This window comes from Cuculus canorus, chromosome 17 (assembly GCF_017976375.1).
Source record: "Cuculus canorus isolate bCucCan1 chromosome 17, bCucCan1.pri, whole genome shotgun sequence".
NCBI lineage: Eukaryota > Metazoa > Chordata > Aves > Cuculiformes > Cuculidae > Cuculus > Cuculus canorus.
In genome coordinates this window covers 11,907,845-12,041,792 of record NC_071417.1, presented here as the reverse complement: position 1 = coordinate 12,041,792, position 133,948 = coordinate 11,907,845, and the positions used below count along the sequence as shown (strand labels likewise).

At 59.3% G+C, this 133,948-nt stretch overlaps 13 protein-coding genes across 22 annotated transcripts; 5 read left to right on the top strand and 8 right to left on the bottom strand.

Annotated features, from left to right (window-relative positions):
* Window positions 1-12,788: 12,788 nt before the first annotated feature.
* On the bottom strand, window positions 12,789-16,180 carry LIF (LIF interleukin 6 family cytokine). 2 transcript variants are annotated; one of them, XM_054082496.1, is made up of 3 exons: window positions 16,067-16,180; window positions 14,224-14,402; window positions 12,789-14,100 (listed from the first exon to the last, which is right to left on the bottom strand). In XM_054082496.1, exons 1-3 carry the CDS (start codon window positions 16,083-16,085, stop codon window positions 13,663-13,665), a joined length of 636 nt encoding a protein of 211 aa, XP_053938471.1. In that variant the 5' UTR covers window positions 16,086-16,180; the 3' UTR covers window positions 12,789-13,662. The 2 variants fall into 2 exon arrangements, with proteins under 2 accessions (XP_053938471.1, XP_053938470.1); XM_054082495.1 differs by lacking the exon at window positions 16,067-16,180 and adding an exon at window positions 14,650-14,764.
* Window positions 16,181-21,529: 5,349 nt separating this feature from the next.
* On the bottom strand, window positions 21,530-26,129 carry LOC104056145 (uncharacterized). The gene is made up of 3 exons (XM_009557365.2): window positions 25,005-26,129; window positions 23,939-24,075; window positions 21,530-23,814 (listed from the first exon to the last, which is right to left on the bottom strand). The coding sequence occupies exons 1-3, from the start codon at window positions 25,039-25,041 to the stop codon at window positions 23,350-23,352; spliced, it is 639 nt and encodes a 212-aa protein (XP_009555660.2). The 5' UTR covers window positions 25,042-26,129; the 3' UTR covers window positions 21,530-23,349.
* Window positions 26,130-28,563: 2,434 nt separating this feature from the next.
* On the bottom strand, window positions 28,564-35,044 carry CASTOR1 (cytosolic arginine sensor for mTORC1 subunit 1). Its single transcript, XM_054082543.1, has 9 exons — window positions 34,824-35,044; window positions 34,661-34,731; window positions 31,330-31,523; window positions 31,070-31,202; window positions 30,744-30,867; window positions 29,838-29,951; window positions 29,659-29,741; window positions 29,433-29,527; window positions 28,564-29,353 (listed from the first exon to the last, which is right to left on the bottom strand). Exons 1-9 carry the CDS (start codon window positions 34,934-34,936, stop codon window positions 29,288-29,290), a joined length of 993 nt encoding a protein of 330 aa, XP_053938518.1. The 5' UTR covers window positions 34,937-35,044; the 3' UTR covers window positions 28,564-29,287.
* Window positions 35,045-35,779: 735 nt separating this feature from the next.
* Window positions 35,780-48,406, bottom strand: TBC1D10A (TBC1 domain family member 10A). The gene is made up of 9 exons (XM_054082544.1): window positions 48,137-48,406; window positions 44,103-44,202; window positions 40,152-40,259; window positions 39,256-39,362; window positions 38,554-38,668; window positions 38,227-38,292; window positions 37,732-37,921; window positions 37,270-37,424; window positions 35,780-37,017 (listed from the first exon to the last, which is right to left on the bottom strand). The coding sequence occupies exons 1-9, from the start codon at window positions 48,325-48,327 to the stop codon at window positions 36,625-36,627; spliced, it is 1,425 nt and encodes a 474-aa protein (XP_053938519.1). The 5' UTR covers window positions 48,328-48,406; the 3' UTR covers window positions 35,780-36,624.
* Window positions 48,407-49,608: 1,202 nt separating this feature from the next.
* On the bottom strand, window positions 49,609-62,598 carry SF3A1 (splicing factor 3a subunit 1). The gene is made up of 16 exons (XM_054082762.1): window positions 62,396-62,598; window positions 60,192-60,304; window positions 58,877-59,081; window positions 58,246-58,503; window positions 57,724-57,798; window positions 56,941-57,091; window positions 56,281-56,474; window positions 55,551-55,668; window positions 55,244-55,429; window positions 54,771-54,892; window positions 54,357-54,599; window positions 53,541-53,751; window positions 52,619-52,773; window positions 51,758-51,859; window positions 51,471-51,542; window positions 49,609-50,531 (listed from the first exon to the last, which is right to left on the bottom strand). Exons 1-16 carry the CDS (start codon window positions 62,459-62,461, stop codon window positions 50,430-50,432), a joined length of 2,373 nt encoding a protein of 790 aa, XP_053938737.1. The 5' UTR covers window positions 62,462-62,598; the 3' UTR covers window positions 49,609-50,429.
* A 246-nt stretch (window positions 62,599-62,844) lies between these two features.
* Window positions 62,845-69,663, top strand: CCDC157 (coiled-coil domain containing 157). Of its 2 annotated transcripts, XM_054082856.1 has the most exons (8): window positions 62,845-62,978; window positions 63,411-63,742; window positions 64,523-64,694; window positions 66,084-66,777; window positions 67,132-67,209; window positions 67,477-67,667; window positions 67,752-67,919; window positions 69,530-69,663. In XM_054082856.1, exons 2-8 carry the CDS (start codon window positions 63,495-63,497, stop codon window positions 69,542-69,544), a joined length of 1,566 nt encoding a protein of 521 aa, XP_053938831.1. In that variant the 5' UTR covers window positions 62,845-62,978; window positions 63,411-63,494; the 3' UTR covers window positions 69,545-69,663. The 2 variants fall into 2 exon arrangements, with proteins under 2 accessions (XP_053938831.1, XP_053938832.1); XM_054082857.1 differs by lacking the exons at window positions 64,523-64,694; window positions 66,084-66,777; window positions 67,132-67,209; ... (1 more) ...; window positions 67,752-67,919; window positions 69,530-69,663 and having other exon boundaries at window positions 63,411-63,746.
* A 2,145-nt stretch (window positions 69,664-71,808) lies between these two features.
* On the bottom strand, window positions 71,809-75,772 carry RNF215 (ring finger protein 215). Its single transcript, XM_054082858.1, has 10 exons — window positions 75,554-75,772; window positions 74,606-74,734; window positions 74,105-74,176; window positions 73,942-74,027; window positions 73,205-73,259; window positions 72,829-72,933; window positions 72,599-72,715; window positions 72,386-72,523; window positions 72,089-72,191; window positions 71,809-71,978 (listed from the first exon to the last, which is right to left on the bottom strand). The coding sequence occupies exons 1-10, from the start codon at window positions 75,770-75,772 to the stop codon at window positions 71,956-71,958; spliced, it is 1,047 nt and encodes a 348-aa protein (XP_053938833.1). The 3' UTR covers window positions 71,809-71,955.
* A 2,920-nt stretch (window positions 75,773-78,692) lies between these two features.
* On the top strand, window positions 78,693-84,843 carry SEC14L2 (SEC14 like lipid binding 2). Its single transcript, XM_054082855.1, has 12 exons — window positions 78,693-78,837; window positions 81,167-81,242; window positions 81,328-81,371; window positions 81,569-81,628; window positions 81,710-81,898; window positions 82,558-82,653; window positions 82,929-82,989; window positions 83,068-83,151; window positions 83,315-83,421; window positions 83,501-83,640; window positions 83,730-83,899; window positions 84,462-84,843. The coding sequence occupies exons 1-12, from the start codon at window positions 78,784-78,786 to the stop codon at window positions 84,611-84,613; spliced, it is 1,233 nt and encodes a 410-aa protein (XP_053938830.1). The 5' UTR covers window positions 78,693-78,783; the 3' UTR covers window positions 84,614-84,843.
* Window positions 84,844-85,249: 406 nt separating this feature from the next.
* On the top strand, window positions 85,250-87,744 carry MTFP1 (mitochondrial fission process 1). The gene is made up of 4 exons (XM_009557358.2): window positions 85,250-85,382; window positions 86,611-86,738; window positions 86,814-87,037; window positions 87,524-87,744. Exons 1-4 carry the CDS (start codon window positions 85,265-85,267, stop codon window positions 87,597-87,599), a joined length of 546 nt encoding a protein of 181 aa, XP_009555653.2. The 5' UTR covers window positions 85,250-85,264; the 3' UTR covers window positions 87,600-87,744.
* Window positions 87,745-94,019: 6,275 nt separating this feature from the next.
* On the bottom strand, window positions 94,020-104,356 carry GAL3ST1 (galactose-3-O-sulfotransferase 1). 8 transcript variants are annotated; one of them, XM_054082844.1, is made up of 4 exons: window positions 104,257-104,356; window positions 101,930-102,127; window positions 97,699-97,832; window positions 94,020-96,385 (listed from the first exon to the last, which is right to left on the bottom strand). In XM_054082844.1, exons 3-4 carry the CDS (start codon window positions 97,821-97,823, stop codon window positions 95,236-95,238), a joined length of 1,275 nt encoding a protein of 424 aa, XP_053938819.1. In that variant the 5' UTR covers window positions 97,824-97,832; window positions 101,930-102,127; window positions 104,257-104,356; the 3' UTR covers window positions 94,020-95,235. The 8 variants fall into 8 exon arrangements, with proteins under 8 accessions (XP_053938819.1, XP_053938822.1, XP_053938820.1 ...); XM_054082847.1 differs by lacking the exon at window positions 104,257-104,356 and adding an exon at window positions 102,610-103,926; XM_054082845.1 differs by lacking the exon at window positions 104,257-104,356 and having other exon boundaries at window positions 101,930-102,581.
* A 2,068-nt stretch (window positions 104,357-106,424) lies between these two features.
* PES1 (pescadillo ribosomal biogenesis factor 1) lies at window positions 106,425-115,632 on the bottom strand. Its single transcript, XM_054082688.1, has 15 exons — window positions 115,609-115,632; window positions 114,458-114,738; window positions 113,335-113,488; window positions 113,149-113,258; window positions 112,067-112,238; window positions 111,787-111,876; window positions 110,352-110,468; window positions 110,119-110,196; window positions 109,647-109,736; window positions 109,331-109,461; window positions 109,085-109,210; window positions 108,284-108,468; window positions 108,039-108,178; window positions 107,550-107,717; window positions 106,425-107,086 (listed from the first exon to the last, which is right to left on the bottom strand). The coding sequence occupies exons 1-15, from the start codon at window positions 115,630-115,632 to the stop codon at window positions 107,000-107,002; spliced, it is 1,953 nt and encodes a 650-aa protein (XP_053938663.1). The 3' UTR covers window positions 106,425-106,999.
* An 870-nt stretch (window positions 115,633-116,502) lies between these two features.
* TCN2 (transcobalamin 2) lies at window positions 116,503-121,353 on the top strand. Its single transcript, XM_054082656.1, has 10 exons — window positions 116,503-116,907; window positions 117,887-118,073; window positions 118,156-118,227; window positions 118,322-118,464; window positions 118,561-118,722; window positions 118,803-118,978; window positions 120,072-120,246; window positions 120,356-120,542; window positions 120,668-120,789; window positions 120,876-121,353. Exons 1-10 carry the CDS (start codon window positions 116,853-116,855, stop codon window positions 120,935-120,937), a joined length of 1,341 nt encoding a protein of 446 aa, XP_053938631.1. The 5' UTR covers window positions 116,503-116,852; the 3' UTR covers window positions 120,938-121,353.
* A 674-nt stretch (window positions 121,354-122,027) lies between these two features.
* SLC35E4 (solute carrier family 35 member E4) lies at window positions 122,028-126,613 on the top strand. Its single transcript, XM_009557354.2, has 2 exons — window positions 122,028-122,904; window positions 124,574-126,613. Exons 1-2 carry the CDS (start codon window positions 122,313-122,315, stop codon window positions 124,999-125,001), a joined length of 1,020 nt encoding a protein of 339 aa, XP_009555649.2. The 5' UTR covers window positions 122,028-122,312; the 3' UTR covers window positions 125,002-126,613.
* Window positions 126,614-133,948: the final 7,335 nt, after the last annotated feature.

Genomic DNA, 133,948 nt, shown 5'->3' with positions numbered 1-133,948 from the left:
AGCCCAGCACATGGCAAAACTCCCCCTTATCGCATGGCAAAGAAGTTCTGAATCAGTGCACACTTCAGACATGTGGAAGATATTGGTAAGCACCACATCTAGACGAAGCGGAGTTGCTTGTGCACAACCAAATATTTCCTCTGGCTTGTGGTTGGTTGGCAGTTACCTGGTTCTGCTGCCGACGCAGTGGGATTACACTGAAGTGAAAACAGGATTGGGCCGGTTGCCTGACAGCATTTGTTTCTATTTTCAAAGTGCTGTGCAGAGACCTAGGGCTTTGGGGCAGGAATATGAAAAAAATATCCCAACACTCGCAGCATCTGCTAAAAGGAGGTTGTGATGAGGTGGCGCTGGTCTCTTCTCACAAGCAAAAAGAGATGGGGTGAGAGGAAATGGCCTCAAGTTGCACTAGAGGAGGTTTAGATTGCATATTGGGTAAAATGTCTTTACTGAGTGAGCGGTGAAGCCCTGGCAGAGGCTGCCCAGGGCAGTGGGGGAGTCTTCATCCCTGGAGGGGTTCAAAAACATGTGGCCGTGGCACTGTGGGACATGGTTTGGCAGGCACGGTGGGGTTGGGCTGACAGTTGGACCGGATGAGCTTGGAAGGCTTTTCCAGCCTTAATGGTTCTATGACCTCTATATGTTTTGAGTAAGGAAGGATGGGATCACACAAAGATGCTGCTTGCATGTAGTTCAGGGAAGATTTGTGTGCTTAAAGGCTTTGGGTGACTTGGAAGCAAGATGCATATTCAAGCCATAATGTTTCTGCGAAGGACGTCCAAGCACGAGCAAGAATTTGACACAGATTTTCTCCTTTAAAAGAGACGTCAGTTCACAAGTGAACTTGCCATGTCAGTGGTGTTTCAGAGGGCCATTACCTCCTTATTTTCAGAAATTATTTAGCCGATTGGCTGGCCAACTTTCCTTTTCCCAGGCTGTTTGAGAGAATGTAAGAGCTGAGCTACTTGGCTACAAGAGATTTTCTTCTCTGAACTTGGCAGCTGCTCATTCCGGAAGAGAATCAGCATATTTGGCCACTGATTGCAAAGGAAAAGGGAAAACCATTCCTTTTTCGTTTCACTTACTTAACTATCCAGTGGGAGACATTGACTGTATTTGGGTGACCCTCATTACTAAGGCATTGCTAAGGTTTCCCTCCTCTGCCCTTCACTTAAAAGTAGCAAATCAAAATATTCAGTGTTCAAAAATGCATATATTCCCCTTGGCTGTATTAGGAGAAGGCTGGTGCCAAGTATCTAATTGTGTCAGGCCTTACACAGCACTATAGTCAACGTCACGGCTTCATGAGTCAGGATTTTCGATCTGAAAAGGATCACGTCAAGAAGCCCAAGACAAAAATTCCCTATAGCCCAGCAACAGAGCTGACTGTGTAAGAAGCTCTGTTAGGAAAGAGAGTTAGATGTGAAAGTCAGATATTTCTGCCTGGGCATCCTTCCACGTTGGACAAAGGAAGTACTCAGTAACGGTCAATGAGGCTTCTCATGACTCAAGTGCTTTGATAATTGCTCCTGGAGCGCAGTGTGTGAAACTCCACCAACCTGCAGCAGTGGAAACACGAAGGGTGGCTTTGCTGATGTCAGGATGCCTTTGAAGTCACTCCATGTGCGCTTCGCCGCTTGTGTTGCTCGAGCTGAGGAAACCATGTTGGACCGAAGTGACGTGGCTGCTGTTCAGACTTGCTGTCATCTCACGGTAGCGTGCCGAGAGCTCCTTGTCCTTACGTCATCTTGTGTCATAGTCAGCCCCACGTACATCACCGTGGCAGGAAATGCTGCTCATGGGCAAGCTTGGATTTTTCAGTGTCTTGCAACTAGTATTTCCTCCCTTTTCCGACATTAATTCCATTAATCCATCAGTACTTATTTCATCCACAGATCACAAGGTTCTTCGCAAAGGAGCTTGAACATCTTTATTCCTGCTATAAAGAGGGAGAAGATTAAATTCAAACTGGAAGTGGCTACGCTGAGGTCACGCAACTCTGCCAGGGGTGATGTGGCAGAGACCTCAGTTCTTGAAGGTGCTGTCACAGGGGCTTATTTGGAGATTCCAGTATTGTATAGACTTCTGTTAAGGATTTCCTTTGCTAATTTGGAATATTTCTAGAGAGCCTCATGGAGCAGGGCTTTGGGAAGCCAAGTTCTTGCTAAATCTGACTCTGCTGGATGTTGTCTCACTTTCACCTCTGGTCTGCACCTCATTGTGCATTCTGGTGACTCTTTATATCTGAGGGAGGTATCTAAGAGAGGTCCCTATAGTGGGTTGTTTCACCAAAGCCTAGGCTGAAGCTGAAACCCTTTCTGATGGTGTCTTGACCCTGATTTGGGGTGCTTGAGGGATCTAGCTGAAGGCCAATAGCCCTGAACTTTGCATTTAGTCAACGAAGAGAGATCAGTCCTTCCCCAGGATGATTCAGAGCAGAGATGGACTCTTGAGCCACTCCAAAGGAAGATTTTCATCTGTCTTTCTCTGTTATCTACAGAGAGACCTTTACCCTTGATGCTGGTCTTTGAATGACCTCTTATGAACACCCATCCACATTGTGCTGGCCTTGACTGGCAAACCCAGTGGAGCTGCTCCTGTGCCCTGGATGGGATAATGGGATGGGCAGATTGCTTTCCATTCGTGCACTGAGGAGGTTTTTCACCTTCTTCTGGAGCATCTGGTGTGAGTTACTACCAGAGGCAGAGACTGGCTGAATGGGCTTTAGGTCTGATCCAGCCATTCCCGTCTTCCTTTGATCTAAAATAAGGTTTAGCCATCACTTACTGGTGCAGCAAGGATGAGAATTGTGCCGACTTCAGTGTTTCTACATCCTTTAGAGAAACAAAGAGTCACTTTCTTCAGGTTTGGTGATCCCGGAGATTAGAGTTGATCCCTATAAATCCTGTGGTGTATTACAGCATTCTCAGGAGGTGTGTGGGGACAACCCGTGCAAGCACAGCAGGCCTTGGGCAGGCTCACTGGACGGCAAGGCTGGGGAGAAGTGGGCAAGAAGGTGGTTTGGTGTATGACAGCAGAGCAAAGATGGAGTGGAAATGTGCTGGGATCATATGGTTGGACTCGATGATCCAGTGGATCCTTTCCAACCTGGTGATTCTATGATTCTATGATTCAGTATCTAAGCTTTGGGTTGTCTTCAGGTAGTTTTGGTGACTCTTTCCCACTCCTCAGAAACTCAATTTTCTGCTGAAAAACCTATCTCATGGAGAATTGGTGGCAGGTCACTCCCATTAGTTTCTCAAGAGCCATCCTGGACTTTTCTGAAGAAGACAGCAGGCAAAGAAGGGTGATTACATTCCCCTGGACCCAACCTTCTGCTTCCAGGACACGGAGAGGACTGCGTTGACCTACTTAAGCCGAGGAAGGAGGGGAAAATGTTCTTCATTCTTGGGGGCCCACCTGCTCTTTGGCTGCTGCTCCTGCAGCCAAGGAACATACCTTTGCTAAGGAAACGCATGAACAGGCAGCTCTTTGCAAGGAAATAAACCCGTTGCGTGGGCCGGGAGGAAGAAGGAGGCCAGCCACAACAGCTGCCCCTCTGGCAGGCAGGAGGTTACAAAGAAGCCTTGATGACTTCTGAGTAAGAGCAAATTCTTAAGGCAAGCAAGGATGCAGATTCCCCTTCGCTGGGAGCAAGGCAAGTCTGTTCTTGGTGGGAAGTTCCTTCTCTGAGACTCACTTGGGGAAGAAGAAGAGGAATATGGAAATCACTGGGATGCGTGGGACCATGGGGCTGCTCCAGTGATGGGACAGAGCCGGTCCAGCCCTGCAGAAGGCAGTGGTGGAGTGGCTTCCCTGGTGTGTTGGGTGCAAGTGGCCTTGGCCTTTCAGGCTGGATATTTTACCCAAGGGCGTAAATACACAAATAGTTCTGCGAAGAGGGAGGAGGACCTCAGATTTCCCCTCACCTAAGTGCCTAAGCTGCTCTGCTCCCATCCAAAGTCAAAGAGGGGGAGCTGCCTTGCTCTTCCCATCCTCCTGGTACAGGAGGGAGCCATCCTCATGGACACAGGCACTTGGCTGTGTCCCTGTGCCGAGGGTGGGAAGCACCAAAGAGCTTCCTATGCTCTTTTGCCCCAAAGCAACCACAGCCCAGGGCCAAGAGAGGTGTTTGAGCTCCAGGGAATGGCAGGGTTTCACACGGTGCCTCTCTCTTGCCCCGCTCCTCAGAGTTGCTGCATGCTCAGCATTGATGTGCTTCATGCTTAGACCAAAATCCTGCGCTCCAGACCAGACGTGGGGTCTGGGATTTGGCGGGGCTGGCTCCTGCTCGTGGGCAGGTCTGGATGCCTCGCAGCACATTGCGGGCTGACCCCGTGGGGTTGTGCTTCCATCTGACACCCACACATCCCGACACGCTCCAGGGCTCTCGTAGGTTGCCACCGACCAGAATTTTGGGCTGGGCTGGGGCATCTGTCACCTGTGGCGACCCATCCCTTCCCACCAGCTGACCCAAGGAAGCTGGTTAGCAATTCAGAGTAGCGGAAGTGGCTGCCGGCACGTCGGACTACTCCTGGCAGTGGCATGGGCCACCGCCAGTCCTGGGCGACCACATTTCCTTCCCCTCTGGCTCCCGCGAAGGGAAGCTGCAGCGCCTTTGCCCTCAGACACTGCCCCAGCAATGTGCCCATCAGCAAAAAGGCTCTGCGTGCTGTGGGAGCCTTTTGGACCAAAGGAACTTGGCAGAATTTGCTCCCAAGAGGGTGAACAGGAGGACTGGGAGAGCGAGGGGACCTTGGAGACAGCGGGATGGATCCAGCAGGTCTGGGAGCTCTGGGTAGGGAGAGTTGTTACTTCAGGTTATTTTTTGGAGGAGTTTGGCTATTTCTAAGGAACTGCCCCGCCTGTGTGTTCTGCCCAGCTGGCTCCCTCCTCCCCTGTGGTTATGAAAAGAGGATTTTCAGCCAGAAATGATTTGGTTTCGCAGCGCCTCTCTGCGAGCTTTGTGACACTGCCTTCAGCGCAGGCAAAGTGGGGATCGGTGCTCGATGCTTTCCCGCAATAGCCTGGACACCACTGTCAGGAAGCCAAAACAACCTTCTGGCTCCAGAAAGGATTTAGAGCAGCGAGCCCATCCTGCTGCCCGAATTCAACTCCTCACTCTGGACATCTCCAAGTGGCTCTTGCCTCCTTCTGCTCTCAACCAAATTGCTTGCACATCCAGCAGGGACCCTGAGGATGGGAGAAAGTCTGTGGTATTGTGGATTGTTGCTCAGTGATGCTGCTGTGAGTGGCTCCTCTGTGGCTCATCCCTGTCCTGCCTCTTCCTGGGGTTCTTCAGCAGGCAGCAAACCCAGCACATCCCTAACAGAGACACAGGAAAGACTCCCCTAAATGTCTCTCACGGAGGTCGAAGCCCAGGGTTTCTTGTCCCACCCTCTGCTGACAGATAACAGATCACTCTGCCCTGCTCTACCCCAGCCCCTGAAACTCCCACACCATCTTTTCCAGGCTAAGCAAGCGCCAGGCTCTTCCATCCTTTCTGCCAGGCTGTTTTTTCCCATGCTGATTACATCAGGTCTTTCTTGAAGTGTCCAAATCATCCCAGGAGCTGGTGGCTGGGGGAAGAGAGGTTCCTGTTCCAGCTGCTGACACGGTTGCTCACAGATCACGCCCATCCCTGCTCCAAAACCTTCCGGCACCGGCCCCACTTCCCACCGCTCTTCCATCCTCCAGCACCTTTGTGGTGGTCCCCATCCAGCTCAGACCCTAAACCTGCTCCAACATTTTCATGGGTAGCTAAACCTGTGCCCAGCGGTTGCCTCCAGCTGGATGTCACTGGCCACATGCCCGCTTGGACAATGGCAGCAGATCTCCTCCCAGCTCGCTCCAGGCATTCACCGCCCAGCACTCGCATGCAGGCAGCTGGAGGGAATCAGAGGAGCTGGTTAGGGAAAATCTGGGCAAACGCAAGGGAAAAAAAATCCTGGGACCTGGCAAGATCCTACAGAAGTTTCCATGAGAAATCCAACGTGGCCATTGCTGGCCTGCATCTGCGCTGGAGCCCTCCCAGCCTCTCCCAGGGTCAGCGGTGCTGCCAATGCCCACCCAACGTTCGGCAGAGTCTTGGCCAAGCCTGGTCCCATGCCCGCAGCTCCGGCAGCTCCACGAGCCCCTTCTCCAACCGCTGCCGGGAGGGGACGGTTCCCAGACTCCTGGGGAGCCGCCTGCCTCTTGTTGCTCCCATGACATATTTATTGCTATCAGTATAGTCTTTAATTTCCTTTGTTTCAGAATATCTGACGGAGCAATTAAGAAGGCCCGAAGGGAAGCGTGTGTGCTCGGTCATCAGCCCTGCGGTTACTGTCTGTCTGGAAGCGGCGCTGGAGTCGGGCTCAGGGAACAGCTGCCAGGCTTCCAGGCTTGTTTTCATTTTCAAAGAGGTTAGCTGAGAGCCCGATGCGAAAAGACGCCCATACACACCCAGAAAGCCTGCCACACACACGGAGCCACACGCACACTCACGGAAACACACACATAAACACAGATGCAAGGCCGATACACGGACATATAAACAGATCCGTGCTCGAAAGCAGCCCCAAGGACACGGGACAAGACCCGCGCTCTCTATTTTAATGTGACGATGCCACTGGCTCAGGGTGGGGAGCGAGGAGCCTGTGGAGCTTTGCACCTCTGAGCCGTGAAGCGCAGTTTGTGCTGCCCCAGCTCCAGGGCAATGGGGCAGGTTCCTCCCGCTGCTCATCCGAGACCTTTTTGGGGGAAGAGTCCGGTCACGGTAGCTGTGAAGAGGCACAGCTGGGGCTTGTTTCCTCCCGGACTTGGCTGCAAGACGAGGATGCGCTCAAGGAGTCTCCTGGAGTTGGGGCTGTGCAGCTCTCCGCACTGATGCCGGGAGCCAGGCTGCTCCCCTCTGCCCAGGCGCGCTGGAAGGGGCGAAGAAAACTTTAACGTGGACTGCACCACAGTTGGAAAATGAGAAAGCCCTTCCCTTTGCCCCCAGGGAGTGGGAAAAAGCATTCCCTAAGGGGCTGCAGCTGTCAGTGGCCTGGGGCTGGTTGTGAGGGGGTGTTGGGGACTGGGGGTGATGCCTTGTTGGGGACCACTGGTGAAAGGGTGGTGGGGACTGCTGGTGATGGGGACGGGAGATGATGGGGTGATGGGGACTGGAGATGATGGAGTGGTGGGAACTTCTGGTGATGGGGACTGGAGATGATGGAGTGGTGGGGACTGCTGGTGATGGGGACTGGAGATGATGGGCTGATGGGGACTGCTGGTGATGGGGACTGGAGATGATGGGCTGATGGGGACTGCTGGTGATGGGGACTGGAGATGATGGGGTGGTGGGGACTGGGGATGACGGATCGATGGAGACTGGTGTTGGTAGGGTTATAGGGACCGGTGGTGCTGAGGGGATGAGCACCAGGAAGAGCCACTGATGTACAGCAGCACCAAGGTGGCGTGTTTGACAGAGGAGTTTGGCAGCATTCAGGTTTTGACCGCAGTTTCCGCACGGAAAGCCCCATCCCAGAGCCCAGGAGGCATCTCGCCATGGATGCCAGGAGGAGACGGACTTCGCCCACCTAGTGTTGCTCTCCCTGCCCCACAGCCATGTGTGAAATGCCAGGCTGGGAAAAAAAAAAGCGAGCAGAAATCTTTCTAGGAGCAGATGAATGAATGAGTCAAGCGTGTTGTTCCCGGCAGGTTTGTGCCTCACAGCACCGTGGCTGCGGAGGAGGAGAGTCTCCAGTGGCTGGTAAAGACTGGGTTCATGCCGCAGCTTTCCCGCTGCCATGAGGGCTCGTCTGGGCCTTGCTCCTCTCCGGTTCCTGTCTTCACAAGACGTGTAAGAACCTCCTATCTCTGGAGCCTCGGGCTCTTAGTCAAATTTGGTTGGCAGCCGCAGGCGCGCACACGCTCGCCCGGCAGGATTGCACGCACACCTTGTTTTCTTAGGAACCGAGACTCAAAGAACCAGTCGCTGGGGAGAAGAGAGCATGACCCGTGCCAGGGAGCATTGTCAATGCACTTCATTTTGTTGCAATAAATAAACATGTCAACATTCTGGCTCTAAAAGTATCCCAGGTGCAGCTAAAGCCAGGGGAGATGCTTGGCATCCTTGCAGCAAGCTCAGAACCAGGGTGAAGGAGGTTCAGCCAAGCTTGGGGGGCGCAAGGTCCTACCAGGCTCCGAGTTCCTGGTCTGCCAGGGGACTCAGTGTCATGTGAGACCCTGAACAGAGCAGAGGTGGAAGAGTTGGGCCACTTGCTCGCTTTCCGTCCCCTATGGCTGGGTGCTTTGTGCACTGTGTGTTATATTAGGGCCTGGTTGGGGTGCCGAGAGATTTATCGAGGCTCCTCCGTCAGGGGCGAGAGCACGCGGGGCTGAGGAAGATCTGTTTGAGAGCGATAGCCATGAAAGATAACCTCACCATCAGATAGCCAGTTCCTGCCCCTGGGCATCGCTCCTGGCAAAAGGCAAAGCAGCTCCGATCCTCAGTGATGAAGAAGGGTCCCTAAGCCCAGGCTCGCCCTGTGCGAGGCATAGAGGGGTTCCCCAGCAAAGAAATTGGGGTGCAGCAAGGAAAGGCCTCTCCAAGAGCTCCGCCGGGGCTGGCTTTGACCCTGCTCACCGCGAGACTAAACACTTGCTTAGCAAAGCTGCCGACAAGGGTCTCAGGGGGCCGCTGCGGATGTGTCATCCAGAGCCAGCCCTGAGCTCCAGCGGTGTCACACAGCGAGTGGCTCCGCCGGGGGGTCCGGATCCGGCCCGCGCCCTCCCCCTGGCTGTGGCCGGCCCGTGCCAAATCCCCCGCCGGGCATGGAGATGATTCTCAGAGCCAGGTCCTGCGACAGAGGTTGCGTTCATCTCGCCTCCAGCCCATTGTCTTGTTTATTTGTTACGGTTAGGCTCCAATTAGGAGTTTGAGCTGTTCGGGGCAAGGACTGTTTCTTCCCATGCGAACGTGCGGTTCCCGCGCTGCCGAGCTGTGATGTGGTTGAGGACTTGCAGGAGCATCTGCAATTGCAGCAACAGTGCCCGGGGACAAATGCGTTTCAGATGGGCTCAGCTTTTCTTTCCGTGCTCAGGCCAGCAGCCAGCCCGGGACTGTGAGGACGAGCCGCTGGCCGGCCCTTTGGACGCGATGTTCCCCTCCTCGGAGACCCGCTGGGACCCAGCTTGGGGTCAAGCCGGGCAGATCGTTACTGGCAAAAAGCAATTCCCAAATACTGAGCCTTGGGGGTTCCTCCTGGATGGGGAAGGGGCTCTGCCGTGCGCACCAGTGGGTCCAACCCCAGCCTGGGTGGACGCAGGGGCAGGCGGGATGCTTCAACCGAGATCTTTCAGGCAACAGCTCCAACCGTTGTCACTGGCCTTGCTGCCCATGGGGTGACCCCGGTTGGGATGCTCGTGCCAGCTCAGCGCCAGGGATGCAGCCTGGGGCACCCATCGTCTGCCCCACGGGGGGTACGGAGCTGCTGGTGCCCCAACCCTGCACCTGCAGCCCATGGTGGACAAGTCCTGTCCGGCCGGTGGCCGCGGGGCAGCGGTGTGGACCCGTCCGGCCGGGTTGTGCGCAGCGTCAGTTAGCACATGATGCACGCCGCGGGGCCAAGGTCTGAGGTCAGTTAGTCACACCCAGGCAGCGGCACTGACTTCACTGCGGGAAGGAGCAGCTCCTCACGTACTGCGCTCCCCGAAGGCATCGCTGACCCTCCGCTCGGGGCCGCGCGCCGATGGTCAGACCGCTCCGTTATCGGGGCGCAGGCATCGCTGCCATCACAACCAACAGCTCCCTGGAGCTCCTCTAGTTCTCGCCCCGGCCAAAATAGTTTCTTCAGTCCTTGGGCCGAAGGAGAACTTCTAACAGGGTGCTGCTGGTCTCACCGGGAAGCTGCAACACTGGTCTTACCTCGGTGCTTGTGGTCCAGCTTGTGGGGCTGGCCCGCTTCCCCGAGCGCCGGCTGGGTGGGATCGGCCGCTGGCTGAGGTCACTGAAAGCCCTTTCCATCTCCCTGGAGCTTGGGACGTCCTCGATCCATCCTGGCTTGCAGGAGCTGGGGCAATGGCACGAGCTGGGGGCCGCCTCCAGCGCCAGGGGAGGGCGAAGGATGGGGGTTTGGGAAGTTTAGGGTCTTGTCCATGCTTCAAACAGAGCCGCCTTTCCAGGGAAGGAAGAGTTAATCCCCCACCCTCTGCTAATGAGCCTTAACTGGGAATGACCCGGGAGAAGTGAACCCATTGTCCTCGCCTGTGTTTGACTGTCTTCCAGGGAGACTCATGAAACAGCAGAGCCCGGGCGTGAGTTCCCAATTTATGTCAGGAGGCTCTGATTTATTCTATTTATTTATTTTTGCCATCTGGTTGAGGAGGGACGTTGATCGCAAGCGTGAGAAATCCAGATGTGCACAGCTCCTCTCCGCTGTGCAGGACCTTGTCCCCAGCGCTGCCCCTCGCCCCACTGAGCTCAGCCTGAGCCCCCGGCCACTGCCACCCCTCATGGGGTGGGTTGGTGGCACCTCCGGGCACCCACGATGTCCCTGGAGGGGATGAGGTGTGGCTATTTGCACACAGGAAATGTCTCAGCCTGGACATCCAGTGTGTAGGAGATATTGGACCAGTAGTGATGGCCATGGGGACACCTGGTGTCCCCATCCGTGGAGATGCAGTGACTCTGGCAGCCAGCGCCGTGCAGCATGCGTTGCAGGATCCGTCCCCGTTGCACGATGCCCGTCCCAATTGGATGGTGCTCCAAGGTTTCCGCTGTGCCCTGCCTCATCCCTATGTTTTTGGGGAGGTTCCGTTGGTTTGAGGACATCTGATCTCGCGGAGTGGGCTGGAAATGGGCCCCACAAATGGGCAGTGAACTCAGGCAGCCGCCAGGGCAGCGGCACAGGGACACGCAGGCTCCTTTCCCTGGCAGCGGGATGGGATGAAGGTTAATCCTGATCCAGTGGGAGGTGTCTCTGCCCATGGCAATGGGGTTGGAACCAGATGGGCTTTAAGGTCCCTTCCAACCCAAACCTTTCTATGATTCTATAAAAGCCACCCTGTGCCCAACGGATCAACTGCAGCATCCAGGGATGCCCTCCGGTGCCTGTTTTGGCTCAGCCAGTGCTATTTTGGACCTCGTTCACCCCCATGAAGGGACAGCGGGTTGGGTTGTGGCTGGGCACCGCTCGCCCTGTCCTCACAGCTGCTGTGGCACGAGACCGCCCGCAGCGATGCCACTTTGGGGGCAAATCGATGCCATGAAACCTCCCACAGGAGCTGAGGGACACAACTGGACAGTATGACCCAGCGGGGCAGAGAAAGAGGGATTTTGGGGGGGACACTTGAATTTTTGTGATGAGTTTTCAGTCGGGGCTCCTCCGAGACACCAGCGATGATCACACAGGATCTTAGCTCATCCGCTTGCTGTCTCATGCCTGGGAGGTTTGGCTGGAGGCCCGAGGGCTCCGGAGGAGGAGGAAAATGTCATCATCCTGCTCCAACGTCTCCTGTATAATCAGGCTCTTGTTAACCGATACAGCCCCATCCGAGATGCTCAGGGAGGACTGGAGCTGGTGGAGCCTTAGGTGGTCTTGGCCCCAGCGAAGCTTTACTCAGCCTCTCCCAGGGCTGCCTGGGAAGCGGCTGTGATTTTATCTGCCCCCCCTCAAAATGCTCGCTTGCTTCCCTCTGCCTCTTTCCAGCCGGATTTGGTGTTTCCCTGCACCCCCAGGCATTGCCAGTTTTACCAGAACGTGGCTACCTGCACCGCGATACTCCCCGTGCCAGGATGAACCTGCACTGGGATGCTCCCCACATCAGGATGGACCCTACACTGGGATGCTCCCTGTGCCAGGACGGACCCTGCACTGGGATGCTCCCCACATCAGGATGCTCCCCACCCCAGGATGCTCCCAACACCAGGCTGTTCCCCACACCAGGATGCTCCCTACACTGGGATGCTCCCTGCACCACGATGCTTCCCATACTGGGATGGTCCCTGCACCACAATGTTCTCCGCACCAGGATGCTCCTTACACTGGGATGCTCCCTGCACCACAATGCTTCCCACACTGGGATGCTCCCCACACCGGGATGCTCCCCACACCAGGTTGTTACCCATACTGGGATGCTGCCTACACCACTTTGCTCCCCACACCAGGCTGCTCCTTACACTGGGATGCTGCCTACACCACTTTGCTCCCCACACCAGGTTGTTATCCACACTGGGATGCTCCCCACACCAGGTTGTTATCCAGACTGGGATGCTCCTTACACTGGGATGCTCTCTGCACCACAATGCTTCCCACACTGGGATGCTCCCCACACTGGGATGCTCCCCACACCACTTTGCTCCCCACACCAGGTGGTTACCCACACTGGGATGCTCCCCACACCACTTTGCTCCCCACACCAGGTTGTCACCCCCACTGGGATGCTCCCCACACCAAGAGATTCCCCACACCAGGATGATCCCTGCACTCTCACAGTGCTGTTGAGCAGCCTGGGAGTGTGATTTAAAATAGCCCCCCCAGGGAAAACCCCTTTGCAATTAGCCTTCCTATGGGAGATGGGAAGGGAAGAAGGAACAAGGAGACAGGGGATGGTGCCCCCCATCCCACAGTGATATCTGGGTGTCTCTGGGGCAGCCCCGAAGGTGTTTAAGACAAACAGGGATGTGCGAAGGGAATCCAGCAAAGAGGAGTCAAACCCAGACTGTTTCTGTTGTTTTATTTAAAAAAAAAAGGGGGGGGGGGGGGAAGAGGTATAAAAAAATAAATATTTAAATAGAATTCTATATATATTACCACAAATCTTATTATTAATTATTATTATTAATTATTATTAATAACATTATTAAAAACCAGGTCAGAGCACTCAGTGCACGCTGGGCTTTCCACTGAGGCAATAAATAACCCTCACCGCCCGCTCCGGTGCCAGGAGCGAGCCAGCGCCTCCTGCCACCGGCCGGGGCCCATCCCCGCATCCCAGCATCCCTGTGTCCCCGCGTCCCGGCGCCGGGGACGCGTTCGGCCATGCGAAGCCCAGCCCTTGGCCAAGCCACTGGTACATTCAGAACCCTTCCGATGGGAAAAGTACTTTTCCAAAGGAGAGGGACGAGCCCTCCGTGCCCCGCTGTGCCCGTGCGGGGCGGGTGATTCTCCCTGCTGGGGCTCTGTCCCCAGACAGTGGCCTCCTCGGAGACGGCGGGACCCAGCCCCGGCCACCACGGCCACCCCAGTACCTCAGTTTGTCTCCTTGCCGGGGAGCCCAGCACCAAAACGTGCACGTCCCCACCAGCCACAGCATCCCCGCATCCTTCATCCCAGTCCTTTTTCCCGGGGAAGTAGAGGCTTTCGGATGATGCTCGAGGATGTCCTTAGGGTTGCTCTCCATCACGGAGGAGTCCAGCCCCACCACCAGCTCCAAGCACCCCGTGGGAGGGTGGGGATGGTCAAGGCGCATCCCGGGACCAGCCCGCGCCCCGGCATCACCTGGGCTGCCGGGACCAGGGATGCGCTGCCGCGTCCTGCCGCATGCCGGCCCCGGCTCTGCTCTGCCCGGGGACACACCAGGCTGTGATGTCCGCCCCACAAAGGGAAAATAAATTAGCAGGTGGTGGGACAGCACGGTTGCCTCGGCCATCCTCACTGGCGGCTGGGCATGGGGCGGAGGAGCCGGGGCGGGTGCTCACGGGGGGCTGAGATGAGGTAGGAGGACGCGGGCAGCCTGGGCGATGACCTGCACGTACTTCCTGAGCACCTGGCAGCCCTGCTGCTTCTTCTTGAAGGAGCTCTTGCCCTTGGAGCTCTCCCCGTAGCTGACGTCCACCTGGAAGATGTTGTAGTTCTTGCAGAGGAGGCAGGTGAGGTTGGAGATGAGGCCCCGGGTGGTCTTGGTGGTGTTGTGGAGCCGGTCGAGGAGCTCCTTGGCCGTTGGGTTGAGCTCCTCCTGATCGCGCGTGATGTTCCCCAGCGAGGCGTTGAGGAAGGCGAAGAGCTTGTACATGGCCACCATGACCTCTTTCCTCTCGCTCGTCCGGTTGACGCGGAAAGCAGGGAAGAAGATGGTATTGGGGTTGCAAAGCTTGTCCGTCTCGCTGCTGAACGGCTCTCCCTGGCACTTCAGCTGTGAGGAGAGGCAAAAGTCACCCCCGTGGCCCCTGTGACCTCCCCCCAGCCACCTTCTGCCACCGTCCCCAGCCCTCCCCCTCCATGCACTCGATGGAGCGAACAGCCCCGTCCCACTTACGTAGAGGCTGAAGAGGTCCTGGGCGGTGGCGTTGAGCAGCGCAACCTGCCTGCGGGTCTGCTCCTGGACGTTGGAGCGGCACAAGCTGTGACCGGGGCAGCCGGCGGCCGTCACCAGCAGCGCCCGCCCGGCCACCGGCCGCCGCTGCAGCAGGAGCAGTGCCACGAAGGGCACGACGCCTGTGTGGGGAGAGAGAGGTGGGCGTCACGGCGCGGTGGTCCATGGGGATGGAGCCGCTGGTGCCTACACGGCACGGAGCATCCCATGAAGATGCCCCCAGCCAAGGGCACCCAAGAGAAGAGCATCCAGCCAAAGCGGGGACCCATCCTGCTCGAGTTGGGGTCCAGCTTGGCCAGCAGCCTCCACACCCTGTCCTCTGTCGTCCCGGCTGTGCCAACGCACCCGTCCTGCCCTCGTCCCCCTCACCTGCCCTCCGGCAGGCGCTCTCCCGCCTCCCTTCCCGGCGGGGTGCCCCGCGGCATTCCCACATTTCGCAACCGTCCGGTGACGACCTGGCAGGTTTAATCAAATATGCAAAGCGCTTTCCCCTCCGTTATCCTCATCCCGGAGCGAGGCCCCACCCCGGCCTCGGCTGACTCAGCGGGGCGCCCGCAAGGAAGCCTTGCCTTCGGCATCCCCTCGCTCCCTCCCGCCGCCGGCCCCATCGCCTGCCTCAGTTTCCCTGTCTGCGAAGTAGGCGCAACGCCGAGGAGCCCTGGGGAGAGACATCGCAGCTGCCGGAGACGCCGGCCAGGAAATCTCTGGATGCGGAACAAGGGGACCCTTGAGCCTCCCGCTGGCAGCTGGGTCGCCCCGGCATCGCCCTCCTGCCAGCAGGGTGAGAGCGGGGTCACCCGACCCCCAATCCTTAGGGATCCCTGCAACAAGCATCCCTGCTCCGCGAGGCCAAACCACCACCGCCACCGCGGCAGGGTACCCGAGGGGATGCTGGGGGACCCCTGTCCTGGCAGCGTGGGGTCAGGGGTGCTCCTGGGCCGTGACGAGCGCCGAAGCTGCCCACACTCATCAACGCCTCCAACGTGCCGGGTAATCCAAGCCTTTGCTTTATTTCCCCTCTCCAGGTGCGCAAGGACTTACCTGGGTGCATTGTGATCTCTGACCCATCACTGCTCCCCTCCTGCCCAGGACTGGGGGGGTGACCCTTCCTCCCCACCTCCCCGGGGCTTTGGGTGCTCCCATGGGATGCAGATACCCTCATCCATCCCAAATAAATCCCTCCCGCTGCATCCCCTCCGCCTGCTGCCCGTTTCCCGGCTGGGCAGAGCGAGGCTCAGCACCCACAGGGGTTGGGGGTCCCAGGTGGGTGCTGCCCCATGGGACCCCCACCCCCCCCAGCACTGGGGTGGCAGCGGCTCCTTCCAACCCCACTCCTGCACTTGGCAGCCTCTCCATCCCTCCAGCGCTCCCGACACGGCATCGAGAGACCCAGAAGGAGGAAAAGCAGGAGGAAAAGGGGGGGGAATATATTAAAGAGCCAAAAAAGCTTTAAAAAAAAATTAATTAAATAAATAAAAATGCCCCCCCCTTCTTTCCTTTCTTTTTTTTTTCCTCATTTGGAAGCGTTTCCAGTTATATAAGTGTCCAGATGTTGGCTGCACCACGCCAGCGCCGCGCTCGCTCCCGCTGCCAATTCCCAGAGATGCTCATCCCAAGGGAACGCAGCTTCGCTCGGGCTCCACCAGCAAACCCAGACCCTTCCTGTGCCCGAGCATCACCGGGAAAAATTGGAGGGGAGGCAAAAAAAAAAAAAAAAAGAAAGGGGAAGGAAAAAAAAAAGGGAAATAATTGCCCCAAAGTTGGTTTGTTGCCTTTTTTTTTTTACCTGCCGGTATGAACTTCATTGTGAGCCGCGTCCCGGGAGCGACTTAATAGGGATTGGTGTTGACAGAGGAGGTTTTCAGAAATTCATGTTCATACTGGGGGACTTCTCGGGGTTTATATACCGGTCCGGCAGCCAGCCTGTGTTGTAAGAAAGGGGAGGAGGGGGGGGGACGTGGGGGGGAGCAGCACCACTATCGTTACTTCTATTGAAACTGGAAATCAGGAAGTTGAGGGCTTTGGAAATCCTGAATGATTCTTAGAAATAAACTTCTGATAAAGTTGATGTCACTGGGATTGTGTGGGTTTTTTTTTTTCTTCTCTTCTCTCCTTCACGCACGGGGTCGGAGAGGTGGGTGGGAAAGGGATGGGGAGGGGGGGGGGATGAATTCCAGGCGTGTTTTTTCCCTGCCCCCCACCCCCACCCCATTTCAAACCCAGAGGGATTGCGAGCGGCCGCACGTGGGGTTCGGGGGCGTCGCGGGGGGCATCGAGGCGCGATGGCGAGAGCGCGATGTGACTCACACAGCCGCAAGAACTTTCTCCCCCCCCCTCTCTCCCTGGGTCCCCACTCCTCCAGCTGGGGCTTCCCCGCTGGAGGCAAGAAAAGAAAAAGGGGGGGGAAAGAAATATGATTTAGGGGTTTGGGGGAAGGTTTAGAAGGTGAAAAGGTGCGGGGAGGCAGCAGAGGGGTGACCCGAGGGGTGCGGGACCCCCATTGGCGGAGGGGTGGATGCGGTGGTATTGGTGTCCCCCCAAACCCCTTCGTCCCTTAGGGTGAAAATATGAAAAGTGAAGGGGTTTTGACTGGGAAGAAGGACAAACCCACCCAGGGGGAGAGGCCAGGACGGCCCCCCAGGGTTAACCCTTCCCCGTCGGGGCTGGGCTGGGGGAGAGGGGTTCCGATCGGCGCCGGGGGCAAACACCCATGTGTAGAGTTCAGCCTCTTGTGGGGATCCCATGGGACCAGGATGCTGCAGAGGGGTTGGAGCCCCGATTTGGATGAAAAACAGGTGAAAGGGTTTATTTCTTCTGTTTGCCTTATATATATATATATATTTTGTTTTTTCTCTCAGCAGGGGCACGGCCCAAGCTGAAACTTTTAATCAGGTTTAGCGAGTTTGTGCCCTGGCAGTGCGAACCCAGTGGGGTGACAGTCGAGGTACGGTGATGCAAGAGCCACCACAACCCCTCCATCCCTTGTGGCAGTGGGGACACCAAGGGGGGGGGACGGACCCCAGGACCCCTCTGTGCTGGGGAGATGGACATGTAGCTGCTGCCTGCCTCAGTTTCCCCATGGGGAACCAGCCTGATGCTTGAGCAGTAAACGCAGCCAAAGCCCATTTCAGCCCAGTCTGGCCTTTACTGGGACACCAGGCAGCAAGTGTAGATGGAACTGGGGAACCCGGGATTCCACCCCAAGTGGAATGGGGTGCAGTGAGCGGTGCATCACGTACCCGTGGGCAGCCATGGCCTGATGGCACTTAATGAGCTGAGGAACTGGTGTTTCTTAATTAACAGCAATAGGAAACATCCTCAGGGCTGTGTGTGTGTAAGGACTGGGGGGGGGGGGGTTCTGCCCCTTCCCTGAATTCCCCGGCACGACTCAGCCCAGGGATGATGTCGCAGAGCAGCGCAGGAGGTTGGGATCCCATTGATGATGGATTCTCTTCGGAGGGAATAGAAAAGGGGGTTCCCCTCTGCTCTAAGCAGGAAAACCTAAATCCCTGCTGCGGGTGGCTGGATGAGGGAGATTTCCCAATGGTGCCCAAGAAAATCCCCGTTCCCACTCGCTCGGGAAGAAAAAACCATTGTGATATGGCTCCTGCATGGGTGCCCCATGGGGAAGGTGGGGTGTGATGGGGTGGTGACACGGGGGACCTCGAGGGGCTGGGGTGGGTGGGGAGCCAGCCCTCCCCATGGCAGGGGGCTCTGGGGTGTCCCTGGGGTGTCCCCAGTTTGGGGACCCGAGGGCAGTGCTGAGGACAGGAGGGAGAAGCGCCACTTGGACAAAGGCTGCTGCCTACTGTCCCCACTGTCCCCATCACTCCCACCACCAGCCTGGCCACATGGGGACAAGCCCAGGGGGTCCCTTGCTGCCACTCTGCTCCCCCCACAGCTGCCTCCTCTGCCCCTTCCCATCCCATCAGTGCCCCCTCTGCCTCTTCCCATCCCGTCCCTGTCCTCCCTGCCCTGTCCCATCCTGTCACTGTCCCCTCTCCAGCCCCTCACTATCCCCTCTGCCCTTTCACTGCCCCTTTCCAGTCCACCCCTGTCCCCACTGTCCCCTCCCCAGCCCAAACCCCCTCCCGCCCCATCCCTGTCCCCATGCTGCCCCCTGCTGCCCCATACCAGAACTAGCCGCTCCCCATCCCATAATTGCTCCCACGCCCCATCTCATAACTGCCCCCATCTCCATCCCAGAACTGCCCCATCCCATAATTGCCCCCATCTCCATCCCAGAACCGCCCCATCCCATAATTGCCCCCATCTCCATCCCAGAACCGCCCCATCCCATAATTGCCCCCATCTCCATCCCAGAACCGCCCCATCCCATAATTGCCCCCATCTCCATCCCAGAACTGCCCCATCCCATAATTGCCCCATCTCCATCCCAGAACTGCCCCATCCCATAATTGCCCCCATCTCCATCCCAGAACTGCCCCATCCCATAATTATCCCATCTCCATCCCAGAACTGCTCCATCCCATAATTGCCTCATCTCCATCCCAGAACTGCCCCATCCCATAATTGCCCCCATCTCCATCCCAGAACTGCCCCATCCCATAATTGCCCCCATCTCCATCCCAGAACTGCTCCATCCCATAATTGCCTCATCTCCATCCCAGAACTGCCCCATCCCATAATTGCCCCATCTCCATCCCAGAACTGCCCCATCCCATAATTATCCCATCTCCATCCCAGAACTGCTCCATCCCATAATTGCCCCATTGCTGTGGAGGGTGAGGCCATTGCCCCCACCTGGGGCAGAACCACAACAGGGACCGAATGCCCCCTCGGACCCACCATGGTTCAATGCCCGGAGCTGCTCCCCACGGCCCCTGCGCCCCACACGTGTCACCCCACGTGTGTCACCCCACTGCCATCACCCCACCACTGTCATCCCATAGATGTCACCCCACTGCCATCTCCCCATCGCCATCACCCCACTGGTGTCACCCCCCACAGCTGCCACCCCATCAGTGTCACTTTACCGGTGTCATCTCAGTGCCACCACCTCACAAGCAGGCACCCCATTGGTGTCACCCCACTGCCATCAGCCCACCACTGTCACCCCATCGATGTCACCCCACTGCCATCACCCCATCGATGTCACCCCACCAGTGTCACCCCATTACCATCACCCCATCACTGTCACCCCATTGATGTCACCCCACTGCCATCACCCCATCGATGTCACTCCATCGATGTCAACCCACCAGTGTCACCCCGTTGCCATCACCCCACCACTGTCACCCCATCGGTGTCACCCCACTGCCATCACTATCACCTCTCTGGTGTCACCCCCACAACTGCCACCCCACCAGTGTCACCTTACTGGTGTCACCTCAGTGCCACCACCCCACTGGTGTCACCCTGTTCCCTGTCCCAGCTCGGGGACCACCTCGTGGTGGTGGCAGGGTGAGCAGAGCCCCTGGGGACCATGGCCAAGGGACATCCCCACCACGCGGTGGCAGTTCCCAGGGTGGCATCTCGGGGTGGAGAGACCCTGGAGGGGACACGGGGACCACCAACACCCCTCCGGTGACGCTCCAACTGGGATGTCCCCCATTTGGTGACATACCTGCGCCCTCCCCTCAGCCCATGCAGGTGTCCTCCTGGCGGTGTCTTGGCGGGGGACAGCAGCTGGCGGGCGGTGGCACGGTCACCCACGGCACCGCAGGCCAGACCGCGCTGCTTCATGGTGACATTGTCCCCACCTCGAGGGTCCCCAAACGGCAGCGGTGGCCGTCCCGGCAGCGATGCTCCCAGCGACTGAGTCAGGCGGCGGTGCCGGGCACACGGCGGGCATCGGCACACGGTGGGGAACGAGTGACTGTGGGGCCACATGACCGGGTCTTAGGATTTTTGACTCAGCGGGAACAGTGGCAGCGGGGTGGCACAGGCTCCGCGGTGACCCTGGATGGGCGGCAGGGACGTGGGGCTCTGGATCAGCTGCGGTGGCGGTTTGGCTGTGCCACACGGCGTGCCAGGCATGGCTGTGTGATGGGTGGCACATGATGCCATGCCAGGCCATGCTATGAGGTGCCTCCCTGTGCCACGTGCTACGCCGTGCTGTGCCGTGTAGCCACTGTCCTGTGCCACATCTTGTGCCACAGGGCACCGTGTGCCGCGTGTCACTGTGCTGTGCAATGTCCTGTGCCACATCCCTCTGTGTGCCATGTGTCACCGCGCTGTGCCATGTCCTGGGTCATGTCCCACCGTGTGGCACTACATCCCCCTGTGTGCCCTGTGCCATATCTCACTGTGTGCCACTGCCCTGTGCCACTGCCCTGTGCCATATCTCACCGTGTGCCACCGTCCTGTGCCATATCCTGTGCCATATCTCACTATGTGGCATTGCCCTGTGCCATGTCTTGTGCCATATCTCAGTGTGTGCCATGTCCTGTGCCATGTCCTGTGCCATATCTCACCGTGTGCCATATCTCAGTGTGTGCCACTGCCCTGTGCCACTGCCCTGTGACATATCTCAGTATGTGCCATATCCTGTGCCATGTCCTGTGACATACCTCACCGTGTGCCATGTCCTTTGCCATGTCCTGTGCCATATCTCACCATGTGCCACTGCCCTGTGCCATGTCCTGTGCCATACCTCAGTGTGTGCCACTGCCCTGTGCCATATCTCACTGTGTGTCATGTCCTGTGCCATATCTCACCGTGTACCACTGCCCTGTGCCATGTCCTGTGCCATATCTCACTGTGTGCCACTGCCCTGTGCCATGTCCTGTGCCATATCTCACTGTGTGCCACTGCCCTGTGCCATGTCCTGTGCCATATCTCACCGTGTGCCACTGCCCTGTGCCATGTCCTGTGCCATATCTCACCGTGTACCACTGCCCTGTGCCATGTCCTGTGCCATATCTCACCGTGTACCACTGCCCTGTGCCATGTCCTGTGCCATATCTCACTGTGTGCCATGTCCTGTGCCACATCCCGCCGTGTGCCGTGTGCCACTGTGCTCTGCCACATCCCGTGCCACCCCATGTGCCACCCCACGTCAGGTCCCATCCCACCACCCCTGCTGCCACCCCATCGTCCCGGCGAGGCCATCGGCACAGCCAGGCCACCGGGACGCAGCCACGTGGGGACACGGACACAACCGCTGAACGACCCGTGGGCCGAGGGCAATGCTTTATTTCCTTCTGCCCTGATATAAAAACACGGGGGTACCCCCTGATCACAGTACCAAAAATATCGATATTCATAAATAAAACCTCACTGCGTCCATAGTTTAAGGTGATACAAAAAGATTATCATAAAAATAGATATTTATATATTAAAAACTTGTCGTTAAATACTTCTTCCCACGGCAGGGACGTCTTAAATTAACCCCGAGAGTCAATAAATACAATAACCACGCAAATATTAATGTATAAATTAGGGGGGAAGAGGGTGGGTGTTACCACCCACTGTCACAGTGCGGCGGCTGGAGCTGAGCCCCTGCCCAGCGGCCGGGGGACACGGGGACACTGAGTGCAGGGGGACAGGAGAGGATCCCTGAGGGGCTGAGAGCATGGGGACACCGAGAGCATGGGGACATTGAGAACATGGGGACACCAAGAGCATGGGGACATTGAGAGCAAGGGGACACCAATAGCATGGAGACACCGAGAGCATGGGGACGTTGAGAGAATGGGGACACCAAGAGCATGGGGACACCATGAACATGGGGACACCACAAACATGGGGACACCAAGAGCATGAGGACACTGAGAGCATGGGGACACCATGAACATGGGGACACCAAGAGCATGAGGACACTGAGAGCATGGGGACACCAATAGCATGGAGACACCAAGGGCATGGGGACATCAAAAGCACAGAGACACTGAGAGCGTGGGGACACCAAGAGCATGGAGACACCGAGAGCATGGGGACATCGAGAGCATGGAGACACCGAGAGCATGGGGACATTGAGAGCATGGGGACACCAAGAGCATGGGGACACTGAGAGCATGGGGACACCAATAACATGGGGACACCAAGAGCATGGGGACACCAATAGCATGAGGTCACCAAGAGCATGAGGTCACCAAGCATGCAAGGGTGAGCACAAGGACATTGCCAGGGACACAAAGCACAGGGGGACACAAGAGCACAGGGATGGAGCGCACAGGCACGCTGAGGGCTTGGGGACACTGAGTGTGCAGGGACAAGGACAGGGTGCACCAGAGCACACGGCTTCTCGTGGCACTGAGGCCACCAGAGCGTGGGGCAGGTTGTGGGGAGTTGTTTGGGGCAGAGCGGGGCTGTCCTGCAGCCAAGAGGGACATTGAACTTGTGGGGACACTAAGCACGTTGGGACATGAAGTTCGCAGGGACACCAAGCTCACGGGGACACTGAGTATGCAGGGACATCGAGGCAGCAGGAATATCAAGCTCATAAAGACACCAAGCTCACAGGGACATCAAGGTTGCAGAGACATCAAGCTCATGAAGACACCAAGATCACAGTGACACCAAGCTCACGGGGACACCAAGCTCATGGAGACACCAAGCTCACGGAGTCCACTCCCAGACACTCCTTGGGGTCAGCAGGGCAGGGGTGACAATGCCGGTGGCACCGGCTGGTGCTGGCAATGCTCTCCGTGGGCCGGGGCCGCACCCTGCCGGCAGCGCAGCGGGTGCTGGGCGAGCGGCTCTTAGTCAGGCTGGGTCACCAGACCCATTGAATCACTGGAAAATCCAGGCTCGGTGACAAGGGACGCTCCATCCCACAGCGCTGGCACCGGGGGACACCCGAGCGCACCAGAGCACACGGCTTCCCATGGCACCGGGGCCACCGAAGTTGTGGGGAGCTGTCAGGGGCGGAGCGGGGCTGTCCTGCAGCCGAGCGGTGGCACGGGGACAGCTTGGTCCCCATGGCAAGCTGAAGGGTTTGGAGATGCTTGGAGCGCGCTTGTGTGCTCACCCGGGCGAGCCCAGAGGGGCTCTGGGGCACATCCCGGCCAGCCGGCATGTCTCCATCCTGGTGACAGATGAAGATGGGGTGGGATGGGATGGAGATGATGGAGAAAGGACAATTCTGGTGACGGCAGGTCTGCCCTAGGAGAGCCTGGACAGCCGTGAGCCCCGGCGCGATCTCCACTTGTCCCGGCGCGCTCTGCGGCTCCTGTTCTCCAGCTGGGCATTGAGCTTGGCCATGAAGCGGGAGTAGCTCCAGAGGATCCGGCATCCCTCCAGCTTCTGCCGGAAGACCTTGGTGGGCGCCGTGGGGCTGGGCAGCGGCCGGTGGCCAGGCTGGGAGCTTGGGCCGGGGAAAAGTCCCTGCAGGTTGCTGAGGAGCCCTCGCACCTTCAGGTGGGTGCTGGCCAAGCGGCGAAGGATTTCAGCTCCGGGGGGGTTGAGGTCCCGCTGGTGCCGGATGATGACCTGCAGCGCCTGAGACATGCGGGCCATGGTCCCCTGCAGCCCCCGCAGCCCCCTGGGTCCCAACACCGGTCCCCGCAGCCACTCGGGTGGGTGGTTGGTTCGGCAGATGTTGTGGATGGCCAAGCGTTGGTTGTCCTCCTGCCAGGGGTGGGGTGGGAAAGGTCAGGGATATGGGATGGGAGCAGCACAAGGACAACCTCGCCGGCCCTATGTCCCCAAAGAGGGGACAGGAGCCACTTGTGGATCAGGGAAGGGAACTCACATAGAAGGTGAAGAGCTCCTGTGCATCCTCCGCCATCTGCCTCACCAACGCCTGGACCTGCTGCAGGGTGGGAGACTGCAGGGGACGCGTCCCCTGGCCCGGCACTGCCCAGAGGATGAAGAGCCCTTTGGTGACAACTGTGGAGGAAGAGGAGGGAGATGAAGGACATTTGGGCATCGCTGGGTGCAGGGAGTCCACCTCCTTTACCCAGCAGAAAGGGCACAAGCTCACCAGCTGCAGGGAGAGCTGCCCAGCCCCGCGCGCCCATCACCCTGGCATCAGGCCTGCAGGCAAGGACAGTGTGTGCCAAGCATGTGCCACCTGTGCCAAAGTCCCCGAGCCACCGACTGTTCCAAAAGGCCACTGGGAACCTGGCAGGGAGGGGGAGGAGGAGGATGAAGATGCCATCACGCAGCCTGGAAGCACAGCCCTGCGCTTGCCCCAGCAGCTCCCCCTGTCAGCCTTGGCCACCGCAGAGGAGGGGACAGCGTGACAGTCCTGGATCCAACCCTCTGGCTGGGCACTGTCACACATAGCCACGTGCCAGTGGAGACTTTGGATGTGGCACTGGATGAGCACGTAGCATCCAAACCTGCTGCAGGGGTTGAAGGCAGGGTGCAGGATTCATGCCGGCAGCTTACTCCTCACCCTTTGCCAGCAGTCCTCAAAGTGTCCCCAAAGCGTGTCCCATCCCTCCTCTCATCTCCCCTGGGGATGAAAGGAGCCCCTGTGGGGTGCCCATCCCTGGTGCTCCACGTGCAGGAGCGTCCCTCTGCCAGCAGTCCCCAAAGCGTGTCCCATCCTACCCATCCTTCCCCTCTCTTCTCCTCCAGGGGCAAAAGGAGCCCCCACGGAGTGCCCATCCCCGCTGCTCCACGTGCAGGAATGTCCCTGTCACCCTTGGGAGGTGACACAGCGTGGCACGATAAGAACAGCCTGGGTGACAACACAACTCAACCCCCACGCGGGCGCTGCCACCGCGCTCGTTCCCGCGGCTCCCAGCTGGCTCTCGGCACAGCGGGCGCGCGAGCGAGAGGGCAGTTGTGGGACACGGGCACACACCTACCTGCCAGCACGCCCAAGGGCCGCCCGTCGCACCGCATGGCCGGGGCAGGGTGTTTCGGCTGCCGGGCGCGCGAGCCACTTCCTTACTGCTCACCCGATGGGGAAGCTCGCCTTTTAAAGTGCACCCATTCGCCCCCACCTCCGAAGGAGGCACCCGAACCCAACGGAAAGGCAGCAAGAAGTGAAGCCGGGCCCCGGGGGCCAATGAGCGGGGTGAGCCGCCCCGACGGGAGGAAATGATGCCGACCAGCCGATGGGGTTGTTCTTCGATTCAGTTCCTCGAGGGAGTCCCGGTGGGTCCAGCCCAAGGAGCCCATGGTCCCACTGGTCATCCCAGATCCAGCCATGCTGGTGCTGCTGGATGTCCACGACCCGGCTTCTTGGGAAAGGGTTGCTTTGAGTCACCCCGGTTTGGCTGCTCAGTGCTGGTTGAACCGAAAACAGCGTTGGCTGCCCTGAAACCTGAATGCAAAAGAGGGGAGGGGAGAGAGTGGGGCTGGCACGCAGGGACAAGGACGTTGGCCATGTGGGGACACCAATCAATGAATCATGGGATGTTTGGGACAGAAGGGACCTTAAGGCTCATCCAGTTCCACCCCACTGCCATGGGCAGGGACACCTCCCACTGGATCAGGGGCTCCAAGCCCCATCCAACCTGGCCTGGAATCCCTCCAGGGATGGAGCAGCCACCACTGCTCTGGGCAACCTGGGCCAGGGCCTCCCCACCCTCATCGTGAAGAATATCTTCCTAATATCTGATCTAAATCTTCCCCCTCCCAATTTAAAGCCATTGCCCCTTGTCCTATCACTCCATCCACTTTCAATGTTCCATCACAGGGCGCTTCACATCTCAAGGCCAACTATGGAAGATGAAAATCTGACCAGGGAAGGAGGGAGGTGGAAACCTGGGAAGTGCGGAGCACCCCAGCACGGCTGGGTTCTGCACCCGGACACAGCGCTCAGCAACGCTCCAGAAGATGCTCTGTCCATCTGCTCACACCCACCGAGCCCACTGGGTGATGAATTTGGACGCTGACCAAGCAAGGGACACTGCCCCATTGCCTGCCAGAACCTAGGGGTGCTTCTCGGGGAAGAAAAGCAACCACCCAGTGCTGAACCCCAATCAGTGCAGGTTCAGATTGGACATCAGGAAAAATTTCTTCATGGAAAGGGAGGTGCTGGAGTCCCCATCCCTGGAGGGGTTTAGAAGATGAGTTGATGAGGTGCTCAGGGATCTGGTTTAGTAGTGGACAGGTAGGGTTGGGACAGGTACTTTGATGATCTCAAAGTTCTTTTCCAACCAAACGATTGTATGAACGACCACAGCAGGACCTAAGTGGGGCGTTGGGTGTTGCCCAAGGGCACGAAGCCGAGGGCAGCGGAAACCCGGAGCAGGCAGCAATGCAAGCGGTGCTGCCCTCACTGCCGTGTCAGGTTATGCAATACCACCGTGGGAGAGCCCGGCTGGCGCGTGGCATCGCCAGGAGCCTGGCACAGCATCGGCACTGCTGGTGGCACCAGGAGCAAAACCCCCCGCCCCGCCTCCAGCTCCCTTTTCCCAGTGGATGGAGCCCAGCAGAAGCTGGGCACCAACAGGAGCTTTTCCCACTCCATAAACACGAACATATTTCATCAGCATTTTGAGACGCGCTGCGATCCGGTTGGGTTTGGTGACCAGCAGCAGCTGCCAGCACGAGCAGAGGGAGCCGCCCCGCGCCAAATCTGCACATTCAGAGCCTTCAGCGACGGCGCAGGGGGACAGCCCAGAAATAACATCTCCGAGGCGGAAGAGCGCGCCCGTGACTCACTTCCAGAAGAAGAAATGTTTTCTTTTTCCCCAAATTTTCCCTCTCCAGCCACTCTGCGACCGCCAGGACTCCCTGCTCTGGGAGCGGGGCCAGCGCTGCTTCCTCCGCGAGCTGCCTCTTCCTCCTCCTCAAGGCATCCCTGGCAGAGGTGGCAGCTGGGCCAGGTTCGGTGGGGCCGGGGCAGGCAGGGCTGTGCCCAGGGCAGCCCTGGAAGCTGAAGGAGCCAGAACATCATCCTCTCTCCGCACCTGCTTGCCTGAAGTAGTTTATCCATCTCCCTAGCCAGACAGGCTGTTAGACAAGCATCCAGCCATCTACCTGTTCATCCATCCATCTATCCATCCATCTGTCCACCTGTCACCTTTCCATCCACCTGTCTGTCCGCTCCATAAAATGACCCAACCATCCGTATATCCATCTACGCATACATCAGTCACCCGTCCATTTATCCATCTGTACATACATACATCCACCCACCCATCCATTCAACCATCCACCCACCTATTCATCTACCTATCCATCCACTTGTCTATCCATCCACTTGTCTATCCATCCAACTGTCCGTCTGTCCATCCATCCATCCATCCATCCATCCATCCATCCATCCACCCATCCATCCACTCATCCCCTCAACCATCCATCTGACCACTTGGACATCCATCTACATAGACATCCCTCCATCCCTCCATGCATCTGTCCGTCCATCCATCCACATGTCCATACCTCCATCCCTCCCTCCCTGACCCCGTGGACCCTCCATGGCAGCACCCCTGGGCACCTTGGCCGGACCAGCAGGACCAACGGACAGAGCGCACCCACCCCCGGATCCCCGATGGCCACAGGTGGCCCTGGCCCCTCCATATGGCACCATCGCCTCCCGGGGCTCCACGTGGGGTCCCCCCCAGGCCAGGCAGGGGTGAGCCCACCACGCTAGAGGAAATCGGGTGGTGGAGGACTATGCAATACCCAACAGGGACAAAAATAGCGCCGGTGACCGCATGGGCCGGCTGCAATTTCTTCATCGCTTGGGCGCACGTCACCAGCGTCTCATGACTCTGGACAAGAGAGCGAGACAGGAAAGAAAGCGCTCGGGGAGGTGGCAGGAACCCGACGGCGTTCGAGCGTGTGGGAGCTGACGCAGGGAGGACTTGTCGGAGACCCGGGCACGCTCCCACTCGGCGCATGGGAGAGCGGGGGCAAGTTTTGGGGGGACAGGATGGGAGCAGAGCTGCGTTCCTCATCGTCCTGAGCCACACCGAGCTGCCCATCGAGGGGGAAAGATCTCAAAGAGGTTTCTGCTGTGGTGGTCTCGCTCCCACCAAGTCTTGCCTATTGACCAGGTGCATCCCCAGGGGCTGCCCCCAGGCACCAAAGGAGGGGACAGCCCCCACTCCCCCCACCCCATTTTGCCAGGGGGAGAGGACATGGGGACATGGGGACAGTCCAGCAGAGACATTCCCTACTCTGAGGTTAAGTTCAACCCCTCACGACTCAGTTTCCCCCCACTGTGGGAGCTGCCCCAGCACGGGACTAGGCAACAATGGGGGAATGGGGCCCGTGCCTCAGTTTCCCCAGGGCTGGTGACTCGCTATACTGCAGGCTTCACCTCTTTTTGTCACCCAAAATAGGTGGCACAGGAGTTGGCCACATCCTGGTCACCTTATGGCAGGGACGTGGGGAACATCGCATCCTTGTGCCACATCCCATGGACCGGCCCTGGGCCACCCTCCTGGGCTACGAGATACGTGGAAATAAAAATAATAGGACTTTTATTGACTTACCAAAAACTATGTGAAAATACAGCTTGGGAAGAGTCCGGGGTCCCCGTTGTCACCCTTCAACACCCCAGGGCACAGGCAGGGGCGTGGGGCCACCCTGGAGGGGACACAGGGCTGGGGATGAACTGCAGCCCCCCCCCCATCTCAGCCTTGGAGACTTTTGGGGTGTCCATGAGGAATCCCAGGTCTGGGGATGCTTCCACTCAGTCCAGGGGTGCCCGAGAACATTACAGTCACCACCACCACCTACAGAGGGCACGGGGACACATCCCACCACCCTCAGGCTGTCACCCCCAGCCCCTGCGGTGCCACATCACCACCGCGTCCTCCCACCAGCAGGTCCCTGGGGTCACGCACTCGGCTCCGGAGGGCAGCGGACGGCACGGTGCTGCCCTTCGGCATCGCTGCTCCCTCCCCCTGCACGACACTGTCCCACTGCCACTGCATCCCCAAAGCCACCACGTCCCCACTGTCCCCAGTGACGCTGCACCCCGGCTCTGTCCCACTCCGGGCTGGAGGATGGGGGGAGCCTTAAAATTAAACAATAAGGAATCTGGGAGTGGGGATGAGGGGGAAACCCCACCGTGCCACCACGCTGGGCCACCAGGTGTGGGGACAGCCAGCTGCTGTCTGCCACTGGGCCACCAGGTGTGGGGACAGCCAGCCACTGGGCTACCAGGCGTGGGGACAGCTGGCCACTATCTGCCACTCTCCTGGCGCTGCTGCAGCAGCTGGATGACCTCGGCGATGCCCTCCTCGGGGACCTGCCAAGGGGGACACAGAGAGGGGGTCAGCCCCAAGGAGGGGACCATGAGGGGACCCCGGGGAGGGGCAGGGGCTCACCAAGGCGTGGTCGAAGTTGAAGGTGCTGATGTAATACGCTGAGATGTCGGCGGCGGCCAGCGGCTCGGCGATCTGCGCCACGATGCCACACTCATCTGTGGAGGCAAAGGGTGAGAGGTGGCACAGGGTGGCACGGCCGTGGGGAGAGCATCACCTTAAAGCAATCCCCTGGGGAGGGGCAGGGTGGTGGCACAGGGTGGGTGACGGCCACCGCGGCTACACTCACCGAAGCCCAAGGGTTGCCCGCCGATCCGCACCATCCGCCACAGCTCTCCCGTGGAGCTGGTGAGCAGTAGGTCGCTGGGGAACCTGAGAGAGGAGGTGTTGTGGGTGTAAAACCCCACCCCAGAGTCTCTAAGCCCAGGGACGGACAGACGGACAGCCAGCCAGACGGACAGCACCTACCGCTTCTGCGTTTCGGCATCCATCACGATGGAGATGTAGCCCTCAATGAGGGAGAAGGCGAAGAAGGTGATGGAGTCGAGGTCCTGGCTGCTGGCACCTGCCTCCCTCGGGGGGCTGCGGAGCAGGGAGAAGGGGAGAAGAGGGGTGCAGGGAGGGCTTGGGACACCCAAACTCGTGAGGAGAAGGGCTTGGTGGTGGCACCCGAGCACTGTGTTGGGATGCTGTGGGGCAGCAACGGGTGGGGAAGAGAGGCATGGACAGGAATGGGTGCTACGTGCAGGGTCTGCAGCTCGTACAGCGCTGGGCTGGGGTCAGGGGGTGCTGGATGGGGGTGACCCCACGTTTTGGGGCATTCCCAAAACACCACGATGCCTCCAGAGATGGAGGGTCCCACCAGAATGGACCTCATCCCAGAGGAGGTCCAAGCCAGAAGCATCCCCTCACTGTTCCCACCAGTCTTTTGCCCCCACCCCTACTCGTATTTTGCGATCCCCCCTCCTCAATGGGGGGTTCATCCCGGGGCTCCTGAGGTGTCACCTTGGGGCTCCCACGGTGGCAACGGGACCTGTGGCACCCACGTGGCTGCAGCCCCACCCCCCAGCACACTCAGGAGGGCAAAACCAGTCTGCAAAAGGCACCCAGAGCCTGAAAAGCCACTGGGAGGAAGGAGAGGACATGTCACTGTGGTTCAGGTGGCACCGGGTGAGGCGCCACCACCGTGTCCTTGTCCCCAGACCCACTGGGAGGAAGGAGAGGACACGTCACTGTGGTTCAAGTGGCATCAGGTGAGGGGCCACCACCGTGTCCTTGTCCCCAGACCCACTGGGAGGAAGGAGGGGATACGTCACTGTGGTTCAGGTGGCACTGGGTGAGGGGCCACCACCATGTCCTTGTCCCCAGACCCACCTGTGGGAGTAGAAGAGGACGTCGATGAGCATGGTGGCGATGGCAGGCAGCGTGTCGGGGGCCACCGTCAGGACGCAGAAGCGGGTCTGGGGGCTCTGCACGGGGTGCAGCGTGGGGCTGGCAGCTGGCAGGGGGACAGCATGCCATCAGCCCTGGGGACAGCCTGAGGACAGGATCGCAGTGCCACCCCGTGGCCACCGCAGCCCTCGGGGTGCAGAGGGGTGGCCCTGGGGGGGTCCCCATGGATTGGGGTAAGAGCAGGAGCACCCCAACAAGGATGGGGTGGCCTTAGGGACCAGGGGGACACGGCACTCTGCGTCACTCACCCGGCTTGGGCTTGAGGAAGCCGTTGCTCACATCATCACAGGTGACAGGGACGCACTCGCCACCCTCCTCCTTGTAGATGTCGAACTCTCCTGCCAGCGTGTGGATCACCACCGGCAGATCCCTCTCCCGCACCTGCCCAAGGGGCACAGGATCAGGGCAGGATCAGTGCATCCTCCCACCCCTCTCCCAGCCGGCTGGGGACAGCGGCGTCCCCATCCCAAACCAACAGCTCGATGGGACCCAGCACCACTGCGCTCACCAGGATGAAGTCGGTCTGGTAGGTGGAGAGCATCAGCACCGAGACGTGGTGCTCCGCCAGCGGCGCAATGACTGACCTGGCGATCTTGGTGACACCGGTGGCTTGGCAGCCAGAGGGTGCCCGGCCATTGGAGACGACGCTGAGCACGAGCCACGTCGAATCCGCCACTTGCATGAACTCGGAGGGTGGCAGCTCTGCAAGGGATAAGGGGAAACTGAGGCACAGGGCTCCCTGCGTCACCTAACAGCATCTGATGCCGCACACAGGGCTTGCACCGGCTCAGGCATGCAGTCCCTCAGGAGATGAGCTGGCGTGGTGGAGCCAGGACAGGATCAGCCCCAAGCATGGGGCTGGAGATGTGGATTTGGGGGCGCAGACCAGCCCCATCCATAAGTGGAACAAGCCAGACAGGGCTCAGCCACTCCGGACGCTGAGACGGCGCCTGAATTCAGCCACAGGGACGAGCGGAGCCAAGGCTACGACCCCCCCCAAACCCAGGACACACATCTCCCCCCTCGCTAGCACCCCAGGCTGGGTGTGAGGGGGTGCCAGGATGCGCTGCACCCCAAAACCAGCCCCACCAGGGCATTGGCTACACTGTGCCCCTTGGGAACCCCAGCTCAGCATCCCAGCAGCAAGGATGCTCGGGTGGGAGGGTGACATTGGGCACTGGAGGGGACAGGGGAAGGGCCACTCGGCTGTCCTGGGGGTGCCAGCGCCCTGTGCCAGCCCAGCGGGGAGCGGCTGAGCCCAGGCTGGCCGAGGTCCAGGGCTGCTGCCCAAAAACGCTGCTGGTGTTGGCAGGGAGGGCGCGCGCTGGCGGGTCCCTTCCTGCTCCGGCACGGGGAGTACGGGGCTGCACTCGCTCGTGCCCCACTGCTTCTCCCACCACCCTGCCCAGCAGAGGGGCTGGCACTGCCGGGGTGCCCAGGACTCACCCTGGCAGCTCCCCAGCACAGGCACCACCTTCCTACACCGCAGGGTCTCCAAACCGCTCCTCACACCCAGCAAAGGGGGAGACAGCACCCATGGGGTCCCCTTCCCACCCCATAGGGCAGGGTGGGCACCCAATGGTGGGAGGCAGCACCCATGGGACCCCCTTCCCAACCCATTGGGCAGGGTGGGCACCCAATGGTGGGAGGCAGCACCCATGGGACCCCCTTCCCATCCCATAGGGCAGGGTGGGCACCCAATGGCGGGAGACAGCACCCATGGGACCCCCTTCCCACCCCATAGGGCAGAGTGGGCACCCAATGGTGGGAGGATGCACACATGGAACCTCTTTCCCACCTTATAGGGCAGGGTGGGCACCTACAGGGTCTTCAAACCGTTCCACCGACCCAGCAAAGGTGGGAGGCAGCACCCATGGGACCCCCTTCCCACCCCATAGGGCAGGGTGGGCACCCAAGGGGTCTCTGGTCTCCCCACACTGGAAAGGTTTAGGTAGCGCCCATGGGATCCTTTTCCCACCCCTCAGGGCAGGGTGGGTGCCCAGTTGTGGGAGGCAGCACCCATGGGAGACAGCCCCACACAAGCACCCAGCATCCCACCCCAGCTGAGAACGGCAAATTCATCACACCAGTGGTGGTGGGGAGGTGGCCCCAAGGAGGGGTCTGGCACCCATGGAGGGGACACCATCGCGGGACAGGCTCTGCACCCCACTCCTGACCCACGGCTTAGGGCAGGGTGGGAGCGGGGTTGGCTCTGGGGGCCTCAGCGGGTGTTCCCACCGCCTGTTCCTGCGCAGGAAGCGCCAGAACAGCCTCAGCTCTGGCCAAGGGCCGAGCTTTGGGGTGGGGTGGGGGGACACATGGGGACATGGTCCCAGCACTCGCCGCTTAATTGCTTTTCAACACCACTCTGAGCGAGGCTGAGTACACAGGGGGGACCCCGCTTTCCCCGTGCCACCCACCCTGAGGATGAATCCTGATCCCCATAGGAAGAGAGGGGGTGCAGCTCATCCCCAGCCCCACAGCGGGGGGGACGCTGGCAGCCCCCCAACCCCAGGGCGGGGGGACATGGCACAGCGGGGCTGCCGGACCATTGTTTGCCGCTTCCCGCCCTCCCCTCGGGATTGAGGAATATTTGTCCACAGGCCCCGAAATAAAACAATACGTGGGGAACAGCTCCGGCTCTGGGGGGGCAGCTCAGCCCCATAGCCCCTGTCCCGAGCAAAGGGAGGTGGGAGCCGGATCCGGGCGCTGACCCTTGCTCCTTGGGGCACGGCCAAGGCGATAAGCGGTGGCCGGCTCCCGCGGCCGCAAGCAGGAAGGTTTGGGTGTGGGAAGCTGGGACAGGATCCGGCCCCTCCGGCACAGCCCGTTGGGCCGGTACCCCCGGCAGGACCAGCGGTGAGGCTGATGCTCAGGCACGCGTTGGGTCACCAACACCGGGGATGTCACCCAATGTCACGTCCCAGGGATGGAGGATGAACTGGAAGGGCTCAACCCCCTCCAGGACACCCCAAAACTGGGTGCCAGGCAGCACCTCAAGCTGGGGTCATCCCTGCCAGCCCGGGCAGGGGTCCTCAGAGTAAGGAGATGGAGTCCAGAGGTCATGGAGATGATCAGAGGAAAGGAGCACCTCCCATACGAGGACAGGGTGAGAGAGTTGAGGTGGTTCAGCCTGGAGAAGAGAAGGCTGTGGGGAGACCTTAGAGCAGCTTCCAGCAGGGAAAGGGGCTCCAGGAAAGCTGGGGAGGGGCTCTGGATCAGGGAGGGCAGGGATGGGATGAGAAGGAATGGTTTTGAGCTGAAAGAGGGGAGATTGAGGTGAGATCTTAGGAAGAAATGTTCTGTTGTGAGGGTGGGGAGGCCCTGGCCCAGGTTGCCCAGAGCAGTGGTGGCTGCCCCATCCCTGGAGGGGTTCCAGGCCAGGTTGGATGGGGCTTGGAGCCCCTGATCCAGTGGGAGGTGTCACTGCCCATGGCAGTGGAGTTGGAACTGGATGGGCTTTGAGATCCCTTCCAACCCAAACCATTCCCCCATTCTATGATTCCGGCTGCCTCCAGCCGACACGGGGCTCCCCGCAGCCTGCTCTCACGACCTGACACAACCACAGCTCTGCCTGGGAGAGGGTTTTTAGGGCAAAGGCAGCCACGTCGGGCAAGCATCTGCTGGGCAAGCCGGTACATCCCCAGCGCAGGCGCTATGGGACTGGGAGCTCCACGGCTGGGCGCCCCGGGGATGGGCACGCAGCGGAGAAGCCTGGCTACAAGCTAGGACTCGCTCCGTGTGGCCCAGGCGCGGGGCATCGGGTGGGCTGAGAACGGGCACAACTCGTGTCTGCAGTGACTGCCGGCCCCGACGTAACCTTTGCAACCCACGGTTACCTTTGAAGCCCTCCTCGTCCAGCATGATGGTGTAGTCCTCGGGGGTCTCCGTCAAGCTGAAGAACTTGCACCTGGAGGAGAAACCGGCGCCGCTAAGCCCAGCCCGGCGCCTCCCGGGGCGGGAGGAGGAGGAGGATGGACGGGGACGGGAGGAAGGCGGTACCTGCAGCGCTGCGGCAGGAAGAGCAGCTTGAGCAGCGGGTGGGTGTAGAGCCAGAGCCCGCGGCGAGCCAGGCTCAGCACCCGCACCCGGTGCTCCAGGATGTGCAGGTCCATGGCCCGGCACCCACCGCCCCCGCCGGCAGCCACCGCGGCTCCGGGACCGCCCGGCACCGCCCCCGAGGAAACGGGGCGGGGAAATACCGCCCCGGGACCGCCCCGCACCGAAGGGTGGGCGAACACCGCCCCGGGACCGCCCGGGAGAACGAGGGGGGGACACCGCCCCGGCACCGCCCCGACAAGGGGAAGGCAACGACCGCACCGCCCTTGGACCGGGACCGGGACCAAACTGCCCCGGGACTGGGATTGGGACCAGAACTGGGATTGGGACCGGAACTGAGACTGGGACCGGGACTGGAACTGGGACGGGAACTGGGACTGCCCCGGTACTGGGAATGGGACTGAAACGGGGACTGGGACTACTCCGGTACTGAGACCGGGACCAGGACCCCCTCTCGGCAAAGGACGGGCAACTCCCGACCCGACCAGGGGAGGGGGATCCACCGCCCCCGGACCGCCCCGCACCAAGCGGGGGGAACCCCTGCCCCCCCCCACCCCGGGCTGCCCGGAGCGGCCCCAGCCCAGAGCAGTGGGGGCTGCCCCATCCCTGGAGGGGTTCCAGGCCAGGTTGGATGGGGCTTGGAGCCCCTGCTCCAGTGGGAGGTGTCCCTGCCCTCGGCAGGGGGTGGAACTGGATGGGCTTTGAAGTCCCTTCCAGCCCAAAATCATTTCACGGTGCTGTGTGGGACAGCACAGCACCCGCTCAGCACCCAGGGGAAACTGAGTCCAGGTCAGGGTGACCCCCAAAACCGGTGTTGATGCATCACTAGGTAGGAGATGCCCCCCCATCCCATGCCACCCTTCACCCCGCAGCACCGGAGGGCAACGGGAACACAACTGGGAGCAAGAGGCGTTGCGCCTTTACACAATCCTGCTTTATTTACCCCTTTGTACAAAACCATTGTCCCCGCTTTATTTTACAAAGCTGCCCCCAACCCTTGGGGAGGGCAGGGAGAGAGGGGGGACCCCACGACCAGGGAGTGCCTGGCCACTCGCCCACCCCGTCTCCCCTCCCCTGGGGCCCCAGGGTGGGCGGCAGCGGTGGGGAAGGGGCGAGGGGAGCCCAGGGATGGGGGGGTTTTAGCCCCACGGTCTGGCATCAAACCCCGGTGCCTCCGGCACGTCCTGTGGGCAGCTCCAACCTCGGTCCCCATCCTGTGCCGCGGAGGAAGAATAAATAGGCTCAGTGAGTAGGTAAATTCGGTACTACAGATAGGGCTACAGCTCGATATATCCTCGCTAGATAAAGAGGAGGGGGGAGAGGGGGCCCCCAGCTCCTCACGTACCCCCAAGTCCCCCTGCGCCGGGCGCGAGGGCTCAGGAACTGGGTCTGGGTCTGCCCGCGGGCTAGGGGGGACTCTGAGGGCTGCGGGATGGGGAGCGGCTGCCTGGGCCCCCCCCCGGCCATGGGGAGGGGGCTCCGGTGGCTCAGCCACCCCCTTGCCAGGGCTCCCCGCTCTGGGTGCCAGCACCCCACCTGGCCGAGCTCCTGCTGTCCCCCAGCTTTCAGCACGCCCCAAGCAGGCAGCCTGGGGCTGCGGTGTCCCCCCAGCCCGTCCCTGTCCCCGCAGCCCCCAGTGCTGAGCACCACGGCTCCCCGCACAGCCCCCAGGAAAGTGCTCGCGCCCGGGTCCATGCACAGCCCAGCTGAGCCCCGGGCTACGGAGCCAGCACCACGCCGGGCTCTACAAGTACGTGTCCTCGCTCTCCCGGGAGCTCAGGCTCTCCTTGGACTGGTGGTGGGGGGAGACCTGGGGGTGCAGCAGCTCCCGGGTCGAGCCGGGCGCCCCATTGCCCTCTGCCGCAGGGCCGTTGGCGGGGGTAGCCAGGCTCTTTTCTCGGCTCTTCTCCTTGCTCTTGCGGGCCTTGGGAATGGGAGCTGGGCCAGGAGGGACGATGATGGAGGGGACGGGCTCCAGCGCCTTGCGGGTGGGGGGCTCAGCCTCGCTGATGGCCTTGGCGCCGTGCAAGCGCGGGGGAGATTTGCACTGCAGCTCCCCGTGCGTCTCCCGCCACTTCTTCAGTTGGATCAGGTGCTCCCGCTCGATCTGACGCTCCGTCACCGGCAGCTCGATGACCTGTGGGGGACAGACTTGTCCCATCAGCATCTTCCCGACCGTGCCAGGGCCACCTGGGGGCGGTTTGTCACCACAGCCTCTGGGTAAGGATGGATCTCCCCCTGGGGCAGAGGGTGCTGGATCCATCCCTGAAGGCAAAGGCAACCCAAAATCCAAGCCTTTTGGGAACTGCCCTCATGTAACACCAGTTCTGCCCACCCAAAAGCCACCCCAGTCCAGCACGTGGTCTTCAGTCTTCCCCCAGCACCTCACCTCCTGCACCAGGAAAGTCTCCTGCATGATCTTGGGGCTGAGGGCCCTCAGCCTCTCCATGGTCTCATACTGGCCCTGGCAGGACTTGAGCTTGTCCGAGGAGCCCAGGGTGTGTTTGAGGAGCACCAGGCCCACACGGAAGATGATCTTCACTCCTGTGAGGGGAGAGGTGAGGCAGTGAGTGCCAGGGTAACGCAGCCACTATGTTCCTCACATGCTGTGGTGCCGGTCCTGCTAGCAGTCAGGACACGCAAGAGGGTGGATTTGGGATGTGTGTGCCCCCTTAAACCCCAGGAAAAGCCCTGTCTCCACCCCAGGCATGTGTCTGCCCCAAACCTGCCCCACAATGGGTCCCATGCACCAGGCAGAGGCGAGCAGCCACAGCAGCACTCCTGCAGTCCCCAGTGCTGTCCGTACGCCACAGGAGCTGCAGCCAAGAGAAGAACGGTGGGGAGCTTCTACCTTCGCAGAAGAACATGTCCCAGACGCGCAGGACAGAGCTCCAGGGCAGCGTGCGGGAGAAGGCGCACATGAACCACTCTGTCATGTAGAGGATGGGGTCGATCTTCTGCTTGCTCAAGTGCTTATAGGCCACGGGCGAGACCTTGTGCAGCAGCGAGAAGAGGATCTGCCCGTCCAGCTGAATGGCCTCCTGCAGGGACAGCACGGAGAGCCCCGTGCAGGACCTTAACCCCAGCCCTGGGATCGGCTCCCCAGCACCCAACCCCAGGGGAGCAGCCACAACCCTCGAGACCTGGCTACGGGAGCAGAGCTGTGCCCCGTGGATGCCGGCAAAGCTACGCTGAGCACTCCATTCCCAACTGCAAGGTGCTCCCGAGAACCACGGCACCCAGCAGCTTCCCAAACTCCTTTCTTTCTCTTGGTTGAGGAGGTGGGGGAGCTTTGAGGCTGGAGACTTGGCAGGTCCCTACCACCACCAAAGGGCCATTCACTCACCAGCTTCTCGCTGTAGTACCCGGGCAGGTACTTCTCGCAGATCTGCACCAGGCACCAGAACGCTTGCTGCAAGCCAAGGGACAGTGCGTGAGCACCCAGGAGACCCCACGACGTCCCTCCATCCACCACCCTGCTCCCAAGGACCACGGGAGGAAGAGGGAATCAACCCTGGGGCAATAGGCACCCACACCAGCTCAGCTCTGGGGTAGACGGGTGCCATGAGCCGAGCATCCTGCCCGCCAGCACCACCCTGAGACACCCACACCCTCCCGCTGGTCCCAGTTCTCTGACCACTGTGTGTCCCGGCCCTCCCCGCCACGCTCCTACCTCGGCTGGCATGTGCATGAGCAGGACGGCGGCGATGGGCGCCTGGGCCTGGCAGTAGCCCTCCTCCGGGCGGTACAGCGTGTAGGCCTTCAGCACGCGGAACAGGTCCTGCTGCCTGTGGAGACACCCCAGGCTGAGGGACTGAGGGCACAGACATGGCCCAGCAGCCTTCCCCATGGAACCCAGCAGGCTAAATCAGCTCTGGGCATCGCAGGCAGCCTCCACAAGCCGGCTGGGATTCTGCTTCCACACAAACCCATGGCCATGGAACACAACAACCTGGAAGCCCTGCCCATGGTGGTCCCATGCCGCCCAGAGGCAGGGAGATGACCATCTCTCAGAGATGCTGGCTCAGGGCGAGCCGTTGCTGGGCAGGGACCCAGCTGCAAGCACGAGGGCGCAGAAACTCCTCAACACGTGGGCAATGGCATTTCCTTGGTGAAACAGAGGCCACAGCCAGGCGCCTCCACCCTCCTGCCGCTGCGATTCCCACCGCGCCAAAGTGTCAGAGCTGGTGCCGAGGGCTGCAACCCACACGCTGAGCTCCTGGGAAGCAACCCTGTTTTCAGCCCATGCCTGGATGCCCGGCGAGCTGGGGGAGAATGAGGACTGTGGGGGACACAAGAGCGGCTCTGTGAGCTGGGATGGAGCTGGTCCAGCCCAAGGGCTGCCAAGGACCGAACAGGCAGCAGCCCCACTTACCCGTGGCCTCCACGGGAGACAAACATCTCATGGAAGGGGAATTGCCGATGGAGATCCCGCTCGATCACATCCAGCCACTTCGGTTCCCCTGGGAGGAGATCCAGCTCCTGGGAAGAAGAGGGTTGAATGAGTGACACCCCGCATCGGCACGGTGCCGGTCCCACCCTGGCATGTGGGGCCGCAGCGAGGCCAGGGGAGCCGTTGGAGCAGCCACAGGGCTTGATGTGGCTCTGCCCCGAACAGGAGCCCCATCAGGCTGTGGGTCAGGCTGTTCTGGCTGGGACACCAGGCTCCTGGACCCACCCACAATAGGAACAAGCAGCGTCTGGGACCCCAAGAGATGCCCCAGCCGTGGAGGGAGAAGGAGCCATCACAGCACTGCCCCGGCCACGAGGCCACCCTCACGGACAGTGCCAGAAGGTTCCCAGCAACACCCATAGAATCATGGGCTGGTTTGGGTTGGAAGGGACCACAAAGCCCATCCAGTTCCACCCCTGCTGTGGGCAGGGACACCTCCCACTACATCAGGTTGCTCAAAGACCCATCCAACCTGGCCTTGAACATCTGCAGAAATGGGGCAGCCACCACTGCTCTGGGCAACCTGGGCCTCATCTCAATCTCCCCTCTTTCAGCTCAAAACTTCACCCTATCCCTGCCCTTCCTGATCCAGAGCCCCTCCCCAGCTCTCCTGGAGTCCCTTCCAGTCCTGGAAGCTGCTCTAAGGTCTCCCCGCAGCCTTCTCTTCTGCAGGCTGAACAACCCCAACTCTCCCAGCCTGTCCTTGTATTAGAGGTGCTCCAGCTCTCAGATCATCTCCGTGGCCTCCTCTGGACTCACTCTATCATATCTATGTCCTTCCTATGCTGAGGACTCCAGTACAGAACGCAGACACTCACGTCAAACTTGCCGATGTTCTGCTCCAACTTGACCTTGCTCCCGGAGAGGTACTGCCAGGCACGGCCCCGCAGCGAGGGCGGGATCCCCTTCTGGCACCGCAGCCGGATCTGTGAGGAGAGACTCAGCCGTCACAGTGAGCCATGGAGCAGTTGGGGAGTAGTGACGGGAGCCAGGCCCAACACCGCAGCCACAGGCTGCTCCCTGTGCCCTCCCTGCACGAGGGGCTGTGTCCCTGCATCCCTAGGGACAGGATGCCACGTGTCCCTGGTGCTGCACAGACCTACAGGGCAGCGCGGGAACCTGCACCCCGAGATCCTGCTCCCCCCCGTCTCCCCAGCATCGCTCCCAACATGTCAGCGTGGACGGCAGCCAGAGCTGCACCAGCACGAGGGAGCTGCGAGGGCTGCAGAAGCTCAGCCAAGGCTTTGTGGCTTGCAAACTGCTCCAAACGAGCCCAGCTCTGCCTCAAAGCAGGATCCTGCTGGAAGCTGGAAAAGCAAACACTGGAGCCAAGGCAGGGAGAGGGTGGCTCGCTCCCCAGCCCATCATGGCCCATGGGAAGCACTGGGGATGCAGGAGAGGGCTCCCAGCCGACGGAGAGCAGCGAGGTGCGCCCTGCCGAGCGGCTCGGCCTTCCTACCCATTTATCCTAGGTGGAAGGGCAGGCCTGGCCTCAGCTCCATGCACGGCCAGCTCCGTGTCCACTGTCGGTCCGCAGTTTCCTTGGCACAGGGTGCCAGCCAGGAGCAAAGTCCAGGTGAGGCAGTGCCCAGCGGCAGGGAGCTGAGCTGGCTTCACACTGCGCTGCCAGCACCCAGAGGGACCGAGACCAGAGATCCCACCCATCCCACTCCAGCCCCTGGAAAGCAGCAGCACGATCTCCTCTCAGCCAGGGCCTGCAGCAAGGTGGGACCCCACAAGACTGGTGCTTTCACACAATCACCTGGTTGGAAAAGACCTTTGAGATCATCAAGCCCAACCGTACCTGTCCACCACTAAACCAGATCCCTGAGCATCTCATCTACCTGTCTTGTAAACACCTGCAGGGATGGAACTCCATCACATCCCTGGGCAGCCTCTGTGAGTGCCTGAGAATCCTTTCTGTGAAGAAATATTTCCTGATGTCAAATCTAAACCTGCCCTGCTTCAACTTCAGGCTATTTCCTCTCATCCTATTGCTTATAACTTGGGAGAAGAGATCAGCACCCCCCTCTCCACAATCTCCTTTCAGGGAGTTGTAGGCAGCAATAAGTTCTCCCCTCAGTCTCCTCCAGGCTAAACAACCCCAGGTCCCTCAGCTGCTCCTCCTAAGACTTGTTCTCCAGCCCCTTCACCAGCTCTGTTCCCTTCTCTGGATGCACTCCAGCCCCTCAACATCTTTCTTGGAATGAGAGGCCCAAAACTAAACAAAAGATTCGAGGTGCAGCCTCAAAATAGCCTTTCGGCACAGTTCCCTCACATAAAACCCTGCAAAACCCCAGCACGAGTTCTGCACCTTATGTCCCCACACCGGTGGCATGTGCCCGGAGATGTGCCAGGGCTCTGTAAGCCATGGCCAACTGCTCCCAAAGCCTCCCCGGGCCTCTCCTGCCTGCCCAAAGCTCCTTTTCCCTGTTTGCCAGTGTAACTTGGGAGCAGGCAGTTGTGTTTCCAAGCAGCCCTGCCCAGCGTGCCGGTAACGCTGCGTCCCGGGAGGCTTTGCTGCTCCCTCATTGCGGCGCTGCTTGTTTATCCGGGCAGGTCCCAATTCCTGCAGGGCTTTTGTGCTCGCAGGAAACACGGCGGGCGATGCCCAGGGCGGCTGCGGGCAGCGCTGCCGCTGCTGACAGCTCCCTTTTGGAGCCGGCTCTCCTTCCTGCTGGCTAAGCTGCCAGGAAGGAAGCTGCCTTGCTGGGTTTCGGTTAGGCAGCCCCTCCAGCTGGCGAGGCTCCGTGCAACCGGAGCCAAACAGCGGAGCTTCTCGTCCCTTTGGCTTCATCCTAGCTCCTGCCATCGCCCCTGTGCTGGGAGCACGTGGCCCCCAGGATCCCAGCAGGGAATCAGGAGCACATCTGGACTGAGGGATGCTGAAAGCAAGGAGCAGCCGGAGCGCTACCCACACCAAGAGGGGTGGGAGCTGCCCATGCCTCTGCTCTCCTTCGGTCTGGCTGGAAAGGGCAAAGATCAGCACACGGCACTGCCACAGCTCAATGCTGTGGCTCTGCTGGGATCTGGGACACCGGAGCTTCTCAGCCACTTGGCTCCACACTGGGTCCTGCCATCACCTCCATGCTGGGAGTACCTGGCCCCCAGGATCCCACCATACACTTCCAGGAGAGCATCCGGGCTGAGGTATAACGGAGCAGGCAGAGCGCTGTCTGCACCCGGAGAGCGACAGGAGCTGCCCACGCGTCTCCTCTCAGTCAGTCTTGCTGGAAAGGGCAAGGATCAGCAAACGGCGCTGGCACGGCTCACTGCCGGGCTCTGCTGGGATCTGGGCCACTGGAGCTTCTCATCCACTTGGCTCCGTACTGGGTCCTGCCGTCACCCCCATACTGGGGTACCTAGACCCCAGGATCCCACTTTGCAGAGAACCAGGAGCATATCCGATGCTGAAAGCAAGGAGGAGGCAGAGCACTGCCTGCACTTGGAGAGCAGCAGGAGCTGCCCACGCATCTGCTCTCCTTCAGTCTGGCTGGAAAGGGCAACGATCGGCACGCGGCACTGGCACAGCTCGGTGCCGCGGCTCTGCTGGGATCTGGGCCAGGCAGGCAGAGGAGGGAACGTTTCAGGATCCCGGAGCGGTGCAGGTGTGAGCAAGCCCAGCAGGAGCTGGCCCAAGAGATCCCTGGGCCGCCAGCCAACCCCAGGCAGCCAGAAAAACACCGGGGTTTTTCAGAAGCCCAGGAAGCTTCTCTGGAGCAGCAGGACCTGAGCTGCACTGCGTGGCCCATCTCAAAGCTGTCAGGCTCCTGCCAGCGCAGGAACAGGTGACAGCACCCAAGGGCAGGCCTGGCACCCTTCCCTGAGCAGCCCCAGGGCTTTGGGCACAGAGCAGCATTCTGGGGCAGCCCCCAGAGGCTCTGGGCAGTTTTGCACTGCAGCACAGACTACACAGTCCATCAGCCCCATGGAGCCCCCCCAGGAGCTCAGCCCAAGCAGGAGGGAGCTCCTTTGCCAGATGTATGGCTGCCAGAACATTCCCCCAAGCCTGGAGGCCATGCTGCAGCACAGCTGGAGAGTGATGGAAACAAAGTGCCCGTCTGCCACGTCCCGAAAAAACTCTCTTGAATCTTTTGCAAGCAGCCAAGAAAGAGCTGAGGGATTCCTGCGTCGTTCACCAGGCGCTGGGCAGGGACGGCACTCTGGGAGCACAGCATACGGAGCAGTGCCAGGAGGCTCTGCCAGCGGGGAGGAGGTGGAGGAGGCCCTTTGGCCACTCACAGGCACTGCTGGCCCATGCCAGCACCCCTCCAGACACAGCACAGCAACCCCAGAGCTGCTGCATCCCTTCTCCGCCTCGTTCACAAGCTCCGGAGCTCAAGAGCACCGAGCCACAGAGCCACCCAGCACACAACCACCATGAGTCTCCTGGGGACCCCAGCTTACAGAGCAGCGTCACGCACATCAGGCTCAAACGTTTCCTACTCGGAGCTTTTTTTGGTCTACAAGATGCTCAAACCAGAAGTTTCCATGACCAAACAATTCCCATAGCTGTCTGCAGGCAGCCAAAGAGCCCAAGGAAGGCTCCAGCCCGGCGGGGAATGGATGGGGGCAGGAAAAGGCTGGCTCGGGGACCACAGGCTCAGCCCCCGCAAGCTCCAGCTTCCCTCCCACCTCACAAGGAGGGAACAGCATCATCAGAAGGCAAGAAGCTGGCTGTGGGGAGCTGGTGATGGGCAAAGCATCCAGGGGACACCGCTGTCCTCCCTGCCACCTCCTCAGCCGCAGAGGACACAGCCACCACTCACCTTCTTGTGTTTCTTGGCCATCCATTTGTCCCAGTTGTTGAGCATATCCAGCCACTTGGACTCCCGCTGCCGCAGCACCTCCAGGGGCACCTCCTCCAGCCTGCAGGAAGGAGACAGTTAGCACGGTGCAAGCCCTCCTTGTGTCGCAGAGCCCCCCCTGTCAACCCCAGGTGCCCCCTTGGCCGGCTGCCTGCCCTCCCCTGGGAGCAGAGTCCCGCCAGAACACGCTCGAGAGCACCGGCGTTTCGGCAGCTGCCGGAAGCGCTCACCGCCCATGAAATCACCAGCGCAGCCCTGGCTCCCCAGCAGCTGAAACCCTCTGGGGAGCAGCCCACGCTGCACCCACCGTCTGCCCCAGCATCCCTGGGGACATGTGCCCGGAGACACAGGCATGCAGGAGAGTGAGGAGCCGGCGAGCATCACCGGAGCCATTCGAGGAGCCAAGCAAGGCCAGATCCCCGGCAGGCGCTGGCTGCAGGCAGAAAGCCGGGGCCGTGAGCACCATGTCAGCCGCACAGCCCCGGACAGGCGTGCGCTCCAAAAGCCTGGCGCTGCTCCAGGCCCGGCACCGAGCCCGGCCCAGGGTCCCCCAGGAGGGAGAGGAGTATTTTCCAGCAATGCTAAGCCTAGCCGGGCAATCCGACTTAACCCTGCCGAGGCAGGCGGTGATGTGGCAGTGACATTGAACTGTCCCTACAGCCGCGAGGCCATCACACCAAAGCTGGCACCGTGGCGATGCTGCCATATGCGACACCAAAGCCGACACCGCAGTGATGCTGCCACACACAACGCCAAAGCCAGCACCATGGCTGTGTATGTGACACCAAAGCCGACGCCGCGGCCGCGCTGCCATAGGCCACACCAAAGCTGTCCCTGTGGAGATGCAACTGCCACACGAAAGGCTGTATACGGCAACGAAGGTGGCACCGTGGCCACGCAGTCTCCACACCGAAGCCGGGACCGTAGCGTCCAGGCCCCCATCACCCTCTGCCTTTTATCAGGGGCGAGCTGGGGCGACAGACAGCTTGACCAGGTGCCGGACATGGATATCCCGGGAGAGCGGGAGCTCCTTCAAGTCATCAGTGCAGAAAGGCAAACTTCAACAGACCCAAAGCCTTGCCAGGCTCGGCTCCGTGCCACCCCATGGCTGTGCCCATCCCGGGAGCAGCCAGAACCTTTCCCAGGACAGCAAACCAGGCACCGAGCATCCCCTGAGGAGGTGCAGAGGACCCAGCTCCACTGCAGGCCACATGGGATCTGCCTCCTCCCAGACTTCTCTGCACGAGGAGCCAAAAAGCAAGCAGCACGGAGAGCCCAGGGCCGCATCCAGCTGAGAATGCTGCCCCAATCCCTGCCCAGCCCTTTCCACCCACCGCAGCGGGTCAGCGGTGCTGAGCATGATTGTTTTGGAGGGTAAACCTTCTGCAACGGTATCCGTTTTGCTTGGTGCGGCCACGCCGTCCTCCCCAGCGCTGGGTGGGCATGGCCAGAGGCACAGCCCGGCACGGGGACCGAGGGAGCGCTGGCCCCGAGCCGGGGCTCTCCGAGGCGTGGGAAGCTCGGGAGCGCTGGCCGCTGGATCCAAGAGCTGGCTATCGGCCCGCTGGAGCCCAGCCAGCCCGGCCTGGAAGCTGTTACAGCTGATGGCTGCTTGGCAGCGGGCACGGAGAGAGGACCAGAGGCTTTTCAGATGGCTGGGACGGGAGGACATGCTGCGGGCACCCCAGGCCAGGAGGTGTCCCATGTGGAGAATTATAGAATAGCTTGGTTGGGAAAGGCCTTTGAGATAGAGTCCAAAAGGAAACGCTCAGATCCACACTGCGGGCACAACCCCAAGCTCGGCCCTTCCCGGTGCCCCCAGTCCTCCACAGACACCGGGACACCTCCCTGCACTTCCCCAAAACCCTTCCAGCCAGAGGCACCCCAGTGCTGTCTGTCACAGAGAGAGGCCATGCGCTCCTGTTCATCCACTCCCGGACAGATGGGAGCAGAGAAACGCCCCGGAGGAGGGCAGGATTGGGCCCCAGCGCATCCAAGGAAGGCTCAGTCCCCAACAACCGCAGCCACTGCGCCATCTGCACCCCCACGGCCACAACCAACCAACGCCAAGAGCTCTGGCCGGGGAAGTCGCTGTCTGCTGAACCCCGGGAACATGGACACGGATCCCAAGTGCCCCAGGGAACAAGGACATGGACCCCAAGCTCCCCAGGAGACAAGGACGCAGACCCCAAGTGCCCCAGGGGAAAAAGACACGGACCCCAAGCTCCCCAGGGACAATACCTGGGACACACAAAGTGTCCCCAAAACACAACGTACAGCTGAGCCGGGCAGGAGGGGCCACTCCGCTCCTTCGGTGCTGAGCCGTGATCCAGGGTCAGGGTTTATCACCCGGAGCGTTGCACCTTGCCCAGCACCAGCAATGCAACCTCCAGCACCTTCGCTCCTCACAAATCGGCAGATAACGCCCTCAGGCTTCCAAAGGGCCAACGCTTTGCTCCTTGGGGACAGGGAAACTGAGGCACTGGGGGCCCCAGGCAGGAAAACTGATACCAACTGGAGAAAAGTAGGATGTCACACGTTGTCCCCGCCGCGATGCTGTGCTGCTCTGGGCGTCACTGTGAAGCCATGGCCAAGAGGGCAAACCCAAAACATGCTGCTGAACCAGCTCCGGCTGCCCGGAGCGCATTCCTGGGAGCCGGCACCGCCCCAGGGGCCCAGTGCCTTGGGCTGGCGTGGCCGATTCTGGCTGTCCCGCTGCCTCCATGGGTTACGTCCAGTGTCTCCTTGCCCTGATTCCTTGCCAGTGGCTACCAACGCCAGTTCATCCAGTGCCTCCTTGCTCTGCCTTCTTGCCAGTGGCTACCGATGCCGATTCCATCCAGTGCCTCCTTGATCTGCCTTCTTGCCAGCGGCTACTGATGCCGATTCCATCCAGCGCCTCCTCGCTGGTGGCTACCAATGCCAGTTCCACCGCCCGGGAGCCGAACCACGGCCTGGCCATCGTCAGCAGTGGCCAAGAGCCGTCTCCAGCTGGGATGCAGCGCTCGGAGCAGGAGAGGCCTGGAGAGAACCGGAGCCAGGCCTCGGCGCTGCCACGGCTCCCAAGGGTGCCAGAGGCGGATGCTGCTCTCCAGCCTCACGGATGCAGGACAGGCAGAGATGCCGCAGCGGCTCTCGGGGCTCTCGGTCACATCCCGGGCGTGCAGGATGGCTCCAGCCCCGAGCTCTGGGGGCTCCCAGCCGGTGGCACCGGGACATGGGAGGATGGGGACCCCCGCCATAGGGCAGCATCGGCCCCTTGGCAGCCAAACCGAGCCCAACCGGCCGCGGACTGGAGCCCCTCCCGCCGTTACCGCTCTCCCTGCTGCCGTCCCGTTACCGGCAGAGCCATCTCCTCCCGTTACAGGCGGCGTTCCCCACTCCCGGTTACCGGAGCTGTGCCCTGTGTCGTTACCGGTGGAGCCAGTCCCCTTCCCTTCTCCCCTCCCGTTACTGGCACAGTCGCTCAACACCCCCCACCGGTACCGAAACCGCTCCACCCTCCCGTTACCGGAGCCGCGCCCCACAGTTACCGGAGGAGCCACTCCCTCCTCTCCCATTACCGTCCAAGTCTCCTCTCCCCGTTACCGGGGTCACCTCCCCCGGTTACCGGAGCCTCACCCTGTTATCGAAGCCCCTGCCGCTACCGGAGCCCCATCTCATTACCGGATAGGCCCCTCCCGTTATCAGAGCCCTTTCGTTACCGCAGCCCCCTCCCCCCGTTTCTGGAGCGTCCCTTCCCACTACCGGAGCCGCCCCCTCCCCGTTACCGGTGCCCTCCAGTTACCGGAGCCGCCCCCATCCCCGTTACCAGATTCCTCATCCCCATTACCGGTCCCTCTCCGTTAGCAAAGGCCCCTTCCCCCGGTTACCGGGCCCGCTCCGCTAATGGATCGCCCTCTCCCCATTACCGGAGCCCCCACGTTCCCGGATCCGCCCCGTCCCCATTACCGGATCCCTCCCCCGCTACCGGAGCCCCCCCGCCCCGCACTCACGGCCCCTCGGCGCTGCGACTGCCCACGATGAACCCGAACTTGTCGACGCGCCGCTCGTCGGTGCCGCCGTTCACCTCGGAGTCGGAGCCCAGCGAGCTGAGCTCATCGGCGGCGCCGCCTGGCTCGGCCAGGCTGTCCCGAGCACCGGGCAGCCCCGCGCCGGGCTCGCCAGGCCCGCGGCTCTTGGCCATGGCGGCGGCTCAGCGCGGCCGCTCCTCCATCGCCGCGGCCACGGCGGCGCCCCCGGACCCGCCCCCGAGCCATTGGCCAATCGCAGCCTGAGGGCGGGGCTTCACCGCTCCATTGACCAATGGCAGCAAGAGGGAGGGGCTTCACTGCGCCATTGACCAAACGCAGCGCGAGGGCGGGGCTTCCCCGTCGCCTTTGACCAATCGCAGCCCGAGGGCAGGGTAGCCTTCGCGCCATTGGCCAATCGCAGCCCGAGGGAGGGGTAGCCCTCGCGCCATTGGCCAATCGCAGCCCTGGGACAGCACTGGGAGTGTAGTGGCACTGTGCTGGGGTGGCACTGGCACTGTACTGGGAGTGGTGCTGGGGTGGCACTAGAATGACACTGGTGTACGGGGAGCGTACAGAATGGCCGCAGAATGGTACTGGGATGGCACCAGGAGTGTGCTGAAAGCTATACTGGGATGGCACTAGAACGGCACTGGGACTGTACTAGAATCACATACTGAGAGTGCACCAGGATAGCTATACTGGGACTGTACTGGGATGCCACTGGGACGTCATGGGGCTGTGCTGGCACTGCACTGGGGCTGCAATGCGAAGCCTCTGCCTCTCCCCAAGGACACGGTGGTGGGGGAGCTGCCACGGGGCTGAAGCAAAACTAAACCCAATCCCAGATTTTTCCAACAGCCTCTGCTTGAGCGCTGGGACAGCTCAGGACCACCACGCTGGGAAGAGGGGCTTGGTTGAAAATGCCACCTCAGCACCGGTGACACCCGGATGGGAGAGCACTGGGCAGCTTCCCTACAGCCACACTCTGAGCAGGATGGAGGTAGGAAAGTGCCGGCGCTTCCCTCCCCTCAGCACAGAATCAGGCAATGGGGATGCTCCGTTAACACCTGGCTAAAAATACTCAGCCCGTGGCTCTGCATTATCCCGACGGCAGAGGAGCAGCTGCCAGGCAGCAGCATCCCATCACCAACTCCTCAGCACCCAGTTACCTCCCTGGAGTTTAACTGCGTCACACCACAGAGTCCTGCCTGGCAGTGCCGGCTTAACCTGTCTTTCCAACTCGGGTGCTCTCCAGAAACAAGAGATTCCAGCTGCAGGATACAAGGTGTAAAATGTGTTCCAAGAAAACTCTAAGTTCAAAGCCTCCTTCCTGCCGCCACACGCTGGCATGTGCTTTACTTCAAGAATAACAAAGCAGCACCAAGGACATTTTCACAACGTTTTCTGCCAGTCTTTCCTAGAAAACAAAAGGATTTCCTGCAGTGAACGGCTCAATTAAAGCCCCCCATGTCTTCTGTAGAATCATTAAGGCTGGAAAAGACCTTTGAGACTGAGTCCAGACATCAGCCCAATTCCGCCATCAGCCCAATTCCACCATCCCTACCAAACCACATCCTGAAGAGCACAGACTCGAACAGAATCACTTTCCCACAGCCCATCTGAGTTTCTCCAAGCCAGTCACGTCTCTCTCTGACACATCTGAACCTCAAGGAATTCCAGAGGCAGAAAGTCACAGCACGCGGTGTGTTTATTACAACAAATCACAGGCTGCACGGGAGCGGCAGACCCGGCTCTCCTCTGCTGCAGGGAGCAGCCGTGTACGCTCATGCTGAAGGAGGATACATTTCCAGATCAGGGTCAGTGCGAGAGTTCGTGCAGAGAGATGGGAGACAGAGGAAGAACAAGGGGTTTAATAAGCAGTTGAGAAGGCAGAGGTTTTCACAGTTAGAACAGGGATAAACAAAGCAGCAAGTGCTGTCGGACAGATGATGTTCTTAGGCAGTGAGTATTGCAAAGAGGGCGCTCGACTGAGCTGGGCAAGACCTCAGCATCCACAAGGGAATTCAAGGGCGAGCTGGCCCTGGAGCAAAGCATCGATCACTAAGACTGCTGCTATTACCTACAGGGTCACTACACTCATACAGCTTCAGGGCTCTGCCAACCTCCCCTCTCTGTCAGCCGCCCAAACAAAAACTCCCTCTCACACCAGAGCTGGTGGGTGGCCGCAGTGGCCCTGGATAGGCTGGAGGACTCAAAAGGTTGGGGTTACACAAGAGGCAACGCAGCTGTGTTATGTCTCGGGGCTCCATGGCTCCTATTTCTTCCTGCCGCCTCTCTCTTTGAGGGCCAGGTGAATCAGCGAGCCACTGGTCATGTTGTAGTAAGCCAGGGAGTTGGAATCCTTGATGAAGATGCCCTGAGGGGAGGAACAGAGACAACAGTCACAGCAGAAACACGAAGGTTCCCTTCCCACCCCTGAGGCAGATGATGCCCTCCTGGCCCCCCTCTCTAAACAGGGCGAGGGCAAAGCGCTGCAGGCTTTGAAAGCCCTGGAGAGATCCCAGTGCCTTACAAGATGGGTAACTGGAGGAGGTGGGTGAACTGGGAATGACACAAAGGTACGAAGAGACAACCTATACCATATACCTCCACAAACAGAGAGACAGAATCATAGAATCATTAAAGCTAGAAAAGACCTCTATGAGACAGGGACCATAAGAAATGATGTTATTTAAGCTCTGCTCCCCTCCAGGGTTTTTCCCACTTAAAGAAAATAATCAGCAAAGCTTTCCTTCTTGCCAAGGGTTAATACAGTATCTGCCCACGGGCAAACCTCCAAGGAGGTACACGCACAAAGTTCACCTCAGGTTGGGAAGCTGTGCACATGCTCAGCTTGAAAGCAGTTGTAAATAAGGAGAAGAGCCTTTCTAACAGTTTCCAGAGGACAAGAAGAGAGCCCTTTTCTCTTCGTGTTTTGGAGAAAGCCTTCTCAAAGCTGCTAGGGCTTCAGGGTGCTTTCACCCACCTTCCAGAGCAGACACAGCAGTGGGAGCAGACTGTTGTGTTTATGTGTCAGAAACAACCCAATAACGTAACGGGCTGATTTCAGAGAAAGCTATCACGCTCTGGGGACACATCTGCTGCAGCGACAACGTGAGGATCAGTGGACACTACCTACGAAAGGCCTGTTTTGCTGTGACAGCGTGCAGTTCTGTAACCAAGCACGCACACGGACAGGAAAACCATTCCCACTGCTCTTCCCCATACCTCAAAAGGCACATGACACCTTCTCGTAAGAGTTCAGTTTGTGTGTGAGAAAGCACTGAAACACAGCGACTGAAGGGCTTGCACCCACCTCGTACTGCAGCTTCTGCTTTCCAGCTGGCATCCCTGTGGCCTCGTGGATCTTAACCTTTATCACGGACACCTAGGAAGCAGCAAAGAGCTGGCTCAGGCTTTTCTCCGCTGGGCAGATGACCAGCACTGCTCCCCAGCCACACACCCCTCTGGGCAAGGGGCCGCAGCGCGAGGAACATCCTGAGTTTTACAGCTCCTGCCATGCAGGTCAACCGCTGTTCTCAAAGCAAAGACACTCCACAACAAACCCAGAAGGGGCAGAGGCCAGGTTAATGAGCTACAAACCTGGTCTGAAAGCGGCAGGGTGAACACCAGCACTTGTCCGTTCAGCTTCCATTCTGTCTTGTCCTGCATGTTGGGAACCTGGACTTTGACCGTGACTGGACCCTGGAGGAAACAAAGATAACGTGTCTTAGGGACAAGAAGGCTCAGAACTACGATAAAAGAGCAGCAAATTATTTATAGACACTCGGCAGCAGACAAGTTATTTATCTCCAACCCTAGCCACATATCTCAGCTTCTCAGTAAACATACGGAAATGTATTTGCCTCCATGCTGAGAAAGCTACTTCCCTACTGCCACAATAACACACTTGGCTGGATCTCTCCCGTGAGTCCCTCCTCCTGCGTGGCTTTCGCCAGGCATCCAGAGCACGGCCAAGCGAGCGTATGAAGTATTAAACAGGAGACAGCTTCTCCATGCAGATGTCCAGGAGAACAGCCCAGTCTACTTAAAGGGCTTAAAACTCACCCCCTGCTGACAGCACTCCTCAGGGAGGAATTCAGTCTAGCAGTGACTTCAGGTTGGTATGGAATGTATCACGTACCATATGATGATGCTGATAGCGTTAAATTAAATCTTCTTGATGCTCCAGCTTAGCAGTCCTCTGCTTAAAAGCTTATTGGCAGCATTAATTCTTCTTTAGGTTACTGTAAACCCATCTCTCCCTGCCTTTAATTAACTAAACTTTCGTGTGCATTGCTCTCCCCAGTAAAAACAAAGGCAGTTTGGTTTGCTCAGGAATGACAGTGGGAAGGAGCAAATTCCACAAGTCACTCCCTTCTGCACACTTGACTCCTCTCTGAGCAGCGAACGGGCTCTACATCCCCCTGGGCAGAGGGGGCCGAGCATCCAACCTACACACACCTTATTCCTGCGCAGGAACTCCTCCTCTGGAATCAGGCTGTCCTCGCTCTTCAGTTTCTTGGAAACTGGTTCATCCTCCATGGGGGGTGGTGGGTGAACGGGAGGCATTGGAGCTGGGGACGGTACTGGAGCCACGGGAGGCGCAGGAACAAAGGCTGGAACAGGATGGGGGGACACAACACAACTTGTGGTCACAACCGGGTACACAACAGACACTCCCTTGCACACTTTTAGCAGGCCAGCAAAGGCTGGAAATAAATGGCACAATACATGAAGGAAGTTAACACAACCAACAGTAATGTGCACACTTCAAACATTAGATCTTTTCTATTGGGAAACAGTCCAAGAAAAGACAAGTGGCAGGCGGCTTCCCGCAGAAAAGAAAACACTCTCAACGTGGCTCTCAGTCTGGCATGCAGCGGTGCCAGCACCTCGATTTAACAACAAAATAAAGAGAAAAAAGAAATAATTGTTTTTTCATATTGTGCTTTTCAACTCAAAAGCACCCAACGCTGCAAAGCTACTGAAGAAAGGGGCAGAAAATAGCTCTTCCTCTTGTAGCAGCAACTTCTGTAACACACCATAACACCCAGGGAGGTGCTGGCAGTTCCTCTTCACTTTGGTTCCTTTTGGGAAGCAGCGCGGATTCTCAGTCTTCTGTGGGCAGGCTTGTGGGGACACAGACACAAAACAGGCAAGAGAGAACTCTCTCTATTTCATACTGCCCCAGGAGCCTGGAGCCTCACAGCAGCACTGCAGGAAAAGTCACATCCAACACTCCCAAATTCTTAACCATAGTACCCATGCATTGGGTCTGCAATCCCAATTATCAGAGACAGAGAAGGAAAAAAGAATGCGAGCTCAAGCCCACATAATGCAGGAATTCGCTGGCAATTAACCAGAAAAAGGGGAAGCCACTGACCTGTGGGTACTATCATGGGCGGCGGGCGGGGGCTCATGATGGGAGGAGCAGAGGGCGGCATGGGGACCACGTTGATGCGAGGGGTGTGGATTATTGGTGGCATAGGGGTTGCTATGACGGATCCTGGAGGCAAACGGACCACTGGAGTCATGGGGGGACGAGGCATGACCGGAACTGCAGAAACCACAGCGGCACGAACGGGAGGGGGCATCTGGAAAGAAAGCGAGGTTTTCCTTAGCATGTACACGCAGCAACGCTCAAGTGCTGCTCACAACCCTGATTAAAACAACCAGGGCAACACACAGATGATTTTGCTGGGCAAAGACTCCCTGGGAGCCTCAGCGAGCCCACTGTACGGCCAGCCCAGGCTGCCTGCGAACTGGCACATACCCTCATTAACAGATGGAAACATTCTTCTTTCCCTCAGCAGCAGAACCCCTGGGGCGGGAACACTGAGCAAATGAGTCACCGGTGACTTTCTCACCTTCAGCTACTGTCGTTCTGCCTCTCCCCTTTTTGCACCTAGTAAATGGCTCACACCCATTCCTCAGTTGTGCTCCTGCCCTCCAAGATCTCATTGCCCAGGATCTCCCTCTGTTCAGCTGATCAAGCCTTTCTGGCACTCAAAGGATGAAAAGCTCTGCCTAAGCTTTGTTTTCTCTTTTTTACAGCAAGTTCAATAGTCCTCTGAGAGTTTAGGAGTCATTTGGAAACATGAACTTCATGCCCTGCTGTTATAACCCTTGACCTTCATCAGGACTCCCTTCTAATTAACTACGGGCACAGCCATTTGCTTTTGGAAGCTCAAATACTCACCGTGGGCGGACGAGGAACGGATGTGATCGGCTGAGCGCTAACTGGGGGGTTTGATGCCGATGAAGGAGGAGGTGGCTGGGGGATTTCATTGGGTTTGCTGGGACCAATCTTCTCCTTGCTGTCATCTTCTGGCACCAGTCCCTTGGCCTTATGGATGGCTTCGATTTGCTCTTGGAGAGTGATATTGGCCTGAGCAGCCTGCTGTGTGCGGGCCATGCTGCCCGAGTGGCCATCCCAGGTCACCTGAGAGGACAAAACGCATCAGAGTAATTCCAGCCTGGTCAGACTGTTCTGGGAGCTGCAAATGAATCAAGTGAGCAGCTCTACAGCCAGAACCAAGTTCAATAGACTCCTGTCTCTCTGAGCATTCATAACACTACAGAAGCTTGCTAAAAAAAAAAGTTTCCACTCTACCTTTTCCTCCGGCTTCTGGATTTCTTCTTCCCCAATTTTTTTACCAATGGCAGTCTCCTCTACACCAAAGATATCAGTACGGCGCTCTGCCAGCTGCTTCAAGCTGCTTTCAATATCCAAACCTGTAGGCAGAAAGAGGAATTCTTACTTCAAGGGATATAATCAACCACGATCAAACCTCTCATAATGATCTTGAAACTGTTTGGTACCCAATGGCCGAGTGCTGCTCTTTTTAGGAGACTGCAGCTGACAGCTGGTCGGCAGCAGCCAATGCTCTTTGCCTTTCAGTTTACAGAAAGGCCTCAATGTGCAAATGACAAATGTATCCATGTAATCAGCAGCCTGAGGATATCAGACAGGAAGCTACATTTAAGTTGGTCCTTATCGGTGGAACCCGGGGGAGCGAGGAGTGTGCTAAGTGCTCACAGAACTATTCTAAAGACAGAGTTTTGCAAGCTGTGCCAGATGCTGACCTGGGGCATAGACTTCATCATCGGTCTGCTTCTCGCGGATGGACCGATCACGCTGCTCCAGCCAGCGAGGATCCAGGAGACCAATGCGCATGTGTTCTTGCATTTTACTGGCAGGAATTTTCTCTCCAGTGATGGGGGAAACGAGATACTCATCTGGCGCTGGGGCAGGTGGTAATGGTTTTGAGGCTAGAAAGACAAAACCACACTGTTAAAAAAAACACCTCAGAGGACGGATGCAGCCTAGAAACAAATGCTTTTGTGATTATTAAGGAAGAAATAAAAGGTTTTCTTCATCATTCTGATTTACCTTTGGGATCATAATCTTTCCGCACAATGACCTGATCTGGTGTGGGAGGAAGAGGTGGTGGCATCGGGGTTTCTGGAGGAGGAGGAACCTTCTGACCTTCATCTTCATCATCTGAGCCCTTAGTTAGTTAAAAACAAACCATAACCAAGTTCCTCTAGTCAAATATCAACAAATACGATTTGAGAAAAGCATAAAAATCCTACACAGCGCTAGAACTGATTTTGCAGCTTCAAAGCAACGGAGCGCATTTTGCCACTGGACACCTATACTGCAGCAGTTCCTCTGGATAATCATGATTCAGAAAATCAGTGGAGTCAGAATAGGAAGCAAGTACTACTTGGCTTCCACATTACCACAGCGCAGCAAGCAGGGGCTTACGGTTAACCTCTCTCCTTTTCCTTGTTACGAGCAAAACCGCTTACGTACAGCGGGGAGAGGAAGAACCTACAATGAGTCATCTTCCAGACTCTGCAGAAGAAAGCCCAAGAGGCCTGATGACAGAAATACAAAACCCACACCACTCGGTGAGAGAACTACTGGATTTCTCTCTTGGAACTTGTTTTGTCATGGCAAACGTTAGAAATACCATATTTCAGCAGAAATAGGTTGTTTTGAAATCCAGTCGGAAGGAAATCTCACTTCCTCAATTTCTTACTGTGAAAATAAAGGGCATCATAACCCACACAAACTTTAGAGGGCAAAAGTGACACCAATTCTATCAGCAAGTTACCTCATCCATGTCCTGCACTTGAGTGTCTTGATCCAGCTGGGCTGGAGGCTCCTCTGTTTTCTCTTGCTTTTCATCTTCCTCGTCTGACTCCACCTCCATCTCAACCTCCTCACTCTCCCCAAACTTCTCATAACGCTCCTGGATCAGGATTCGAGCTCCCAACTCTTCTGGAGTGGTAGGAGGAGGGAAATTCCCTACAGTGCAAAAAACAGAGCTTCTGTGTCTCCATCCCATTTTGTTGCTCAATCCACAGAGAAATATCAGTTCCTTGAGTGAAAAGCAATTTCTTTACAAAGCAGTGGCATCAATGTCTCCTGGGAGCCAAGATAAATAGCTGGGAAAGGGTGGAATCTGTACAGACCAACATCAGCACGGCACCTGAAGATGAAGGCAGTTTTGGGGAAAGCATCGCTAGAAAGCAGGACAAGTTCTATCATCCCAGCAGTAGAAAAGCAGACACTAGTGAAGTCCTGGACTTTGTGCAAGGAGAACACTACTGACTCCAGACAAAATCCAGCCCTGCACACTATCGCTAGGCAGCTTTCCCCTTTAAGAACATGCAGCTGTAATCCCCAAGGGCTGTCTAAAAATGGCATTTCTGGACACAGTCCCTACTGCAAGGGAGCAGAGTTTCACAGAGGTTACAACACACTTCAGTACCTTGCTCGCTGGGCTGAAAGTCAACTGTTTCCACCACCACAAAGTCATGCCAGTCGATCTGGGCATAAGCAACACGTTCCTTCTCCTTCTCCTCCTCTTCCTTTTTCCTCTCTCGCTCCTGGAACTTTGCCCACTCCACTCTGTAATACACCTGCACAAGCAGACGTAAATCAAGCAACAAACGTCAGTCGGAAAACGCACCACAGCCATCTCCACAACATTCAGATGGTTCCACTGCCAACCCCTTCGGGGCAGATACACAAGCACTACTTCCAAGGCCTGGCACAACAAAGAAATACTTGTGTTTCATTCAGAAACTACCAGATTGGCTATTGAGTATCATGCTGCAACATCTTGGGAAAGCAGTTTTCTAAAGCTAGAACTCCAGGCTTCCTGAGCTAAGAGCAAGCGTACGACACAAAGATTCACAGCCAACAAACAGTTTACACTTTATCACACCCCTGTAACATCACCTTTCCAAAGGAAAAGCAGTTTTGTGATGAAGACAGAAGTCAAAGGAAGGACAGTCAGTGACTGAGGTGTCACCGTGAAGTTGTCCAAGAGGGAAACACTCCACTCTAACGCAGTGGAAATGGCACTGTGCACTCTCTATGCTATCACAAGTAAAATCCCACAACATGAGCACCATCAAGCAGTTTAAAGGCAAGGGGAGGCACCCCAGATAATTGTGTTTGCTGCTGGTCAGTCAGAAACATGCAAGGATTTAAAAATCAAAACAGAAGTGAAATGCTTCAATAATTTAACAAAGTTTTTATGTAATACCTGATCCAAGACCTCCTTGGGATTTTCAGCCTCCTTCTTCAGCTTGAGGAGCAAGCCTTTTGGTGGGATCAAGATCTGAAATGTATTTTGCGTGACAGTTAGTGACAATTCTTTTTGCCAAAGCCTCCTCAAAAGCAATGATTCCCTTTCCACACAGACAAAGGTATCAGTAGGCCCCTGGAGCTATGTTCCGTGTATTTTGCTGCAGCCCTCATCACTTATTCCTCATTCTGACACTTAAAAAATATTCACTCCTTCCCTTCCGATTACCCTCTGTATTTAAAACCCCCAACTTTTACTTCTAACAGTGTCTGATACACTTAAGAACAGCCCACTGTGTCCAGCACTGCGCACTGCCAAGAAACACAGAGGATATCGCTCTACTTTAAGAGTGAGATCTGAAGGATGTGCAGGCCTGGGAGGCCAGATTCCCTGTCTGGCTGTTTTGGAAAGCTTGAGGAGGCTTCAAACTCAACACTGCTGCTGAAAGAAGCAACTGCACAGCAATACAGCCAAGAATACCTTTGTGTACTGCTCAACCAGCTTAGTGAAGTAGTTAAAAAGGCTGTGCTGGGGGCGCAGGAAGTCAAACTGATAGTTCCGCTGCTCTTTCTGCATCAGCTGTGTCAGGAACTGCCGCCCATTCCGTGCCACAAATTGTGCCGTGAGCTTCACCACATCCAGGTCAAAGGCAGAGATCGAGGGAGGGTCTGCAATGAACTCAAACTCTGGAGGTGGCTCTTTGGGAACGACTGTCTCCTGGATCACCTGGGCCTGCACCTGCAGAGCAGAATGAAGAGGGCTCAGTGACTGAAGAAAGACATTGTCACCAACACCCAGGAGAGCCTGTTTTTCCTTCAGAAAAACTGTGTGGAAAGTCACATCAGTCAATACACAATAAAATATAACTAAAACAGATCAAGTAGAACAATCTATTGGCTCTTTCACATACAACTGTGAGTTATCAGCAGCTGGGGTTGCATATCTGCATCAAAACAGAGCTCCAGATACTAAACTCCAAGCCTCTCAGAGCAGTCTTTTAGCAAATATACAAATAACTCCTTCATTCGTCTGCTCTTCTTCTGTTCAACACCAGGCTGTGACACAACCAGCTGGAAGCCAAGTTCTTGACCAAAAGGACAGGAACACTCACCTTCTGTGGAAGCTGCTGCTGAGCACTTTGCTGCTGCTGCATGACCTTGGGAATAGCAGCTGAGGGCTCCTGGGCTTTGCCCTCTTTGAACTCGCTGACCTTGTGCCGGTAGTATGCATGGTAAGGATCGTTGGGATTCAAGAAATTGAACTTGGGGTTATTTATTTCGTTCTGACGAATTCGAGCTTCAAATTCTGGACCATTTCTGGGGAAGAAAAAAATGGAATTGTTTAGATGAACAGGCACTGACTCCAGCGTAAACTCCTGTTTCTTTCTTACAAAGACACATTCATGCTACTAGAAGACAATTTTCTCTCCTACACAGAAGTTTACCTCTTAATAATTCACACCCAACACAGCAGCCAGTCACACACACATAAATTAAAGGCATTCATCCTGATTTAGTCTAGAACAGTTCACAGTGAATATCTGAGACAGTCAAAAACTCACAAATGTTTCATAATCCCATCTGGCTACATAGAAATAAAGGATCATTTACTGGACGAGACAATTTCATGGACGACGCTTACAAGCTACTTTCTAGACCTATTTTGTTTGCTGTATTAACAAGCTTTTACGACTAGCTTCATTTCCAGAAGGTTCACTTAAGGAGGAAAGGAGGCATCCCCAGCTACGCACAGACTGACCATGTCAGAGCACCGCCTTAAGCAGAGCCCCGAGTTTTAGCTCAGGTCACCTCCTTTCCTCCCATCCAAAGCGCGAGCCATTTATTTCAGGGGAATTTGAGAAAGCTACGTCTGCTGTGCCACGGTTCTCTTCACCCTCTGGAAACCTCCAGGTCTTGCTTAGATGCTAAGCCTCTTCCAAACAAGCAGGTCTCTACACCACAGGATAAACCTTATCCCCAGAGGAGGCCCATGGTTCACAGCAGCACTTTAGGGATCAGCTACCCAGTAAGAGCCTGACTAGACAGCATCTACCAATTGTCCCCACAGCAACCACTACCCTCCTCAGCGAGGTGACAGCACGCAGCGTTCAGCCTGTCTGGGTGCCACAAAGGTTAAGAACTCGCACAGCCAGCTGAGGTGGCTCTTGGCTCCATCACACAATGGAATGACTGTAACGAGGTCCTCTTTCTACCCAGAATCTTGTTCACCCCTCCAGCGAAGCATGCCGTACACCTCTTTAAGAGAGCACTGTTGTTCTGTGTTAAAAGGACCAAATCCCTAAACCCTTCATATGCAGTCACAGGACTGTCACCTGTCTCAGGTTCTGAAGCTGCGCAGACACTGACACTGGAAGAGGAGAGGCGTGAAAAGCCCCAGAATCACAAGACACCGAAAGTGCCATTTACCTGGCTACAAAGCTGGCAGTCTTGTCGACGATATTCCTGACCTCTGGGGGAGGGTAAATAATTCCCACCACAGGCTTGGCTGGTGCGGCTTCCTCCTTTGGCTCCTCTTCTGGCTGCAATAACAAGGTACAAACACGTGTATTGTATTTTTAATTCCAGCCCTCTGCTGCCTTGCAACTACCGCAGCTATTCATGAGGCAATGAGGTGGGGGGACAGAGGACACCTTCCACTGTCAGACAAGATACTAAACTCAAACAGCCTGAATCAAAGCTAGAGCAACAGAAGGAATTACAAATAATATCGAGCAGCAGCAGGAGATGAAAGCTGTGCCTGGTGGGCTGCAGACCCAGGAGAGGTTTGTTTTAAGTTCGTTCAGTTGGAAAACTCATCTTCCTTCTTTCTCAACATCCTCCCCTACACTGGGAATAACATCACTAACACACCTGAACAGACCGTTTGGCAATCCCACGCCTAACAGCAGCTATGGAAGAGTTCAAACAGCCACAGCGCTGCCTAGCCTCCTCCCCAGCCCCGACTCCATCCACTGTTTCCCAACACAAGGATCTCGAGGTGGGAGATAACATTTGTGTGCTTGTCAAGGGCACCGGCTGCCAGGCAGGGGCACAGAGAGGGAACTGGGAAGGCAAATCCATGGGAACCAAAACAACCCCTCGGGCAGCTCCACTCTCAGCCTTGATCCCAAGCAGGTTTATAAACACAGAGCCAGGAGCAACCAGGAATAACTCAGCGTTGCTAAACAGGTCTGGAAGTTATGAATGCTCCCAGAGGGCTGTGGGACTGCAAGAAACCAGAATCTGAAAGATTAACGCTACTTAAATAAATCATAGCTTTCAATGCCAGTGCGGTTGTATCAAAAGCTGTTCCGCAGAACAAAGCTCTACAGGGCATTCTCACTGATCGGAGGAGGATCAGAGCTGAAATCTCAGAACCTTCCCTGTGGTTTTATCCTTCGGTCAGCCCAGAAGCTGCTCTTTCCAGGATACTAAAGATGTTTCTCCCCTTCCATCACCAAGCAACTTTCATGAGAAAAAACAAGTCTATGGGAAATATTTATAACTTCAACAGCAACAGTCAGGGAATTTTAAAATGCCCATAAAGCTGCTGGCTCCACTAAACCCATGGGGCTCCAGGGCAGAAAACACTCCAGTCACAACCTTAAAGTGCATTAAGAAAAGGAACCACAAACATGTTTAGTTTCCATTCCCACTCCCTCTGGACACCTTGAGGAGCTGAAAGACAAGGCAACACCATGCTTAAGAGACATTTTTATTTAACCTTGCCTTGCAAAAACATGTGCATGAATGTCCCTGGTGTTTGTTGGGAACCATAACTTTCTAATTGAAGACTAACTGCCTTAGCTAATTGTGTTGGCTACACCAAACTACCCAGGACATTCAGTCATCCCTGCTCCCCACTGTGCCAGCGCTGATGCCAACACAAGAATCTGTTGGAATAGTGGGGCAGGAACAGCTCCTTCTCGTTCTGGAAGGCTGAGAAGAGGGTCCTGCAGAGAAGAGCATGGCTGAGACAGAAGAGAAGCAGGAAGGTGCTGTTGAGTGTGGGACTGCCACAGGTGTTTGATCCTTTGGCATATCCTTCCTAGCAGCAGGGCTGTTGCAGAGCTCAGGGTGGATAATCCTGTCCCTCACAGTGACAACCCTGTGACACTTCCAGGAGGGGACTCTGCCTGCAGCCAAAGTGCAGCATTGACCCCGGGGCAGCCCGGCTGTAGCTGAATGGAAAATGGGGATTGGCAGCCCCACAAACACACGGCCAGCAGGGCGGGGTGAGAGGCCAGACACCAAAACGGCCCCAGCGAGTCCTGCTTCCCCCACTCAGTACAGCCTAAACCTGCCCACAACCCTCAGAGAACACCCCCCCAGCACCTTCCCCTCCTCTCAGAGCAGCCCCCCCTCAGAGCAGTCTGACACCCCCCCTCAGAACAGTGACACCCTCTCCCTCACAGCTGCCGCCTCTCAGCACCGCCTTCCCCTCAGAGCGACCTGAATCCCCCTAGCACCGCCCCCCGCCCCGTCCCTTACCCCCCCCTCAAAGAAGCCCCCTCTCAGCGCGCTCCCTCAGAGCGGCCTGACCCGCTCAGCAACACCCTCTCCCCCCAAGCGCCCTAACCTCCCCCCTCAGGGCGCCCCCCACCCAACGAGGCCCAACCCCCTCCCCGCACCGGTTTGCTCTCGGCGGGCGGCGCGGGCTGCGCCGGGGGCACAGCTTGCACGGGGCCGGCCGGCATGGCGCTGCCTGGGGGAGGCGGGGAGCGCTCCCCGCCGAGGCCGCTGCAGGGCCGAACGAAAGACGGGACAAAACCCTCGCCACCAGGGCCGCAGCGGGTGAAATGGCGGCCGGAAGTGACGCAACGGCCACCAGGATGGAGGGGCGGATGGGACGAGCGGCGGGAGGAACCATTAGCGCCCCCCGGGGGGGGGAGGAGGAATGGAACGGCTCGGAGGCGTGGCCGCCAGTGGCTGGGTCTATGGAGTGGGCGTGGCTTCCAAGAACGAGACCCTTATAGGGCGCGTGGTCAGGTGATGGGGCGTGGGCGTGGTCTGTTTAGAGGGCGTGGTTTCAGTGACGAAACTATAAGGGGCGTGGTCTCCCATTGAGTGGGCGCGGGCGCCACGACTGCAGTCTGTGAAGGGGCGTGGCCTCCACGAGGGGGCGTGGCCTTCGTCTCGGCTTGGCGGTTGACATGGCAACAGGCGGTGCCGTTCCACATCCCTGAGACCCCGGCACGGCGCCTCCTCGTACCGGTAGCACCGGTACCCCGGCACCTCCAGACCCAAAACGCTCTATCCCATCTCCAGCCCCATCCCAGCCCCACAGACCCCATCCCATCCCCGTCCTATCCCATCCCACCTCCGTCTCAGACCCACAGACCTCAGCCCAGCCCAGCCCACAGGCTGCATCCCAGCCCCATCCCATTCCCATCCCATCCCCATTCCAGCTCCATCCTATCCCCATCCCAGCTCCACAGACCCCATCCCAGCCCCATCCCAGCCCCGTCCCAGTCCCACAGACCCCATCCCATCCCCATCCCAGCCCCACAGACCCCATCCCAGCCCACAGACCTCATCCCATCCCCATCCCAGCCCCTCAGCCCCCAGCCCATCCCTATCCCAGCCCCACAGACCTCATCCCATCCCCATCCCAGCCTCACAGACCCCATCCCATCCCCATCCCAGCCTCATCCCAGGACCGTTGATGTGGTTGTATCCCGCTGACCTGAGCAGCCGGTGTCCCGCAGGCCTGTTCCCGCGCCCCACGCCATGGCACACCTCCTGGGCCATCCCGGCTGCATGCAGAGCCTGCGGGCCGACCTGCAGGACCTGCAGGCAGCCATCAGCGACGTCTCTTCCCGGGCTGGGACTGCACGTTTCCCCTCCTGGAAATTCCCTGATAAAGTGTCATGTGAGCTGGACCTGGCAGCGCTGCTGGAGCAGTACAGCTACGACCAGAACAACCCCGAATTCAGCCAGCACTCCCATGTGGTGCTGCTGGAGCTGGTGGTAGACAGGTAAGGAGGCAAAGCCAGCCCCGATCCACACTTTTTGGGAGAAGCTTGGCTGCCAGAGTGGCTTCTTCCCCCAGAGGGAAGGGGATGGTTGGGGTCCAGCAGGCTGGATGCGGCTGAGTGGTCTGGATTCTATTTTGCCCACGATGAGCAGCGTACACACACCTCAGCCTCGTGCTCTGCTGCTCTACACTGCATTTTAAAGCCCAGCACCTTCCCCTGAGCACTCTTTGGAGCTACCAGCACAAACTCTCACTGCCAAAGAGCAAAGAAAGCTTCTGCTCCACCCAGGAGCTGAGGCCACCTGGGAAGACTGAGCCAGGCTCCTTAAATTGTCCCCCCAAAACCCCGGGAAACAGTTGCACCCGCACGGCTGGGAGGGAGAGGCGCCCTCTACAATCTGGATGAGATAAATATGACTCCGTTTCATGTGTGCCATCCCCACGGAGCTGTTGGCTCTCACGGTTAAGAGTTTCGTTTTGGCAGCGTGGGTGCCTCAAATTGTTTGCTAGAGGCCAAGCGCAGCCTCCGCGACGTGCCTGGCTGCGAGCGGCATGCGCAGCATGTGTCCTGGCAGCTGCAGGAGGGTTTTCATCCCACCAAACGCTGCTGCGGAGAGGAATTCAGGCCAAGGAGGGGGTTGCAGGAGCATCCTCCTTCGTAGAGGATGGGGGTAACCTCCTTGCCGTGGCGCTGGCCTTTCCTGCTCGCTGTGCTGTTAAATGGCTCTTTCCCCATTCCGAATACTCCGTTGCTCTGAGCTGTGTTTGGTTTCTGCCGAAGGCTGCTCCTGCTGCTCCAGAGCTTCACAGTCTACGCTGAAAACCTGCTGAGAGAGCGAGCCGTGCCAGCGGCGCGGGCGGTGGGGCCCTGCATGTCGGCGGGGCTGACGGCGCGGAGGTACTGGTGCAGCATGCTGAAACTGGGGGCCTCCCACCAGCAGCTCCTGGCCGAGGTGGGACACCGGGGGGCCCTGACACCCCACGAGCTGAGGGCAGGGGTCGTGGGAATGGCCTTTGCCTCACCCTCTGTGATTTAAATTGTAGAGGGGTCACGGCCTTCCTCCAGGACACATATAGGCCGCGCTAGATGTGGCTCCTGGCCATCCATGTGTTGGATAGGACACATCTGTCCCTCACTGTCCCCTCCCAACCTGATCCCTTCCCTCCTCTAAACACCGCTCAGGATTTGAGGTGCAGCATCACCAGCACCGAGTCCAGAGGTGCTTCCTTCCCTGCTCACTTGGCATAACCAGGAGACAGGGCAGGAGGTGCAGAAGGAAGGATGGCCACAAGGAGGGGAGCTGGTTTCACTGCTGAGGCTTCTTGTGGTGGAACCAGGGCTCTGTTGGGTGGCAGTGGCTGGAAAGCTCCTTCCCTGCTCCTGCTGACCACCTCATGGCTGATCCAAGCCAGGATGCTGTTGGCCTTCTTGGCCACCTGGGCCACTGCTGGCTCATGTTCAGCCACTGTTGACCAGCACCTCCAGGTCCTTTTCAACCAGGCAGCTCTCCAGCTGTTATTCCCCAGGCCTGGAGCGCTGCGTGGGGTTGTTGTGACCCACGTGTATGATCTATCTTGTCGAATCCTACCCTATTGGCCTCGACCCACGGATCCAGTCTGTCCAGATCCCTCTGCAGAGCCTTCCCACCCTCGAGCAGATCAACACTGCCGTCCAACTTGGTGTCATCCGCAAACTGACTGAGGGAGAACTTGATCCTCTCATCCAGATGAGGATATTAGACAAACACTGTCCTCCCTCCAACGTGCTGGCCCTCTGCTGATCCCGTTGTTTGTGGGGCCGACCTGGCTCAAACCACCGCAATAACTCGTGGTAAAACCACTACACCCCTCCCCTGCATTTCCTTCCTTCCCAAAATGATCCTTCTCATGGAAAAGCCTCACAATGATTCACTTGGCATAACCAGGAGACAGGGCAGGAGGTGCAGGAGGAAGGATGGCCACAAGGAGGGGAGCTGGTTTCACTGCTGAGGCTCCTTGTGGTGGAACCAGGGCTCTGTTGGGTGGCAGTGGCTGGAAAGCTGCCTGGCAACCTGTCAAAATGTGATGCCCCTGTGCCCCCCATTAGGGAGCGGGAAGAAAATTTGTTTTATCAATGTGCTTTGGTTGTACTGGAGGAAACAGGGAACACAAACGCTTGGCAGCCGCCCTCCTCCAGCCCCTGGGAACCTCACTGCTCCCAAGCGAAGTGCTCGCTGTCCTCATCACTCCGTGGCTGCACTGATGTCCTGTTCCCTCGCCTGTGTATTGGGGGTCTTTTTGGATCGTTTGCAGCTGACAGGGTTTAACCTGGGCTCTGGGTTTGTTCTGTGCTCTCTCCCCAGAAGAAGGCTTGCAGGAAGGAGATCCCCACGCTGCAATCCTCACGCCAGGCTGGGAAACCTGAGGAGACGCGCCTGAAACACAGCTTGCCTGACGTTTTGGAGTTAAGAATTCCCGCAGAAGTTGCTCAGTCCACTCCTCTGTGTCCTTTGCCGAGTGTCCGTGTCCCGGCCCGTGATGCCTCGGGCTGTTCTTCAGGCACGGCTGGGAGCAGGCACAGCATCTCCACGCAGACGAGCGGGTCATCCCTGCGACCCTGTGACACCTGCACCAGCGCCCAGGCCAGCCTCCGCGAGGTCGGCACAGCCATCACCAGCGTCTGCCAGAGCCAGAACATCCCCTCGGCTCTCAGCAGGTTTCAGGGGATGGTGGAGAGGACCACAGGGAAAATGACCCTCTCTGCAACGGACATGAGCTTCTGGGCCTCAGAGCAGAGCAAGGACCTCTCCCGCATCAGCAAACACCTCCAGATGCTGTTGCAGCAGGTCAGCTCTCTGAAGTCAGAGCTGGAGGAGTCGGAAAAACAGAAAGACGAGCTCCGGAAACAGGTTGAGGACTTTTCCCAGTTGCTTCAAGTGGAGAAGGAGGCTCAAGTGCAGCAGAGAGAGGAAGCTCAGCAGAACTTGGAATTAAAGAACAAAGAGTATTTAGAGGCTGTAGCCAAGCTGGAGCGGGACAAGGATGACCTACGGAAAGGTACGGAGCTGTTCCCAGCATCCCTGCCCAGGCGTCTGGAAAGGCAGGAGGCTGTGGTCATGCTTATCCATGCAGACACATGGAGTTTGGGGTCAAATCTTGGTCCTGCTGCTATGAGCAGGGCTTTTGCCACTGGTTTTGGTAGGCATCAGGGCTGTTCCCTGCTGTGGGACAGCAGGAGCTGGTTGCCCATGTCCTCGAGACAGCAGGAGCTGGTTGCCCATGTCCTCTCCCTGCTGAGACACAGCAGGACACAATCACGGGATGACAAATGCTTTGGTGTGGCTCTTTGTTGTCTCCTTGCTTTTGTTGGTTTGAGGAGCTGTTGAATGAGTAGAGTTTGTGCTGATGTAGGGGCTGCTCTGCTGGAAGAGCATCTCTCCAACATGAAGGAAGAGCTGGCTGTGAAGCAGGCTGCCGTGCAGGAGCTGGGTAAGGATCCCTGTGGCTCACCAGGCTGGCACATCTCTCCCCCAGTCGAACTCCAGTCTCAAGAGTGTTTTGAACCCACGTAACCCCCAGATTCCCAGGAATTGGTTGGGATAGCACTGGTGGGAATGGTGGGAGGATGAAGCTCCTTTGTTGTGATGCCTGAACATCACCGAGCACCACAGTGAATTCAGCCTTTCCAGGTCCCCCATGATCTGAGAGTTTCCCCTCTCCTGCCAAGCTGGAGCCAAAGATGCTGTGTCTCCCCAGAGGTGACCAAGACATCCTTGCTGGAGGAGATAAGGACCACAATGGTGGCCAGGAGCCGGGTGCAGGAGCTGGAGGAGAAGGTGCAGCTGCTCACCAGCCAGCAGGAGAACCTGGGCCAGGAGCTGAGTGCCACCACTACCCAGCTGGACAAGGAGAAGGCCAAGGTGGAGAGCATGTTGAGGCACCAGGAGGTACGGCTGGACCTGCTCTCCCCGTGGGCGTGGGCAGAGCTGGTGTGCCCTGCTGCCCCACACAGCCTCGCCTGCCCCATGCAGTCCCTGCAGGCCAAGCAGAGGACCCTGCTGCAACAGCTCGACAGCCTGGACCAGGAGCGCGAGGAGCTGCAGGTCAGCCTGGGCGAGGCTGAGGAGGAGAAGGCCAGGCTGGTGGAGCAGCTAGAGGAGAGGGAGACGCAGCACAGGAAGCATCTACGATCGCAGCAGGTCAGCACCGGCCCCCAGTGTGCATCGGGGCTGCCAGGAGCGGGTTGACCAGGGCACAGCGGGTGTGGGATGCATCCATGCAACGGGGTGCTGGGGCCAGAGTTGTCCCGGGAGGGCCATGGAGACACATTGCCATGTTGCTATCTCCTCCTTAAGACACCTTGGGGAAGTTCCCTCTCCCTCAGCCCCTGTGCAGACAAGTTTCCGTTGTTTTTTCCCATGGCCAAAGCAGAGAGGATGCACAGGAAGCGACTCCACACGCTGCTCCTGTGCCCATTCCTGGACACGCACTGTACTCCATGGCCAGTGCTGCTCCTTCCAGCTCACACTGAGACCTTATAGCCTCCCCGTTGTCCCTGTCCACTTCCCGCTGCCATGGGGCATCCCTAAGGAAGGGCAGGGAGCTTTCCCTGGAGGTCAGAATACTCCCATGGGACTCATCCAGACTGTACTGTCCCAAGCTTTGGGAGAGTGGTCTGCAAACCTCACCGCCTCTGCTGTGCCGTGCAGGAGCTGCTGGATACGCTGCAGCGGGAGAAGCTCAGCCTGGAGCAGGCTGTCTCGGAGCTGCAAGCAAAGGTCTCCAAGCTGGAGAAGCAGGAGCAGGAGCTGAAGGAGCGGGAGAGGCTCCTGGTGTTCTTCCCTGAGCTCCACATCCCCGCTGAGGCACAGTTTGAGAGTAAGGGCACAGGCAGCAGCACCTGCCTTCCCTGCAGTGTGCTTTAGGAACTCCCAGAGCTCCCAGGGGATCCTGTTGGCCCCGGACACGGCAGCGTTACTCGTACAACACCACTAAAGCCGGGAAGGGTTCCAGCCCTGGGCTGTCTTCAGTCGCTACCATTTTAATACATGTGTGCTGTTCATCGAGGGAAGCGATTCTGCCCCTCTGTTCTTCTCTTGTGAGACCTCATCTGGAATACTGTGTCCAGTTGTGGAATCCTCAATGTAAGAAGGATATGGAGCTGTTGGAACGGGTCCAGAGGAGGCTACAAAGATGATCAGAGGGCTGCAGCACCTTCCCTACAAGGACAGGCTGAGAGAGTTGGGGTTGTTCAGCCTGGAGAAGAGAAGGCTCAGAGGAGATCTTATAGTGACCTTCCAGTACCTGAAGGGGCTACAGGAAAGCTGGAGAGGGGCTGTTCATAAAGGCTGTGGGGATAGGATGAGGGGGAACGGGTACAAACTGGAGAGGGGCAGATTTAGACTGGACATTAGGAAGAATTTCTTCCCCGTGAGAGTGATGAGACCCTGGAACAGGTTGCCCAGGGAAGCTGTGGCTGCCCCATCCCTGGAGGGGTTCAATGCCAGGTTGGATGGGCCTTGGGCAGCCTGAGCCAGTGGGATATTGGAATTGGATGATTTTTAAGGTTCCTTCCAACCCAAACTATTCTCTGATTCTATGATCCCACCTGCAGCCTGGGAAATGAAGCCAGGCTGGTAGGGTTTTGGGTCCCGACCGGCACCTCCCAGGCCATATTAGTGCTCCCTGTTTGGGACAGACCCTTTCCAGGAGGCAGATGTCCCACTCAGGAGGCAGATATGCTGCTGCCAACACCTCCAAGCAGCTGAGCTCCAGCTCCTGCTGCACGGATGTTGTGGTTGGTTTGCAGGCACCGGGAATTTGACTGAGGACATGGAGAAGCAGCTACAGGCCAATAGCATCCGGATCAGTGTGCTGGAGCAGGAGAATGTGCAGCTCAGGTCTGCGCTCACCAAGGTGAAGGTGGCTGCAGAGCAGGGCGTGCTGAAGGTGAGGCTGTGCCCAGGCTGTGCCGAGGCTGCGGGGAGAGGGGGGCACTGCATCCCCCCAGGACCACCCTGCAGCCCCATCCCACATCCTCTGGGGATGGTAGTCTGGGTGCGTACGTCACGGAAAAGGCTGTGGGGCATCTTGTGCAACATTCCCTGCAATTCAGCTGCTCCCCTGCCTACTTGGGGCTAAGCTGGACAAAGCTGCTTCCAGAGGGGATGAAGTTGGGTGTGGGCTGCAATCCTGTGCTGTCCCAGGGCCTGATCCTGCCTTCCTGCAATCCTGAGTGCTCCCACCTGATGCATTCCATGCCAGAGTGGCCAAGTAGAGCCAGGCTCACTCCAGCACATCCGCAGGGGCAGCGCATCAGGGTCACTCACTCCTGTGAGTGAATGTGAGTGTGGGGGGGAAGTTTCACCACCTCTTCTCTCCCTCAGCTCGTCCCGCTACAGTCTCAGCTCGGTGGGCAGGACGCAGGGTGAGTCAGAACTCCAAGGAAGGGGCTCGGGAGCTTCCCTCCTCTTCCTCCCCTCTAAGCGCTCCCACCACCCGCAGGCGGCCGAGCAGCAGAGACAGCAAGGACAGCACAGGGACAGTGGGACATGCAGGCAATGCCCGGCAGCGAGATCCTGGCACGCAGCGGCCTAAGCCACTCTTGGCAGAGCCCTTGTGCAAGGCTGGACGCTGTGTCCTGCTCCCAGCTGAGCTCAGGGGCAGGGCCAGAGCAGCCACCCTCTCCTCCCACCGCACCACAAATAAACGTTGGTAAGATGAATGCAGAGTCAGCCAGCAGCCACCTGCCCTGCCCCGCAGGACCTCGTTACCTGCTGTTTGTGTATCACGAAGGCGCGTTCCCTTAGGAAATACGCCAAGCCCACACAAAGTGGGGATTGGAAGCCGTGGTGACAGTCCCTGTAGTGGCTTTGCACGGCTCAGCTACCAACCGTGGCTGTTGCTTCACTTTGTTTTCTGCAGTCCGTGGCCCCAAATGGGTCTATGCAGCTTGCCTAGTTGTCCCTCTCCGTTGGGAAACGCTGTGGCACAAGCGAGGGTGACAGCACTGAGGGATGGGCTGGCGGCTCCTTCTCTGCTCCCTCAGCACAGTGGCCCTGGAGAAGCCTCGCTGGGGGCAGCTTTCCCCAGCTGGCAGCCAGAGGCCTGACCGTATGCAGGCAAGGAGCCCTCGGCGCAGGGATGTGTGCGCAGCCAGGGCCATTCCCGCATGCTGGAGCTTGGTCACCCATGGCTCAGCGGCTGCTGGAGGCCCTGGTACAGCTCATCACTTGGACAATGCCTGGGCGCAGCCCAAGTTGGCTCATGCCAGGAACTGTTCTGGAATGGCCATTGGGATATGGCTGCTTGGAAAAGGAAGGCAGAGCTTGGATGGGGAGAAGGAATTGGAGCCATCCTCAGCTTGCCAACCATAACCCCAGCGTGGGAAAGTGACTCTCCCACTGCTGCTGGTAGCCACGAGTGCTTCAAGAGGCCGAGAACCACCAAGCCACCCACGCAGGATGGCCCTGAGCCCCCGCGCAGCAACACACAGCTCAGAGGAAGCCATCCTACCCCTCCTCCACATGGAACACAGGACACGGCAGCCTCTCCTTGCTCGTATTTAATAGAGACAAACATGTGCAATGCTGCAGCCTTTGGCCACCACATGGAACAGGAGCCGTTCAGGGCTCACGGCGAGTCTCCGGCCACTGCAGCACACTCGTTCCGTCCCTGCAGCTGACTTGTGCCATCCTTTCTAATAAGTTATTATAAATAAAGCGTTTTGCCCCGCTGACCTCTGCGGCTAAGCGCCAGGTCACCCAGCACCCTCTGGCCCATCTATCAGCCAACCCCTGCTGAGGGGCTCGCACCACAGCCAGGCCGCCTCACGAGGCTCAGACACGGCACAGCCCCACACGGGGCCCTGCCCACTCAAAACTAGAGGGAAAAAAACCCCAAACAACGTAGAAAAATTGCTATGAGCAGGGAGTGCGGCCAAGCTGGGGCTCTCCCTGCCTCCAGCCTCTGTGCCCCCACCCCGCTACACCCATGAGTGCCCCTGCTGCTTCTTTTCCAAGCACCTATTCCCCTGCGCCCCCCACCCCTCTACTCAGGCCCAGCAGGAGAGCTCCAAGATCTTTCACTCTCCGGAGGGCCGGGCGCTGTGGTGGGCACAGCAGCACCAACCCCCTTCCGGCAGCAAGCGCTGCTCACCCAGCACCCTCTGCCCCCTTCCCTCTCCCCGGAGTGGCGATGGGTCTGTCCCTGGAGTCTGTCCGTCCATCGGGCCGGTTAGCTCTCCGTGCAGCAGTTTCCTGGAAGGGACAAGGACAAGAGGCATTGTGGGGAGCCCAAGAGGCTCCGATTCCTCTGCAACCCTCGTGCCGGCACACACAGGCTCACAGGGCTCTGGTGCAACTCTCACCCAGGACGTTGCGCTTGCAGAGCGGGCATGTCTGCTGCAGGAGGAGCCAGGGATCCACGCAGTCCCGGTGGAACTCGTGGGAGCAGGGCAGCACCCGCAGCCACTGCAGAGAGCGACGGGGAGGTGAGCGGTGCCAGGCAGGGGTGCTCTGCCCCCAACTGCCTGAGGGAGCGGGAGATCCCCTCTCACATGGACACCCCAGCCCGCAAAGGGACGGCAGGAGCATGAGTGGCACCAAGCTGCGACCAGGACAGGCTCTAGGCCTCCCAGTGCAGCTCCAGTCCTTCCAGTCCCTACCTGGCTCTTGTGGAACTGGTCCAAGCAGACGGCACAGCTGTCGATCTCGCAGGCCCGGCTGCGGAGCGGTTTGCCGGGATGGTACCGCCGGGTTTTTAGTGCTGATAGCCTCTGCCGAATGTGCTGCTTCAGGTCTAGCTGTGAAGGCAGAACTGAGAGTCAGACCCAGGCTGTGGATCTCCCCGGCAAAGAGCAGAATGGAGATGTTCGCACCTCGGCATCCTGCTCCGACGGGTCTTGCCGCGACTGCCGCTGGGCCTGCACCATCAGCCCAGTGCAGAGGAGCAGGGCGATGAGCAGGATGGCGTTCCACAGCTGCTGGAGGTACTTCTGCAGGGATGGTGGGCAGTCAGAGAACCTCGCTCTGCTCCAGGCCCCGCCATCACCACTGCCCCCACGCCAGGAAGCCCGGTTCCACGCGGAGCCAAAGCTGGTGCCCATACCTGGACCTGGGAGCTGTTCTCCCCTGTGCAGATCACCCCCTGCCACTCCCCGTAGAGGCCGCCACGGGAGAGGCCGCAGGTCGACCACAGTGTGAGGGTCACTCCCTGCAAGGCAGGAGATGGCATTGCTGACGGCTGCACCGGACCGTGGTGCTGCCGGATCTGGGGGGCCCACAGACAGCAAGGGGAGGAGGAACTGCCAGCAGCTGCAAGCTGCCCCGCTCCAACAGAGCTGGCTCTGGGGAAACTGAGGCACTGGCCACTTCAATGGCCTTTGTGGATCCAGCTCCCTGCAGCTTGGCTTCCCTGGGGAAGTTTGGCTGGGCACAGCCTCCCTGGGCTCTCACCAGGAGGGAGAGGAGCAGGACCTACGTACCAGGTTCTCCAGCAGCACTGCCTGGTATGTGATCTTTGCTGTCGCCTGGAGCCCACTGTGAGGAAAGGGGAGGAGAGCGTCAATCCCGCAGGCACAGCCGATCCCAGTGCCAGGGAGCACCCTTGGCCTCACAGGGCCTGCAGCCCATGAAGAGCTTCAGGCGAGGAGGCCACGGCGACAGGGGGACGCAGAGGGACCTCCAAACCCCACCCTCCCGAGCTGTGCCCAGCCCTGAGTGGCCTCCCACAGGTCCCTCCATCCCAGCACTGTGCCTCAGTTTCCCCATCTGCAACACCACAGCAACTACACTGATTTAAAATGTGTAAGGACCGAGGGGACCCAAACGCTGCAGGCAGCAGGGAATAAACATCAGCAAGAGCGGTGGCAGGGACAGTCCCCAGCGGAGGCAATGATAAACCCTGGCAGGGGTGGTAGGGATGACAGTGTTGTGCTGATAACCAGCTAGTCTGGCTAATTGGTACTGAACATGTTGGCCGAGGGCATTGTCAGCCTCTTCTGACACATGGGAATGCACAGCATGACTCAAACCCTCCCTGGAAGCACATGTCTCAGCCCCAGCCAGTCTCTGCGTAGCGTAAGCTCAACACCAGCCCAGCAAACACGATGAGAGGGTCCCCAGTGAGCCCTTGGCTGTCACAGCCAGGCAGGGACCCGGCAAGAGACTAAGTGTGGAGCTCCCGCTTTCTCCCAGCCTCTCCCGCTGCCCCAGCCCATACCGCAGCAGCGCTCCCAGCAGCTTGGTGACGTTGTCTGAGGACTGGATCACGATCACAGGCTTGGCAAGAAGCTGGGAAACATCCAGCTGCACCAGAGAGGAAAGCAACAGCCGTCAGCGAGGCATGAACGCAGCTTGGGGCCCCAACAGCAGGACTGTCCTACCTCCCGGATGGCGTTCTGGTTCAGTGCCAGAATGAGCAGGGCTGAGGCTCCCAGCACCAGGGCTCGCTTCATCTGCAGAGAGAGAGAGAGGGCACCAGCTCAGGGGGCAGGACAGGCAGGGATGGCAGCGGGACCATGTTCCCATTCAGGTCCAGTTCTGCTGCAGGAAGCAGGCAGCACCCAGCATCTCTTTGCCTTGACTGAAATATCTAGGGGACCCAAAAGGGGCCGGGACCCCCCTACCACCAAGCAAGGCCAAGTTGGATGGGGCTTTGAGCACCCTACCCTGATCCAGTCGGAGGTGTCCCTGCCCACAGCACAGGGTGGAACTGGATGGGCGTTGAGGTCCCTTCCAACCCAAACCCTTCCATGATTCTATAATCAAACACAGTCCAGGACCCTCCATATGTTGAGGAGACACCCTGGGAGGTGCCCTGTGGGGCTGTGACCAACAAAGGCCACAGCAGCCCCTGGCTGGGCAGAGAGAACCCCCCGAGTCACCTTGCTGACAACGGCGGCGGTGAAGGACTCCTCCTTGGCACCACGCGGGCCCTTGGCTGGCTCCTCGCCCACGGGCACCACGCCAATCCAGCTTTCGGCAGCGTCCACCTCGGGCTCTGTGTCTCCCACCTGGGGGGCATGGCAGCGTCAGTCAGGGAAGAGCCTGGAGTTCAGGGCTCCCCAAAGCCCCTGTGAGCCGGGCAGCGTGTAGGGATGGGGACACCAGCTGGGCTGGCACAGGGGACAGGATCTGGCCTCCGCTACCCCATCCCTGCCTGCACTTTCCTGCACTGCCTCTGCCCCCAGTGGCCCCCACGACCTGCCACGTCCCCCAGTGTCCCTGGCCTCCCTCTGGTTCCCCCGGTGCCAGTGCCCTCGGTTGCAGCTTTCTCCCAGTTCCCCCGTGTCCCAGCAGGCGACAGCGGATGCCCCCGGTGCCCGGTTCCCCTCAGCCCCTGGTTCCGCCAGTTTCCCCGGTCCCCTGCTGCAGGTCTCACTAGCAGCGGGCGACCGCGGATCTCCCCGGTGCCTGGTTACCCTGGTGCTCGGTTCCCGCTGGTTGCCGAGCACCTCCATTCCCCCGCTGTGGGGTTCACAAGCAGCACGTGTCCACGGATACCTCCGGTTCTCCTCAGCCCCCAGTTCCCCCAAGCCCCTAGTTCTGCCGGTGCCGGTTGCCTTGGTGTCCGGTTCCCCCGGCTTCCCCGTTCCCCGGTGCGGGGCTCAGCAGCAGCAGGCGGCCACGGATCTGTCCGGTTCCCCTCAGCCCCCGGTTCCCCCTGTGTCCGGTTCCCCTCAGCCCCCGGTTCCCCCTGTTCCCCGGTTCCCCTCAACCCCCGGTTCCCCCTGTTCCCCGGTTCCCCTCAGCTCCCGTTCCCCGTTGCCTGTTGCCCCGGTGCCCGGTTCCCCTCAGCCCCCGTTTCCCCCGCTTCCCGGTGCGGGGCTCACGAGCAGTAGGCGGCCGCGGATCTCCGCCCCGTCGCGCTCCCGCGGCGCCGCCCGGCCCAGCACGGCCCCGCGCAGAGAGTAGGAGCGCCCGGGCCCCGCCGCGCCGCCCGCGCCCGGCACCGGCACCGACACCGACACCTCCACGCGGGCGGCGGGCGCGGGCCCGGCCCGGCACAGCGACAGCAGCGACAGAGACAACGACAGCGATAGCGCCGCCATCGGAACCATCGACACCGCCTGGCGGCAAGAGCGCCTCCAGCGCCCCCCCCCCCCCCGCGGCCTGGAGGAACCACAGCGCCCCTCGAGTCCTGGAGGAACCACAGCGCCCCTCGCGGCCCGGGGGAGCCAATGCACCGCACCCAGCACCCCCTGCTGGGGACAGGGTGAGCGGATGGGGACAGGGAATGGAACAGGGAGAGGGGATGGGGACAGAGACAGGGGCAAGGAATGGGACACAGATGCGGACAGGGAGCAGGAGAGGCACCAGGAGAAGGATGGGACAGGGACAGGGAGTGGGAGAAGCACCAGGACAGTGACAAGGACAGAGCAGAAGCAGGGACCACATGAGGGATGGCGACAAGGGTGGCAGTGGGGACAGGGACAGGGAGAGGCACCGGGAAAGGGACAAGGACAGGGACAACAAGGGCTGGGACCAGGACAGGAACCAGCACTGGGACAGGGACTGGGGAAAGGACAGGGATGGAGATGGGGATGGGGATAGGGATGAGGACTGGGTTGAGGACAGGGAGCAGGAAAGGGACAGGGAGGAGGACAGGGAGGGGGACAGGGAGGGGGACAGCTAATGACAGGATCAGGACAGGAACTGGCACTGGGACAAGGATGGAGATGAGGACTGGGATAAAGCCAGGGAATGGGAGAGGCACTGGGGAGGGACAGGGAGCAGGGATAGAAACAGGGAGTGAGGAATGGGGCAAAGACAGGGGCGAGGGCAGGGACTGGGGTGGACACTGTGACAGGAAAAGGGCTGAGGACAGGGGCAGTGACAAGCACCAGGATAGGGACAGGGGTGGTGATGGGGACGGGGATGGTGGTGGGAACAGGGATGAGTGCTGGGAAGAGAACAGGGAGTGCGAGAGGCACTGGGAGAGGGGACAGGGACCAGGACACGCAGTGGGACTGGAACAGGGACAGGGACAGGCACTGGCACCAAGTCTGGGACCGGCACCGGGAGAGGGACAGGGATGGGCACCGGCATCAGGAAAGGGACACGGACAAACAGGGAACACGGTTCCCCATGGCCCCGCTTCCCTCTGGATGCAGGGATGTGTGGGGGCACCATGGAGACACAGGGACATGGGGACACAGCCAGGGGTGCCTGGGTACACGCAGCGCCACACACACAGAAACTGGCGCCACCATCCCCTGTCCATCCCCATCCCGGGCAGCCCTGACGGTGCCACCATCCCAGCCCTGCTCCGGCCACGTGTGCCCGGCACGTGTGCCGCCGGGGGGATTTGCCAGATTAGCCGCCCCACTGGCACTAGCGTTGACCTGGTTTTGGCAGGGGCCACGCCGGGGACGGGGACTCGTTGCGGTGGCATTGGGGCTCCCAGGGCTGCTGGCTGGCCGTGGGACTGGTCTGGGTGTGTCCCCAGTGTCCCCCGTATCCCCGGCAGTGTTGCAACCCCAAGGGTTTTAATGGCAAGGTGGGCAGGGCGCCACTGTCCACCGCCGCCAGCGGAGCCGGTTTAACCGCACGGGAAAGCATCCAGATTGTCATGGGAGCAGCTGTGCCATAAACAACAGCCTGGAACCCCATCCAGGTCCAGCTCAGGCCAGGAAAGGTGGTCACTGATGGTGGGGTCTTTGGGGGAAGAGTTCGGAATGGGAGTGTGGCGCTGCTACTGTGCGGAGGAGGCTATCCATAGGACCTGTGTTGTGGGACACAAACAGGGTGTGAATGGTTCTGTGCAGTGTCCAGAGGTTCATGGGATATGGATGGCTCCATAGGACATCCAGGGCTCCATGGGGCTTATAGCTCCATGCGACAAGGATGGCTCTGTGGGACATCCATAGGGCCATGGGACACAGATGGCTGTGCAGGATGTGTATGACTTCATGGGACACCCATGGTTCCATGGGACACTTATGGCTTCATGGGACATCTATGGCTCCAAGGAACATGTATGGCTCCATGGGATTTCCATGGCTCCGTGGGACTTCCATTGTTCAACGGGGCATCCATGACTCCATGGGACACATATGGCTTCACCCAACTTCAGTGGTTCCACCGGATAGTGGTTCTACATGGCAACAAAGGGACATCCATGGATTCATGGGGCACACATGGCTCCATGGGACATCCGTAGGGGCATAGGACACAGATGGCTTCATGGGATATGTATGACTTTATTGGACATCCACAGTTCCATGGGATGCTTATGGTTCCATGGGACATCCATGGTTCCATGGGACTTCCATGGGACATGTATGACTCCATGGGACATGTACGGCTTCATGGGACATCAGTGGCTCCATGGGATAACCATAAGGGCATGGGTCACAGATGGCTTCATGGGTGATGTATGACTTTATGGGACATCCATGCCTCCCTGGGACATCTATGGTTGCATGGGACATCCATGGGACACATATGACTTAATGGGACTTCCATTGTTTCATGGGACATGTATGGTTCCCTGGGACATCCATGGCTCGCAGGTGGCTGTGTGGGACACCTGTCCCCTCCTGGGGTGCCTGAGAGCCCGTGCGGCTGTCCCTGGCCAGTACCCCCCACGTTGGGCTCCCTGGGCGGTGCCCGGGGCCGGGGTCCAAGGCCGGGTGGGCGGGGCGGACACGGTCCAAGGCCGGGGAGGGCGGGGCCAGACCGAGGGCTGTGGGCGAGGGGGGCGTGGCCAGACAGGTAAGGCCCAGCAGTGGTGGGCGTGGCCAAACAGAGCACTGACCAATCATTGTGGGCGTGGGTGGAAGGGCGGAGCCACATAGACGAGGACCCTTGGTGGGTGGGCGTGGTCAAGGAGAGCGCGGACCAATCGCTGTGGGAGTTGTGGGAGGGGGCGTGGTCAAATAACCCCGCTGGGCGTGGCCAGACAGGGCGTCGACCGCTCGCTGTGGGCGTGCCCAAGCCGGCACAGACCAAAGCTGTGGGCGTGGCCAGACCGGCGCGGCCCAATGGCGGGGGGCGTGGCTGTGGTTTCCCCCCAAGCCACCACCTCCGCGCCCGGCAGAGCCGCCGCGGCCCCGGCACCATGAGCGGCCGCGTCGGGGACCTGAGCCCGCGGCAGGCGGAGGCGCTGGCCCAGGTGAGCCGGCACCGGCGGCCGAGGATGCTGCGGGGGGGACCGGGGCTGCCTCCGCGGTGATGGGCATCACTCCCGGAGTCCAAAGCCCCGGGCATCGCCCCCGGCTCCCGATCCTGGGTGCTCCCGGCCCCTAAAACCCCGAACATCACCCTCAGCTCCCGGTTCCCGGGAGCTCGCAGAGCCCAAACTCCCAGGCATCGCGCCATCTCCCGGTCCCGGAGCCCAAAACCCCGAACATCACCCCAAATCCCGGTCCCGGGGGTATCCTGGAGCTCAAATCCCCGGGCATTACCCCAAATCCCGGTCCCAGAGCCCAAACCCCCGGGCATCACCCCAAATCCCGGTCCCAGAGTCCAAACCCTCGGGCATCACTCCAAATCCGGGTCCCAGAGCCCAAACCCCCGGGCATCACCCCAAATCCTGGTCCCAGAGTCCAAACCCCTGGACATTGCCCCAAATCCTGGTCCCAGAGCCCAAACCCCCAGGCATCACCCCAAATCCCGGCCCCAGAGCCCAGACCCCCGGGCACTGCCCACAATCCTGGTCCCCGGGGGCTCCCAGAGCCTAAACCCCCGAGCTGACCCCTGCGTGGCTCTGCCAGCTGGAGAAGCCCCATCCCGGGTGGAAATGGGGATCTCGGCAGCTGGAGGCTCCCTGAAACTGGGTACCAGTTTGTTCCCCCTGTCTGGTGGCTAGGAAACACTCCCCCCCTCCCGGACCGAGGATGCCCAACCGCAGTGGTGCTGGTCCCCGTGCCACCCACCCCACCACGGTGGCCAAGGCCACCTCTGTCACCGTCACCTCGCCAAGCTGCCAGGCTTGATCCCGGCTTATTCCACCCTGCAACGCCAGCAAATTTATCTTATCGTTGCCCTTCCAACCCAACCAAACTCCAGCGGAGGGCAATGACCCCGCGGGCTGGTGGGCACGGAGCCGAAACCTTCCCGGTACCACTACGGCTGTGGGTGGGTGAGAAGGGTGAGCTGTGAAACCCGTTGATCGGCAGGTTGTTTTTCTTCGGGTGAAGAAGCTAATCCTGGGTTTAGTTACACCTAAATTCAGCGGGAGATAATCTAATCAGCCTCATTAAGGCGAGGTCCCAGGCTGGTACGGAGATTTGGGCCACAGTCTGGCTGGGGCAAGCGGGGATGTGTGCCAAGGGTGCCCCAGCACCCCAGACCCCCCTGTTTTGGCACCGTCCTGCCCACCGGGGTGGCACCGGAGCAGAAGGACATGCACAGAGCAGCTCCGTCCCAAAGGCTATCACCAGTAACGGCAGGGGAGACCATTTCAGCTGGTCCCCATGGGGTGAGGGTGCCCCGACACCCCCAAACTCCTCATTTTGGCACCCTCCTGCCCACTGAGGTGGCACCAGAGCAGGGAGACACGCAGTGAGGAGCTCCATCCCATAGGATGCCACTGGTGATGGTGGGGGGGACACTGGTCCAGCTTGTTCCTGTGGGGTGAGGGTGCCTGGCACCCCACTGGGGTTACACCGGAGCAGGGGGACGCACAGGGAGCAGCTCCATCCTGAAGGATGTCACCAGTGATGGCAGGGGGGACCAGTCCAGCTGGTCCCTATGGGGTGAGGGTGCCCCAGCACCCTTAAACCCCCCATTTTGGCATCCTCCTGCCCACTGGGGTGGCACTGGAGCAGGGAGACACATGGTGAGCAGCTTCATCCCATAGGATGCCACTGGTGATGGTGAGGGGGGACCAGTCTAGCTGGTCCCCGTGGGGTGAGGGTGCCTCAAACCCCCCATTTTGGCACCCTCCTGCCGACTGGGGTGACACTGGAGCAGGGGGACATGTGGTGGGTAGCTCCATCCTGTAGGATGTCACTGGTAATGTTGGGGGGGGAACCAGTCCTGCTGGTCCCCACAGGACAAGGGTGCCCCAGCATCCCACCCCTCCCTGTTTCAGCGCCCTCCTGCCTACTGGGGTGGCACTGGCGCAGGGGGACATGGATGCCACCAGCGATGGTGGGAGGAAACCTATCTGGCTGGTCCCCATGGGGCAATGGTGGCCAATGTGACGTCCCTGGGGAGCCGGGCGGTGGCAGTCCCCACTCGCACCCTTGTGCAAGGGGACCGGTTTGGGGACATGGGCGCTTGGCAGCTGGCCTGGGGATGGTGTCCTGCCAGGGGGGCAGCGGACACTGGCTGCTTGTCCCCAGGGTGCCAGGAATGGGGTCAGGGCTGTCCCTTAGCTCCTCCAAAAGAGTCCTGGCTTCGACTTTTTTTGCGGGGGGACAAACCTGCACGCCTGGGGCTCTGGCTTTGCTGGTCCCCACTTCCCCCGCCACCAACGCTCCTTTGTGTCCCCCCAGTTTCGGGAGAACCTGCAGGATGTGCTGCCCTCCCTGCCCTCCCAGGATGACTATTTCCTCCTGAAATGGCTGCGAGGTAACCCCAGGGTGGGGGACATGGTGGGGTGGGGCAGGGGGGGACCCCGGGGGACCCCGGGGCTGAGCTCTCTGCTCTCTTCTAGCACGCTGCTTCGACCTGCCCAAGTCAGAGGCGATGCTCCGCAAGGTGAGAGAGCACCCTGCTTTCTGGAGGGACTCCCCACGCTGCTAGTTGTCACCTGCAGATGGGACAACACGCCCTTGGTCACCACCCTAGCCCCTCTCTCCCAACGGAGGTGACCTCACCACGAGGTGCACCCCATCCCATGGGACTGGGAGTCCCCAAATCTCCTCACCCCGCCTCGCTCTGTCCGCTCCTCGCAGCATGTTGAGGTCCGGAAACACATGGACGCTGACAACATCATCGCCTGGGAGCCCCCGGAGGTGGGTGACCCCAGCCCATGGTGGGTGTCCCCAAAGGGGACGGTCCTTCCTGGGTCCCCCTGAATGCCCTGTGCTCTGTAGGTGATCCGGAAGTACATGTCTGGGGGAATGTGTGGCTATGACCGGGAGGGCAGCCCGGTCTGGTATGAGATCATCGGCCCGTTGGATGCCAAGGGGCTGCTCTTCTCCGCCTCCAAGCAGGACCTGCTGAAGAACAAGTTCCGCGACTGCGAGGTGCTACGGCATGAGTGCGAGAAGCAGAGCCAGAAGGTGGGCGCTCGCCTACCCACACCCTGCTCACACCCTGTCTGCCCGTGCCCTGCCAGCCCCACCAGTCTGTATCTCCACTGTCACCACCAATCCATGGCCCCACCAGTGCCACAAGGTCATGTCCATGACAGCTCTGTAGGTCCATATCTGGTCTGTCCCCACCACTCAATGTCCTCCTCACCCCCTAAGTCCATGTCTGGTCCATCCCCACCACCCAGTGTCCTGTCCATCCCCACTGCCCAAGGTAATTCCCAGCCCTATAAGTCCACGTCTGGTCCATCCCTACTACTTGTTATTCTCCCCAGCCCTGAAGTCCATGTCCTGTCAACCCTCAACACTTGAGTCCATGTCTGGTCTGTCCCCAACTCCCAATGTCCTCCCCACCATCCAATGTCCTCTCCAGCCCCCTAAGTCCAAGTCCTGTCCATCCCCCCCAGCCCACCCCACGTCCCCACCATCCCCCAGCCTGTGTCCCGGTCCCAGCAGCCACACCAGCCCCTATGCCCCTTCTCCCCATGCCAGCACTTGGGGGGAGGCCCTGGCTAGGTGGACCAGCCCATCGAGGACCACCTTGTCCCTGGAGCTGGCCAGGAGCCCCCCTTCTGTGGGTCCCCACCAGTGCCAGGCGCTGCCTGAGCCCCATCATCCTCCTGTCTCAGTTGGGCAAGAAGATCGAGATGGTGATGATGGTCTATGACTGTGAGGGCCTGAGCTTGAAGCACCTCTGGAAGCCAGCTGTGGACACATACTCAGAGGTGAGGGCCTCCCTGCTGGACCCCCTTCTTTGGACGGGGACGGCGGCCGTCCTCGGTTGCAACGTGACACGTGGATTGTGATGTGGTGACGTAGGGATCCGGGTTGACTCATGGCCCTGAGGGATGATGCAAGAGCAGGTCCCTGTGGGTGTCCTGCACTTCCCTGCCCCCAGCATTTTGGGGTGGGGGCTCCTGGCCTGCACCGCACCATGCTTACCCATGCCTTGGTGGGTACGTGGGATGGGGGATGACCTGGCGCTCTCCTCAACCCGCAGCTCCTGACCATGTTCGAGGAGAATTACCCCGAGTCCCTCAAGCACCTCTTTATTGTGAAGGGTGAGTTCAGCCCGGGGGTCCCAACCCCACCCCATCCGAGTGCTGACCCCCACCCTAACATCTCCCCTCCACCCATAGCCCCCAGGATCTTCCCAGTGGCCTACAACCTTGTCAAGCACTTCCTGAGCGAAGACACCCGCAAGAAGGTCGTGGTGCTGGGATGTGAGTCCCAATCCCTCCCCGGGGTGTTCCCCTTGTGGTGGAACCCAAAAACGGGGCTCCACGTCTCCCTTCTGCTTTCATCCTGCCCAGGGATGAGACCCCAACCCTGGGGACTCCCTGCATGGGTCATGGTACCCCAAACCCGCTGTCCTCCACCCTCCAGCCAACTGGAAGGAGGTTCTGCAGCAGCACATTGACCCTGCGCAGATCCCCGTGGAGTATGGGGGCACCCTGACGGACCCCAACGGTGACCCCAAGTGCTCCAGCAAGGTAGGAGAAGCCCCTCCACATTCTCAGGGAGTGCACGAGGTGTCCCCCCATACCCACATCCATTTCCATCCCCTTCCAGATCAACTACGGAGGGGACGTGCCCCAGCACTACTATGTGCGGGACCAGCTGACGCAGCAGTATGAGCACACTGTGGTGGTCAACCGTGGCTCGTCTCACCAAGTTGAGTACGAGATCCTCTTCCCCGGCTGCGTCCTCAGGTGAGGAGGGGACTCCAGACGATGGTGGGAGGGGACAGGTGACAAAGGTAGGTGTCCCCAGCCCTTCTTCCCTGGTTCTTTCCATCCAGGTGGCAATTCAGGTCGGAAGGGGCTGATGTGGGCTTTGGGGTGTACCTGAAGACCAAAGTTGGGGAGCGCCAACGGGCGGGCGACATGACTGAGGTGTACCCTAACCAACGCTACAATGCCCACATGGTGCCTGAGGACGGCTCCCTCACCTGCTCCACACCCGGCATCTGTGAGTGCCCCCCTGGATTCCATGGGGTGCTGGGAGGCACCTGGGGCACCTAAGAAGAATATGGAGGTGTTGGAGCAGGTCCAGAGGAGGCCGCGGAGATGATCTGAGGGCTAGAGCACCTCCTGTACAAGGACAGGCTGAGACAGTTGGGCTTGTTCAGCCTGGAGAAGGCTCTGAGGAGACCTTAGAGCAGCTTCCAGTCCTGAAAGGGTCTTTAGAAAAGCTGGGGAGGAGCTTCTTACAACGACATAGAGTGATGGGATGAGGAGGAATGGCTTTAAATTGGAAGGGGAAAGATTTAGACTGGACATTAGGATGAAATTCTTCATAATGAGGGTGGGGAGGCCCTGGCCCAGGTTGCCCAGAGCAGTGGTGGCTGCCCCATCCCTGGAGGGGTTCAAGGCCAGGCTGGATAGGCCTTGGAGCAACTGGATGCAGTGGGAGGTGTCCCTGCCCATGGCAGGGGGGTGGAACTCGATGGGCTTTGAGGTCCCTTCCAACCCGAACCATTCCATGATTCTATGACCTCCCCGGATCCCTGAGGTCCTCCTCCTTCCCGCAGATGTCCTGCGCTTCGACAACACCTACAGCTACCTGCATGCCAAGAAGGTGAGCTACAGCGTGGAGGTGCTGCTGCCTGACACCACCTCCGCTCAGCAGATCCAGGCACTGGGGGACAGGACCGGCGAGGGGACCCCCAACCACAGCCCCTAGCGCTGCCCCCCAACTCTGTGGGGACCCTACGGCTGGGCAGGCGGCATCCTCATGCTCCAAGGGTGGAGAAAGGGGGCCAAGGGCCAGGGTTCCCCCTCTGTGTGCCTTATGTGGGTCCTGCACCCCCTGCTGCAGCATGGAGCGGGGGAGTAAAGGAATGGAAGGAATGGACAGAGCGGGGCCTCCTCTAGTTTGTGTCTCCCAGCCCCATAACCAGCCCCCAAATTAGCCCTTCCTGTTCACCCGACCCCATATCCAACCTGTCTCAGCCCCATAACTGGCCCCCGCTGCTGCAGACCTGTAAGTGGCCCCATAACCAGCTCCTCCTGCCTCTTCAGCCCCATAACCGACTGCTCCTGCACCCCCAGCCCCATAACTCCATAACTGGCCCCATAACCACACCCTCCTCCTGCCCCCTTCAGCCCCATAACCTATCCCTCCAGCCCCATAACTGGCTGCTCTTGTCCCCCCAGCCCTCTAACTGTCTCCCCTCGCCCCATAACCACCTCCTCCTGCCTCTCCAGCCCCACAACTGGCTCCTCCAACCCCACATCCGGCTCCTCCTGCCCCCCCCACCCCACCCCGCGCCCACCACTTCCGCCCCCGGGATCACGTGGTGCCTTCGTCCCCGCCATGTCTGAGCCGGGCGGAATGCGCGGGGGGCGGGGCTTGGGCAGGGGGCGGAGCCAGGGGCGTGGCTTGAAGCGGGTGCGCGCCATGGGGGCGGCGGAGCCTGACCTCTACCGGGACACGTGGGTGCGCTACCTGGGTGAGAGCCGGCACCGGGCACTGACACAGAGCGAGGGACACTGACACCGGGCACGGGCACCGGGCACTGATGCAGAGCAAGGGGCATGAGCACCGGGATCTGACACCGGGCACTGACCCAGAGCGAGGGACACTGACCACGGGCACCGGGTACCGGGCACTGACCCGGAGCAGCAGGCACTAACACCGGGCACGGGCACCGGGCACTGATGCAGAGCAAGGCGTGTGAGCACCGGGATCTGACACTGGGCACGGGCACTGACACAGAGCGAGGAACACTGACCACGGGCACAGGCACCGGGTACCGGGCACTGATGCAGAGTGAGGGGCATGAGCACCGGGATCTGACACTGGGTATGGGCACTGACACTGGGTACCGGACACTGACACAGAGCAACGGGCACCGAGCAATGGGCACGATTACCGGGCATCGACACAGAGCAAGGGGCACGAGTATTGGGATCTGATACCGGGCAATGGGCACGGGTACCGGGCACTGACACAGAGCAAGGGGCACAAATACCGGGCACTGACACCCGGTACCGTAACCGTGCAATGGGCACCAGGCAGTGGGCACCAAGCAATGGGCACGATTACCATGCACTAACACAGAGCAAGGAGCAGAATACCGGGTACTGGGATCTGACACCAGGTACCGTCACCGGTCCCTGAGCACCAAGCAATGGGCACGATTACGGGGCAGTGGGCACAAGTACCGGGATCTGACACCAGACACTGACACAGAGTAATGGGCACAGGCACCGGGCAGGGGTCTCAGCACCGGGCACAGCACCCGATACTGGGCATGGCCCTGGGTATGGGTACTGGTGGGTCACAGGTACCAGTACTGTGTACTGGCACCCAGCAATGACGCCGGATGCCAGCACTGTACAGCACACACCAGCACCGGGTCTGGACGTTGTGCTGGCACCACACACTCACACCAGGTACCGGCACCAGCCGCTGTCCCAGCGTCACACGGGTCCAAGATGACCCGGCTGCTCTGAAACCCCCACGCAGGATCCATCCCTGCTCCCGGTGGCAAGGGATGTCCTTGGGGAGGGACATAGGGACACCTTGAGGTTAGGGGACACCAGGAGGATCAGGGGGATGCACTGTGGGGGGACAGAGGGATGCACTGGGTGGACATAAGTACAACTAAGAGGACACAGGGATGCCCTGAGGGGGACACGGTGGATCCACAGCCCCACTGACACCCCCCACCCCAGGTTATGCCAATGAGGTGGGCGAGTCGTTCCGCTCGCTGGTGCCGGTACCTGTGGTTTGGGCCAGTTATGGCGTGGCCACCGCCTACGTGACCGCCGATGCCATCGACAAGGGCCGGCGAGCTGCCACGGTGAGTGCCACCCTGTCCCCCCCCACCTCCAGCTCCCTCCCTTCACCCCACTGACCCCCCTGTCCCCGTCTCCAGGCTCACCCACAGGACACAGCACGCGTCGGGGTGGCGGTGGTGGACACGTTCGTGTGGCAGAGCCTGGCCTCGGTGGCCATCCCGGGCTTCACCATCAACCGGCTGTGCGCCGCCTCGCTGGCCCTGCTGGGCACCCTCACCCGCTGGCCACTGCCCCTGCGCCGCTGGGCCACCACCGCCCTGGGGCTGGCGGCCATCCCCGTCATCATCACCCCCATTGACCGGTACGGGGACCCCGGCCCTGCTCCCCCCCCCAGGAACTGGGCCCAGGAGGGGCTTTGCCAGAGGGGAATTCAGGGTCTCCAACCCAGAGGGGACTTTTGAGGGGGGGCTCCATCCCACATAGGGGTTCCCAACCCAGAAGAGATCTGCTGATGGGTCCCCAAAACAGGGAGGGTCCTCAGCCCAGAAGGAATTCGGTGGTATGGGGGTCCTCCCCCCACCCAAGAGGGGCTTTGCTGAGGGGGGGGAGGAGGCTTCCCGCCTCCCAGGGGCTTTGCCAGGGTCCAGCCAGGCCACAGCCCCGCAAGCACAGGGATAAGGATTAGCAGGAGCAGGCGTTGAGCTGGGGATTAGCAGTCTGGTTCTGGCAGGGCTGGGGGCCTCGGTGACATCAGGGACAGGGTCCTCAGGGGTTAAGGACAGCCCCATGAGCCCCCCAACCTCAGTATAGCTTCAATAACCCTCTGGGACCCCCTTTCTCCCCACAGGACAGTGGATTTCTTGATGGACTCCAGCCTCCGCAAGCTCTATGGGGCACCAGGAGAGCCTCCGGCCCCACACTGAGCCCCCATTTGGGGGAAACTGAGGCATGCGGCTGCCCTCGGGGTGCTGTGACCCTTCTACTGTGACCCAGCGACTGTGAACCCTCCTACCAGTGGTGGCCCTGGAGCGGCCACTTTGCCCCCATGGCTGGTCCTAATAAACCATTTCAAGGCTGACCCTGTGTTGGTCCATGCTCAGGGACAGCGGTGGTGGCAGGGCTGGTGTGTCCCCTCCTGGGGGCCATCTGGGTCCCAGGCCTTGTCTCTGCACCCTCTGGGCATTATCTTGTTAGAAGGGGGAACAGATTTGAGCTGAAAGAGGGGAGATGGAGATGAGATCTTAGGAAGAAATGTTTTGCTGTGAGGGTGGGGAGGCCCTGGCCCAGGTTGCCCAGAGCAGTGGTGGCTGCCCCATCCCTGGAGGTGTTCCAGGCCAGGTTGGATGGGGCTTGGAGCCCCTGATCCAGTGGGAGGTGTCCCTGCCCACGGCAAGGGTGTGGGACTGGATGAGCTTTAAGGTACTTCCAACCCAAACCATTCCATGATCTCCATCTTGGGATGGGGAGTCCCTTCATGCCCAGAGCAGCCCCGATCACCCCATCAGCACACCAAGGTCTGACCTGCAACCGCTCCATCCCTCCACAACCCCTACCAGCCTCATGGCCCATCCCTGGGTCTGGCCTCAAGGACCTGCCCCCATCTCCGAGATCTTTAGTGGTGCCTCGAGGAACACCAACTGCCCCAGCCAAGACGTGCTGCCGCGCTCCTGGATACCACCAGGATAGTACAGTGGCAATCTCCAGCCTGTGGTGGAATCCACATGGTACCACCAGGAGAAGCTTCATAGCAAAGAAATCCAACCTTTATTGGGGAAGAAGTGGTTCAGCAGCTCATACCACGCTCTGTACCAGGCTGCGGTAGCCTGGCCCCTCCTCGCCACGTTTCTCCTGCTCCCTGAGGACCAGGGCTCCCACCACGCTCCTCAGCTCAGCATGGAAGGGAGGCTGTTGCCTGCGGTGCCGCTGTCCCTGCCGGTGCCCACCCATGCGCCAGATGGCCAAGGCCAACCCCAGGAGACTCCCAACCAAGGTGGCTGCCACCAGGGCGCTGCCCACCAGGGCCAGGCCAGCCAGCAGGAACCTCTTCACCGTGTGGCACGGCGCTGGGGACAACAATGAAAAACACCAAAATGGGGGTCAGTGTTGGCTTTGGCACCCGAAGTAGTGGGTTTGGGGCTATGGGGTGGTGGTATTGGGGTTGTCCCCTCACCTTCATACCATGGCACCTTCTCCTTCTGCACCAACAATGGTCCGACTGTCTCCCAGTGGGGCATCCTCTCTCCAGGGAGCCCTGGGGGAGGACAAGGCTTATACAACTCATCCCAGCCCCAGGAAGCCCCCAAGATCCCAAATCCACATGGGGCCACCACAGCCCAACCCTGGTACCTGGCAGCTCTCCAGGGAGGGTGTCACTAGGGGGACAGCCAGTGTCACAGCAGCGGCACAGGGCGCTCCGAGAAGGGTTCTCTGCATTCTGCCAGCTGGAAGGAGAGCACAGAGCTGGGAGGTCCCCATCTTCCATCCCAATTCTCGCATGATGCCATGCCATCAGGTCCTTCCAGCCCTGCAGGTCTCAGCCACCCCAGCAGATGTCTACCAGGTGACACCAAGCACCTCCCCAATTCACCAGCACCCAGAGGGAGGTGGGACTTGTGGTGATGCCACGGGGCTATTGCAGGAGAAGAGGTGGTTTCCATAACACGGTGGCGTGGCTTGGTGCCCCAGATGGGTGTGCTTGCCAAGTACCTTCTGCTCCCAAAGCACCCATGGGTGGCTCAGGTCATAGAATCCTGGAATATCACCCAGGACCAGAACAGGCTGGTGCTGGTGGGGTTTCAGGGACCAGCAGCCCTCCTGTTGGAGCTGCCTGACCCTCACCAGCGTCTGTGGAGGCTGAGGTGACCTTAGGATCACAGAAGCATTGAGACTGGAAAAGCCTTTTAAGTTCATCCAGTCCAAACATCAGCCCAGCCCCACTGTGCCTGCCAAACCATGTCCCCGAGTGCCACACCCACACGCTTCTTGAACCCCTCCAGGGATGGAGACTCCCCCACTGCCCTGGGCAGCCTCTGCCAGGGCTTCACCACTCTCTCAGTAAAAACATTTTTCCCCAATATCCAATCTAAACCTGCCCTGCTGCAACTTGAGGCGATTCCCTCTTGTTCCATCACTTCTTCTTTGAGAGAAGAGCCCAGCAGCCCACTCACCACATCCTCCTTTCCAGGAGCTGCAGAGAGCGATGAGGTCTCCCCTCAGCCTCCTCTTCTCCAGGCTAAACAGCCCCAGGGCCCTCAGCCACTCCCAGAATCCCCCTTCTCCAGACCCTTCCCCAGCATCGTTCCCTTCTCCCGACACGCTCCAGATCCTCAGTGTCCTTCTTTTAGCGAGGGGCCCAAAGCTGAACCCAAGATTTGAGGTGTGGCCTCACCAACGCAAATCCAGGAGGACAATCCTTTCCTTAAGTTCTGGGGCACCATCAGGGAGCCCATGGTGAGGCCAAACTTACCTGGCCGTGGCTTGACTGTAGAAGCAGAACCTGGAAGCATGTCCCCGGTTGCTGGTGGGGCCCCACGCCGTCAGCAGGCAGTGCACGTAGATCTGTAGAGACACCAGCCCCAGAAATGACACGTCACCTCTGTATCCTTCCTGGGGACTCCGCTCTCCTCCTGCCCATCCTGGAGCAGGATGCTTTTGGAGGGATGGTGCTTCAGGAGCCCCAGGTCATTGCCAGCAGGCCCCATATCTCACTGCCAAGGGCATCACCCAGCCTCACCTTCTCCTCCTCCTTCTCCTTCTCCAGCAGAGGAGCCGTGATGGTGAGCTGGAGAGAAGATGCCCCTCTCTGGTGATGGATGGACACGCTCTCCAGCTTCTGCCCATGCAGGCACCTAAGGCAGGAGAGCAACACTGACACATTCCTAGGCTGTCGCCAGACCTTGGATATCCCTCCCATCAGCGGGTCTTGCAGGACCTCAGGGTGCTCCTACCTCCCACCCCACTCCCACGGACACTGACCCACGGCTGTTCACCACCATGGAGACCCTCCTGGAGTGCCTCAGTTGGTCTGAGCTGGTCCTGTAGCACTGGTCCACATAGATCTTGAGGGAGATGTTAGGACTGAAGTCAACCCTGGCCTCCAGGCGGATGAAAGAGCCGGGGCTGAGCACCAGCAGCTTCTTCGTGGCACTGGGGTCACCTGAAGGAGAAGGGAGGGTGGGCTCAATGCGACATCTCCAAGCCTGTCTCACCACAGATGGAGACACCGGACACATCCCAGACCACCACCCATGGGTGTCGTTGCCTCCACTCCTTCAGGGCAAGTGCCTTCCTGCAGGTCCCACATTTCAGAGCCCACCTCCTGCCCCTGGAAATCAAGAGCTGCCCTGGCCCGGCCATCCCAGTCTGGCTTCCCTGCCTGTTCTCCAGAGCCACAGCACCTGCTTAGACATCCCACCCTGTCCCCACTTCCCCATGGAACTGAGAGGGACCACTTCACCTATCAGACTGACAAGGGACAATAGACCCCCCCCCAAAAGCTGATCATGGAGTCAAGCACTGAGTGGGGAACATCTCAGCACCACCACTCAAAGCCCCACACCCTCTACCAGACAGGGAGAAATGGTCCTGCAGGGATGGCCACTTCCTCCTGGTAGGACCTAGTGCTGAGACCACTCAGTAGGAAGCACTGGGTGCTGCTGGTCAAGCCCAGGGATCTTGGATGGATCCATGCTGTGGTCTCCTCCACTAGAGCTGGCAGCCAACACAAGACCCAGAACACTCACCATTCAGGAGCCTCAAAGTGAAGTTCATGCCGGGCTCCTCAGAGCTGGGGTGAGCACGAGCCCCACCTGGCATGGTCGCAGCAGCAAGAGCTGGGGCTGTAGACCCTGTTGCCATGGCTGAGGACACCATTGAAGCCACCACCGTGTGGCTGAAGGACACTGAAGGGGCTGGAGCTATGGTGGTTCCTACAGCAAGAGGAAGGATTAGCCAGTGGGGCTGAGCATGCAACAGCTGGAGTAGCACATCCCAGGCACAGTGGGGACATCCAGGTCCTCAGGTGTCCCTGGGACTCACGGAGGGCAGGTGGTGCCACACACAAGGAGGGGAGAGCACCCAGGAGCCCAGCACATTGTGGGGCTCCTCCATCCCCTGCTCTTCCAGTCAGGCCCTCCCCTGGTCTTGGTGACAAAGCCCTGGCTGGAACCACTGTGATGGTGGGTACTGGAAGGGGAGATGCTCCACAAGGCTCTCCACAACCCTCCCCAAATGCAAGAGCCCCCAGCCAGGCTGGGAATGGACCAGTAACTGCTCATAGGATGGGAGACTATCACCAGCAGCCGTGTATCCCACCAGTGGCTTGAGCTCCCCGCCCAATCCAGGTCCTTACAGACCCACTGGGACCTGGAAACTCCCAGTAAGCCCCCCCTTCTCCAACTCCACAGCCCAAGGGCACTGTAGGAGATCTCTCCACCAAGAGAATCTGCACCAGCAGACCCAGGAGGGCACTAGGAACCAACACTGGGCAAAGCTGAGGGGCACCCACCACCCTCCTGCATGCAGACATGGGTGCCACCACCCACAGTACAACCAGTTGGTGGATTGAGGGGAAGCAGCCAGAGGTCACAGCCTCACTCACCTGCTACCCCCAGGACAGCTCCAGCCACCATGATGCACCAGGAGAGCCCCATCCTCACCAAGCAATAGCTTCAGGAGCACCTGGGGGCTTTTAAAGACCAGGGCTGGGTGTCAATGGGCCTCAGCTGGTGCTGCTGAGCGTAGGGCTTCACTTGGCTTTCTCTGCAGTCAATCACCGTGGGGCTGGTCCTACAAACCATCTTGGTCCCATCACAAGGGCTTGTACCCACTGTTCAGTCCCAGTCCCAACTTTCCATCCCATCACACAATCCCAGTCCCACCACTCAGTCTGATCCTGCACACGATTCTGGTCCTGAACAAGGTCCAGGTCCCACAGGATGATGCCACATCTACCACTCAGTCCTGGTCCCATGTATGGTGCTGGTCCCACCATGTCGTTTTGGTCCTGAACATGGTTCTGGTCCACTCACTTTGCCCTGGTCCTAGTTGCACCATATAGTCCGGTCCCACCACTCAGTCTTGGTCCCATGAATGTTCCTGGTCCCACATCATGGCCCTACACGTGGTCCTAAGCCCACCACAGTTTTGATCCCACCACGCAGTCATACTCCCGTGCATGACCCCACATTAACCTGGTCCCTAGTGCACCATCGTTAACCCATTATTGTCCTGTTTGCAGCCCCAGCTGTAGTACCACCACCTGGTTCTGGACCTGTAGTCCCACCTTGGTTCCATTTATCAACAACAAAAGCCTGTAGGAGGAGGCTGCTGGGTGCTGGGATGGGGTGGCTTTGGTGGGAGGACTTCCCTTCTGCTCCTGGACTCCTGCCAAGCGCAGAGCTGCTGCTCCCCAGCCCGGGGCTCGCTGCCGGCTGCTCTTCAGGACAGGCAGCATGGGAGCAACAGTTTGGTCACAGCCAGGACAGTGACCTTTTGAAGGTCCTGCCCACCTCAGATGGCTTCAAAACTCCACCATAGCCCCTCTGCATGGGTCAGCCTGGTGGTCCAAGAAAAGAGGGACAAGGAGCACATCCCCATGGGAATGTTACCCTAAATGGGCTGTGCACCCAACCTCCTGCCTCAGAAGGAACTTCTCTCTATCTGCAGTGGTTGGGGTGGGATTTGGCCCCTGCAGGGGACCTTAGCGTGTCATGGGAGACACCTATGGACCTCACGGAGGTGTCCTAAGATCTGTGTCCCCTTCTGTCCCAGTGTCCACAGGCAGCATCACAAGCAGTTGAGTTGGTGGCTCCAGCGGTGGCTGCAGAGTAGCCATCAGGGCTTGTGTCCACATCGGCACTGGTGGTGCTGCTTCGGCTGGAGAAGCCCTAGTGCAAATCCTGGGGCCACCCACCAGCAGCAGCACTGGGACTTGGTGGCACTGGTGAGTTGTGTCACCTGTGATGACTATTCCACGAGTCTGGTGTCCCTCACAAACCAGCAGACCTTTCTGGTGGCATCTGCACACTGTGGGAGTCCCATGCCAGCAGCCGGTGGCCCTGCAGGGACAGCGGGGATGGATCCAGGTGCCCCACTTGCACTGAGGGTCTTATTTCTCATAGCTGCCCAGGGGACATGAGGGTCCCCAACACCAGGACTGATGGAGACAGCAGAGCCAGGACCCCGAAGGGCAGAGCAGGATCCAGCCCCGTGCCAGTGGGGGTCAGTGCAAGAAATCCCTGACCCTCCAACCCCTGGAGAAGAAGGACACAGCTGGTGACCAGCTGGAGTGTCCTTCAATGAAGAACCGCCCAACACAATTCTCTTACAAAAGTAGAGCTGCTTTTTTATTTCAGGTCTTTACAAAGTGAGCAGAACAGGGCTGGGGTCGCGCGGGTCCCTTGGCCACCGGGCAGGCTCAGCTGCAGGTGCCACCTCCGTGCCCAGCCAGGGCTGCTCTTGGCAGGACACTGTATTGCCGGTGTCATCCAGCCCAGCCGGGATGCCTGAGGGCTGTCCCTGCCATGGGGTTGTCCCCTTCTCTCTGGGGCTGTCCTCCTCCACAGGGATGTCTCCTCCATGGGGATGTCCTCCTCCATGGGGCTATCCCCGCTCCATGGGGTTGTCCCCGCCATGGGACTGTTCCTGGCATGGGGCTGCCCCCACCAGCCTGGGTCCTGATGGGACTCCATCCTTGGCAACTCCCTTGCACCTGGGGGATGGCATCACCGGGACAGACCTCACTCCCCACCTCCTCCCCACACCAGTTCTCACCAGACCCCATGGGCCTCCTGAGATGTCCTCTGCAGGGACCAGAGCCACAGGGCCCTCTAACCTGGGCAACGGGAGGCTGCAGGGGGGCCTGCACAGACACCCTTTGCCCACGGGGCCCATGAGCCCATTGATAAACACTGGGGCTTTTGGGGTGGTTTTCTGTCCTCCAAACCCAAGTGTGGTCACCACCAAAACTTTTGGCTGCTCCAGATCATGACCTGCCATGGACTGGTGGAAGGCTGAGGATGCCCTATGCTCATCAAACCCATGGGCAGGCTCTGACCCATGGCCCCGGAAGAAGGGCTTGGGGGAAACAAAGTGGTATGAGGGGCTCCTCGGGGTTCGGCTTCCCTGCCGGCAGCTCTGCCCACCCTGGGTGAGGAGAACCCCCCGCCACCACTGGCCAGGTCCATCCTTGCCCACACCGCGGCAATGTGGTGATGGATGTCCTGCTCTCATTGTGATGAAGCTGTGTCCTTCACAAACACTTTCTCTGGCCTTTCCATGGGGAAGGAAGACTGTATTGTGCTGGAACGCCCACCAGCTCTCAATCCCCAACCCCTTGGAGCCCGGGTTGGGGCCTCCTTTCTCCCTGCTGGTGGGTGACAGCAGCCCCACCATGGGCTCCTGCCCAAGTAGGGACTCAGCAGGAAGGTGATGGAGGGTTCTTTGGGTGTTTGCAGAGCCTTCAGCTTGTTCTGCTCATGTCCAACCAAAAGACACCATGAATAAGGAAAGGGAAAGCACCTGGTTCATTGCTGGAGGGAGTGGAGCACCCGCCACCCCCTACCACTTCAGGAAGTCCCGCACATGGCTCCACAGCTTGGTGATCCAGAGGTTGGCCCCCAGGTCAGTCAGGTACTGGATTTCAGGTGTCAGCATCTTGCGGCACAGTTTCTGGTGCTTCTTGTTGATCTTCTTCTTCAAGTTGTAGCCCAGGATTGACTTCTCCCCCAGCGGCTGCCAGGGTTGCATGGAGGATTCTTGGATGGCGCTGGCGTCCACGGCATGTCCCCCATCGATGCAGATGCTTTTCATCTTCTCATTCTCCTCCTGCAGCTTGGCCACGTCCTTGGCCATCCGCTCCCTCCCGTAGGCCTCCACTTTACGCCAGAAGGTAGCATTAAAATAACGGTAGAGCTTGGCATCGATGAGGTTCCAGGAGGTGGCCTTCTCATAGAGCTCAGGTGTCAGCCGGGAGACAGTGGAACCCTTCCGAGCATTGAGCTTGAAGTAGAGGACATCCTCCAGCTGCCAGCACAGCAGGTCCTTTAGCAGCACCAGGGACTCATCAAAGTACTCGAGCAACATGACGAGGTGGAAACGGCGGTCTATCTCCTGGATGTGCTCCTCCACCAGTGGGCTGTTAGCGTTCATGTTGTTGTCGTAGCCCAAGTCGAAGAAGAGGAGGTTTTGGAGGTAGTGGGCGTTGAACCCATTGGGGTCATAGTAGTGCCAGGGGTCCCGGAGGAACTCTGCCAGCTTGTCCTCCCCCGTCAGCTTCCAGGTGAGGGGAATGACAGGCCCAAAGTAGTGGAAAGAGGACTCGAAGAGGTAGGCAGGGTCCCGCAGCACCGTGACAAAGATGGTGTCAGCCGGCAGGAGCTTGCGCACCTCCTCGTACTGGAAGCGCATATGGTTGCAGATGATGTTGAAGCACGCGCCCGGATGGTAGTGCTGCACTTGGCTGCGCTCAAAGTAGGAGGGGTAGAAGAAGTCATTGCGGCCATTAGGGAAGGCGAATTTCAAGCGATGCTTCTCCCCGAAGCGGAAGAGGATGTTGAGGATGGTGCTGCTGGCTGTCTTGTGTGTCTTCATGAACATGACGTTCAGCTTGTGCACGCAGCTCCGTCCCGTGGGGCCGTCCGTGCCATTGGCTACTGCTGGCACCTTGCGGGGCACCGAGTAGGAGGAGCAGGAAGAGGGGACGGGGATCCTAGTGAGAAGAAGAGACAGGGCACTACGGTGAGGGCAGCTTAGCCACCATGAAGGCTTGGCCATTCTCTTCCCTACAGGATCTGGACCTGGGGATGGGTGCCCACCCCCAGAAGCCCCCAGGCTCCCCAGTGGAGGCTTTCAGCTTCAGGCTGAGCCCCCTTCCCACCCAGCCCCATGCTCAGCAGTATCAGGGTACTCATCTGGCAGGTGAGAAGCCCGCTGCCCCCATGAGCCCCTCAACATCAGCTGCACCTTTAAGCCACCAAACCAAGCCCATTAACCCCCTGGACAACCCCAGCTGCTGAGAATGTGCTGCTGTGGGGGTCTTCATGGTGGTCAGGCCCCCACAGCCTGAGCAAGGGGTCCTCATCCCTCGCCATGGGCACAACCATCGTGGCCCTGGTGCAGGTGGTGGTGAGATGTGCATTAAGATGAGCTCTCCATGGCTGTCAATCTATGGACAGGAGCTGATAACGTTCTTTTGAGGTCTGGAAGCTCTCATTCTCTTGTAGGTGTGGAGGATCCAACACCCGAGCAAAGAAGGACATAATCCTAGTGCATGGCCCTGGAGATGAGCTCAAAGGCCTTTGGGGAGCATCAAGATCAACTTGCGTGTTACCTGAGATGCTCAGGGCAGAGAACAGAGGCCACAGTGTTGAGTGACTTTGGGCACCGTTAATGAAGTTGCAAAGCTGATCCTTGATGATAATTCCCTCCAGTGACACGGGTTCAGTGCGAACCTTGGGAACCACCTGCAGGTTGATCTCTTTTATCATCTTGCAGATAAACTTAATGCCGGGAGGGACGGCCGTGAACTGAGCCTGCTGAGCGCTGGCTTTCAGCAGAGAGCTTTGAACCCTCCCGTGCCCATCTCTGTGGGTGAGAGTTTACACCTGGCATTGCTCTGGTTGCTCTTCAAGGACAACCCCTTGATAAAGAGCACCCGAAAAACTGCCTCTGCTCTGCCCGCTGCTCCTGGTTTCTGGAGAACCTCTCACGTGGTGATTTCCTTCTCCAAGGAGATGAAGCTGCAGTGGGGTCTCCTGTACCTCCTTGTCCTATCCATCCCTCAGGAGGTGAGTGCTGGCTGCCACCTCGCAGTGGGTGCACCCTGGGGCGAGTGTCCTCAGCCTCCCTGAGAGTTGGGGTTCACCTTCCCCCCACTATGGGACAGGGCACAATCTCCAATAGGACTCTGTAGGAAGGGAACATCTCGGTGTGAAGCCACCAGAGCCCAGAAAGCCCTCGGACCATCTCCAATTGGGGGTGCCCAGTGTGAAATGAGGTGACACGCAGAGACCCCATACTCACTCTGTCACGCTGACTTGCAGCGGGGGGACTGCGTAGGAGTAGAGCAGCAGCATAAAGCTGGTCAGGAGGGTCCCTAGGACGAGCCCCTTGCACATGGACCTCCAGTGCTTCCCATGGTGTAGCATCCTGGTCACCTGCGGCCGGTGGAGAGGAGAGCGGTTAACACCAGAGGATGGAGATGTGAGGACCAGGGGCACCACGTAGTTCAGGTCACAGGGGAATAATGAGGGCATCTCATGGGTATAATGAGGGCATCTCATGGGCATGGAAAGTCCCAGGATGCCTCTCACTGTGCTTCTTGGCACTGGCACTACCAGGAGAAAGGCGAGCTAACACCAGGTGTGTCCTTGGTTGTGGGCACAAAAGATTTATGGGCAGCAATCTACCCACACTGTGTACCCTTTGCCGACCTCGGGAAAAAAAGAAACCTAACAGAAAGCGACTCCTTGTCAAGAACAGTTGGAGAGGACATGGGGGTGGAAATGGAGAGGAGAAAGGAGCTGCAGCACAGGGCAGCCCCGGCTGCAGAGCAGGTAACCTGCGCCAGGCAGCACCGCAGCTCTGCAGCACCCAACAACCACCCAGACAGGCTGGAGCTTCCCAAGGGCAGCTGGAATCCCTTTCCTAAGAAATCTCCAGGCTAGATCAGGAGCTACATCAGCTTGGGATGTCCTGTGTGCCATGACATCATGGAATCATAGAATAGTTTGGGTTGGAAGGGACCTCAAAGATCATTCAGTTTCACCTCCCTGCCATGGGCAGGGACACCTCCCACTGGATCAGGGGCTCCAAGCCCCATCCAACCTGGCCTTGAACCCCTCCAGGGATGGGGCAGCCACCACTGCTCTGGGCAACCTGGGCCAGGACCTCCCCACCCACCCAGTGTCTCCCGGCTGTCCTGGCTGCAGCGGGGCTTGCGGCTCCTCTGGCCACGGCACCCGCGGCTCTCGGTGCCTCTGGGTGGGATCAGAGGGACACAGACCTGCTGGACAAAAGGGATCTGGGGCACGAAGGCACCACCCGCACCCTCCACACCATTGCACACACAAACACGTATGTGCACGCACGACTGCAGCCGCACACGTGCACACACCCAGCTGGAAGGCACATGCACACACATGCACACAAACATCCGTGCACGTCCACGTGTGCACGTAGGCGCAGGGACACCTGGATCCATGCACACCCGGGCAGGCACGCACTCTGGGACACACAGGGGACACACATAGCCATGCATTACCCTCAGCACACATGCACTCATCTGCATGTGTGCACGCACACACAGGACACACGCAGGCACAAACACCCATGTGCGTGCACATATGGAGTTGTGAATCACCCCAAGGCCACAGACACCCTCGTGTGTGCACACACAGCTCGCACACTTACCTGTGCACACTCACAGATGCACAGGCATACACCCTCCATCCTCATGCACACGCACAAGGACACAGACGTACATGCGTGTCTATGCATGCACACACACTCATGTGTGCACACCCATGCACACACACAGACACAATCATGCATGGACACACACCTGCCCATATGTGCACACACACACCCCCAACACACACACATGCACCCCTGTGTGTGTACACAAGCATCCGTGCACACGCACACCCATGCACACCCATGCACACCCATGCTCTCATGCAAACGTATGCACACTCATGCAAGAACTCACATGCACACGCACACCCATGCTTGCACACACACATGCATGCAAGCACACACTCATGCACGCACACACACGCACCCCCTGCATGCACATACACTCATGCACGCCCACACATGCACACAAATGCATGCACACCCATGTACCTCACACGCACCCTCACCCCCCTGCACATAAGTACACATCGATGCATGCACCCCCCATGCATACATGCACAGACGCCCGCAGCCCCCTCCCCGTACGCAGCCCCGCTGCGCCCTCGCAGTGCTGCCCCCCTGCAGCCCCCCAGCCCCACCTGCCCCTCTGCAGCTGCCGCCGCTCGCCGCAGGCCCGGGATGCGGGGTCACCCGCAGCTCCGCAGCGGCAGCGACTGCATTGCAGCAGGGCTGTCCTCTGTGGCAGGATGAAGGGACGTGCCACCCGTGACCGCGTCACCTGTGACCGCGGTCCCTGATGCGAGCAGGGTCCAATGCCCAGGAGCACCCAGGAGCACCCAGGAGCACGCAGCAGCTGGAGAGCAAAGGCCTGCACAGCTCCCAGCCTCGCATTCCCATTTAGCAGCTGCAGGAGCAGCATCGCCTCCTCGAGCTGCTCGCTCCGGCTGCTCCGGCACTGCTCTGGCTCCCTGGCATCCTTCAGCCCAGGCTGGCTGTGCTCCCAGCTTCCTGCTGGATAACATCCCCACAAAGAGCCCTGCAGCCCTTGTGCCCATTGGAGCTTCGCCCCCACACAGCACCCCAAAAGCATCACCCCTACAGCGTCACTCCCACAGCATCACCCCTACAGCATTGCCCCCACACAGCACCCCAAAAGCACCACCCCTACAGCATCACCTCACAGCATCACCCCCACAACATCGCCCCACGGCATCGCCCCACGGCATCGTCCCCACAGCATCACCCCTACAGCATCACCCCCACGGCATCGCCCCCACAGCATCGCCCCACAGCATCACCCCCACAGCATCATCTCACGGCATCACCCCTACAGCATCGCCCCCACAGCATCACCCCTACGGCATCGCCCCCACGGCATCGCCCCCACAGCATCATCTCACGGCATCACCCCTACAGCATCACCCCCACAGCATCGCCCCCACAGCATCACCCCCACAACATTGCCCCCACAGCATCACCCCTGCCTCCTAATTCTCTGTCCAGCAGATAATTCTGAGAGACGAAATCCCATCTGGGAAAGCCGTGGTTGACACCTGGACACATTTAACCACCCCAGACCCTCACGTTGCCAAGCGTCCCCGGATTTCCAAGCTGCGCCCCAAGCAGAGGGTTACCCAGCTGGCGTGAAGGGTGCCCAGCGCACGGTGCGCCTGTGCCGCTGCTCCCTCCTGCCTCCCCCTTCTCTCTGCCCCCCCTCGGGTGGCCTCGTGCCACTGAGATTTCCAGCTCGATAAATAATGAATGGAAAATGCAACCGGAGCCCGAGGCTGCGCTGAGTGCTGGGCTCAGCTAATCCTAGCGTCCAGATGGGAGATGTCGACGGGGTGGGGACACCCCACGAGTGCACCCAGGTGCTTCCACGACCCTGCAGCAGGGACCTCTGGGTCAAGGAGGTCCCATCCAGACTGTTCCGAGCCGCTGGCAAGCGCTGCAGGAATGGCAGGGATACAGGTAGCCATGGGGGCACGGGGGGTGCTCAGACCCTTCCCCAAAAGGGTGGCACAAATGCGAAGCCAAGAGGGTTTCACTTGCCCAGGGTTGGCTCTAACACCATGGCCATGACCATCATTGCCATCTGCTGTGCCGGCATCGGCATCAACTGGAAAAGCCACCGCCGAGAGCCGGGCAGCGCCGCAGGGGGCACCGGCCAGGAGCGAGGATGCATCCCACCGGCTCAGAGGCTGACATTGAAACCACACCATGGGTGCCAGCCCTGGCTCCAACCCCGCCGGAGCGAGTGAACCAGCACCATCACCCCTCCTCTGCACTCCCGGTGCAACAGGACACCCGGGGATACCGAAAGGATGGCTGGCTGCAGCCCGGCTGCGTCCCCTGGCGCGGTTCTGGCAAACAGTTCCCAGCCCAGCCACTTTATTGACTTCGCCTCAAATGAGTGGCTTAATTATTAATAGCTCGCCGGGAGAAATGCAGAGAGCGAGGCGTTTTTCCTGGGGCTCCCATTACGCGGGGCAGCCGCGGCGCCAGCTCTCGGCGAGATGCTTGGAATTCCCAGCCAGAGGACATGGCCACGCCGGCCATTTCCCCATGGGATGGGCCAGGACACAGGAACCACAGCCCTGTCCCTGCGTCCTGGCAGCTCCCCTGGTCTCTGGGGACACTCCCAAGCTCTCTTTTGGGTTTTCCCCGTGGGAGGCACTTCGCTATGGCCAAACCCCCATAGCTGCGCCACACAAGGCGCACCCATCGCTCCTCCTGCCCTACAAGCCCATGGGAATGCTCTTTCTTCCACCTGCAGGCACGATCCTTCCTACCCCCTTGTCTCTCCGCGGGTGCAGACACTCATCCTTCACACCCCCCCCTGGCACTCTGCCCCACCAACCGCCCCCCAAGTGCCTGTTTGCCCCCCAAGCATCACCTTTTCCTTTGCTTAAGCTGCTCTCGGCGAGCCGTCTCTCTCCTCTCCTGGGCTGGCGTGGGGTGGGGGTGCCGATGCTGCTCCGACATGGAATAAACTCGTCCTGGGCAGCTCCCCGCAAACACCGGCTTGTCCAAAGCCTCGCCACCAGTCGTGGTCTTTATGGCATCACTGGGATCCCGGCTCTGTATCGCTGGCCTGGGGAGGGGGAATAACAGCGCGAGAGCCGAGAGCGGCTGCTGAACGCTCTGCGCTTGGGCACTGCCCGTCTCCCCGGGGCAGCCGCGCGAGGCCCTGGGTGCCCGTTGCCACCCTGAGCTGCCCGTCTCCCCACCCACACCCGGTGACACAGAGGAGGCATTCAGCCCCGTTGCCTGCCAGCTCCAAGAACAAGGGGCCCATTTGTCTCCATCTGCGGCGCGGGCCTCAACGGGGACATTGTCACCGCCGGCCCCTCGCTCGGCCCCTCCGCTGCCCCATGCCACCCCCAGCCTGGCTCGGGCGGCACCCGCGGCGCTGGGCCCCGGCTGCTCAGTGGGTGACGGTGGCTGTCCCTCCGCGGTGGCGCCCAGCTCCTCTCCTCCGTGCGGGGCCAGCTCTCACCAGCCACCATCGTCCTCCAGAGCCATGGCTGGTGGCCAGGCTGTCACCGGCTGTCACCTCCCTGAGCCGGAGCTCACCTCAAGGCGGGGAGCGCTGCGGTGGGGGCTCAGTCCCGCACCCCAACGCGGCTGCCTGTTCCCTGGGCTGTCCCGACAGCTTCTGAAGGCTCTACTCCATCCTTCCCACAGCCTCCCACTGCTCGCCGTATCTACGTGCCTTTTATGGCCTTAATGGCAGCAATATTTGCGCTCCTCGGTGTGATAACGGTGGCGCCACTGCACTACTGCCGGCCTTCACCTCCACCCACCAGCTGTGCCGAGGAATTTGGGGGTCCCTGCCACACCCCCCGCCTATGGGGGGCTGACAGGTGGTGTCACCCGTTGAGTGCCATCCTGCTGCACCCAGCTGGGTGAGCGGATGCTGTGGTTGTGCCGGGGAGGGCTCAGCACCATCCGGCATCTCGCTGCCGCATCCGGTGGGACTGAAAAGGGGCCGTTGTGCGCCCAGATCCAGCCTCGGCTCTTCCCACTCAACGCCGGCTCTGCTGCTGAGGGTGGTGACAGCCCTGTGCCCTTGCTTGATGACTCTGTGGTCATCAAGAGTGGTGACTGTGCCAGCACCCAGTGTTGCAGGGCTTGGTTGGCAGGACGCGTTGGCCATGCCTGGTATCCAGTCCCATATCTACCTACAATGGAGGTGTTTGGGGTTCAGAGCTCATCCCCACAGGGCTTGTGGTCATCACACCACGTCTGGGCAGCTGTTGCCCCATCACCAGCAGGTGTCACATCCTGCCCTGCCTTGGTGGGACCGGTTCTCACCCCCAGGTTCACTTGCACAGTCCCCGGGACAAGAAAAGCCAGATTATCCTCCATCATCACAAGAAAACAGATGAGAATTTGTCATCTCCCTGCAGGCGTTGATGCTGCTGTCATGTCCTTCCTCTTCCAGGACGGATACCTCCTCCATCACTGAGGGATCCCACCTGGCTCCTCAAAACTCAAACCTGAGGCTGTTCCAGCCACGCTGGCCTGGCTGTGGGCAGCAGAGAGGAACGGGCACCTCCATGCGATGGAGAGGAGCAAGCAAGCGTGCAAATGAGCCCAAGAGAGTGCAAGCACGCGCCTTCCGAAACTCAATGCCAGGACGTGCCCACCGGCACTTGGGGAGGCAGAGGCTGCTGCCAGGATGGGGACAGGGGGACTTGTCCCTACTCGGAGGCAGCGTGGACACCTGAGAACTTATCCAAGGTGTTTCCAGTTGCACCGAGCCCTGGCTGGAGTCCCACCTAGGATTTATCTCCTATCTTTTTCCCCTACCCCTCAAGCCCATTTTTCACTGCCGCTGCGTGGAATAACCACACCACCAATTTAAATAAGACCCCTGGCTCTACCGCTTGCTCTGCCTCTACTATCTCGTTTTTCCACCCCCTTAACCTAGATTTTCCCTGGAAACAGCAGCGCAGGGGCACGGAGCTGTCCTCCCCCTACACTCCTGGGCACCTCTCTTAATTTCACATTTCCCCCTTTATATTTTTGGATGGCATTGTGAAGGATTCCATCTGGAAGAGGACGGCGGTGGCTGGGATGTAGCAGGGATGCTCGTGGCTTTGGGATGCGACGTAAATGTCGCTGGAGAGCCACAACGTCCCATCTCCCATCCCTGTGGGGTGTAAACCATACCCAGGAGACCTCCGCAATGATGTCCCCCATTCTCTGTCTTCCTACCTGTGAGCAGGCAGAGTGAATCCCCCCAAGTCTGGGCGAACAAACAAAACACGCTGAAAACTGTGACCGCTGAGGAATCGCACGCTGGAACTGGGGATCCAGACGGAATTCAGTGAGGAGCTTGAGCTCAGTGGGGTGGGTGGCAGCACACACACCCAGTCAGACTCATTGGCCAAGCGTTGCATCAGGCCCCTTTGTTGGGAAGAAACGCTGTCATCAGTGATAGCAGAAGACAGGGAACCAGTGGACATCAGGGTGGTGGGACTGGTTTGTAGTCACCTGGCCAGGAAGCCAAGCAGCGGGGCTGCTGCCTGGGTGGAATCTGCCAGCTGGTCCCACCATCCTTGTCCTATCCACAGCTCCTAGGAGCTTCCAATGGCTCTGGTGGCCCCACTCAGCGTGGAAGCCCAGGAGCTCCCAAGAGGAGCTCCTTTTCCAAGTGCTAAAGTCAAGGAAGGGGGGAAAAGCCAAGTGGAAATAAAGAGAAAGGCAAAAGGGTCCTGAAGCAAAAGAAAAGCAAAAAAACCAAAGAGGTGGGGAAAGGAAAAAAGAAAGAAGATGAAAGAAAAACACGCAGTGAGGTGGGTGTTATCAAGTTTCCTATCTGCACTGTGGTTGTTGCCTGCTCACTGCTGGGGGTCATCGATCGCTGGGCGCTGGCAGCGCTCGCACATTCATCGGCCACACCTGCGTCTCCACAGCAGCGCTGGGAGGCGGCACAGCCTTCCCTCGGTGTCCTCCAAAACATCCCTCTGGACAGCACAGCGTTCCCCATCGCTGCGGGCATGGTGTCCTCATAAAACCCTGTGAGATGGTACAGCTGTCACCACAGCAAGGAACACGGTGTGTCCATAAAAATCCAGCCTTCAGCACTGCTGGGGACAAAGGTGTCCCCATAAAGTCCTGTAAGATAATCAGTTGACACCGTGGCTGAGGCCATGGTGTCCCCATGAAAGGCCCCAATAGATGACACAACCTCCATCATGGCTGGGGACAAAGTGTCCCCACAAAACCCCCATCTGATGGCACCACCTTGAGCATGGCTGGGGACGAGGATGTCCCTACAAAGCCTCAATGGGTGCCACATAGGCTCCTCAGACCACACAGCCTCCACGCCCCATGAGGCCACCAAATCCTCGCAGCGAGCCACCCTGCCTGGGGACACTCCTGCCAAACCTCGGAAATGAGCCAAAAAAGGGAAAAAAACCTATGAATGTTGGTTACAGCCAAGTGCCACCGTCCCCCTCGTGCCCAGGAATGGGGCAGCTATGGATAGGCATCAGGAAAAAAGGCATATAGGGGGACAGTGTGAGGGATAATGTCACCGATGAGGTGGCCACTGCACATCCGCGGGGTCAGCAGCCCCAGTGTCACTGTTCCTCTGGGCAATCTTGTGCCAGTGCTCAGTCACCTTCATGGTGAAAGTGTTTCTTGATATTCAGAAGGACCTCCTGCGTCCCAGCCAATGCCCATCACACAGTGTGCTGGTGGTGGGCACCACTGAGAAGAGCCCAACTCCCATCTTCACACTCTCCCTTTGCGTATTTATTGCCACTGGTAAAATCTCCCTGAACCTTGTCTCCTCCAGTCCCAGATCTCACAGCATTTTCTGGAGAGATGTTCCAATTCCTGCATCATCTCGGTGACCCTTCACCGGACTCCCTACAGTATGTCCATATCTTTCTTGCAGTGGGTGACCCCTTATCAGTGCTGAGGGGTGGGGTCACCTCCCTCAACCTCCTCACGGAGCACCTTTAGCCCTCTGTGCCCCAGGGACACACACTGGTGGCTGATGGTCAACCAGGACCCTGAGGGTCCTTTTCTGCAGAGCTGCTTTCTGGGTCTGGTGGTTCCCAGCATGGTCCCTGGTTGAACAAAATGGATTCAGAGCTGATCCTCAGCATCCAGGCAGGATGGAAGAGGGAACACAAAGCTCCTGCTAGGAACAAGGACTGGCAGAACGTGACAAGGTACAAGGGAACACACACAGCACTCAAGCAGGGTCCAGGTTCTGTCCATTCTCCACCTACCACAAGCGTTACCAACACCCAACGCAGGATGAACATCATCCTCAGCCTTGAAGGCATCTTAGATGAACCACCCAGCGCTTTCTCTGCTGCTCCCAGGGTCAGAGCAGCGATAGCAGCTGCACTGCCACAGTGAGCGAACAGACACCGCACACCAACAGGGAAGCGTCACCTTTAATTAAAAATACAAATACAAGAGAAGAACCGCCTGCCAAACAGCTCCTGGAGGGCAGCTCCGAGCTGGGCAGAGGGCAGGCTCCCCTCTGCTGTGGACTCCTCTCCACCACTCTGTCCCAAGCTGCCAAAATGGGTCGCAACGCCCAGCAGCCCCACAGGAGCTCCTGCTCCACCACAGGGGCTCAGCTGCTCCACCCAGGGCTGTGCAAGTTTATAAGGAACAATCCCCGAGGGAGCTGCCAGAGCCCCAAACTCTCCTTGGCCTCCTCTTCCTCGCTCGACACCCCCGTGGGTCTGAAAGCATATGTGGCACCAGCACGAAGAGGACAGTCCCTGTGATACCCAGGCAGCAGCACTGGTGGAGTGGAGCCGAGGGAGCTCTGGGAAAAGGCTCAGCGGGAAGCGTATTTACAGATGGAGAATGTTTCAACTCAGCATTTCTGTCCCAAGAACAAAGCTGAGGGTTTTTCACCCAAATAGGAAGATGTCTGCAGGGCTCGGCTGCCCCAGACAGCCCCCACTGGGAGCCCTGGGCCCCATCACGCTCGTCTCGCCTTCTTGCTTTTCTTTTTCTCCTCCTTGACGGCAGTGTCGTGGGCTTTCCTCTTCGCAGCGAGTTTGTTTGCCTGTGGAGAAATGCCCAAGGTGCAGAGTCAGACCAGTCTGCAGACAGAGGTCCCACCAAACCCTCCAGCTGCACATAGAGAGATGGACCCATCCGCTGCCAGCGCGCAGGCGTGGGGCACGGAGACGGATGGCAGCATCACTTGAAGAGCACAAGTCACATCCCTGAGGGACCACAAGGGGCTCTGCCCTCTGCCAGAGCAGAGACCACAGCCTGGTGATGCCAGTGAAGAGGTGGGCAGAGCCTCATGGTTGCCCACTTTTTCTCAAAGCCCTCACCAGGTACAGAGCAGAAGAAGCAGCCCAGAGCTGGCACAGTATGAGAAGCAGAGGATGCTCCCTTTCCCCACCCAGGATAGGGGCAGACCTGGCTTTAGTGAGCTGTAGCCACAAGCCGATTTGGGAAGAGCTGGCACCAGGATCTGGGCAAGGGTCCTTGATGCAGAGCAGCCCCCATGCTCGTACCTCTCGCACTTTGCGCTTCTTGCCAAACATGATCTTCTTGTAGAGATATTTCTCCCTTTTCTTCATCATCATGATAGCCAGACGCTTCTCCTCGCTTTGCTGCTCCTGCTCCAGGCGCTGCTTGTCCTCCAGCCGCACCTTGCCAGCGGTCACCTTCACCGGGAGTGCCTGTGGGGAGACAGATTGCTCAGGACTCTGGATGCCAGGAGCTCACCACCCTTCCTCAGGGACAGATGCTCCCATGCCATTCATCACTGCAGGCCACGGAGGAGCCGCAGCAGCTGTCGGACCAGGTGGGAGGTCCTGCGCACGCATGGACACAGCTGCAGGACCCCGAAGTGTGATGGTCACCGCAGAAGTGGCACAGCCACAGCAATCCCACCACAGGGACTCGGCCAGGACACCCCACAGCGAGTGAGCCGCAGGAAGAACGGAGCTCACCAGAGCTGCCTCCTCCTGGGGCTCCCACCCTGCTGCCAGGCACCGTACCTTGTTGCTCTGAGTCTTCTGCTCTTCCATCTTCTTTAATTTCATCTCTTCTTCCTTTTCAGACTCATCTTCCTCCTCTTCCTCTTCCTTCTCATTGTCATCCTCTTCGTCTTCCTCCTCCTCCTCCTCGCTCTCTTCCTCTGCAGAGAAACCGCCGTTACCAAGAGCAGAGCAGTCGCTGGCCCCGGCGCGGGCGCAGCCCTGCCTGTCTCCTGTCCTTCTCCAACCTCGGAGTCTCATCTCACCTGGGTTCTCGCCCCTCTGCATGGCCAGCAGCTTCAGCTTCTCGGGAGGGATGTAGTCCCCTTCCTGCTCTGTCACGAAGGGCGAGAGGTGCGGGGGCAGCAGCACGCCAGGGAAATAGTCGGCCACAGGGACGCACATCTTGGCGTTCACTGAGTCAAAGACCCACTGAGGCTGCAGATAGTACCTGTAGGGCAGAGGGGTCAGACTCCTTCCTCCCACAGACTCATGGACCGAGTTGGAAGGGACCCAAAAGGAGCAAGTCCAACTCCTGTCCCTGCACAGGACAACCCAAACATTCACACTGTGGGGCTGAGGGTGGTGGCCAAAGACTTCAGGAATATTGTCAGGCCTGGTGCTGTGACTGCTTCCCTGAGAGCTGTTCCAGTGCTCCACCACCCTCTGGGGGAACAACCTGCTCCTAATGTCCAACCTAACCCTCCCCTGGCACCTTCCTGCCATTCCCTCGGGTCCAAAGAGCTCAGTGGCTGCTTCTCCTCCTCCCCTTGTGAGGAAGCTCCAGACCACAATGAGGTCTCCCCTCAGTCTCCTCTCCTCCAGGCTGAACAGATCAAGTGACTTCAGCCACTCCTCACATGCTTCCCCCTCCAAACCCTTCCCCAACTCCGTGCCCTCCTCTGGATGCTCCCAATAGCTTTAGACCCTTTTCATACTCCCAGTCCAGTCTCTGGAGCCCACAGCGCTGCAAAGGAGCGGCCGAAGCACGGGACAGCTCTGGGATGGCCAGGAACACCTGCTAGCCCAGGTGGCCACTCTGGGGACAGGCCACTTGCCTCACCCACCTGCCAACAATCTGCTTCTCCACCCGGGGCCGGTCAACAATCTGGTGGGTGATGGAGGGGTCGCTCACGTCATAGGTGGCACCAATGCACAAGGACTTGTCCCAGGAGACCTGGCCACCAAAGCACCTGCCAGGAAAAGCCACCAAAGAGTCAGGCTGGCAAGACTGGCCTCGAGTCCTGACTGAGAGGCCAGGTAAGGCAAGAACGGGGTCACAGGGCTGCTGAGGAACCCTGACCACCATGTACCGGATGACGAAGGCCAGTGGCTCTCGAGGCACCTCTCTGTTGAGGAAGAAGCGTAACCCTTCAAAAAGCTTTTTGTGGTTCTCCACAGCCTCCTGCTCCTTCTTCCTTACATCCATCTGCTCCGCAGTCTCCTGTTTAAAGGAAAGCATTCAGCCTCCTGCATCGAACAGCCCCTGCCAAGCCCCTTTTTTAACGAGAGCTCTTGGATGTTGTCCCCATCTCCCTGCCAGTCCCTCCCAGCTCCACTGCAGGCCCTGCCAGCCACAGACAGGAACACGCAAGGCCAGGGTTTAGCCCACCCCCAGCAGGCTCTTACCCCCTCCACTGGGAACTCATCCATCTCCACCTCGTCCTCGTGGGTCGGTGCCACCACACGGGCCAGGCTGGCGCTCAGAGCAGACAGTTTCTGCAGCGGGAAAAGACCAAGGAACAGTCATGGTGAGCTGGTGCTCTGGGGCTGGGGAAAGGGGCAGCCTAGTGGAGAAAGGAAATGGCAATTTCTCAGAGCAAGAGGTCAAAAGACCTCCCTCTCAAGACTAGACAGACATTCAGCCTCTGCCACATACTGTCTCACCCAGTGGTCCAAAGCCCAGGGCTTCAGAAGCTCCCCAGCCGCGCCAGCAGCCCCCAAGGCCAAGCACAGCTCCTCCCTAGGCCAGCACGAGGGGGTAAGGAGTTTGGGACCCTCTCTGCCAGGCTCTGCTCCTCAGTCCTCACGTACCCACGATCAGGACACCAATGCCACCAAGAGTCCTCCCACAGGCTGCAGTGCTGGCAGCACCCCTCACCTCCAGGTAGCTCTCCGAATCCATGGCATACTCCGTGCCCTCTGCAGGCTTCAGCTCAATATCAGCCTGGCCATCGATCTAGGGAGAAACAGAGAGCTGGGGAGGCAGCTTCCAGACCAAGAGCAACCAAACATTCCCCCTTCCGCCGCCCTGATCCTCCAACATGGGCTCACTTCCCACAACGGGTGTCCTGCCAAGCTGGGGCCAGCACAGGGTGTCCCCAGAGCCCTCACCTTGGGTGGGTAGAGCAGGTTGAGGGAGTGGTAGAGGCGAAAGTTGACGAAGCCCAGCAGGGTAGTGTAGAACTCAGTGAAGGTGGCCATCACACGGTAATCCACATCCGTGGGGTGCTGCAGGCACACGGGAAGGTAAGGACATGAGGATGAAGGACCAGACTCCCCCTCTGTGGGGACAGGGACCATCCCATCTGCACAGGGAGGAGGATCCTGCTCCCTTCACAATGAGATCTGGTGGCCACGGATCTCCACAGATCCTGGGCAGGAAGAGCTCTCTCAAGGCCCTACTGCCCCCACTCCGTGAAGGGAACTGCTTGGACAGATGGAGCACCTCAACCCTTCGTGGATGAAGCCTTTGGTCCAAGGACTCTGCTCCTCCAGAGTAGGCACACAAGCCATGGCTAAGAACAAGGAGTCAAAACCCAGCAGGGACCCAGCTGGAGCCAGAACTCAAAAGAGTGGGACGCAACGCTGGTGAGGAAGGACAGGGGGCTCCAGGAAAGCTGGGGAGGGGCTCCTGAACAACGAGTACAGAGATAGAATGAGGGGAATGGTATTCAGCTGAAAGAGGGGAGATTGAGGCAAGATCTTAGGAAGAAATGTTTCCATGTGAGGGTGGGGAGGCCCTGGCCCAGGTTGCCCAGAGCAGTGGTGGCTGCCTCATCCCTGACAGGTTCAAGGCCAGGTTGGATGGGGTTTGGAGCAACCTGATCCTGTGGGAAGTGTCCCTGCCCATGGCAGAGGCTTGAAAAAGGGTGGGCTTTTCAACCCAAACCATTCCATGATTCCAAGATCCTATGACAAAGGTTGGCCCAGAAGACACTGCAAGGCTGATCTGAGGAGGTGAGACCCAGTGCGGGACGCACCGAAGACCACAAAGCCAGAAAGCCTCAAGCTGATCACACCAAGCCCTGGAAAATCCCAGAGTGAAACAAGCAGGCAGTGCTGTGACGGTGAACTCTCGCGTGCCAGGGATTGTGGCAAGGTGCAGCACAGCCACACAACCTCTCCCGGCACAGTGATACCCACAGCTTTCCCCTCACCCTGCCACCTGCCTGGATGGCACAGGGGACACAGAAGATCCACACAAGCAGAGGGTGTGGGGTCTGACTCGTCCCATCCCGCAGTGCCACCATCCTCATTCCTGCAGGTTAATCTTTAATTACTGATTAAGGCACATTTTAATATTTGACAAGAGGAAATACGGAACTGGGGAGACTGGTACAACCAGACACCAGGGACACGGGAGGGTTGTGTCCCCCAAGCCATGTCCCATGCTCTCTGCCGCAGGCTGGGCGCAGCTTTGCCTGCTCTGCAGTGCCAGAGCCCCAGGAAGGCCCTCAGCCCTTTCCCAGCCACAGGGAAAGGAGCAGCGAGGCAGGAGCAGCGCAGGTTCCGCACGGATCCTGCCAAGTTCCCCCCGGGTACTCACATCATGGGCAAAAGCATAAGGTGTGATCCAGGTGACCGGCTGCCCCAGCACCTCCGCCTGGTAGTAGATGCCCTTGATGGAGAGGAAGACCTGGCAGGGAACAGCGTAAAGGCTCAGCAGGAGGAAGGCCAAGGGGTCTCCCTCATCCCCATCCTCGTTACCCTTTCCTGCATTAGGAGAGGGCTCAAGACTTGCCCCTTGGGGCACAAACCATTGTTCCTGCCCCTGCAGCCCCCCAGGGCAGGGAGTTCTTTGCCCCGTCCCTCCCTGTGGCGCCCACCTTGCGCAGGGAGCGAGAGGCGATAACGTAGTTGAGGAACTCCACGGACAGGCGCCGGCATAGCTGAATGGTCTGGACATGGCACTTGCCCGTTCGCGGGAAGGTGGAGAAGAGGAAGCACATGGACAGGGCATCATCCAGGTCCCGCAGCGCATCTGTGAAGGTTGGGTATCTGTGTGATGGCAAAAGAAGGGAGAATCACACCCATCCCAGTGCCCCCTGGAAGCTGGAGACCCTGTGTGGGTAAAAACCGGGCACCGTGGAGCATCCAGCTCCATGTCCCCTCAATCTGGTGTTCCTCCTGGGCACAAGGAGCCCACATCCACACAACTCCAGAACTCAGGGCTCTCCATGAAGCCAGGAACCAATCTGGTGAGGGCACAGCGACACCCCTGGCTGGGAGCAATCAGGTTTTAGGACACCTGCAAGCTCTGAGTGTTGGGCAATCCCAGTCAGCACCCACCACTGCCCTCTTCGGGGCCTGAGGACAAGCGCGGGTGGCTGGAGTCCAGCTGCACCCAGCACTCCTTGGGCAGATGCATGGGACCCAGAGGGAACCTGCAGGACCCAGACACTGCAGGTGGAGGGAGATGGCATGGTTCCACAGCTCAGGAGTGCCCAGCACAGAGCCTGAGGGCCCATCTCTCTGCGCTCTTTCCCTCTCCGTGTTGGCACAGCAAGGTCCCAGCACTGCTAGGACAATGAGGAGAACCACCACAACAGGTTCCCTCCCCACTGTGTCCTTTCCTCTCTCCCTCCCACAAAATTCACCACCTCTGAGGGTACGATTCACCCTCCACCAGCCCTCCCTGCAAGGAAAGCCCGGCATGGGGAGTGGAGGAAAGCTCTCAGCATCTTCCTGGAGCCATCTGCGACAAGCAGGCGCAACCTGCTTGCTCGCGTGCTACAGCCAGCATGCGGCACGCTACAGCCTTCTCCTCCAGCCCAGAAACACCAAAACCTACCAAAACCCCCAGAATGTACAAAGAAGGTGGGTTCCTAAAAAGGCACAGACAGCACGAAGCCTCCGGAAGCCCAGGTGGCTGCAGGGAAAGCTCCTCCCGCAGGAGAATGGCACTCACCTCTCTTTCACAATGTGGTCGAGCTTGTAGCTAGGCTTGTTGTCCTTCAGACGATCTACAGTGTTCCATTCACTCTTCCCATATGCTTTACGGAGCTTCCGGACAAAGACCTGCAGGGAAAGGGGGATGTGGGGGCCTCTGTGGGGTGAGGAGGAGCCGGAGCGGTGCCTCAGGCCAGGCACTCACCTTGTACTCCCGAAATTTGTTGACGATGGGCTCATGCAGGAGGAATTTGATATCCTTGAGGAGGTAGAAAGTGCGGGGCGCGGTGGAGCCTTTGTTCACCTTCTTCTTGTGCTTGGGCTCGTGGGGGTAGATCCCCTTCAAGATGCAGAGGCGTCTGGAATTGTGACAATGGTGAGACAGGTGGCATCTGCGACCCCGAGAGCCCAGCCCTCCAGATACCAGCCCTTGGGAAGGGGGGTAACCCCAAAACTCGGCATGCTGAACCCCCAGGGCACATGTGGCCCAGCACCGGGTTCCCGAAGGAACAGGCTATCCCATGGGCTCCGTCTCTTGCTGTCCTGGGAGGTCAGAGGGGTCTGGAGGGGCCTGGGGGGTCCAGTGAGGTCCTGAGAAGGCTGAAACTGGGGCTTCTAGGGGGGCCCCAAGGGGCTAAGAGAGAGTCCTAAGGGGTCCCAAGAGGAACTGGAGGGCTCATCAGGATCTTGGGGATTCCTGGGGGAGGGGGGGGAATCAAGAGAGTCCTGGGGGTGCTGGGGGGTCCCAAGGGAATTTACAGGGGTCCTGGAGAGGAGATCAGGATCTTCTGGGAGTCTCAGAGGGGACAGAGAGTCCTGGGAGTTCTAGGGGTCCAAAGCGTTTTAAGGGTGCTCATCAGGATATTGAGGAATTCCAGGGGGGGTTGAGAGAGTCTGGGGGGTTCTGGGGGCATCCAAGAGGTTCTGAGGTGGGGCATCAGGATCTTGAGGGGTGTTAGAGAGAGTTCCAGGGTGCTGGGAGGGGTTTAAGGGGATCTTGGTGGAGTTCATGAAGATCTCATGGGATTCCCAGGGGTGTTAGAGAGTTCTGGGATTTCTAGGAGGTCCCGAGGGGGTTCAGGGGTCCCTGAGGAGCTCATCAGGACCTTCAGAGCTTCCCTGGGGAGTCAGAGAGTCCTGGGCTTCCATGCGGGGGATTTCATCAGGATCTTGGGAGGGTCCCAGAGCAATCAGAGAAAGTCTGGGGGGGGTCATCAGGATGTGGGGAGATTCCCAGAAGTCAGAGAGTACCAAAGGGTCTTGGGGGTTGCAGGGGTCAAGGAGAGTCCTGGGGGGTCCCGAGGGGGATTGGGGGGTCCCAGGCGCACCTGAAGTCAGGCAGGCTCAGCTGCAGCTTCTTGCGTGCCCGGTTGCGGGTGATGTAGTTGGTGGCAGAGCCGCGCTCGTACTGAGGAGAGAACGGGGTGTCAGGGAGGGTGTGGGGGCTCGGTATGGGGGCGGCAGGGCACAGGAAACGGGAACAGGGGAACAGAACGGGACCACCGGGCATGGCCAGACTGGCTTCACAGCACCAATGGGTGCCGAGGGCACTGGTACCGGGGGCGAGAATGTTGGTATAAGTGAACAGGAGGTGGGCACCGGTACCAAGCTGGAGGAGCATAGGGACCGGGGGACACCGGGACCGGGAACAGGGGGAGATGAGAATCTTGGTGCTGCAGAGGGGGTTTGAGCAGCGGCACCGCGGGCTGAGCATGGGCACCGGGTAGGGGGGAGCGTCGGTACCGGAGAGGGAGCAGCGGTACTGGGGATAGGCATATGAGCTCTAGCACCGGGAAGAAACCACCGGGAAGAAACCACGGGGAAGAAACCACTGGTACCGGGGCGGGGAGCATCGGTATCTACGTACGGGACAGGCTCGTACCGGGGCAGGGTCGAGCGAGCAGCGGTAACGGGAGGGGAAAGCAGGGAATATCGGTACAGGGGACGTGAGCTCCGGTACCGGGATGGGTGTGCAAGCATGGGGACCAGGGGCGGAGGGAGCCCCAGTACCAGCGGGGGTACCACGGGTACCGAAAGGGAGAAGCAGGGAATGTCGGTACCGAGGGAGAAAGAGTGCTGGTACCGGAGACAGGCGTATGCGAGCACCGGTACCGGCAGCGCTGGTGCGGGGGGAACACCGGTACCGAAGGGGGAAGCGAGGAGCACCGGTGCCGGTGGGTGAGCACGGGCACTAGGTAGTGGGGAGCATCGATCCCGGGGACGTGTGAGCAACGGTACCGGGGAGGAAGCATCGGTACCGGCGGTGAAAAAGCAGAGAATGTCGGTACCGAGGAAAAAGGAGCGCAGGTACCGGGGAGGGAGGGAGAGAGGGCACCGATACTGGGCAAGGGGAGCGCCGGTACCGGGGATGGAGGTGTGCGAGCCCTGGTAAAAGGTGCGGGAAACAACGGCCGCGGGGGAGGGAACGCGGGCACGGCGAGTACAGCCGCAGCCCCGGGCTAGAGGGAACCCGCCGTACCTTTTTCTTCTCGAGGCCGCCCATGGCCCCGCGCCGCCGCGTGCTCCGGGAGCCTCAGGACCCCTCGCCCCGGGGGGCCGCCCGCGCCGCACCGGAACGCGGGGAGCGCTGGAACGGGGGGGTCGGGGAGGGCAGAACGCGCAGCGCGGGCGGAGCGGCGGAAGGAGCGGGAAGAGGGGAAATGGGGGGAGCGGGAAGGGCGGAGCGGGGAGAGCGAAGGAGACTGCGGGCGATCAGGCGCGCCGAGGGCAACCCAATGGGGGAGGTGGAGGTCCTGCGGCGCGGGGCATGCTGGGATATAGTGAGGCAGGACAGCGTGGGGAATGCTGGGCTATATTGAGGCTGCGCGGGGCATGCTGGGATATATCGCGCAGGGTGGCGCGGGGCATGCTGGGATGCAGCGAGGCGGGGCGCGCGGTGCACGCTGGGATATATCGAGGCAGAGTGGCGCGGGGAATGCTGGGATATACCGAGGCGCATGGGGAGTGTGGGGATGGGTCTCGGCTCCCGCAGGGACGGGATGGAACAGGAGGACTGGAGCAGTCCTACGGTCTTGCACCCCCGTCGCTGCTCAGAGCCACGGCAGCTGCCCCAGGGCACCGGTCCTGCCTGGGGGTGGCGGTGCCAGGACCCCCAGCCCGGGGTCTCCGTGCCCTGCTCTGCCTTCGCTGCAGGGATTTGTGCTCAGGGCTCGGCACCCCGTGCTTCTCAGTCCCGTCTTAGCCCTCACAGTCCCGTCTTAGCCCTCACAGTCCCGTCTATCCCTCACAGTCCCGTCTTCTCTCACAGTCCCGTCTTCCCTCCCGCAAAAAAAAACTCTAGCCAAGCTGCTGCGTTCCTACTCGGAGCACACGGGGCTTCTGTCCCTTGGGTTATTTTTGGCTGGTTTGGTCACGATGGGCCATTCTGACCCGTGCGGAGGTCGGGGTTGTGCCGCCCTGGCGCTAAATCAGGGCTCTCGCTGCCCCAGCTGCGAGGTCACGGCGAGCTGGATGCTCTGGGGTTGGCGCCAGGTCATGGAGGGAGGGAAGCGCAGCCGCCAGCGCCTTTATCTCAGCCCCGGCGCAGGCAGCCCTGCTTCCCTCTGCTTTCCCTACAGCCAAAGTCCTTCCCAGTTTTGCTGACTTGGCCCCGGCGTGCGGAAGCGGCCTCCTACAGCACCTCCCCAGCCGTGTCCCAGCTTGGCTCGGCTCTGCCTGTGTACCAGTTGTGCCGTGCTGAGCCACAGCATCCACCGCCCCGGCATGTGGCTGCTCCTCGTCCTGCTGCAGGCTGCGGTGCCGCCCGCCCAGCTCTGCGGTGAGTACGGCAGCCCCATGCCATGCCAGGGTCTGGACCATGCAGGACAGTGCCTGCTGCGGGTCTGCAAGCTGGCTGTGGTGGCCAGGAGGACCCCAAGGAGCAAGGTTGGGGGGGGACGGGTGCTATTCTGCTCTCCAGTCACATGCCCTGGCAGTGGGAGGACAGCAGCCTCGTGAAATCCCACTGGTGCTGAGTTTCCAGGGCCGAGCCCACCTGGTTCCTGCAACCCTTTCCCTGCCCAAAGCCCAGAGCTGCCCCACTGCACCGGTCCTCTAGGATAGAGGTGCACCCCTGCATCCTGCCAGCCCCACGGCACGGCGGGAAGGTGGATGCGCCCGGGCTTTGGGCTCTGCCCACTTGGCTTTGGGTCACATCTCTTGTTTCTTCCTCATTTGGAGCTGGGGTTGTTTAGCCTGGAGAAGAGGAGGCTGAGGGGAGATCTTCTTACTCTCTACAACTGCCTGAAAGGAGGTTGTGGAGAGGAGGGAGCTGGGCTCTTCTCCCAAGTGACAGGGGACAGGACAAGGGGGAATGGCCTGAAGCTCCGCCAGGGGAGGGTCAGGCTGGGTATCAGAAAAAAAATTCTTCACAGAAAGAGTCATCGGGCACTGGAACAGCTGCCCAGGGAGGGGGTCGAGTCGCCTTCCCTGGAGACGTTTAAGGAACGGGTGGATGAAGTGCTTGGGGACATGGTTTAAGGGAGTGTTAGGAATGGTTGGACTCGATGATCCAGCGGGTCCTTTCCAACCTTGTGATTCTATGATTTGGGGGAGAAGACTTGAGGTTTTGGGACTTAAGGGTGGAACGCAGAGAGCACGGGGTGCGCAGCAGAGTTGGGGTGCTGGGTCTCCATCACCGCTGTAGCCCCACAACCAGCGCTGGGGCTGGTGATGATGCAGGGCCGGGGCTTGGGGTGGGCTGGGTCCCCTCCTATCCCCTCATGCTCTGCTCCCTCTCCGTGGGGCCGGGGGGGCAGAAGCCCCGGAGCAGGCGGAAGCAGTGCGGGTGCTGAGCGCCCGGCTGCTGGGGCTGGCAACGAACCCTGCGCGGGACCCTGACCCCAGTGTCTACCTGGCCCTTCGCCTGGCTGGCGACCATGACCTGCGTGAGGAGGAGCGGTACCTGGGGCGGCTGTGGGATGCCTTCCAGCACCGCTATGGCCGGTAGGTCCCTGGGGGGACACCGGGTCCCCCTGTGTGCTCTGGGGGGGTGTCCCTTGTCCCCACTGACACCCAATCCCCGCAGGAGCCTGCAGGCAGCCGGCCAGCTCCACACTGTGCACCATGCGAAGGGCGCTGTGGCCACCAAGCCCAACACGTATGTGTGTGCATCCCATGGGGATGTCCCCCCTTCTGGTGGGGGAACAACGGGGGCTCTGCCCCCCGGTGAGCACTGACACGGTGGCTTGCAGGAGCGCTGAGGTGGAGTGGCCCGAGACGGGGCGGCTGGCGCTGTACCTGCTGGGGCTGCGGGCCACTTGTCCCCCGCTGGAGCACGTTCACCAGCGCTCGCTGGTGACATGGCTGAAGTATTACCTGGAGGAGGACTGGTCAGGTAAGAACATCCACAGGGTGAGCGCCCACTCGTGTGCCAGCATGTCCAGCTGCGGGGCCACCGGCTGTCCCCATTGACACCACACCTTGTCCCCAGGCTCACGCCAGCACGGCCACCCCCTCACCAGTTACTACCAGTATGGTCTGGGTGTGCTGGCGCTGTGCGTCCACCGCAAGCGGGTGCGGGAGGAGGTGATCCGCCGGCTCCTGGTGGCTGAGCATCATGGCAAGTTTGGGTACAGCAACAGCAGTGCCATGGGTAAGAGACATGGGGACAGGCAGGGCGGTGGCACCCCAAGGCGCTCACAGGGGATGTGGGGTGACACCGTGTCCCCACAGACACAGAGGCGGTGGCAGCGCTGGCTTTCGCCTGCCTGGAGCGGGAGAAGCTGGTGGGCACTGGGCTGGCGGCAGAGCTGCGGGCAGCCACGCGCCGGGTGAGGAAGAGGATGATTGAGGCACAGAGTGAGGACGGCTTCTTTGGCAACGTCTACAGCACCCCGTGGGCCTTGCAGGTGGGTGGCACAGGCGGTGTGGGGTCTGCAGGGTGGGAGCGGGGCTGCGGGAAGGCGCAGGCACAGGTATGAGTGTGGGTGCAGATGTGGATGTTTGCCCAGAGAAGGTGTGGCTGCCCCATCCCTGGAGATGTTCAAGGCCAGGTTGGATGGGGCTTGAAGCAACCTGATGGGAGGTGTCTCTGCCTGTGGCACCGGGTGAAACTGGATGGGCTTTGCGGTCCCTTCTAACCCAAACCATTCCATGATTCTTCTGGTTGATGAGAAGTTTGACATGAGCCATCGATGTGCGCTCGCAGCCCAGAAGGCCAACCGTACCCTGGGCTGCATAAAAAAAGCGTGGCCAGCAAGTCGAGGGAAATGATTCTGCCCCTTTGTTCCTCTCTTGTGAGACCTCATCTGGAATACTGTGTCCAGTTCTGGAATCCTCAATGTAAGAAGGAGATGGAGCTGTTAGAATAGGTCCAGAGGACGCTACAAGGATGATCGGAGGGCTGGAGCACCTTCCATACGAGGATAGGCTGAGAGAGTTGGGGTTATTCAGCCTGGAGAAGAGAAGGCTCAGAGGAGATCTTATAGTGACCTTCCAGTGCCTGAAGGAGCTACAGGAAAGCTGGAGAGGGGCTGTTCATAAAGGCTTGTGGGGATAGGATGAGGGGGAATGGGTACAAACTGGAGAGGGGCAGATTTAGACTGGACATTAGGAAGAATTTCTTCCCCATGAGAGTTGTGAGACCCTGCCCCAGGTTGCCCAGGGAAGCTGTGGCTGCCCCATCCCTGGAGCGGTTCAAGCCCAGGTTGGATGGGCCTTGGGCAGCCTGAGCCAGTGGGATGTCCCTGCCCATGGTGGGGGGTTGGAACTGGATGATCTTTAAGGTCCCTTCCAGCCCTAACTATTCTATGATTCTATGATTCTGTGGTGTAGATATGGGTGCAGATGTGTTGTGGGTGCAGGCAGGGGTGCCTGGGCAGCGACAGCCGCCCTGGGGAAGGGGCTGGGTGGGCAGTCATGCTCAGCACCACTATAGCAGGGTCCCAACCCACCTTCCACCTCAGGCCACTGCCCTGCCACCTCCCTCCCTCCCACTCTCAGGTCTTCATTGCCACCAACGCGTGCCGGACACACTCAGCGTATGGCAGGGCCATGGCTGCGCTGCTGGAGAACCTGGATGCCTTCACCACCACAGCGACCATGGCCCAGGCGCTGCCGGCGCTGCACGGCCGCTCGTACCTGGACATCAGCTCCATGCATTGTGAGGAGGAGCCGGGTAAGAGGGGCACAGGGAGCTGAAGAGGGAGCTGAGATGGGGTTGGTGCAGATGCCACCACAGTGGTAGCTTGGTCTCCGTTCGTGCCATGGTGGCTTCCTTCTTGCAGACACGCTGACGCCCATCGACCTCACGCTGCCACTCGAGGCACAGGGGAACATGACGGTGCGGCTGGTGGTGGAGTGCCCCGAGCCACGGTGTCCTCAGGGCTGGCTCTACGACCAGCAGGTGCCTGCGCCCGCCGGTGCCTCTCTCCTGGATGTGCTCAGGGCGGCAACCGCACAGGGAGACTTCACGTACGTGGTCCCCCAGGCCAGGGTGGAGGATCATCTGGAGTCGCTGAGTGTCACTCGTGGTCCCCAGCACTCAGCTCCCTCGGCAGCAGCCCTGCCAACCCCTCACCTCCTCTCCCATCCACCAGGTTTGAGACCCAGGAGACCCCCCAGGGCCCATTTCTGAGCAGGGTACTGGGACTGGAGGCCCAGCAGCAGAAGCGGAGCTACTGGCAGCTCCTCACCGCCCCCAGCACCAGCCTGCAGATGGGTGAGTGATGGGTGAAGGTCCTGGGGGACACGAGCAATCCCCATGGCCACTCTCTCACCCTGGGCTGCTCTTCCCTCTCTCTGCAGGTGTTGCCGAGTACAGACCTCATGACGGGGAGACCCTCATCCTGCGCCTGACCCACTGGTAGAGGGTGGGGGAACGATGGCAATGAACTGCCTGCCTTGGGCACAGGACCTGCTGGCTCTGTCTCCTGCTTTACATGTGCCCCAAATACACCTGGGAAGAGGAGGGGGAACAGACAATGCCCTGTGTCCTATGGGCATGATGGGATGGAAGCATCCAGACCAGCAGCTCCTCCAGCCCCAGCCCTGCTCGGCAATCACAGTATAGAATCATAGAATTGTTTGGTTGGAAAAGACCTTTGAGATCATTGAGTCCTACTGTAACTGTCCACTGCTAAACCATATCCCTGAGCACCTCATCTACCTGTCTTTTAAACACCTCCAGGGATGGTGACTCCACCACCTCCCTGGGCAGCCTCTGCCAGGGCCTGAGAACCCTTTCAGTGAAGAATTTTTTTCCCAATATCCAATCTAAACCTCCTCTGGCACAACTTGAGGCCATTTCCTCTCATCCTACCCCTTGTTACTTGGGAAAAGAGACCAGCCCCCACCTCACCACAACCTCATTTCTAGGCGCTGCAGAGAGCGATGAGGTCTCCCCTCAGCCTCCTCCAGGCTAAACCACCCCACGTCCCTCAGCTGCTCCCAGAACCCCTGGGCTCCTGACCCTGGATGGACACTCTGCATCCCTCATCCCTGGGTGGGCATTCCTCACCCACACACCTGCATCTCTGGGGGAGGGGACCTCGTGTCCCCAAACCCTGCATCCCCGGGTGGGCACTGAGCATCCCACATCCCTCCATCCCGCATCCCTGGGCGGATACCTGGCACACCCACACTCCACATCTCTGTGTGGACACCCTGTATCCCCTCATCCCTGCACCCCCAGGCGGGCACCCCACATGCCTGGGTGAGCATCGTGCATTCCTGCTCCCTGCATCCCCAGGCGGGGACCTCGTATTCCTGGATGGGCATCCTGCATCCCTGCTTCCCGCATCCCCAGGCGGGGACCACGCATCCTCGGGCGGACACCGTGCACCCGGTACTCCCGGAGGGGGATTCCGCATCCCCAAATCCCCATTCGGGTCCCCGCACCCATGACGCGATCCTGGCGGGGCGGAGCCTCTCTCCTTCCCTCCCTCTTTCCCTCCTTCCCTCCCTGCCGCCGCTCCCCTCCATCGCCAAACTTTCCGCTTGCTCCCGGCTTCCGCCGTTGCCTCCCTCCCTTCCACCCGTAGCTCCCGGTGCCGCTGCCTCCCTCCCTCCCTCCCTCCCGGTGCCGCTCCCTTTCTCCCTCTTTTCCTCCTTCCCTCCCTCCCGGTGCCGGTCCTTCCCTCCCGGTGCCCCTCCCGGTGCCGGTCCTTCCCTCCCGGTGCCCCTCCCGGTGCCGGTGCCTCCTTCCCGGTGCCCCTCCCGGTGCCGGTGCCGCTCCCGGTGCCCATGTGCCTGCGGGCACAGCCGGGCGATGCCGGGGCGATGCCGGGCACCGAGAGCCCCTCCCGAGCCGGTAAAGCATCGCCGGGGCCGGCTGGGGGGTCCCCGGTACCCCCGCTGCCCCTCACCGTGCTGGCATGGCTGGGCACCGGTTCCACCTTGGCTACCCTCAACCGATGGATCTTCGTGGCGCACGGGTTCCGGTACCCGGTGCTGCTGTCGGCGCTGCACATGCTGGGCGCGGTGGCCGTGGGGTACCCGCTGGGCTGGGCACGGGCACCCCAACGTCCCCATCCCCGTGCCAGGATCTACCTGCTCAGCGTCACCTTCTGCGCCAGCGTGGCCTTGGGCAACCTGGGCTTGAGCTATGTCCAGCTGGAGGTGGCCCAAGCGGTGGCCACCACCACGCCGCTGGTGACCCTGGTGCTGTCGGGGCTGCTGGGTGGCCGGCGGCATCGCCCGCTGCAGTACGTGGCCATGGGACCCGTGTGTGCCGGGGCCGCCTGTAGCATCGCCGGTGGGCTCCGCTGCCACCAGCCCGGCTGCGCCTTCCTTCTGGCCGCCACCGTCCTACGCGCGCTCAAGTCCATCCAGCAGAGTAAGTGCCACCCGCCTGTCCGCGTCCTGCACGCCCGTCTGCCCTGGCATGGCCCCGCTGTCACCCCAGTGTCACCCCTGTGCTGGTGACACCTGCTGCCCATCCCGACACAGGTGCCACTCTGCTGTCACCCTGACCCTGTGGCACCCAGTGCCACCCTGGTGCTGGTGACACTCTATTTAATCAACCCCAACCCTGGTGGCACTCTGGCCCCCAGTGCCACCCCCATGCCATCCCAGTCCAGCACCACCCACTGCCCCCTTTGGCCCTGGTGCCACCCTTGTGTCCCTTTAGCCCCAGTGTCACCTCAATTCCAAGGCCACCCCTTTGCCACTCTGGGCCTGGTGTATCACTTGCTGCCCACCCTGCCTCTGATGCCACCCTCGTGCCATACCAGTGCCACCCCATTCAGTCCCTGGTGCCACCTCAGTGCCACCCAAACCCTGCCCTGTGCCTGATACCACCCCGGGGTCACCCCAGTGCCACTCTCACGCCCTGTCTGTCCCCCTCAGGCTGTGCTGTGCTCCTTGTCCCAAGATGACCCTGGTTTGTCAGTGATGAGCAGACTCCTTGGTGTCCCTTTTGTGGCACCTCTGGCTCCCAGGGACACTGTCCCCTGTCCTGGGGGTGGCAGCGCCTTGGCCTGGCACAGGGACACCGCAGCAGCCCTGTCCCCTTGAGCTCCCCTACTAGTGCTCTGGGCTACCGGGTGCCCTGTGTGTCCCTGTGCCAAGCGGCATTGTCCCCGTGCCTGGTGACTCCAGTGGCTGTGGTGCCACCTGGGCGCGATGTCCTTGGTGGTGGCAGAGAGGAACCATCTGGGTTGTTTTTCAGCTGGGAAGGGAATGTTTCCTCCAGAGCCGGTGTCTCAGGCAGGCACTGTCAGGTTGGGCACTGGTGCCATCCCCAAGGTCCGTGGGTCACTGCTGGTGGCTGTCCCAAAGCTGCTGTGGCCACCTGAGGGACATCACTGCCAGCGCCCACCCTCTCCCCTCCACACCCATGGGACACGGAGGGGCTGCTCCAGCCCCCTCAGGACACGGCACCCTCGGTGTCCCCTGAGCCCGGCTGCACCTGCTGTCCCCAGATGGGTCAGAGGGGACACGGGGACACAGCCACACACCCAGAAGTGTTGCTGCCAGCTGCAAAATCAGCAGAAAAAAGAGGATATGGGAAGTGGGTGGCATGTTTGTTCCAAAACAGAGTGGGGAAACTGCTCCGTCCAGCCTGCCTTGGGGCACCCCGAAATGGGGCACCCCTGAACGGAGGCGCTCTGCAAACAACAGCACCTCTAAACTGAAGCATCCCTCAAATCAGGGCAGCCCCAAACGGAGACTGCCCCCATACCAGCGCACCCCCAAATCAGAGCAGCATCTGAAATAAGGCACTCCCGAAGAAGGGCAGCCCCCAAATGCAGACACCCCAAACCAGGGCACCCCCAAACCAGGCCAGCCCCTGAAACAAGGTACCCCCAAACCAGGGCAGCTCCTGAACCAGGGCTCCCCCAGCCCCACAGAAGGGGTTGACTCTCGTTTCTCCCTTCCCAGTGACAGCTGGGATTTCTCACCCTCTTGGGCACAGAGAGGGGGTTCGTGTCAGTGGGTGCTGTGTGGGCACTGGGTGTCCCCTCTGGGGTGGCCGTGTCCCCCTGACTGTCCCCTCTCCCCAGGTCTGCTGCTGCAGGAGGCTCAGCTGGATGCCCGCGCGCTGCTCTGCCTCACCTCCCTGCCCAGTTTCTGCCTGCTCTTCGGAGCGGCCGTGGCGCTGGAGCTGGGCCCCTCCTGGGAAGGTGTCCTACGCTACGACGGCACCCTCTGGGCCTGCGTCCTTCTCAGCTGCTTGGGTTCCGTCCTCTACAACCTGTCCACCTTCTGCATCCTCTCCCTCACCTCTGCCCTCACGGTCCACGTCCTGGGCAACCTCACCGTGGTGGGCAACCTGCTGCTCTCCCGCCTCCTCTTCGGCAGCCACCTCAGTGGGCTCAGCTACCTGGGCATCGCGCTCATGCTGGTTGGGATGTTCATGTACCACCAGCCGGACCTCATCATGGCACGCTGGGCGGCACGGCCGCGCCGGGGGCACCCCAGGAGGGAGTAGGGGTCTCGCCAGGAATGGGGGCAGGTGGGAAGGCTGCAGGGCGTGGGTGAACACAGCTCTGTGGGTGCACGCGTGGGCTGGTGTGCACGGCTCAGTGTGCTTATGGATGTATCAGTGTGGATGGCCCTGCGTGCACACGCGTGTGTTGGTGTGCGCATCTCTTTTCTGGTGTGCACAGCTCTGCGGGTACTTGTGCTCGTGTGCACGTGTGTGCGCACAGCTCTGTGTGCACTTCGATGTGCTGTTGTGCATGGTCTTGTGTGCACATGTGTGTGCCAGTGGGCACAGCTCTGGGTGCACATCTCTTTTCTGGTGTGCACAGCTCTGGGTGCACATCTCTTTTCTGGTGTGCACAGCTCTGAGTGTGCTTGGGTGTGCCAGCGTATACGGCCCTGTGTGTGCACATGTGAGCTGATGTGCACAGCCCTGTACGCACACCTCTTTTTTGGTGTGCATGGCTTGGGGTGCACACATGTGAGCTGATGTGCATGGCCCTGTGTGCACACATGTGCGGGTTTGCACTGCTCTGTGTGCACATCTGTTTTCTGGCGCGCACAGTGTGCACACGTGTGTCTTGGTGTACACAGGCTCTGTGCACACGTGTGTGTTGATGTGCACAGGCTCTGTGTGTGCAAGTGGGTCTGTGTGCACGGCTGTGCCTGCGAGTGGATCTCTGCATGTGGCTGTGCGCATACGTGTGTGTTGGTGTGTGAAAGCTCTGCGTGTGCATCCCCGTGCGCACCTCCATGCAAGGGAGCGTGCGAGTGTCGGTGTGCGCGGGCTCTGCGTGTGCAAGCAGCTGTGCGTGTGAGCAGGGTGTGCTGCTGTGCACAGGGACTGCACACCCACAGGCGTGGTGCGGTGCACGGCCCTGCATGTGTGCACAGGTTCTGCATGTGCAAGTGCACAGCCACACGTGCACAGCTCCGTGTGTGTGTGTGTTTGTGTGTGTGTGTAGGTGACAGCTACTGGTGTGCACACGGGCTCGCTGCAGGTGGGGAGGTCCCTGCACAGGCGTGCAGCTGCGTGCACCAGCTCTGGTCATATGTCTCTGTGTGCACGCGGGCTGGACACACTCAGGGATGTGTGTGTGTGTGCGTGTGCACATGTGTGTGCATCACTACTGAGCTCTGCTGGCTGGAGAAAGCCCAGGGCTGCGTTCACACATGGCTCTCATGGCCAAACAAGGTGCCCAAGGACAGGGTGGGTGAGCGTCCCCTCTCTTGTCCCCAACCCCACTGTATTGTGCTGATCCCACGGGGCTGCGGTGGTGCTGCTGTCATCGCCATCGTCCCCACTGTGCCCTCCTGGTCACCTCTGGCTCCGCTGTCATCCTTCCCACCTTGCCATGGCTGGAGCTGCAGAGCTGGCAAGAGCCCAGCGAAGGGGACAGCTGGGCTGCAGCACAGCGTGTGCTCCCCTTGGCCAAGGGACACCCTATGTGTGTATGCCTTGGCACCGATGCCAGCACACGTGTGAGTGCATGCCCTGATGGACGCATCGGCACACGGTGTCCGTGTTGGCTGCTGCCGCGCTCAACATCCCAGCACCGGAGCCGAAGGACCCAGCTCTGGTTGCACTTGTCCCGAAATAAAACTCTATTTTTGTCGTACTCCACTCTTGGTTCCTGAGGCAATCTCGCACCCAAAGCACACACTGGCAGCGAGGCAGAAAGGGAGGAACCACCTGGTGTAGAGGAGGGAAACTGAGGCACAGAAATATCTTGAAAAGCCTCCGCTCCCTGGGGAAAGCTAAAGCCATTGTGCTCACCATGGCTGGTGTCTCCATGCCCCGGTGCAGGGAAAGCATTTAGCAGCCCCGGGATCCTTTCTTAGGACATGGAGGGACGCAGTGACAGGGAGAGGAGTCACCAGCCACACGTGTCCAGAGAAAGGCTGGGAGCCAGCACCGGCTGACCGCAGTGCAGCTTCGCCCTGTCCCGGGGCAGCGTGACGCCAAGGAGCATCCTGTTCCCTGGTGTCACTGTCCGGCTCCGTGACTCATGTCACCCCGCAAGCACAACCCGCTCCCCATGGAACTCCCATCCTCCTTTCCAAACAGCAATTTTCTTCCACTCATCAGGGGGATGAGTTTTGCAGCCGCTTCCAGGAGTGTCCCGGGTATGGCTCCTTGCCCAGCACATGGTGAAGGAAGGGCAGCTCGCTGGGCTGCCGCGGTTCTGCTGTGCCAGTGCCAGTGCCACCCTTGCCGGGCTGCCCCAGGACTGCAGCTGGAGCGATGCCCATCCCACAAAGAGCTCAAAGAGCCCTGAATTATGGGCAAGTGGTCCCTGCTGTGGCCAGGAGTGTAGCAGCCACCACCCTGTTTGCTTTCTGGGTCCACAATTCAGAGGCTTTTGCATAACAGGGAGGGTTGAAAGTTGTTTTGGTTTGCTGGTTCCTTCCAAAAGGCGAGTTCACAGCACGGCTCCAGGGTTGGAGGAAATTCTCCTCCCAAGCACTCCTGGGATGTCCCAGCCACACTGTCCCCTGCCAGGGGGAGGGAGGGGTGGGACCAGAAACCAGTCCGCCTGTGGCATGCTTGGGTTGAGGAGCCCTTCCCTAGGGAGCACCCACTCATCCTGCCCCCTGACTCATCTGCTGGCACTGGGGGCTGCCCGGATCCTGCCAGCGTCCGTGGCTTTGCTGTGTCTGCCCTGTGCTGGCCCCGTGCTCCACTGGAGCTGGGCTGGGCACAGGGACCCTTGGGATGTATGATGGGGGTGATAGTGGGGGCTTGGATGCTGCCCCTGAAGGGCCTGGCAGCAGCACGCAGGCTGGCCTGGGGTGGTGGCTCCCTCTCTGGGTATTTCAGGCCGTGATCTCAGCCTGGTGGCATCCCTGTGCTCCAGCCCAAGGATCGGGTTCCCCATGGACATGGGCAGCTGCCTGTATGCTGAGTCCAGCACTGCTCTGGCTGAGCTGGAGGAGGGAAAGGCATCCCAGCTCCAGTTGCTTTATGTGAGGGGGAGCAGACTGGGACATCCTTGTTCCACGGGAAACACCTCTCTGGAGAGCAGACCCTTTGGACCAGCCCCAACAGGAGCAGGAAGGATGGGGAGTGGACACGTGTGTCCCCAAGCCCTGGTCTTCTGGCAGGCAGTGGCTGCCTGACCTCTGCTGGATCCAGTTTCCCTCACCAGCCCTGGCTCCTCAGGTCTGATTCTGGCATGGTGAGGGCTTTGAGGAGGATCATCACCCTGGTCTAAGAGCCACAGATCCACCTCTGCCCCTAAATGTGGGACCCTTCCTTGCTCATCCATCTCTCAGCGGCCCCTGGGTTTCACCTCTTTTTGAACAACACCCAAGTGTTGGGGCATCCTGTGAAGGGCTCAGGAACCCCTGAGATGCCACTGCCCAGGGTTAACGAGGTCACAGATATCCACTGGTGTCCTTCATGGCTGGCACACAAGAGCCAGACATCTGCAGGACCTGCTAGGGCTACTGGCACCACTGTTCTCCATAGGGAAAGACTGGTGTTCAGCTGCAAAGCTGGAGTGGAGAGGGGTGGAGATGGCTCTACAGTCACCAGCTGCACCCTTGTCTTGCCAGAGATCCAGCTTGAGAAGCACCAAGGTGCGTACAGTGCACAGGGCTCCTCCAAGAGGTCTGCTGTCTCCAATGCTTTCCATGATACCCATGTACCCAAACAGTTCATTCTGTCCCTGTCCTTTAATATTTCTGTTTTCCAAGACATGCCTTACATGTCCATGAGGAGTGAGGTCTTTGCTTCTAGAAAGTGCCCCAGGAGAAAAGCAGTACACTCAAGGAAGGCCAGGCTCTTTGTCACCCACCACAGCTGTCACCTCAGCTGCTTGGAGACCTACGGAGAGCTGGATGCCAGGTTGTGTTATGTGGGTGTGTGGGAGCACTCCCAAAATGCCATTGGTAGGATACAGATCCACAGACTCACAGAACCATTTAGGGTGGAAAAGACCCTAGGGATCGAGTCCAACCATTAACGCACTGCCAAGTCCACCACTAAACCACATCCCTGAGCACTTCATCTACACATCTTCTAACCACACCCAGGGGTGGTGACTCAGCCACTGCCTTGGGCAGCCTGTTCCAGGGCTTAACAGCCCTTTCCATGAAGACATTTCTCCTAATATCCAATCTAAATCTCCCCATGCGCAACTTGATACTATGTCCTCTCATCCCATCACTTGTTAACTGAGAGAAGAGACCAACCCCTGCCTGGCTGCAAGCCCTCACACCAGCTGGGGCTGCGGGACCTCTCACACACACCAGCCTGGGGTCCCTTTCTCCCACCTGAAACAGGTCTGTTTGTTATTGCCTCTCCAGACCGAGCCACTGGAGCTGAAAACTCCGTGCTGGGATAAACCTGAATTAATAAATGCTTTGCTGCTGAGCAATGGCAAAGTGTGCCCAGATCAGGCTTCCAGTTTATAACAACACGATGACCTCACAGCAATGATCGAAGCTGACATCAGGATTCCTTTTATTGCTCCCATCTTGACTTCTCAGCTCACCAGGAGTAAGTGATGTTCTTTCCAAGTACCGAGCAGCTCACACAAATAACCAGAAAAGGTCAAGGAACCTTCCGAAAAAGAGCTGGGGCAACCAGGTGAGGGAAGAGAAAGGGTCAGAGAGTGGAAAGCAGGACATCCTTGAGTGTGTCCCCGCTGGGATGCTGGAGTCTGCATTCTTCCTGCCCCCTCTGGAATGCAGCGGATGACTGGGCTGAAGGCTGCTGTCTCAAAACTCAAAGTCAGATCCCAGTTAGGAAAAACAACCATTGGTAATGCTCCAAACGTCCTGACTCACAGCTGGGTTCTGTGCTGGGTTAGAAGCACAGTTTGTGCTGGAATAAAACAACACTTTCTAAACACGTGATGATTCCAGAGTTACTGTCAGGACCCGATACAAACGATGTGTGAGAACTGACTGCACGGCTCATGCTGTGTTGGTGTTATTTATAGTAAACCCCACTACTCGCCGGCTGTATCACGAATCGCCTGTGCTTTCAGCAGCGGCGACTTCATGCTCCACCCCCCTTAAATGGGAACAGTTTATTTTCAACGCTCTGGCATGAAAATAAGCTGGAAGAACTTCATCTGGAAGAAGTGCCATCAGCTTTCCCTTGCCAAGAAGTCACAGCAGCTCGTTTGTACTCAGAGCAGCACCATCGCTCCTACTCCATTTTCATAAACATTGGTATCATCCATGATGGAGAACTGATCACTGGGACCCTGTTGGCACCAAAGAGTTTGTACTTATAGTGGATGACCCGTAAACAGAAGCTCCAACCTAACCTCCCCTGGCATATCTTCCTGCCATTCCCTCAGGTCCTGTCATTTGTCACCAGAGAGGAGCTCAGTACCTGCTCCTCCTCCTCTCCTTGTGAGGAAGCTGCAGAGTGTGATGAGGTCTCCCCTCAGTCTCCTCTTTTCCAGGATGATCAGACCAAGTGACTTCAGACCAAACGGCTTCCCCTCTAAACTCTTCACCAATTCCATGCCCTCCCCTGGATGGTCTCCAGCAGCTTTAGGTCCTTTTTATCCTGTGGTGCCCAAACTTGTACCCAGTACCCGGGCAGTGCAGCAGCATCTGACCCCACATGTCCTCATACTGTGGATCTTAGCTGCCATGGAGCTGAAGCAGCTGGGGATGGTGGCAGTGGGGATGCCCATCACAACGACACACAGGTACTCAGTGCTGGGACCTGAGAGAGTGTTCACCACCTCAAGGGAGAGACCGATGACTGTGCTGATGTGGTGGGTGAAGAGCAGGGGAAAGTGTTGGTGGCCACCACATCACTGAGGTAGAGGTTGGAGGTGATCCACAAGGAGGTGCCAGGGCAGTGCCGGGAGGGCTCCAGAGCTGCCACCACTGGGCACACTGGTTGTGCCTAGAAATACAGGTAGAAATACAGCCAGCCCTGTCCCCTACCATGTCCTGGCCTGCTGGGGCCAGATCCCTGGGAGTTGTGTGGGGTCAGGGAGCGGTGGGGCTGGGTTGGTCCCCTCCATGGCAACCAGCAACATGCACACAACCATGGGGGCAATGGGGCCATGGAGGAGTGGGGCAGTGCGTGGCCTCGCCTCATGTTTGTCCTACTGCTCTGGAGCTGGCAGCTTGGTGGGCCCTGGGGCAGGGCTGGGAGACCCTCACACCATTTCCATTGTTGGGGAAAAAGAAGGAGGATTGGTGACTTAAGAAGCTTAGGAGAAAAGAACAAGGAATGGAGTATGGAAGAGAGTACCTTGAGCATTGAAGAAGTGGACAAGTGTCAGCAGCAGACAGAGAAGCTGGTTGGAGGCAAGTAGAACTGGTCAACTTTCTTCTTCCCCTTTCCCAAACCAGAGACCTTCTGAGTAACCACTGAGTGTCCCCAGCAGGATGAGATTCAGCTTCTCACAGGTGTGCGGAGTTGGAGAGAGAGACATCGTCCCCTCTGGCCTCTGTGTCGCTGTAGCATGTGGTGTATTTCAACTGTCCTTGAGAAACGCTCATCGAACTTGTTTTTAAAACCTCGCAGTACAGGAGATGCTACAGTTCCTCGAGGTTCCCCCCCTCCGGGGTTTCCCCTGTGGGAAGATGCTGTGAGAACAGCACTGCTTTAAAAGCAAGTGAGAGCTTCGGGACTTGATCCAGACATTCGCGTGTTACCACGCAACATTCAGCTATTGTCTGAATGCAGCCTGGAGCCCTCTGCTCTGTCAGCTGTGAAACTCGGCCAAAAGCACGCTCTCCTATCTCAATCCCCTCCAGCTCTCAGCAGTCTGGGTGGCAGCAGACATGCCCTCCATGGCCTTCAGACTCTTTGCGACATGTCTGGTCTCCACAGCATCCTGGGACAGTGAGTCTCAGTGTTTAATAATGGGAAAAACAGCCCCTTTAGTTTGTTTAAAACCTGCTGTCAGGGCAAATTCACTGTGCACCCCAGTTCTGGTGTTATGAGAAGCAGTGAATGACTGCTCACTCATTGCCTCCCTGTTTAGTGATTTGTGTCCTTTGTCCTCCCCGTTGCTGCCAGCCCAGGGGCCGTTCATCCCCGTTGCCACAGTAACAGCTAAATCCATCCATCTCTGAGATGGTGCACAGGGTTCGAGTGGTGCCTGACACCCTGTGGGGAGCAGGGACATCCCTCCTCTCCTGCCATGGAAGCAGAGGGTCTGTGGGTTCCTAACAGGTCACAGGGCAGGGCTCAGCCCCTTTGAGCACCTCTCACCAGTCAAGGTTTCTCCAGTCCAGCTTGCGCTGTGCTCAATCCCACCATCCCATGGCATGAGCCAGCCATCCTGGGTGTGAAGAGCACTAGGCATGGGGTGATGTCTGTCCTCGCTTGCCCTCACCTCCCTCCTCAGCCCCACAGCCTCGAAGCCAGTGGAGCTGCTGGGGCTGCACCATTTGCCACAGGACATGTTGGCGTTAGCTGGTTCCCAGCCCTGGCTCTTCACTGACAGCTCTGTGTGGGTCAGGCTGGCCGGAACACATGTGTTCCTGCTCGGCACAGCAAGGAAGCAGCTGATATTCTGTTCAGTTCTGGAACCCCCAGCACAGGAAGGACACAGAGCTGTTGGTGCAAGTCCAAAGGAGTTCACAGAGATTATCCAAGTGCTGCAGCACCTCCGGTACAAGGACAGGCTGAGAGTTGAGGTTGTTCACCCTGGAGAAGAGAAGGCTGTGGGGTGACCTTAGAGCAGCTTCCAGTGCTGAAAGAGCTCCAGGAAAGCTGGGGAGGGGCTCCTGATAAGAGAGTGCAGGGTTAGGGCAAGGGAGAATGGCTTTAAATTGCAAAGGGGAAGATTTAGACTAGACATTAGGAAGAAATTCTACACAAAGAGAGTGGGGAGGTCCTGGCCCAGGTTGCCCAGAGCAGTGGTGGCTGCCCCATCCCTGGAGGTGTTCCAGGCCAGGTTGGATGGAGCTCGGAGCCCCTGATCCAGTGGGAGGTGTCCCTGCCCATGGCAGGGAGCTGGAACTGTATGGCCTTGGAGGTTCCTTCCAACCCAACTCATTCCATGATTCTATGATTCACCAGACAGATCAGAGGCTGTGAACACTGCAGACTCAGCAGGCAGATGCTGATGAACCCCACACTCTGGTCTCTGTGCCCCAGCACCCTGGGTTCTCCTCTCCAAGAGCTGGTCTCACGCTGCCTGCAGCTGACTCCAGAGGGTGCTGCTGGCTGAGCTACAGGCCCTCTTCAGCTTCACTTCTCCTGCCATCCTGCTTCCAGCCTGATGCTCTCAGGCTTCAGGCTTGGCACAGCACCTCCAGCACCCACCGGTCTTCCCTCTTTTAAAAGCCAGTTTGCTGTAATCCCCCTGCAGCTGCCTCCTCAGCAAAGTCCTCACTGCAGAGCTCACTGGTTTCTCTCTTTTGGTAGAATGGAACTAAAAGAGCAGTGGTTTGATCGGGAAAGGCTGCCCAGCTCCGTGGGGAGCCCTAAGGGGCACCTCTTGCCTCTGGAATGGGAGAGGGATGTTCGCCTCGGCACAGACTGATGGTGTCTGTGCTGCAGCCAGAGCTGGAAGGAATGTGGAGCTGTGTCAGCACAATGCTCATGACTCAGAAAAGGCGACGCTTGGGCAGAGGGGGATAGTATGAGCTGTCACACCTTCCCCAGGGAGCAGCTGAAGCCAGAGCTGCTGGCAGGTGCCATCCAGACTGAATGAATTATCAAAACAGCTCAGGGCAGCAGCATGGACAGATAAGCCGTGTTTCTCCTCCCTGCAGCTCTGATCTTGGTGCGTAGAAGCAAACAGACTGGGTCTTGGCAGAGATCTGGGCCCTCTCCTCACTTCCAGTGCTCTAAGGAGAGAAGGAGCTGCTACATCCCAGGTTGGTAGACTGCACCGAGCGGTCACAGATGCTCTTGGGCAGCATTAAAAGGAGGTGACTCTTGCCCATAGCTCCATGCAGGCATGGCCAAGCACAGTGTGGAGCTGCTCGGTTCAGCTTCATTGCAGTCAGTACTG

Coding starts and splice junctions, on each gene's coding strand:
- RNF215 (XM_054082858.1), bottom strand. CDS start 75,772: ATGGCGGCGCTATCGCTGTCGTTGTCTCTGTCGCTGCTGTCGCTGTGC. Junction 74,735..75,553: donor TCCGCGGCCGCCTACTGCTC/GTGAGCCCCGCA, acceptor CATGCCCCCCAG/GTGGGAGACACAGAGCCCGA. Junction 71,979..72,088: donor CTGCAAGCGCAACGTCCTGG/GTGAGAGTTGCA, acceptor TGTCCCTTCCAG/GAAACTGCTGCACGGAGAGC.
- MTFP1 (XM_009557358.2), top strand. CDS start 85,265: ATGCGCGGGGGGCGGGGCTTGGGCAGGGGGCGGAGCCAGGGGCGTGGC. Junction 85,383..86,610: donor CACGTGGGTGCGCTACCTGG/GTGAGAGCCGGC, acceptor CCCCCACCCCAG/GTTATGCCAATGAGGTGGGC. Junction 87,038..87,523: donor ATCATCACCCCCATTGACCG/GTACGGGGACCC, acceptor TTCTCCCCACAG/GACAGTGGATTTCTTGATGG.
- GAL3ST1 (XM_009557319.2), bottom strand. CDS start 97,964: ATGCCCATGAGATGCCCTCATTATACCCATGAGATGCCCTCATTATTC. Junction 96,386..97,698: donor CTGCAAGTCAGCGTGACAGA/GTGAGTATGGGG, acceptor TCTTCTCACTAG/GATCCCCGTCCCCTCTTCCT.
- PES1 (XM_054082688.1), bottom strand. CDS start 115,632: ATGGGCGGCCTCGAGAAGAAAAAG. Junction 109,737..110,118: donor ATTCGGAGAGCTACCTGGAG/GTGAGGGGTGCT, acceptor TTCCCGCTGCAG/AAACTGTCTGCTCTGAGCGC. Junction 108,179..108,283: donor GCAGAGGGGCGAGAACCCAG/GTGAGATGAGAC, acceptor GTTTCTCTGCAG/AGGAAGAGAGCGAGGAGGAG.
- TBC1D10A (XM_054082544.1), bottom strand. CDS start 48,327: ATGGCCAAGAGCCGCGGGCCTGGCGAGCCCGGCGCGGGGCTGCCCGGT. Junction 38,669..39,255: donor GTCTCCCGTGGAGGCCACGG/GTAAGTGGGGCT, acceptor GTGTCTCCACAG/GCAGCAGGACCTGTTCCGCG. Junction 37,425..37,731: donor GGACATGTTCTTCTGCGAAG/GTAGAAGCTCCC, acceptor CTCCCCTCACAG/GAGTGAAGATCATCTTCCGT.
- SLC35E4 (XM_009557354.2), top strand. CDS start 122,313: ATGTGCCTGCGGGCACAGCCGGGCGATGCCGGGGCGATGCCGGGCACC. Junction 122,905..124,573: donor GCTCAAGTCCATCCAGCAGA/GTAAGTGCCACC, acceptor CCCTCTCCCCAG/GTCTGCTGCTGCAGGAGGCT.
- LIF (XM_054082495.1), bottom strand. CDS start 14,713: ATGTGGGAATGCCGCGGGGCACCCCGCCGGGAAGGGAGGCGGGAGAGC. Junction 14,403..14,649: donor GAGCGCCTGCCGGAGGGCAG/GTGAGGGGGACG, acceptor CTCCCCACACAG/GCGTCGTGCCCTTCGTGGCA. Junction 14,101..14,223: donor AGGACCTCTTCAGCCTCTAC/GTAAGTGGGACG, acceptor CTCTCCTCACAG/CTGAAGTGCCAGGGAGAGCC.
- TCN2 (XM_054082656.1), top strand. CDS start 116,853: ATGTGGCTGCTCCTCGTCCTGCTGCAGGCTGCGGTGCCGCCCGCCCAG. Junction 118,979..120,071: donor GCACCCCGTGGGCCTTGCAG/GTGGGTGGCACA, acceptor TCCCACTCTCAG/GTCTTCATTGCCACCAACGC. Junction 120,790..120,875: donor CAGCACCAGCCTGCAGATGG/GTGAGTGATGGG, acceptor CTCTCTCTGCAG/GTGTTGCCGAGTACAGACCT.
- SF3A1 (XM_054082762.1), bottom strand. CDS start 62,461: ATGCCGGCCGGCCCCGTGCAAGCTGTGCCCCCGGCGCAGCCCGCGCCG. Junction 59,082..60,191: donor ACTGCCAGCTTTGTAGCCAG/GTAAATGGCACT, acceptor TTTCTTCCCCAG/AAATGGTCCAGAATTTGAAG. Junction 58,504..58,876: donor AGCAGCAGCTTCCACAGAAG/GTGAGTGTTCCT, acceptor TCTGCTCTGCAG/GTGCAGGCCCAGGTGATCCA.
- SEC14L2 (XM_054082855.1), top strand. CDS start 78,784: ATGAGCGGCCGCGTCGGGGACCTGAGCCCGCGGCAGGCGGAGGCGCTG. Junction 82,654..82,928: donor CTGTGGACACATACTCAGAG/GTGAGGGCCTCC, acceptor CTCAACCCGCAG/CTCCTGACCATGTTCGAGGA. Junction 82,990..83,067: donor GCACCTCTTTATTGTGAAGG/GTGAGTTCAGCC, acceptor CTCCACCCATAG/CCCCCAGGATCTTCCCAGTG.
- LOC104056145 (XM_009557365.2), bottom strand. CDS start 25,041: ATGCGGTGCGACGGGCGGCCCTTGGGCGTGCTGGCAG. Junction 24,076..25,004: donor GCCCTTGGGCGTGCTGGCAG/GTAGGTGTGTGC, acceptor CTTCCTCCACAG/TTGTCACCAAAGGGCTCTTC. Junction 23,815..23,938: donor AGGAGCTCTTCACCTTCTAT/GTGAGTTCCCTT, acceptor CACCCCTGGCAG/GAGGACAACCAACGCTTGGC.
- CASTOR1 (XM_054082543.1), bottom strand. CDS start 34,936: ATGGACCTGCACATCCTGGAGCACCGGGTGCGGGTGCTGAGCCTGGCT. Junction 31,524..34,660: donor GGACGAGGAGGGCTTCAAAG/GTAACCGTGGGT, acceptor TATCCCTTGCAG/AGCTGCCACCCTCCGAGTTC. Junction 31,203..31,329: donor ACCAGACCGACTTCATCCTG/GTGAGCGCAGTG, acceptor CCCCTTGGGCAG/GTGCGGGAGAGGGATCTGCC.
- CCDC157 (XM_054082856.1), top strand. CDS start 63,495: ATGGCACACCTCCTGGGCCATCCCGGCTGCATGCAGAGCCTGCGGGCC. Junction 64,695..66,083: donor ACCAGCAGCTCCTGGCCGAG/GTGGGACACCGG, acceptor CTCTCTCCCCAG/AAGAAGGCTTGCAGGAAGGA. Junction 66,778..67,131: donor CAAGGATGACCTACGGAAAG/GTACGGAGCTGT, acceptor GTGCTGATGTAG/GGGCTGCTCTGCTGGAAGAG.